This window comes from Dendropsophus ebraccatus, chromosome 15, assembly GCF_027789765.1.
Source record: "Dendropsophus ebraccatus isolate aDenEbr1 chromosome 15, aDenEbr1.pat, whole genome shotgun sequence".
Lineage (NCBI taxonomy): Eukaryota > Metazoa > Chordata > Amphibia > Anura > Hylidae > Dendropsophus > Dendropsophus ebraccatus.
The window spans coordinates 12,988,953-13,133,131 of NC_091468.1; the positions used below are offsets into that span (position 1 = coordinate 12,988,953).

General features: G+C 43.7%; 5 protein-coding genes across 10 annotated transcripts; 2 read left to right on the forward strand and 3 right to left on the reverse strand.

Moving 5' to 3' along the window:
- Window positions 1-3,287: 3,287 nt before the first annotated feature.
- On the reverse strand, window positions 3,288-15,416 carry LOC138773853 (putative deoxyribonuclease tatdn3-A). Of its 3 annotated transcripts, XM_069954300.1 has the most exons (10): window positions 15,313-15,416; window positions 12,235-12,267; window positions 11,807-11,880; window positions 10,671-10,752; window positions 10,006-10,068; window positions 8,546-8,655; window positions 8,250-8,305; window positions 5,556-5,668; window positions 4,232-4,312; window positions 3,288-4,019 (listed from the first exon to the last, which is right to left on the reverse strand). In XM_069954300.1, the coding sequence occupies exons 1-10, from the start codon at window positions 15,367-15,369 to the stop codon at window positions 3,876-3,878; spliced, it is 813 nt and encodes a 270-aa protein (XP_069810401.1). In that variant the 5' UTR covers window positions 15,370-15,416; the 3' UTR covers window positions 3,288-3,875. The 3 variants fall into 3 exon arrangements, with proteins under 3 accessions (XP_069810401.1, XP_069810403.1, XP_069810402.1); XM_069954302.1 differs by lacking the exon at window positions 11,807-11,880 and having other exon boundaries at window positions 15,313-15,399; XM_069954301.1 differs by lacking the exons at window positions 11,807-11,880; window positions 15,313-15,416 and adding an exon at window positions 14,988-15,139.
- Window positions 15,417-35,863: 20,447 nt separating this feature from the next.
- On the reverse strand, window positions 35,864-52,630 carry LOC138773888 (putative deoxyribonuclease tatdn3-B). Of its 4 annotated transcripts, none has more exons than XM_069954364.1 (10): window positions 52,545-52,630; window positions 51,146-51,178; window positions 50,302-50,375; window positions 50,096-50,180; window positions 49,153-49,215; window positions 46,687-46,796; window positions 46,158-46,213; window positions 45,329-45,433; window positions 44,480-44,557; window positions 35,864-36,023 (listed from the first exon to the last, which is right to left on the reverse strand). In XM_069954364.1, the coding sequence occupies exons 1-10, from the start codon at window positions 52,605-52,607 to the stop codon at window positions 36,013-36,015; spliced, it is 678 nt and encodes a 225-aa protein (XP_069810465.1). In that variant the 5' UTR covers window positions 52,608-52,630; the 3' UTR covers window positions 35,864-36,012. The 4 variants fall into 4 exon arrangements, with proteins under 4 accessions (XP_069810465.1, XP_069810464.1, XP_069810463.1 ...); XM_069954363.1 differs by having other exon boundaries at window positions 44,480-44,560; XM_069954362.1 differs by having other exon boundaries at window positions 45,321-45,433.
- Window positions 52,631-53,027: 397 nt separating this feature from the next.
- NSL1 (NSL1 component of MIS12 kinetochore complex) lies at window positions 53,028-72,888 on the forward strand. Its single transcript, XM_069954805.1, has 7 exons — window positions 53,028-53,467; window positions 56,990-57,967; window positions 58,912-58,987; window positions 59,989-60,119; window positions 60,543-60,597; window positions 61,963-62,030; window positions 71,374-72,888. Exons 1-7 carry the CDS (start codon window positions 53,045-53,047, stop codon window positions 71,653-71,655), a joined length of 2,013 nt encoding a protein of 670 aa, XP_069810906.1. The 5' UTR covers window positions 53,028-53,044; the 3' UTR covers window positions 71,656-72,888.
- A 7,295-nt stretch (window positions 72,889-80,183) lies between these two features.
- On the forward strand, window positions 80,184-94,454 carry BATF3 (basic leucine zipper ATF-like transcription factor 3). Its single transcript, XM_069955153.1, has 3 exons — window positions 80,184-80,362; window positions 88,051-88,155; window positions 94,035-94,454. Exons 1-3 carry the CDS (start codon window positions 80,276-80,278, stop codon window positions 94,221-94,223), a joined length of 381 nt encoding a protein of 126 aa, XP_069811254.1. The 5' UTR covers window positions 80,184-80,275; the 3' UTR covers window positions 94,224-94,454.
- A 29,065-nt stretch (window positions 94,455-123,519) lies between these two features.
- On the reverse strand, window positions 123,520-133,839 carry ATF3 (activating transcription factor 3). Its single transcript, XM_069955054.1, has 4 exons — window positions 133,751-133,839; window positions 129,162-129,406; window positions 128,761-128,868; window positions 123,520-127,301 (listed from the first exon to the last, which is right to left on the reverse strand). Exons 2-4 carry the CDS (start codon window positions 129,399-129,401, stop codon window positions 127,083-127,085), a joined length of 567 nt encoding a protein of 188 aa, XP_069811155.1. The 5' UTR covers window positions 129,402-129,406; window positions 133,751-133,839; the 3' UTR covers window positions 123,520-127,082.
- Between the last annotated feature and the right edge of the window lie 10,340 nt (window positions 133,840-144,179).

Consider the following 144,179-nt stretch of genomic DNA (forward strand, 5'->3'; position numbering starts at 1 on the left):
GACTTATGTATGGATATTACCTCCTGCTGCACAATAAACACCATCTCAAGATTACATGTGCCTTTTCCTACTGCTTTATATTGCAAACCACGAGCTGAACAAGATTTATTTGATCCTGTTTTGTCAATGTGTTATTTATGTGCGGCTGCATCAGGGGATCTTAAAGGGACTCATTGTCATTGCTTTTATGTTGCCTGAGCCATGAGTCATCAGAGCTTCACCCCACCAGCCTTGACTGATAGATCTCACCCTGTTTGAGTATAAGGGCCCTATTACACCAACAGATTATCTGACAGATTTTTTTTTAAGCCAACACCATGAATGGATTGAAAAGAGGAGAAATCTCAGTCTTTCCTTTATGATCCGTTCTCTGTTTATAGTCCATTCCTGGCTTTGGCTCAAAAAATCTGTCAGATAATCTGTTGGTGTAATAAGGCCATAAGAAAAGCTCTATCAATCATGGCTGGTAAGATGGGAAAAAGCCTTTAAGGACCGCCCTCAAGGTTCAGGCAGTATGAAAATGATGACAAGTTTCCTTTAACATCCCCTTCTGCAGCCGCAGTAGAAACATGATGGGATCTGGTATCTAAGAAAGATGAACATCTATAGATCATTCATCCTTTAGGTCCTTTAAATGAACACATTTTGTTTTTTTATTTTTTAACTGGCCTTTTTTAAATTTATTTTTGTACATTATTATAAGGATTGGCCATCTTGCCTAAGCTGCTTTTAACAGCATTTATAAATATATTTTACAGCAACCCCCATGGACATAGGAAACAATATACAGAAGCTGCCCCATTAACATGAATGGGAAACATTACTGAGCATAAACTGTGACCTATGAAGAAGCCATTCCACAGGAGGGGAAGGCGGAGCTTCATCTACCAAATTATCTATCTACTGGTGGCAACCTTCAGAATAATACTTTGCAGATCACTTTACAGCTGCCTCCTCCTTATCATCACAGACAGAACAGGAAATCTTAGCTCAGTTTTAGGCCTAGTGGTGAGAATTGAAACTGCAATATTTCAGGATTATTTCATAATATAGACATTAGAGGAGAAGTCCGGCAAAAATTTTTATTAACGTATTGTATTGCCCCCCAAAAGTTATACAAATCACCAATATACACTTATTACGGGAAATGCTTATAAAGTGCTTTTTTTCCTGCACTTACTACTGCATCAAGGCTTCACTTCCTGGATAAAATGGTGATGTCACTTCCTGGATAAAATGTTAATGTCACTTCCTGGATAACATGGGGATGTCACAACCCGACTCCTAGAGCTTTGCGGGCTGTGGCTGCTGGATAGGATGATGGCAGGGGGACACAGGGCACTGAAGGGACACTGAGCATCCCTCTGCCATCATCCTCTCCAGCAGCCACAGCCTGCACAGCACTGGGAGTCGGGTCATGACAGGAAGTGACATCACCATTTTTATCCAGGAAGTGACATCACCATTTTATCTAGGAAGTGACATCACCATGTTATCCAGGAAGTGACATCACCATGTTATCTAGGAAGTGACATCACCATGTTATCCAGGAAGTGAAGCCTTGATGCAGTAGTAAGTGCAGGAAAAAAAGCACTTTATAAGCATTTCCTGTAATAAGTGTATATGTATAACTTTCATATTTGTATAACTTTTGGGGGAAATACAATACTTTAATAAAAATTTTCGCCAGACTTCTCCTTTAAGGCCATGTGCACACTTTGTATAACACTGGCCGTTTTGTGACCCAGCCGGGTCACAGAAAGTCTGATTCTACTGATGATCTTCATTTCTGTTGAAATTGGATGCGGGCGCACGCTGCTATTCAATGAATATCGGCCACAGAAAATTGACATGTCAGTTTTTCCTGCGGCTGGACGGTATCCCGTCTGGAGCGTATACTATGTGTATACACTCCGGCCGGGATTCCATTCATTCACAGAGAATGTATGGTTTGTATAAATCACGGCCGTTGCTGCAAATTGCAACAATGGCCATGATTTATACAAACCATACGTTTTGTGAACATGGCCTACAATGGAAAATTAGAAAAACACATTTCCAAAATTTCTAAAACAAACAAAAAAAAAATCCCGAACCCAATGTTTAATATAAAAACTTGATTTAAACCATAGGTCATTGTCTGATGAAACAATCCCTTTAAGGACTCCCTCACAATTATATCTATACAATCTGTGGGACAGCAGGGATGTGGTTCAGTGTGACAAATCTATCAGATTGCGGCCCCACACATTCCTAGTAATGGAATTTTACATCTCTGGCCCTCTATGTCGCTCCGTAGTCCCATCCCTCGATTTCAGGATGTGTTTACCCTTTAAGGAACAGAACAGCAGGAAGCGGTGGAAAGTTTGCCAGTTGTATTTCTTCGACCAAAATAGCATCTCTATAAAGGACGGTTCAGCCATCAGTTCTCTCATTACACATCCACGTCCATCTGTTTTACTTGGTGAGAATTCAGGCGGCTCATCCCTGTATTTATCCTGCTCCCGCTGTTAATTGTGCATCCAGAGAGAACTTGCATAGTCGCATGAAGGATGAAACGCTGCAGATAATTCTCTCCAGGTAAAGGTTATCACAACACGGACGGCAGATGGGAACAATCAGGTGCTTGTTTTTACAGTAGATGAAGTTACATGAGCTCCGAATAAGAGGAAAAAGTGTTAGTGTTATACAAAAATGACGAATAAAATACAAAATACAAATGTCAGATAACTTTTATAAAAACAGAAAATACAGCCTGATAGGACACTGACCACTCTGCATTTAAAGGGGTTGTTCACCAAAAATGTTTTTCTTTCAAATCAACTGGTGCCAGATATTTGTAATTTACTTCTATTAAAAAATATTGAGTCTTCCAGTACTTAAAGTACATTACAGTACAATGTACAATGTACAGTACATTGCGGCAATAAATGTGGGGCTGGGGGGGCTCAGTGTTTGGTCATGTCACAATATAGCAAACTGCATACATTTACCGTAAAGAGGTAGTTCAGCAAAAAAAAAAAAATCAATCAAATCAACTGGTGCCAGAGATTTTTACATTATTCTATTAAAAAATCTCCAGTCTTCCAGTACTTATCAGCTGCTGTATGTCCTACAGGAAGAAGTGTATTCTTTCCAGTCTAACACAGTGCTCTCTGCTGCCACCTCTGTCCATGTCAGGAACTGTCCAGAGCAGGAGAGGGGATTTGTTACTACTCTGGACAGTTCCTGACATGGTCAGAGGTGGCAGCAGAGAGCACTGTGTCAGACTGGATATACACCAGGACATACAGCAGCTGATAAGTACTGGAAGACTTGATGTTTTTAAATAGAAGTCATTTACAAATCTATATAACTTTTTGAAACCAGTTGATTTGAATGAAAAAGAATTTCGCTGCGGGATCCCTTTAAACTAAAAACTGCATGGAAACAGCAACAAGGATGAAGCTAAGAGACATACCTTCATCCTCAGTGCCCTACGAACAATAGAGAGTTAGATTTGTCTAATCTGCTGATAGTTCCCCTTTAATAAGACCATAAATAATCATACACATACATAATCATACAAATAAATATACTGAATTTCAAAGGCTTTTTGCAGAACTATAGCACTAACAGCTTATCCCAAGAAAGGTCATCAATATTCTTAAAAAAGTTGTGGCATCTCCATGATTACCTGAGTACAGCACAAGTAAAGGGGCTGTAATACCAAGGACAACCACTACAAAAGGTTCGGCGCTTAGCATAGTAAACAATAGAGGGAATATGGCGCTGATGGGAGGAGGTGCTGGGAGTCAAACACCCACAAATGTGACACTGAGGACTTATCCTAACAACAGGCCACCAATATACCAGAAACCTCAGTCGGACTTTTATTATTCATTCATTTTGAGATGGATCTCAGGAAATAGCTGGAGGGCATTATGGGCAGTGGCCTCGCAGACTCTCTCTGATGACAGGCCCTTCACACGAGCAATATATTCACAGGGGATGAAGATGTTGGATGGTATATTCCTTTCCTGAAATCATAAAATACAATGGTAATTTATAATGTCCTCTTGTATATAATAAACAATTCCTGAATACAATGGCATCAGTAACACTGCTCCCTTCAGCAGGGACTCAGCCTGCCCACCATTGCCTGGCAGCAGAATATACCACTGGCAGCAGAATACACCACTGGCAGCAGAATATACCACTGGCAGCAGAATACACCCGCCTTCTCTCATACCTGTCTGTCTGGTCCCAGAGCTGGTGAATCGGTCTCCAGGCAGATGTTCTCCAATGGGATCTGTCGTATCAGCTTCTCTCTCTGGAGTTTGTGTAAAACAATTCAGAATAAGATCAGTTCATTGTAACAATGTAAATGGAAGCAGCACATATTTATCTATCTGTTTATCTATATATGCAGAGAATCCACAGCACTCCAGCGTAGTGAAAAAGCTCAATAAGCTGTGTTTATTCAGTCAATTCTTAGTGCAACACTCCAAACGCAACATTTCAGTGACTCTCTGTCACCATTTTCAAGCGAGAGAGTCACTGAAACGTTGCGTTTGGAGTGTTGCACTATGAACTGACTGAATAAACACAGCCTATAGAGCTTTTTCACTACGCTGGAGTGCTGTGGATTCTCTGCATATATACTCACTACGATCTTTGGTCTGGATCAAGATCTGCTGGCACCACAAATACTACATTAAAGCAGTGCTGCTTCTTCTCTTTTACTATCTCTATCTATCTATCTATCTATCTATCTATCTATCTACTATTTTATATCACTATATCTACTCCAGGACACCTACATAGACTCCTGTATATTGCTTACTTTGATGAAGTTAAAGGGGAACTTTCAGCAGGTTAGACTAATCTAACCTGCTGATACCTCCCTATTGTGCAGGGGACCCCAAGGATGAAGGTATGTCTCTTACCTTCATCATCTGTGCCGTTCTCTTGCAATTTTAATGTAGTAATCTGTCTCTAGTGATAAGGCCTGCCTGACTGATAATCATTAGAAGGGGTGGATCGGTGCCCTGGGGGTAAGGCCTTACCGGACACAGGTTTACATTTAGGCTGGGTTCACACTACGTATATTTCAGTCAGTATTGTGGTCCTCATTGCAACCAAAACCAGTTGATTGAAAACACAGACAGGATCTGTTCACACAATATTGACATTGAGTGGATGGCCGCCATATAACAGTAAATAACGGCCATTATTTCAATATAACAGCCGTTGTTTTAAAATAACAGCAAATATTTGCCATTAAATGGCGGCCATCCACTCAATTTCAACATTATGTGAACAGAGCCTTTCTGTGTTTTTAATCCACTCCTGGTTTTGGTTGCTATGAGGACCTGACATGAAGACCAAATACTGCCTAAAATATATTGTGTGTGAACCCAGCCTAAAACAGCAAGGGAACACCTCTGAGGATGAAGATAAGAGACATACCTTCATGCTCAGTGCCCAATGCACAATAGGGAGAAATCAGTAGGTTAGTTTTGTCTAACCTGCTGATAGTTCCCATTTAATACATCTGGAATAATTTTATTCACCTGATCATTATTTGCGACTGCTGGGGGGAAGGAGAAGTAATATCCGGCCTGCACCCCCTCCAAGGCAACTGAGGGGCGACCAGCAAAGTTGTGCAGTAATACCTTCTCAGCACCTGAAATTCACAATCAACACTGAGCACATAAAGCTCATGGATATAGAGGAAATTCACCCAAATCTATGTCCACAAACCACAGACTACATTATTGTATTAGATAAAAGTGAGAAAAGGTATAACCACATTTACCATCCCAGAAATAAAAGTACACAAGAGAAATGGGAGAAATGGGACATATTTAAGAGCATCCTGGGTAAATCGTGTGAACGACACATACCATATGGGAATAAAAGTAGAAGAAATAGGGGAAATCCAGTGTGGTTAACTTCAGCTGTAAGGGGTGCAATAAATGATAAGAAACAAGCATTCAGACTACTAAAACAAGAAAGTAGTGGGTAAGCAATGAGCAACTATAGACAGAAGAATAGAATGTGTAAAAAGCAAATAAAAGAGGCAAAAATAGCAACAGAAAGAAGGATAGCCACAGAAAGTAAAACAAATCCCAAAATGTTCTTCACCCATATAAATAACAAAAGACTTAAAACCGAAAATGTTGGTCCCCTCAAAAATAATCTGGGTGTAATGGTGGAGGGGGAAGAGGAAAAAGCCAATCTACTAAATACATTCTTCTCTACTGTATTCACAGAGGAGAATCCCATAACAGACGACATGACTAGGGATAATGTAAATCCTCCCATAAATCTCACCTGCCTAACACAACAAGAAGTGGGGAGATGCCTTAAAAACATTATAATCCATAAGTCACCGGGCCCAGAAGGTATCCATCCTAGAGTTTTGCAAGAATTAAATACTATGTTAGACAGACCGTTATTCCCAATATTTATAGATTCTATAACGACAGGGATTGTTCCACAGGACTGGCGCATAGCTAATGTGGTACCAATATTCAAGAAGGGGTCAAAGAGTGATCCTGGAAACTATAGGCCCGTAAGTCTAACATCTATAGTAGGTAAAGTATTTGAGGGGTTTGTAAGAGATGCTATACTGGAGTATCTTAATGAAAATGATCTTATGACGCAGCACCAGCATGGATTTATGAGGGATCGGTCCTGTCAGACTAATCTGATCGGCTTCTATGAAGAGGTAAGTTATAGACTGGACCTGGGGGAGGCTGTGGATGTTGTGTATCTGGACTTTTCCAAGGCATTTGATATTGTGCCGCATGAAAGGTTGGTCTACAAAATGAGAATGCTGGGACTTGGGGAAAACGTATGCAAATGGGTAAGTAACTGGTTGTGTGATAGAAAACAGAGGGTGGTCATTTATGGAACATATTCAGATTGGGTTTTAGTTACTAGTGGGGTACCACAGCGGTCAGTGTTGGGTCCACTTCTTTTTTATATTTTTATTAATATAATATCATATTACAGAGGGATTTGGAGGAGCTAGAGGCTTTGGCGATGAAATGGCAAATGAAGTTTAATGTGGATAAATGTAAGGTTATGCACTTGGGCCATAGAAATAATAAGTACAGTTATGTGCTAAATAATAAAACACTGGGTAAAACTACTTCCGAAAAGGACCTGGGGGTATTGGTGGACAGTAAACTCAACTTTAGTGATCAGTGCCAGGCAGTAGCTGCCAAGGCTAATAAAATAATGGAATGCATCAAAAGAGGTATGGATGCTAAAGATGAGAACATAGTTTTGCCTCTGTATAAATCACTGGTCAGACCACATATGGAATACTGTGTACAGTTTTGGGCACCGGTATATAAGAAGGACACAGCTGAACTAGAGCGGGTGCAGAGGAGGGCAACAAAGGTCATTAATGGAATGGATGGGTTACAGGACCAGGACAGGTTATCAAGTTTGGGGTTATTTACGCTAGAAAAAAGACGTCTTAGGGGCGATCTGATCACAATGTACAAATATATGAATGGACAGTACAGAGATCTTTGTAGTGGTCTCCTTACTCCTAGGTCTGTAACCATGACAAGGGGGCATCCTCTATGTCTAGAGGAAAGAAGATTTCATCATCAGCAAGTTCTTTACTGTACGAACGGTAAGACTGTGGAACTCTCTGCCACATGATGTTGTCATGGCCGATTCATTAAATAAGTTTAAGGGAGGCCTGGATGCTATTCTTGAATAATATAATATTACAAGTTATGGGCATTAGATTTCCAGTGATACGTTGATCCAGGGATTGTTCTGGTTGCCATTGGAGTTGGGGGGAGTTTTCTCCCTGTGATGGGGCAATTGTCACCTGCCTCATGGGGGGTTTTGCCTTCCCTGGATCAACACAGTAGGATTTCCCTAGGTTGAACCTGATGGACTCTTGTCTTCTTTCAACCTTATTTACTATGTTACTATGTAACTCTATCAGGTGAATGGAGTGGTGGCAGACCGCTGCCATACGAGTCATTTGTCTTTCAACATGTTGAAAGACAAACAAATAAAACGATCAGCCGGCATTGTTCATTCACAGGACGATTATCGGCTGCTGATATCTGCCGCATACAGCGATAATTGTTCCATGTAATAGGGTCTTATGTCTGACACACGCAAGCATCAAATAATTGGTCCTCCTATACTGAAGGAAGGGGGGGGGGGGGGGAGTCTAGAAATCGCCAGTGATTCCATATGCTGAATAGAGTCCATTACAATGTTCCCACCTTGCTCCTTAAGAAACGCTATAGTTTGTCTTCCAGCTGAACGAGAATGGACATTTCTGTAAAATAAAAAAAACAATAATACATTTTTAGAATTTAAAGGTGATGTCCTTTGTGGACAATGCCTTCCAGTATGACAGATCAGATGATTGAGGGGTCCTGCTCTAATTCCCTTTGTGAATAACTTATTGTCAGGGGACCCTTCTAACCCATAAGCTTTTCCAAAACTGAAGAACAAGAAGATGAATTGGTAAAAGCTATTAGCTGATATATTTGCATTGGTCCGTCTATATACTGACACTGGTAAGTCCAATCGCTTTGCAATGTCCAGTTGTATCTGGAAAACTCTCAGCTGTTCGTCTCTCTCCTCGGAGGTGGGAGTGAGCCAGGGGGTGAAGTCTAACCCGATCTGTACAGGAAAAGAGAACAAGTTGGGTAATTAATATAGTGCCATACCATGCTTATAGGGGTAGTTCAGCAAAAAAAAAAAAGAACTTTCAAATCAATCGGTGCCAGAGATTTGTAATTTACTTCTATATAAAAAATCTCCAATCCTGCAGTACTTATCAGCTGCTATATGTCCTGCATGAAGTGTTGTATTCTTTCCAGTCTGACACAGTGCTCTCTGCTGCCACCTCTGTCCATGTCAGGAACTGTCCAGAGCAGCAGCTCATCCTCATAGAAAGCCTCTCCTGCTCTGGACAGTTCCTGACATGGACAGAGGTGGCAGCAGAGAGCACTGTGTCAGACTGGAGAGAATACACCACTTCCTGCAGGACATACAGCAGCTGATAAGTACTGGAAGACTGGAGATTTTTTAATAGAATAATGTAAAAATCTCTGGCACCAGTTGATTTGAATGATTTTTTTTTTTTTGCTGAACTACCTCTTTACGGTAAATGTATGCAGTTTGCTATATTGTGACATGACCAAACACTGAGCCCCCCCAGCCCCACATTTATTGCTGCAATGAAGGGGCCCAAGATCATCCCCGATTTCACTTCTGTTTGCTCAGTAGTGATGCTAGATCCTCATCAAACAGCTGGGACCACATGACCTACTAAGTATAACATTCCCAATGCAAGCAGCAATCACTAGGGGACGGTAACTGCATTACAATTAATACGGCTAGTACTGTGCTTAATGAGAGCTGTATACATTTTGTATACAGTGAGCTCCCCCTAAAGGCGGCTGCCAGCAAACACTATAACAGCATCAAATGTCTCATGTGTAATCAGTGATGTAAGCAGACACTGAGTGGTGGGAATAGTATTATATTTTACCAGGATGTGGGGATTATCCCTGTGTGTAATGGTCCCTTTAAACGGAACGATTATCGTTCAAATTTTCGCAATAACAATCGCATTTGAGCGATAATCGGCTTGTGTAAACACTGCGTACGATCAAGCGACGAGCGAGAAATCGTTCATCGTGATCTTTCAACATGTTCTAAAATCTTCGTTGGTCGTTGGCTGAAAATTAGCAGATCGCGTCGTCTAAACAGTCTTTCACCGATTCACTCTATGTGTGAGATGAGCTTAAGCAATTTTAAAACTAATCGCAATTGCGATTTATTCATACGGTTTATTATTCCGTCTAAATGCTGTTCGTTATAAAAAACACATCGTTACTTTGAAATCGTTAATCGTTCAATTGCGCAAATTATCGATCCATGTAAAGGGACTATTAGGGATTTGCTCGGATCAACCATGATAGCAACCAATTATACGTGAGGTTTCCAGAATGATTTAACCCTTACCTCCCCTATGCCAACCAGATGGTCTTTGTACTTTTCAAAACTTTCCAGGGCAGGTTCCAGGTCCTGTTCAAAAAAGCAAAAAAATATAACATATTATAGAAATAGCACACACAGCTGCAGCAGAAAAAAGAAAGAATGGGCATGTTGAGTTTAAATATCTATTTTTTTTTTTCTAGAAGAAGCATGCTTCCTCCATACACCCTCGGAATCTATCAGCCAAACACTCGCTTATTCAGCAGTTATCCCGCCCTAAACCCCTATGCACTTGAATGCTGAGCTCAGCTAAGCGTCTAAGCGTGCATTTTTTTTTTTAACAGTTTATAGATGACCTTAAAGGGGTACTCCGGCGAAAATCTTTTTCTTTCTAATCAACTGGTGTCAGAAAGTTAATAGGTTATGTCCCGACTACAAGAATGTGCCGTCCTGTTTCAAGGAAAGGCGGCAGTCTATTGATAATGACGTCCACTAATATTATTTCTGGCCACCAATAGTAACAGACGGTTGCCTTTTCCTGCTATTATCCTGCAGTAGGAACAGGGCCTCAACCTGCACCCTGAAGTGTTGTCTGATCTGCACATGGAAACAAGACCTCCGTACCTTGTATTCTGCAGGAAAAGATGTTATTGTAACACACAGAGATATATGATCCCAGTTTGGGTGCCTACCTGCAATGTCACACTGTGGTAACCGTCTGCTTTACTCTGAATAGGATGTACTCCTAAACACGGCATAACATAACTGGGGTACCTGGAAAACACACAAAATATCTGAATATTTCTGAGATTTCAATATCCAGCATAGGCCTCGTTCACACTATGGAATCGGCACCAAGATTCCGTGCGGAAACCCCCCATGCTAACTCGGTGCCGAATCCTGCCTTCAATGTGGGCTCGTGTGCCTCTGCTCTGCTCGTCTCTCCGCTTAAACAATTGACATGTCAATTCTTTGAGCGGACAGCGGAGGCGCGCTAGCTTTAAAGTGATGGAAGGCATGATTTGGCGCCAATCCCATAGTGTGAACGGGGCTTTATACTGCAAGTTTTCTCCACAAGCATCAGGCAAAATATTGAAACTTTTTTCTGCAATTTTTTTTTTTTGTGTGTAAAGCATTAAAGTGATTGTTCACCAAAAAATTTCTTTTTTCAAATCAGCTTGTGCCAGAGATTTGTAGTTTACTTCTAAATCTCGTCTTCCAGTTCTTATAAGCTGTTGTATGTCCTGCAGAAATTGGGGATTTTTTCCAGTCGGGAGAGCAGGAGAGGTTTTCTGTGGGGGATTTGCTTCTGCTCTGGACAGTTCCTGACATGGACCGAAGTGGCAGCAGAGAGCACTGTGTCAGACTGGAAAGAATACACCACTTCCTGCAGGACATACAGCAGCTGATAAGTACTGAAAGACTGGATATTTTTAAAGGGAACCTGTCACCGGGGAAGCGGGCACAGAGCCCGCCCGACCCCCCGGTGCAGCCCCCGGAGACTTACCCTTTTCCAGCGAGTACCGCTCCTGGAGCCGTCATTCTCTATGGGCGTCGGACTCATCTCCGCTGCGTGCACGGCTTCGGGCGCTGATACCTTCGTCCCAGGACTGGCTCCAGGAGAGGTACTCGCTGGAAAAGGGTAAGTCTCCGGGGGCTGCACCGGGGGGTTGGGCGGGCTCTGTGCCCGCGTCCCCTTTAAATAGAAGTAAATTGCAAATCTCTGGCACTTCCTGGCACCAGTTCATATGAAAGAAAAAAAAATTTGGTGAACAACCCCTTTAATAAATTTCTTCCAAAGGTTTCATTTCTAATCTAAGAAGCAAACCTCTGTGATAGCTGCAGAAGACGTTCCAGCTCTCCTGCGTGTTCTGTTACTGACACAACAGCCCGGACTCCTCCCTGGAAAATACAACACAGATTGTAGAGATATGTAATGTACAGGTCGCCAGTGTTCCGACACTCAATGCTCTGTATAATAATGACTAGGAGAGGTTTCTGTGGGGATTTGCTGCTGCACTGGACAGTTCCTGACATGGACAGAGGTGGCAGCAGAGAGCACCGTGTCAGACTGGAAAGAATACACCACTTCCTGCAGGACATACAGTAGCTGATAAGTACTGGAAGACCTGAGATTTTTTTAATAGAAGTAAATTACAAATCTATATAACTTTCTGAACTAGCTGAATTAAAAGAAATATATTTTCGCCGGAAGACCCCTTTAAATAAAATAAAAAAATACCAAACTTGACTTACTTTTCTTGCTCCTTCCAGAACATCCGCTGTATCCTGCAAATGTAAATATTAGTGTTAGCTGTGCTGATATCACAGGAGGCCGCACAGAGGGAGGTCCAGTCCGGGCCTATCCTTAGTGTTATGTGTTTACTTGACAATTTAGCAGCTTTAAAGAAATATATCTGAGTTGTGACTATGAGAAGGAAGTATACAGGGCCGGCCTTAGGGGTGTGCGACCTGTGCGGTTGCACAGGGCGCATCACTGCTGGCCAGCTGGGGGGCGCTCTGGCAGACAGTCAGCTGCACACCTAACTGGTCTGGCAGAGATATGTTCTGTCTGGCAGAGCGCCCCCCTAGCTGGCCGCCTGCCCTCCTTGCATAGGGGTTGGTTTGGGGCGCTCCCGAAGACAGAGGGGCCAGGGACCTGGCAGATTAAAGGGGTTGTCCGGCGATAAAAAATTATTCACAGAATAACACACATTACAAAGTTATACAACTTTGTAATGTATGTTATGTCTGTGAATGGCCCCCTTCCCCATGTTTCCCCCCACCCACGCTAGACCCGGAAGTGTGGTGCATTATACTCACCGCATCTCGTGTCGTCCACGGTCTCCGATCCTCAGCAGTGACGTCTTCTTCGGGAGGCCGGCGGATCTTCCCGAGTGCCGGCCGCCCTCTGCAGCGTCATCCGAAGCTCAGCCGCGATTGGCTGAGCATAACTGTGCTCAGCCAATCGCGGCTGAGCTGCTGATGACGCGGTCTGTAAGCCCCAATAAGAAATACAGGACCGCGCAAAAGTTTCAGGGAGGTGTGGACAAAGTGCTACAAGGTAAGGCTACATTCACACCTCCCGTAAGTTTGTATGCGATTGTGGATCCGCAATTAGGGCCCATTCATGTAGTTTTATGGATCCGTACAGACAAACCAATATAAGTCTATGGGATCTGTATTTTTTTGCTTCCCAAACCCAGCGTGTGTATCCCCACAACCAGAGCTAACATTTCTCCATATCAAGAGTCGGTGTCCCCATAATCTGAACAGCTAGAGTGTCATCATAACTAGTCACAGTGCCCCATAATCAGAGCTTATAGGAATACTGCCATTATTTCATAAATAGTCAGTGTCCCCATAACTAGAGTCAGAGTGTCCTCATAACTAGAAAGTGTCTCTATAAGAAGAAAAAGTGTCCCCATAAATAATCAGTGTCCCCATAACTAGTCAGCGTCCACATAATTAAAGTCAGTGTCCCCATAACTAGAGTCAGAGTGTCCTCATAACTAGAAAGTGTCTCCATAAATAATCAGTGTCCCCATAATTAGTCAGCGTCCACATAACTAGTAAAAGTGCCCCATAACCATAAGTGTCCCCATAACTAGTGACAGTGCCCCCATAACCAGAAAAAGTGTCCCCATAAATAATCAGTGTCCCCATAACTACTCAGCGTCCACATAACTAGTAAGAGTGCCCCCATAACCATAAGTGTCCTCATAACTAGTGACAGAGTGTCCCCATAACTAGTGACAGTGCCCCCATAACCAGAAAGTGTCCCCATAACAAGACACAGAGTGTCCCTATAACTAGTCAGGGTGTTCCAATAAAGAGTCAGAGTGTCCCCATAACTAGTCAGTGTCCCCACAGAGTCAGTGTCCCCATAACTAGTCAGAGTGTCCCCATAAAGAGTTAGGGTGTCCCCATAACTAGTCAGAGTGTCCCCATAACTAGTCAAGAGTGTCCCCACAGAGTCAGTGTCCCCATAACTAGTCAGTGTCCCCACAGAGTCAGTGTCCCCATAACTAGTCAGTGTCCCCATAACTAGTCAGAGTGTCCCCATAAAGAGTCAGTGTCCCTATAACTAGTCAGAGTGTCCCCATAAAGAGTCAGAGTGGCCCCATAACTAGTCAGAGTGGCCCCATAACTAGTCAGTGTCCCCATTGAGTCAGTGTCCCCATAACTAGTCAGAGTGGCCCCATAAAGAGTCAGTGTCCCCATAACTAGTCAGTGTCCCCATAAAGAGTCAGAGTGGCCCCATAACTAGTCAGAGTGTCCCCATAACTAGTCAGAGTGTCCCCATAGAGTCAGTGTCCCCATAACTAGTCAGAGTGTCCCCATAAAGAGTCAGTGTCCCCAAAACTAGTCAGAGTGTCCCCATAACTGGTCAGTGTCCCCATAACTAGTCAGTGTCCCCATAACTAATCATAGTGTCTTCATAACTAGTCAGTGTTCCCATAGAGTCAGTGTCCCCATAACTAGTCATAGTGTCCCCATAACTAGTCAGTGTCCCCATAGAGTCAGCATCCCCATAATTAGTCAGAGTGTCCTCATAACTAGTCAGTGTTCCCATAGAGTCAGTGTCCCCATAACTAGTCAGTGTCCCCATAACTAGTCATAGTGTCCCCATAACTAGTCAGTGTCCCCATAACTAGTCAGTGTCCCCATAACTAGTCATAGTGTCCCCATAACTAGTCAGTGTCCCCATAGAGTCAGCATCCCCATAATTAGTCAGAGTGTCCTCATAACTAGTCAGAGTGTCCCCATAGAGTCAGTGTCCTCATAACTGGTCAGAGTGTCCCCTTAACTAGTCAGAGTGTCCCCATAAGAAGGTGCCCAAAACCAGAGCCCCTAACAACACTACTGGGGTGCTTCCAGGCACTGTCCCCACAATGAGGGCACTCTCCACCCAAAAAACAACGCCTGACCACTGCGGTCACCACAGGCTGCCAGGAGGTCTCCTATGTTCTGGGTGGAGACTCTCTTTATAATCTAGGAGGGTGTACATTGCGGCACCCCACTATCTCCAGTCTGCTGTGGGCTGTGTCACAGCTGCAGTAAAATGGGACTCCGTTTTGCAGCTGTTAAAGTAAAAAAATGTGTCTGCAAAATAAGGCCACAATCCACGCGGGTTGTCATAGAAACAGGACCCCTTATATATCTACTGATAATAGGAGTCAGTGTATCTGTAGGAAGAACTGTCACTACACACTAGAGAACACACACTGACACAGGATGTCTCCGAGAAAATGGCCGCCGCCGTCAGCCTGGACAGTGCCGGCCTCCTCTGTAGAGCGGTTATGGACTCACATGACTGTACTCAGGGATTACCTGGGAGAACTCCTCGGCTGTCATATGGCAGTGACAGTCCACATAGCCAGCCGCCATGCCTGTAGCCTCCCTCTCAGTACACCCCACAGTGGGCGGGGCTTAGTATTTAGCTGAACACGTGTGCTGTATGAGTCAAGGTGGGCTGTAAGGAATTCATCCGGGATTTTCCTTTTTCTTAATTTATGAACTTATATAATAGAGAAGCTGTTGCATAATGAGAGTTGTGGTTGGATATTTGGGTTACATTGATAGGAGGGATGTTTTGGGAAAGTTATATGACATATACAGTATAACACATGATATATGACAAGGATGAATCTGTATATGTAACGGTGGGGTGTCTCCTCTGGGGCCCGAGCGGTAAAATAACTATCTTAGAAAAGGGAGTCAGTCTTAACCTCTTAACGTTTTTGCGTTTTCGTTTTTTTCTCCTTGTGCTTAAAAGTCCATAGCACTTGCATTTTTCCACTAGAAACCCGCATGAGCCCTTATTTTTTGCGTCACTAATTGTACTTTGCACTGACAGGCTGAATTTTTGCATAAAGTACACTGCGAAACCAGAAAACAATTCAAAGTGTGGTAAAATTGAACAAAAAAAACGCATTGTTTTTATTTGGGGGGTATTTGTTCTTACGCCGCTCGCCCTTCGATAAAACTGACTAGTTATGCATGTTCCTTAAGTCGTTATTACAACGATATGTAACATGTATAACTTTTATTTTATTTGATGGCCTGTAAAAAATTCAAACCATTGTTAACAAATATATGTTCCTTAAAACCGCTCCATTCCCAGGCTTATAGCGCTTTTATCCTTTGGTCTATGGGGCTGTGTCAGGTGTTATTTTTTGCGCCAAGGTGTTTACTTTCGACCGGTACCTTGATTGCGCATATACGACTTTTTGATCGCTTTTTATTACAATTTTTCAGGATTTTAAGCGAACAAAAATGCGCAATTTTGCACTTTGTGATTTTTTTGTGCTTACGCCGTTTACCGTGCGAGATCAGGAATGTGATTAATAGTTCGGGCGATTATGCACGCGGCGATACCAAATATGTTTATTTATTTTTATTTAAAACATGGGAAAAGGGGGGTGATTCAGACTTTTATTAGGGGAGGGGGCTTTTTACTAAAACCAAAATGACCCAGTGGACCGCGCAAATTTTGATCTTAGTGTTTTCGTTTTTCCCTCCTCCCCTTCTAAGAGCTCCAGCACTCTCAGTTTTCTATCTACAAGCCATGTAAGTGCTTGTTTTTTACAGGAATAGTTGTACTGTGTAATGGCGTCATTCATTTTACCATAACATGTATGATGGAATCCCAAATATATTATTTATGAAGATATAAATAGGTGAAATCGTAAAAAAGAATTCAATATGGTAACGTTTGGGGGGTTCCTGTGTCTACGTAATGCACTATATGGTAACAGCGACATGATACTATTATTCTATAGGTCAGCCCGAACACAACCATATGCAGGCTACACAGATTCTCTATGTTATATATATATTTTTTTTATGAAATCCTTTTTTTGGCAATTAAATATTAATAAAATGGGCCTATTGTGACGCTTATAACAGTTTTATTTTTTCACCTACGGGGCTGTGTGGGGTGTCATTTTTTCCGCCATGATCTCTAGTTTTTATTAATGCCATATTTGTGAAGATCGGACGTTTTGATCACTTTTAATCCGCGCACTTTTTTCCCTCTTTTCGTGTACGCCGTTTACCGTTCCCAATGACGCTTGTTATATTTTAATAGATCGGACAACTACGCACGCTACGGTATATTATATGTTTATCTATTTATTTCTTTTTATATGTTTTATTTATATTATGGTAAAGGGGGGTGATTTCAACTTTTATTGGGGGAGGGGTTTTGGGGTAGTGTGTTAGTGTTTTGAACTTTTTTTTTTACACATTTGAAGCGCCTTTGGGGGACTTCTACATTCACTACTTGGATTTTTACACTGACCATTGCTATGCCATAGGCATAGGCATCCGTGTGCAGGCTCAGTGCAGCAGATCGCCGATCGGACCGCTCGGAGGCAGGTAAGAGACCTCCGGCGGTCCGTTTCAACGATCGGGACCCCCGCAGTCACACTGCGGGGGTCCCGATCGGTAAGTGACAGGGGACTCCCCCTGTCACTTGCACTTAAACGCCGTGGTCGCGGCGTTTAAGGGGTTAATGACACGCGGCAGCACGATCGCTGCAGCGTGTCATTAGCGGTGAGGTCCCGGCTGCGCACTGCCGCTGGCCCCCACCTGCTATGAAGCACGCTCCGCTCCGGAGCGCGCTTCATAGCCCGAGAAACACCCAGGACGTAGGGTTACGTCCAGGGTCGTCTGGGGACAGACTTCCATGACGTAACCCTACGTCCAGGATCGTCTAGGGGTTAAAGAGGTTGTTCAGGATTAGAAAAAAACACAGTGACTTTCTTGCAGAAACAGCGCCATCCCTATCCCCAGTTTGTGTGTGGTATGACAATTCAGCTCGCTTCATGTCAGTGGAACTGAGCTGCAAAACCCCACACCAAAATTTTTGAGAGGTGCTGTTTCTGGAAGAAAGCAGTCATGTTTTTGTAAGCTTAGATAACCCCTTTAAAAGTTTCATAGAATCAGCTAACTGGGAACAGCAGTACACATGACACTAAACATCTTAAAGGGATTATAAGGTTTATTTACAAAACATAGCATGAGGTTAACATGTTTCGGGGAAAAAAACTATCCCTTCCTCAGAACCAGTATGCATACTGGTTCTGAGGAAGGGATAGTTTTTTTCCCGAAACATGTTAACTTCATGCTATGTTTTGTAAATAAACCTTTTTAATCTTAACTATTGGAGTCCCGTGATGGTCTTACAGTAGCAGAGCTGGAGTCACTGTACCGGTGTTTTCAACATTTTCTTTGCAATATTCCTATACGGGCCCCCGGTGGGAGCATCCCGTCCGCTGGTACGTCTAGCTTAGCAGCTACTGGGATCTGGACAGTTCTACACTTCGCTACCCTTTTTGGGTGATACGCATCAAGCCCAAGTGGCTTTTAGGTGAGTGCAATACCTCCCTACCCACTATCTCATTTATCCTAAGGTGTTACACGAGGCGCCGGTGCCTGTGTTTTTTTGCTCTCTTTCTTTTAGTTTAAAGGGATTATGCAAGACTACAACTCCCATCATGCCTAGACAGCCAAAGCTTTAGCAGTGATCAGATACTAGGTGTACACAGATGCTGCAGATTATTACACCCTGCAGACTGTAAAAGAGAATACAGCACTGATCAGATACCAGGTGTGCACAGATGCTGCAGAGTATTACAACCTGCAGACTATAGAAGAGAATAAAGCAGTGATATCAGATACCAGGTGTATACAGATGCTGCAGAGTATTACACCCTGCAGACTATAAAAGAGAATACAGCAGTAATATCATATACCAGGTGTACAAAGATGCTGCAGAGTATTACACCCTGCAGGCTATAGAAGAGAATAAAGCTATGATATCAGATACCAGGTGTATACAGATGCTGCAGAGTATTACACCCCCCAGACTATAGAAGAGAATACAGCAGTGATATCAGATACCAGGGAGAATATGGCAGTGATATCAGATAGTACTACAAGTCCCAGCATCTAACATATAATAGCATACAAGAGAATAAGTGCACACTACAACAACTAAACACTGCAAGTCCCAGGATATCCTGTAACTCCAGTCATCTCCTCCCTCACATGACCTGTTTGCTATGTAGCTTGTGCTATGCAGGAGAAGAGGTCTCGGGGTCATCACCAGGTAATGGCTTCAAAGGGGAGTTCAAATGGGAGTTATTATACTAAATGGAGATTAAACATTACTGTACTGTATATCAATTCCAGATGATAGGAAACCCTGTTTATTTATATATATATATAGAGAGAGAGAGAGAGAGAGAGAGAGAGAGAGAAGATGCAGCTGAGAAAATGTATTTACTGTCTGTGTTTCCCTTAGATCCGGTGGTAGAGAGTAATCCCACCGGACAGGACGGAGGCGGCCAGAACAGTAAGTAGTTATTTCCATCCTCTCCCATTTCTTCATATGCAAACATCAGTCGCCGTATTTCACCGACTGGTTCTACCACCTCCAGCCCGAGATGCCACTGCCAAATATATATCTCATTATTACTAACTGTGGCATCAGGAGGGTCTAAAGATCCCCCTAAATGGTTTATACAAACATATTCATAGAATAGTAAAAATAAGTAATAATGGGATTATAATAACACATTCATCTCCGTCTTTGTTTATTACAGACGGAGGCAGCGTTGGCCTTATAGTCGGCCTGGTCCCGCTCTTGGGCTCTAACTGTACAAAATTGTCATCTACATCAGTTTGTCCAAAAGACTTTGGAGGAGATTTATCGAACATGGTGTAAAGTGAAACTGGCTCAGTTGCCCCTAGCAACCAATCAGATTCCACCTTTCATTCCTCACAGACTCTTTGGAAAATGAGAGGTGGAATCTGATTGGTTGCTAGGGGCAACTGAGCCAGTTTCACTTTACACCATGTTTGATAAATCCTCCCCATTGTTTTGTTTCACAGCGCTATATATTGGTATTGTCAGAGATGTCGGAGGCATCGCAGAGAGAGAGAGAGAGAGAGATTTAGAGGAAGTTATCGTCCATGAGCCAGGTAATAATTACTATATCTTACCAGATGAGGATTTATTTTCAGATATAAATTCTAAATGGTGACCATATACTTGTGAAATAAGAAATAGCACAACATGTACATGCCATTTCCTCATACACTGCTCTTATTAGAATTAGCCTTCTCATAGATGGCAATGGACGGTCACCAGTTTACCTTTAAAATCTATTAGTAAAGTATTGGGATATGCCACAAGTGTGCCCTAGATGTGGGACCCACCCCAGGACTGGCATCTATATTTAGATTAAGGATTTCCTGGCACCCTTTGGGGTTATTCGTGGCCATTGTAGTTGATGGGGTTGTCGCTCCCAGTAGGTTATGTAACTCCTATTCCCATCGGGGGGCCTTGGATCTGAAATAGAAGTGGAATCTGCATCTAGGGGACATTTATGGCTTATCCTGTGGATTTGCCACAAGTTCCCTGATGGATATTCTCCTATAAAAACCCAACGCATAAATCTATTGTACAGCCTTTCCAGACCTGGCTACAGCAATAACATATGGTTTCCCCTTTTACATTGTAGATATTCCAAAAGCCACGGCAAAAGAGGACGAAGCCTAGAGGGAAGAGACAAAGAGCCCAAAGGAGAGAGAACCATCAAAATATGGACAAATGCGCTGTATCCCAAATAACATCACAGTGGAGGCAAAGACCATCATGGAGGCAGAGATCATCATGGAGGCAGAGATCATCATGGAGGCACTGACCATCCTGGAGGCAGAGACCATCATGGAGGCAGAGATCATCATGGAGGCAGAGATCATCATGGAGGCACTGACCATCCTGGAGGCAGAGACCATCATGAAGGCAGAGACCATCATGGAGGCAGAGATCATCATGGAGGCACTGACCATCCTGGAGGCAGAGACCATCATGAAGGCAGAGACCATCATGGAGGCAGAGATCATCATGGAGGCACTGACCATCCTGGAGGCAGAGACCATCATGGAGGCAGAGCTTAAAAAGACAGAGTTCCATCCTGGGCTGAGACAGACTGAGGAGGCACTGACCCCGTCTGCCAAAAGAAAAGAAAAATCAATGGCTAAAACATTCCTAAACTTCCGCTCTTTTTTCAAAAACACCAAAAAAAGCCGAGCGGATGAAAGGAAAAAAAGAGAAGAGAAGTGTAAGAGAGTCGGCTCCTGGCTAGAAAAGAGGAGACGGAAGAAGAGGAGAAGCCTGGAGAAGAAATACTATCAAACATCTCGCTCCAAAAAGGCTTCCTGGCTGTGCTGCTCATCCCGCCGCTGAATTCCACCAGAGCTGTCCCGAGTCCACATTTAAGGACGTTCTAGTACGTCTCTGCAATAAACATCTAGAAATACCAATGGCTTATGGACATTTCTTTTTATTCACACTGTGTTGGGTTATGTTGGTGTGATACCTGCATTAAAAGGCGTTATCAAGGATTGCAATAACTGACCAAGTATCAATACGTGTAATAGTGATGTGCGCATCTCTGCAACTTTATTTTCTGGGATATTCCATGACGGATGAACGTGGACATTTCTACTACATAATTTATGCTTGGAACCCTCCAGTAGCTGTTCAGTTCAATAGAGTGCTTACTGATTATATATATATATATATATATATATATATATATATATATATATATATATCCTCTTTTCATGCCAATGTTCTCATTATACCTTTTGTATTTTTGATGTTTTAATGTATGTAAAGAAAAAAAAAGTAGGGAAACCTTGGTTTTCCAAAAAATCTTTAAAAAATAGTGATGTGCGGCCAATTGCTGATAATTAAGTAAACTGTTCATACATCAGTTCTTCACACTCCTGGTCTCCTCCTGCCCTGCCTTCTGCTCTCTCTTCCCGCCACCACAAGTTGCAGCTTCTCTGAGCTTACAGCTGCTCAGCCAATCACTGGCTGGGACCAATGCGGCCTCTCAGCAGCAGCAGTGTCGGGAAGAGACCAGAAGGCAGGAGGAGACCGGGAGCGTGGATAGGTAATGTAAGAACAGTTTAGGCCTGATCTGCTGCAAGCTGGAATGTCTCCCCTCCCCCATCCCTGCATGATCAACAACTGGAAGCTGAGCCCCAAGCAGGGTCAGGTATGGGAGAGGGGAGTAAGGAGGGGTTACAGCCTGGTGGGAACGCCTCTTTGACTCTTCTTTCTATAGACTAAAAGCATTTTTCTACATTCTGGGAGCACAGACAGATATATGAGAGACACCATGGAGGAAATTTATTAAAAGGCTAAAATGCCCTTTTTAGGCGCAGATGGGCCTGATTAGCGTAAAAAAATATTTTCGCAAATGGTCTATTTGCAAATATTTTATTCGCTTCGGGCCCATCTGCGCCTCCTGCACCAGGGGCGTTACGGGGGTGCGGTACCATCATTAGGAATGCTCCAGGCAGATTGCCTACTATTCGTCAGCTGTGTGAATACTGAACATGGGCTGGATCGTTAGGGCACCTGTGCAATGTTCACACAGGAGAAAATGTTCCAGTGGCATTCCTAATGATGAAGAGGGTGGGGAGGAGGGACGGAGGGGTGGTACCAGCCTTATGCATACACAATCTAGGCCACGGGGCTGCAAGTTTAAATTTTTTTTTTTAGGACAAAAACTGCATCACCTGCCGAACGGACCCCAGGACAGATCTTGGATTAAAAGCAGCTATCTAAAGGTACAAGTGGTTTTGAGGGGTCAGATTGTGGGTACAGAGTCGCTTTAACAGTTCAATTAATACTGGTGTATTTGAATCTTACTGAATTGTCTCTTGTTTCACTGTGATCATATTATACATAAAAATAACCACCATAGAAATAAAAACAAGATGTAAACGATACATCACCTAAGGTTTCAAAGCCTTTTCATGAAAATCATATATCACATGATCCTTTTTGTCACGGTTAGCGGCATTGTTATGGATCCTTAAACCTGTCTTTTGACTGCTGGTCTCTTTTTCTGCTTTGAGGCCACTAGTATCACCTCAGACATTCAGCTAACTTGTAAGGACAACATCAATAAAGACAAGGACATACCTATATGGACCACCTGTGACTCTGGGTCCGCTTCATTTAACATTTTTTCGCTACGAAAAATAATACTGAAACCTCCGCCAGCTCTGAGCTGGCGTAGGTTTCAAAATTTTCGTACGGACGGGCTCCGTGCGATCGGGATTTAGGTAGAGGCAAAGCTCCGGAGCTGCGGGGACATTTTTAAGTGCGGCGTAAAAAACGCCGGACTTCATAAATGTCCCCCTATGTGCGGTTACCTCAGGAAGAGACCGGAAACATCTCCCCATCCACCTGTACACTATTTACCAACAGGGGTCCTCAACTGGCGGACCGCGGAGGCCAGCTGCAGAGGCCAGATCGTTCCGGCAACCCATAGCAAACAGCAGCGTCTGCTGCCGCCGCTCCTTTTCCACGGGGCGACAGCAGCAGATCGTTGCTGTATTTGTCGTTTGTCTTTCAACATGTTTGAAAGACAAACGACGCAACAATCAGCCGACATGAACAATGTCGGCTGATCGTTGCCTTCTATTCCACGGGACGATTATCGGCCGTAGCGGCCGATATCGGCCGATAATCATTCCGTGGAATAGGGCCTTAAGTGTTTGTTTTTGCATGCTATATGGGAGGGGGAGCACAGGGGGGCTATATGGGAGGGGGAGAGTGCACAGGGGGGCTATATACTACAGGGGGAGAGCGCACAGGGGGGGATGTATACTACAGGGGGAGAGTGCATAGAGGGGCTATATACTACAGGGGGAGAGCGCACAGGGGGGGCTATATACTACAGGGGGAGAGCGCAAAGGGGGCTATATACTACTGGGGGAGCGCACAGGGGGGCTATATACTACTGGGCGCAGTCACCCCCTTTGTACCTAATTTCAAAGGGCTGGTGAGAGAGACAAAATGCCAGTTTTCACACTAATAAGCATCAATTCTGTATGTAAATAGTTCAAAAACATTTGTGAAAAGTAACAAAACACGTTTCCTACTGATGTTCAGCTCGGACCTTCACCTGACAAAAGACCCCGGTAAGTGGCCCCTCACTAAAAGTTGTTGAGTACCCCTGCTATATACGGTTACCTCAGGAAGAGACAGGAAACATCTCCCCATCCACCTGTACAATTTGTACTGTTACCTTGGGAAGAGACCGGAAACTGCAGCATTGGCAGCTTCGTCCATCATCCATCCCCCTTTTAGCCTCAGGGTTTGTCTGCGTGAACGTTGCGTCAGCCGCTCTCAATGGCAGCTCTTCTTCTTTGAACAGTGTTATTTATTGGTTTGCCCAGGGACCCAACAAATCTCAAACTCGCCAATTGACTCATTAAGGTTGCCTGGAAAAAGGGTACCTGGAATTCACATAGACATCTGCAAAGTTACCTGTAACCATCTTATATGTCTTAGTGATTGTCTTCACACCTCAGAGGGTGGTTACTGTAGTGGTACATCATACTGCATGGGGGTCACCGTATATCCTTGTGTCATCCATCTTTGTAAAATCTGGGATTATCTACAATGATAACTTAAAACTTCATTAATATTTAGGCTTCAATTACATTTTCATCTTTCGGATTTAAAATTTCAAACAATAAGTAACAAAAACACAATAAACATCTTTAGTCAATAAAAAACTCATCCGCTTAATTCCAATAACATAGCCAAGTATAACACTATACACCTCTAGGTGTTGTCTAGGATTTGGGTGCAATCTTTAACAATAGAATATACAGAATTGTCTTTATTTCCACAACAATCCCCCCTATGAAGTCTATTCTGTCCCTATAAAAGAACCTCACCCATCTGTCCCAATGCACCGATTCCTCTTCACCAGTTACTTGACGGTTCATTCCTAGTGAATGACCCCCCAATGAGTGGACTTGTGCATAGGAAAGTCAGATGTATTGACCCTCATCTTACTTCACTTAGGGGGGTTATCTTTGGAATTATATACTGTAGATTGCCTCAGAGGTGTGTAGATCTTCTAGTTCACCTCTCTATAGGTTGCAGTTAAAGGTCCCAGACTCCTCTATAAATTTCCCAGTTACTAATATTGAAAAGTTTCCTGATCAATAATCTTGTTTACAACAGTCGTTTCTTTAGGTTCTCCTATGGGCTTACTATATTATAATAGTTTGTTATAATCATCACAAAACTGTTCTCACTAAAAATAAAAAGTTATATAATATCTTATCCCCAGATAGTCTCAGATTAATGGTCATTTGCTAAAAATCTAAATAAAAGACACATAGAAAATGAAATGTGAAACATATATAGAATAATTCTTATATAAGAGTCAGCAGCCTCATAAAACATAAATATATACTCGCATAAATAGGCAATACACATATTTGCACATATAGATACACAATACAAATATAGATACACAATACACACACATACATACATATATATATATATATATATATATATATATATATATATATATACACAATGCATATATGCAAATATAGATACGCTTGCTTCTCTCTGTGTACTTTGTAGTATTATTTATCCTTAGGGTGCGTTCACACCTACAGGATCTGCAGCAGATTTGATGCTGTGTTCAGTTATTTAAATGAAGTCGGCTGCTGAAAATCAGCTGCAGATCCTGTAGGTGTGAACGCACCATTATAGTGGAAGCTGTGGGCATTCTACATGTTCTTCCAAACTTAACTAAATTAACTAAAGTCACCCTGTATCAGAAGCTACAGAAGAAACAAGCTCCCTTATGAGTAAGATTTGGCAAGATGCCCACAAACCACTCAGCGGCACAAGACCCCTTACTCCCATCTGACCCAAGGGTAACCTTGGACAGTGAAATCACAGATTATACAGTAGGCTGGGTTCACAGTACGTATATTTCAGTCAGTATTGTGGTCCTCATATTGCAACCAAAACCTGGAGTGGATTGAAAACACAGAAAGGCTCTGTTCACACAACGTTGAAATTGAGTGGATGGCCGTCATTTAATTTTAAAACAACGGCTGTTATATTGAAATAATGGCCGTTATTTACTATTATATGGCGGCCATCCACTCAATTTCAACATTGTGTGAACAGATCCTTTCTGTGTTTTCAATCCACTCCTGGTTTTGGTTGCAATATGAGGACCACAATACTGACTGAAATATACGTAGTGTGAACCCAGCCAATTATCAGTAAAACTTCTTAGAAAATCCTGTGTAATGAAATTTTCATACACTGGGACACACACTTCACAATTATAATTCAGTAGGAAAAACTATTTGCTTAGAACTTATCAGAAGACACACACACACATATATATATATATATATATATATATATATATATATATATATATTTATATATCCCAATATGATGTACGTGTGGATACACACACACACATAATATATATATATATATATATATATATATATATATATATATATACACATATATATACACACACACACACAAACATACACATGTACAAAGGCTTGTTATACAGCGTTACATGGAAATATGTCAGATACAGTAACAATAAGGCGGGCAACTGTAACAAATATGATAGGACTTAGGAATTTTCACAACAATCTTAAAACAAGTCCAGTAGTCGCGGCCACCTCCTACTCTCATCTGTCTGATACACATCATCTGTTTGGAAGTCCATCCCAATGACTTCCTTTCTCCCCTCCCCAGTCTACTCTGCACTTTACCCATCATTTCTTGGTTCCTATATTTTTCCTCCCATCCTAGTAGTCCTCTAGCGTCTTCTTCCTTGGGTCAGTGCTTTTGGGACTTTCCTCTAGGGATCAGGAAACTCTAGAAACCCCTTTTCCACCTGATTTCTCTATTTTTCCTCTCATCCAAGTGGTCCTCTAACGTCCTCTACCACTCCTTGGGTAGTACTTTTTAGGACCACCTAGGAATTAAAGGGGTTATCCAGCGCTACAAAAACATGGCCACTTTTCCCCCTACTGTTGTCTCCAGATGGGGTGAGGTTTTGCTGCTCAGTTCCATTGAAGTAAATGGAGCTTAATTGCAAACCACACCTGAACTGGAGACAACAGTAGGGGGAAAAGTGGCCATGTTTTTGTAGCGCTGGATAACCCCTTTAAGGATACTCTAGGAACCCTTACCCTCCTCCTGGTTCTGATAAATTATATAACAGATCCAGAGGGAGAATAGCAAAATAACAAATACTATAAGGGTGGTGCAGAGTTCTCCCAGTAGGGAAAAGGAGTCACTCATTCGATCAGCTGGTCCAAGTATAACTATATTGCTGGGTTCTTTCTAAACAAATGGCATGGCATGCACTTTTACTCAGTCTATAACATGCTACTCACCAGACCTAGGCAAAACCCAGAGGAAAAGGGAGGCACAAAGCAGTGTAAGAAGCTTAAGTGTTCTTACCCGTGCCAGCGCTGTTTTCACACGAAGTCTGTGCGTTCCTCCTTGGGTTGCTTTCGTGGTCCAGGTGTGCAGCATTCAATTGAGGTGTAGAGGCCAAGCCCCACGTTGGGCGCCAGATAATGTTAGGGTGAGACCTCAAATGGAAGTCTCAGCTATACCTGGGGGCTGTCTAATTAAAAAAGTATGGCATCTGCAGTCTGCCAAGGACCAGAAAGGACACGTGAGGCAAGCAGAGTCCAAACTGATTCTGTTTATTATAGGAATATCACTTATTTTTATATCCAAGACCACTTCAAGGGTAACAAGAGAAACCAGAAAGTTTACATTTGTTGCATGAGCGGTCATAGTATCTAGTATCTAGTGTCCTTGCAGTCATCTATTGGTAACAACTCCCGGCCTTGACATGAAGCAAAAAGCAAAGCAGAGCAGAATTCTCATTGTAACAGATATCAGATACCAGGTGTACACAGATGCTGCAGAGTATTACACCCTGCAGACTATAGAAGAGAATACAGCAGTGATCTCAGATACCAGGTGTACACAGATGCTGCAGAGTATTACACCCTGCAGACTATAGAAGAGAATACAGCAGTGATCTCAGATACCAGGTGTACACAGATGCTGCAGAGTATTACATCCTGCAGACTATAGAAGAGAATACAGCAGTGATTAGATACCAGGTGTACACAGATGCTGCAGAGTATTACACCCTGCAGACTATAGAAGAGAATGCAACCGGATAATTCCAGTTATCTCCTCCCTCACATGACCTAACTGCCACACAGGTGGTATCATCTATGACATCAGCGGAATCAATGACATCACATTGCTGGGCTAACTGTTCTGTATGTCCGGGCTGCACTGGAGTCTTTTAAGGGTTAATACTCGGACAGGATGGAGGTGTCTAGAGTGCTGGCAATCTGTTTGCGTTTTAGCTTTTGCTATGGAGGAGAGGAGGTCTCAGGGTCATCACCAGGTAATGTCTTCATACTGGAGGGAGGTTATTATACTAAATGGAGACTAAACATAACTGTATATCAATCCCAGATTGTAGGAAACCCTGATATATGGTGCAGCTTGTAAAGTGTATTTAATATCTGTATTTCCCTTCTTAGATCCGGTGGTAGAGAGTAATGCCACCCAACACGACGGAAGCGGACAGAACAGTAAGTAGTTATTTCCATCCTCATCATCTCCAGAACAGAAAGTAGTTATTTCCATCCTCTCCCTTTTCTGCCTCGAGGTTCTTCTCTATGGAGTAGAGCGACCATTCCAGGGTGGGATTCGGAGATCAGTCCTAAAAAGCCACAATGATGTTCATCATACACAAAGATCAGTCGCCATATTTCACTGTCTGGTTCTACTACCTCCAGCCCGAGATGCCACTGCCTTCTCTATATATAATTATTACAAACTGTGGCATCAGGAGGGTCTAAAGATCCCCCAAATGGTTTATAGAGAAATATTAACAGAATGGTAATAATAATGGGATTATAATAATCCATTCATCTCTGTGTTTATTACAGGCAGAGGCAGCGTTGGCCTTATAGTCGGCCTGGTCCTGACATTGATCGTGATCGTCATCATATCCGGGTAAGTTCCCGCTCTTGAGCTCTGACTGTAGAAAATTGTCATCTCCATTAGTTTGTCTAAGGCTCCATTTACACAGAAAGATTATCTGACAGTTTATCTGCCAAAGATTTGAAGCCAAAATCAGAAACAGACTATAAACAGAGATCAGGTCATAAAGGAAAGCCTCAGATTTTTCCTGTTTTCAAATCCATTCCTGGCTTTGGCTTTAAATCTTTGGCAGATAATCTGTCAGATAATCATTCTGTGTAAATGGACCCTAAGACTTTGCTTTCTTTCACAGTGCTATATATTGGTTCTGTCGCAGACATCAGAGGCGTCGCAGAGCAAAACCCATGGATTTAGAGGAAGTTGTCGTCCATGAGCCAGGTAATAATTCCTGTGGATTTGCCATAAGTGTCCCTGATGGATATTCTCCTATAAAAACCAAACCCATAAATCTATTGTACAGCCTTTCAAGACCTGGTTACAGCAATAACATATGGTTTCCCCTTTTACACTGCAGATATTCCAAAAGCCACGGAAAAAGAGGAGGATGAAGAAGCCCAGAGGGAAGAGACAAAGAGCCCAAAGGAGAGAGAACCATCAATATATGGAGAAATCCACTGTATCCCAAATAACTTCACAGTGGAGGCAGAAACCATCATGGAGGCAGAGCCTAAAAAGACAGAGTTCCATCCTGGGCTCAGACAGACAGAGGAGGCAGTGACACCGTCTGCCAAAAGAAAACAAAAATCGATGGCTAAAACATTTAGAAATATCCGCTCTATGTTCAAAAACAGCAAAAAGAGCCGAGCGGATGAAAGGAAAAAAAAGAGAAGAGAAGTGTAAGAGAGTCGGCTCCTGGCTGGAAAAGAGGAGACGGAAGAAAAGAAGAAGCCTGGAGAGAAAATTCCATCCAACATCTCGCTCCAAGAAGGCTTCCTGGCTGTGCTGCTCATCCCGCCGCTGAATTCCGCCAGAGTTGTCCTGAGTCCACACCTAAGGATGTTCTTGTCTCATCAATAAACATCCATAAATACCAATGGCTTATAGGCATTTATTATTACTCACTGTTTTGGGTTATGTTGGATTACATCAACTGACCGTGTATCAATACGTGTAATAGCGATGTGCGGCCGACGGCTGATGATTAAATAAACTGTATATATATTACCTGTCCACGCTCTCGGTCTCCTCCTGCCCTCTGTTCTTTTCCCGAGGCCACAGCTTCTCTGAGCTCACAGCTGCTCAGCTAATCACTGTCCGGGACCAATGCGGCCTGTCAGCTCCGAGAAGCTGCAGAGCGCGGTGCCGGGAAGAGACCAGAAGGCAGGAGGAGACCGGGAGCATGGAGAGGTTATGTATGAATAGTTTAGGCCAAGGGCTGCATAGACTTTGTTAATGATGTCCGTGCAGCCCTTGCTAAACAATAACCAAGCCATGTATTAGGCTCAGTAAACAAGTACTGATCTAGCAGATTTACGCTAATTTACATAATCAATTGGGCTGCCATTGGTCGTTCTCATAGGACCCTTAGATGCTGTTAGGTGAAGTAGCTTTTATATACCCAGCTGTGCTTCTAGGATGTAGAAAACGCTTTTATTCTATCAATTTCAAAAGAAACAGTCACTGGAACTGCTCTATCCTGGCTCACGATATGGGACCCCACGGGTGGATAAGGATAGGAGGATAGATCACTGGTTGGTGCTCACTACTGAATGGGGTATACGACGATTTCAAACATCCAAAAAGAGAGGAAAGATGAGGGCATCCTCATGGTGGGTGTCTGGCGTCCTTGCTAAGCCCGATGTGTCCAATACTTTTAATGCACGTATAAAGATGAAATAAAGAAAGAAGATCACGCTATATGGTGAGTGCCCTCATCTTTCCTATCTTTTTGGACGATTTTATTCTATGATACAAGGAGTAAAGGAGGCTTTTCCAAGCTCTTGATCTGCTGCAAGCTGGACACCTCCTCTCTCACCCTCGCTGCATGATCTACACCAGGAAGCTGAGCCCCAAGCAGGGTCAGGTATGGGAGAGGGGAGTAAGGAGGGCAGGGCCGGCTCCAGGTTTTTGTGGGCCCTTGGGCGACAGAGCCTCGGCGAGCCCCTTTGAGGAGCAAATCACGGAGAGACAGACGAGGAAAGATTTGCAGCAGAAGAAACATGCGGCTGCTGCATATCTTTCTCCTCCTGTATCTCCTGATCTCTGCAGTAGTCAGGACTCTGGATGAGTCAGACCCAATGACAGGATTATATATATACACACAGAGCAGGAGCTGTATACAGAACTAGCAGCCCCAGTATGATATATATTAGGGATGGTCCGAAACTGCCGAACTCTCGGCATCGATTCCCTCTGTCTGCAGCCTCCGTGCAGCGGGTGGATACAGCGGGAGGACCGCCTGGAAAACTGGGATACAGCCATAGCCATAGGCTGTATCCCAGTTTTTCAAGCGGTCCTCCCGCTGTATCCACCTGCTGCACGGAGCCGGCCATTTATTTATTTATATACAGAGCAGTAGCTGTATACAGAACTAGCAGCACCAGCATGTAAGATATATATATATATATATATATATATATATATATATATATATATATATATCTAACATGCTGGTGCTGCTAGTTCTGTATACAGCTACTGCTCTCTGTATATATATACATCTGTATATATGATGCATGAGATATATATATATATATACACACACACAGAGAGCAGGAGCTGTATACAGAACCAGCAGCACCACTCCTGTATACAGCTCCTGCACTGTGGATAGATAGATAGATAGATAGATAGATAGGAGGTCCTGCTGTACACATATATATTACAGCAGGACCTGTATACACAAAACAAAACAACTAGAAACGCCAGCACATACAGTAGACCATTAGTTTACAGAGCCTACCGTCTGCCCTCTATCAGGTCAGGTGTCCGATCACATGACCCATGACATCATCACAGGTCCTTCTTACTCAAAGGTCCTTTTCTACCTACTCGGCTGTAGGGAAGACTTGTGCAGGGAGACGTGTGCCTGGGGACCCCAGTATGTATTGGCGGGCCCCTAACTGTCACATGCGGCCTCTAGGGGCCCAGTCCCCTCTGTTACTACACTTTTTTTTTTTACTAACAGAAAAAAAATGTAACAGACGGGAGTGGGCCCCTAGAGGAGCTGTGGGCCCCGGAACTTGCCCTAGTCAGCCGGGTGCTGACGCCGGCCCTGAAGGAGGGGTTACAGCCTGGTGAGAACGCCTCTTTGACTCTTCTTTCTATAGAGTAAAAGCATTTTTCTACATTCTGGAAGCACAGACAGATATGTGAGAGGTACCATGGGGGAGATTTATCAAACATGGTGTAAAGTAAAACTGGCTCAGTTGCCCCTAGCAACCAATCAGATTCCACCTTTCATTCCTCACAGAGTCTTTGGAAAATGAAAGGTGGAATCTGATTGGTTGCTAGGGGCAACTGAGCCAGTTTCACTTTACACCATGTTTGATAAATCTCCCCCCATGTTTTTCCTGGTCCTAACTCTATCTAACAGTGTCAGCAGTTTTAAACATGAATTGCAACTGACAGATTAACCACCTCGGGACCAGACTGTAGCGCTCTGGCGCCTGCAGCAGCAATGAAGGGGTCACGTAACCCCTTTCTTTCTGGGGTGCATTCAGATTGGCATTTTTGAACAGAAAACGGACTTCAGCAGTGACCTGGAAAAAGGCCAGAAATCAAAAATTTGTCTTCAAACACAAAGTAAAAATAAATAAATGAATATGCAAATGCATAGAAAAAACACCAAACAAAAAAGGATGTGTGAGGGCGCCCTGAAGACTTCTCTTGACTACAACTTGTCTCAACAGAATCTGTGAGACAAACATTTTAGGCTCTTTATATCAGCACCATCCTCGCCTCTATACAAAGTCCCCATGTATTTGCAGATTACTGTAATATACTGAGGGGTTGTTGCAACCTTAGGGCTCACCTTCTGTAACCTTCCTGTCACGGTGGGGTCCGAGGGTGCTGGGGCCCTTCTCCTCTCTGCATATACCCAGGGGAATATCTTTAATAAAAGTCTTTACACAGTAGCGGTACAAGTATATGGAAACTTAACTTGAAGAATAACTTTGTACAATCCAATACAAGGGCATCTGATGATGAATATATGTTGGCTTGATCAGAGTCCTTATCTTCATGGGGTTTACCTTGGTTACTAGAACTTGGACTTGGTAGATAGATAGAATTACAAGAATAGCGTAGACAGACCTGTTCCAGGGACTTTGCGGTTATTCAGCCTTTATAAAGGTACGTGTGAATAGATACTTGAAGTTACTGAAAAGACTTTACGCTGTCAACGCTCAGTTGCATGCAGCAGGAAGACGCATGAACACACTGACTTGAGAGCCAGGAAGATATGGACGGTGAATGGGTAACCCTCTAACACTTCACCAATCCGACAGCAGGCACTAATAAATACAGAGAATGTCTTACTGAGACTTTGAGGACACATATTAATCCTTAGAGCTGCCTGAAAACAGGTTAGGAGACTGAACATCATGTCTGACAGGATTACTGAGGTGATGCAGGAAGGTTAGATGTGACTCTGGCCAAGCCAGATCCCCAACTGCCAACTGACAAGACCCGCACAGCCCTCTGGGGTAAAAGGTGGGTGGAGCCAGCTTTCCCCTGGCCAATCACTAGAGGCTGATGGGTTGCAGGGGAGGAGCACTTATCAAGCTCAACACTTGTTTACAAACATATAAATTGACCAATCAATATTCTCCTAGTGGGTTGCTATGGAAACTGTAATAACACTTGTACCTATAGAGGTCAATACATAACAGCATATTAAACAAATACATGACAAAAAACAATGCTCATTTAAGACATTACCACAAAAGAGGCCAGGAAGAGACACAAACACATAGGCCTCAATACAGACGGTCCGGGGTTGCCAAGGCAACAATATACCTCCAGACGCCTGACAATATATACCGGACTGGGCCATTTCATATTGCTCCACCAGGGGCGCATTAATTTTACCATAGGCCCCGGACTGTTCACCAATTTTGACCCCCACCCTACTGTACATATGGTAGCACTAGCGTGGTGTTTGTAGTACAGGATAGATAATGTCATGCTGCCATGATCTGTGCAAAATCGTGGTAAAAAACATATATTTTTTACTAATCATAGCAAAGCTGTAGCCAGGGACAATACTCCACTGAAAGTATAAGTCTGTTTGGGTGGCCATGGGCCCCCCAGGAGCTCTGTGCCCCGAGCCACCACTCGAAAAGGACCTATTATAATCTTCTACTGTGCTCCCCAGAGTAATAGTGCCAACTCTGTGCCCCATATACGTTTCAATATTATTATTATTATTTTTTTTTTTATTAAACAGGATTTTTAAGATAATTTTTTACAACAACACAAAGTGAGCAGTACAGAGTATTCAATGTAAATCAAGTAGCAAGATCAAAACAGCAAGAAATACACTCTTATAAGGGTGCATAACTTGGTGACTGATAAAAATACAGGGGGATAAAATCCTGGGATAGCTGATAAGATAGATACAAAGCTAGATTAGGGATAACGCCATAAGGCCCAAAGCTGTTAACAAGAGTGATAAGCGGCAAGGCGCAGTGTGGCTGCAGGAGGTGCCACAGCATAGCTGTAGTCTGGTGCGCAAAGTCAAGGCTGTGTAAAAAGGTGGGCACTAGCAAGGGGAATTGCTGGGGAATGCTCTGTAAGGACAGCTGGGGGAGGCGCTATCGCTGCGCGTAAGGAAATCAAAGATAAAAAGGCATCAACGCAGCAAACCTAAGCAAAATCAGTGATAGAAAAACAACAGACAAACATCTAACCAGGCGACTTTATGACGCAACAAAGACAAACAAGGCTAACTCAAGGTAGAATATGAGTTATACAAGTGGGGTAGGGCACAGAGTTCGGTATGGGCCGAGGTGGAGAATTAGAACAGTCCCCGAAGGTAGAAGTCTGATCCGGAGAAGATGCTGTTTGGTGGAGAGCAAGGTTTAGGGGGATACGACGGCAGTGATGAAAGGTTCCAGTCCTGTAGCAGTTGGGCGCCAGATATCATGTCGCGAACCAAGAAGGTGTCAGTACCTCTATGAATAGTGAGGTGGGCAGGATAGCCCCACCCTGTGCCCCATATAATTGGCCCTCTCTGTACCCACATATGGAATACGTACCCCCCCTTTGTGACCTCATATAGTATATATAGCCCCTCTGTGACCTCATATAGTGTATATATAACCCCCTCTGTACCCAATATAGTTTTTATATGCCCGCTCTGTGCCCAATATAGTTGTTTTATGCCCCCTCTGTGCCCCAAGTTGTAGTTTTATGCCCCCTTTGTGCCCCAATTGGTTTCTCTATGCCCCCTCTGTGCCTCAATCATTCATCTGCGGGGCTTGATGACACATCGGGCGCAGGCAGGGTCACTGTATGTTGCTGTCTGCCCTGGGAGATGAGAAGGCGTCGAAGATGGTGGAGTTACCGGGAGAGGAGTTGCTGGGGAGAAGGTAACGGGTGACCCACACCTCCCTGCGTCCCCGCTATAGAGGACGTCCTCAGCCCAGCAGCTCCCCCCTCAGCTTATGATAAAGCAGTGCACAGGTGGAGGGCAGCGGCCGTGCTGTTAGCTTTTTAGCTATGCATCCCAGCTGGGTTTTGTTTTTGTTTTTTTTTGGGGGGGGTTCACACTCCTCCAATGTACCAGCACTGTTACACCCCTCACCCAGCGCCATGTACCCCTTGGGGCACCCATGGAGATCTCCGGGGGTATGGAGGTTGTCCCCCATTCCTGTGGATAGGGGACAATTTGGAAGGGCTAAGCAAAGTACTGAGGGCAGGGATCTCTTCCTCCAGCACACAATGATTTTCTGGCTATATTTCGGCCACCGGTGACTACAGAATAAACTCCAGACATTAGTAAAAAATCTCTTTATTTGTGCACAGCATGCAGCAGTCTGGGGAACAGTCTTTGGGCGTTCTTCGTAGTCACCCGGATCACTTCTTCCAGAGAGATTCCTTTGACGGTGGCGATATACTCAGCGGCATAGGTGATGTTCTTCGGTTCATTTCTGATCTAGAAGGGAAAAGGCAAAAAGTTTGTCCAGATTCTTCTAAAAGGCGACAGGAAATTATAACTGGATATAAACTGTCCATCAAGCCTCAGTAGGTGCTGGGATGGGCCATGGCTCCCGGGCTAGGATCATGAGCCACAGAATGCAAGAACAACACGTAGTCAAGACATCCTGCTCCTTTCTATTAGAAGAAAGTCAAAAAATAAATTTAAAGGGATTTTGTTATGACAACTTAGGCGATACAAAGAGGGTCTGATTCGCGCTGGTTTGACCCCTCCCCCCCCCCGATCATTAGAATGGGGGGGTCACTAGAATGGAGCAGCAGACGAGGATGTACCTGGCTATCCTCAGCAGTGCCATAGAGACTGAATGAGATGGCAGTGTGTATATACGTGACCACTGCTCCACTGAGATCTTGGAGAAAGTGTTCCTGTCATTTAACAAAATCTGAACATGTCACAGAGACCTGTGAAAAGTTTTGTTGGGGTCTGAGAGTTCAGACTCTCACCCACCGATCAGAAGAACAAGCGGTACCATGCTTCCCTCGCCTTCTTGCTGCCATCCCCATACATTCCCACTAGATGGGTGTCACAGATTTATAATACAGTCTGTCTAGTGTTAGCAATGATCAGATACCAGGTGTACACAGATGCTGCAGAGTATAACACCCTGCACACTATAGAAGAGAATACAGCAGTGATATCTTATACCAGGTGTACAGTCATTGCCAAAAGTTTTGAGAATGACACAAATATAATATTTTCACACGTTCTGCTGCCCTCTGGTTTTTATGTGTGTTTGTCAGATGTTTTTATCACATACAGAAATATAATTGCAATCATATTATGAGTAACAGAAACTTATACTGACAGTTAGAATGAGTTAATGCAGCAAGTCAATATTTGCAGTGTTGACCCTTCTTCTTCAGGACCTCTGCAATTCTCCCTGGCTGATCTCAATCAACTTCTGGACCAAATCCTGACTGATAGCCATCCATTCTTGCACAATCAATGCTTGCATTTTGTCAGAATTTGTTGGTTTTTGTTTGTCCACCTGTTTCTTAAAGATTGACCAAAAGTTCTCAATGGGATTAAGATCTGGGCAGTTCAAGGCCATGGACCCAAAATCTCTATGTTATGTTCCCTGAGCCATTTAGTTATCACCTTTGCTTTATGGCAAGGTGCTCCCTCATGCTGGAAAAGGCATTGTTGATGGCCAAACTGCTCTAGGACGGTTGGGAGTAGTTGCTCTTGGAGGACATTCTGGTACCATTCTTTATTCATGGCTGTGTTTGTAGGCAAGACTGTGAGAGCGCCGATTCCCTTGGCTGAGAAGCAGCCCCACACATGAATGGTTTCAGGATGCTTTACAGTTGGCATGAGGCAAGACTGGTGGTAGCGCTCACCTCGTCTTCTCTGAATAAGCTGTTTTCCAGATGTCCCAAACAATCGGAAAGGGGATTCATCAGAGAAAATTTCTTTACCTCAGTCCTCGGCAGTCCACTCCCTGTACCTTTTGCAGAATATCAGTCTGTCCCTGATGTTTTTTCTGGGGAGAAGTGGCTTCTTTGCTGCCCTCCTTGAGACCAGGCCTTGCTCCAAGAGTCTCCGCCTCACAGTGCGTGCAGATGCACTCACACCTGCCTGCTGCCATTCCTGAGCAAGCTCTGCACTGCTGGTAGCCCGATCCCGCAGCTGAAACACTTAAGAGATGGTCCTGGCGCTTGCTGGTCTTTCTTGGGCGCCCTGGAGCCTTTTTGGCAACAATGGAACCTCTCTCCTTGAAGTTCTTGATGATGCAATAGATTGTTGACTGAGGTGTAATCTTTCTAGCTGCGATACTCTTCCCTGTTAGGCCATTTTTGTGCAGTGCAATGATGACTGCATGTGTTTCTTTAGCGATAACCATGGTTAACAGAAGAGAAACAATGATGCCAAGCACCAGCCTCCTTTTAAAGTGTCCAGTGGTGTCATTCTTACTTAATTATGACAGATTGATCTCCAGCCCTGTCCTCATCAACACCCACACCTGTGTTAATGGAGCAATCACTGAAACGATGTTAGCTAGTACTTTTAAGGCAGGGCTGCAATGATGTTGAAATGTGTTTTGGGGGAAAAAGTTCATTTTCTAGGCAAATATTGACTTTGCAAGTAATTGCTGTTGAGTTAATCAATCTTTATAACATTCTGGAGTATATGCAAATTGACATAAATCAAATAGTGTGGTGTGTAACACTAAGTACCGGATGATGCCAGAAAATCCTAGCACTACAGACAAAGATAATACAAGTAGGATATGCTTAAATAAGGAGTATTTATTAAGGTGACACATTCACCAATATTTACAAATATATACAAATAGATAAGTAATGGAAATTCATGCACGCAGTCGTGCTGTTCTTTCCCTATGTCGAAAATGTCCAGTACAGTCCAGTACCTTTGTCGGTCTATTAGCTGTAACCAGATATAGCGTATAGTACCAATCAATCAACTCTACACCGTGATGATATTGCCAACCAAGTTACTCCGTCCTGTGTCGGTCTATGAGTATAATAGTCAGTCAAACCAAACACGTTTTATGTAGTATTAGTCCATACAATTTCTAGACATGCCTAGAAATTGTATGGACTAATACTACATAAAACGTGTTTGGTTTGACTGACTATTATACTCGTAGACCGACACAGGTTGTGATCGTCATCTTATCCGAGTTCCCGTAGAAAATTGTCATCTACATCAGTTTGTCTAACACTTTGTTTCACAGTGCTATATATTGGTTCCGTCGCCGACATCGCAGAGCGAAACCCGTCGATTTAGAGGAAGTTGTCGTCCATGAGCCAGGTAATAATTCCTGTGGATTTGCCATCAGTGTCCCTGATGGATATACTCCTATAAAAACCAAACCCATAAATCTATTGTACAGCCTTTCAAGACCTGGTTACAGCAATAACATATGGTTTCCCCTTCTACATTGCAGATATTCCAAAAGCCACGGCAAAAGAGGAGGATGAAGAAGCCCAGAGGGAAGAGAAACACACCCAAAAGAGACAGAACCATCAATATGGAGAAATCCACTGTATCCCAAATAACTTCACAGTGGAGGCAGAAACCATCATGGAGGCAGAGCCTAAAAAGACAGAGTTCCATCCTGGGCTCAGACAGACAGAGGAGGCAGTGACCCCGTCTGCCAAAAGAAAACAAAAATCGATGGCTAAAACATTTCAAAATATCCGCTCTATGTTCAAAAACAGCAAAAAGAGCCGAGCGGATGAAAGGAAAAAAAGAGAAGAGAAGTGTAAGAGAGTCGGCTCCTGGCTGGAAAAGAGGAGAAGAAGCCTGGAGAGAAAATACCATCCAACATGACGCTCCAAGGAGGTTTACTGGCTGTGCTGCTCATCCCGCCGCTGAATTCCGCCAGAGTTGTCCTTAGTCCACACCTAAGGATGTTCTAGTCTCATCAATAAACATCCATAAATACCAATGGCTTATAGGCATTTAATATTACTCACACTGTGTTGGGTTATGTTGGTGTGATATCTGCATTAAATTGAAATAGCTGACCATGTATCGATACGTGTAATAGCGATGTGCGGCCGGCGGCTGATGATTAAATAAACTGCTCATACATTACCTCTCTATGCTCCCGGTCTCCTCCTGCCTTCTGGTCTCTTCTCGGGGCCACAGCTGCAGCTTCTCTGAGCTCACAGCTGCTCAGCTAATCACTGGCTAATCAAGGCAGGAGGAGACCGGGAGCGTAAAGAGGTAATATATAAGCAGTTTAGGGCAAGGGCTGCACAGACTTTGTTAATGATGTCTGTGCAGCCCTTGCTAAACAATAACTGAGCTGTGTAATAGGCTCAGTAAACGAGTACTGATCTAGCAGATTGGCGCTAATTTACATTATCGATCGGGCATTCATATACCCTGCTGTGCTTCTAGGATGTAGAAAATGCTTTAATTCTCTGGTGCAAGGAGTCAAGGAGGCTTTTCCAAGCTCTTAATCTGCTGCAAGCTGGACGCTTCCTCTCTCCCCCTTCCCTGCATGATCGACACCTGGAAGCTGAGCCCCAAGCAGGGTCAGGTATGGGAGAGGGGAGTAAACAGGGGTAACAGCCTGGTGGGAACGCATCTTTGACTCTTCTTTCTATAGACTAAAGAAGAGCCAGTGGAGCCTCATTTAAAAGTCTTAAAACACAGGACTAGCCAGATATCCCTCCGGGAAGGACCCAGCCAAGGGGTGGCTCCTCTAGGGAAACCACGAAAACCACCATATTACGTGGCCCTATAAGTCAATGTAATGACAAGGGAAAAACCAAGGCCAGGTATCCATCCACAGACAGCTGTTTCGGGGTGTTGCCCCTCATCAGTGTGGAGCAGGATTCTGGCTAGGTGGGAGCAATGCCTAGTAGAGCCATAAGAGAAACAGATCGCTGATCTCAGGGAGACCAGACGAACGAGAACACTGCCCGCTGCCGGTTAACCCTTTAAGGACAGAGCAAATTTCGATTTTTCGGTTTTTCCTCCTTGTGCATAAAAGGCCATAGCACTTGCATTTTTCCACCTAGAGACCCACATGAGCCCTTATTTTTTGCGTCACTAATTGTACTTTGCAATGACAGGCTGAATTTTTGCATAAAGTACACTGCGAAACCAGAAAAAAATTCAAAGTGTGGTGAAATTGAAAAAAAAAAACGCATTTTGTTTATTTGGGGGAAATGTGTTTTTACGCCATTCGCCCTGGGGTAAAACTGACTTGTTATATATGTTCCTCAAGTCGTTACGATTAAAACTATATGTAACATGTATAACTTATATTGTATCTGATGGCCTGTAAAAAATTTAAACCATTGTCAACAAATATACAACACTTAAAACAGCTCCATTCCCAGGCTTATAGCGCTTTTATCCTTTGGTCTATGGGGCTGTGTCAGGTGTCATTTTTTGCGCCATGATGTGTTCTTTCTATCGGTACCTTGATTGCGCATATACGGCTTTTTGATCGCTTTTTATTACAATTTTTCTGGATTTGATGCGACCAAAAATGCGCAATTTTGCACTTTGGGATTTTTTTGCGCTGACGCCATTTACCGTGCGAGATCAGGAATGTGATTAATTAATAGTTCGGGCGATTACGCACGTGGCGATAGCAAACATGTTTATTTATTTATTTATTTATTTACTTTTATTTATAACCTGGGAAAAGGGGGGTGATTCAGACTTTTATTAGGGGAGGGGGCTTTTTACTAATAATGACATTTTTTTTTTAACTTTTACACTTATACTAGAAGCCCCCCAGGGGGACTTCTAGTATAAGTGCTTTGATCTCTCATTGAGATCTCTGCAGCATAGATATGCTGCAGAGATCCATGAGTTAGGCACTCGTTTACTTCCGGCTGCTGCAGCCGGAAGTAAACGAGTGCCGAGCCGGGGACGGCGCCATCTTGGAGCGGTCCCCGGCCGGCTTCATTTACGGAGATCGCTCCTCCGGGATAACATCCCGGAGGAGCGATCTCCCCACTAGACACCAGGGATGACGCTGCGTCCGGTAATCGGATGCAGCTGTCAACTTTGACAGCTGCATCCGATTACTGTATTAGCGGGCACGGCGATCGGACCGTGCCCGCTAATACCTACGGTCCCGGGCTACACGCGGCACCCGGGACCGGCGCGGCCCCGCTCTGAACTCCCTTACCGGCATCAGGGCGTAAATTTACGCCCGATGTCGTTAAGGGGTTAAAGCACTTAATGGAGTGAAATACTAGGTGCATTGCTCCTTCAATTCTAGAGACTAAAAGCATTTTTCTACATTCTGGAAGCACAGACAGATATATGAGAGGCACCATGTGTCTCCTTGTCCTAACAGCATCTAACGGTGTCAGCAGTTTGGAACATGAATTGCAGCTGACAGACTCTCTTTAAGTTAACCCCCTGGAAGGGCTGTTTCTAACAGCATCATCGCTTCCACCCCCTGCCACCGTTGACGCTGCTCCACTGTCCCGGATATCTCCATCACCTCCCTATCTCTTCAGCAGAGGGATCAACCAGCAGGCGCAGTGATGATGTCATCGCGCCTGCTGGAGCATCTCGGCGGCTGACAGGCTGGAGCAGTGAAGAGATCAGAAGAGAGGAAGGTCGGCTCCATGTCTGCAGGATTAGGTAAGTATAATTTTTTTTGTTTATGTGTTGGTACACAGCACTATGGGGCAATGCAGGGGGATATTATTACTATGGGGAAATGCAGGGGGACATATGGGGGCAATGCAGGGGGGGTATAATTACTATACGGGAACAGCAGCAGGCATTATTACTATATGGAGGGCACAGCAGGGAGCATTATTACTATATGGGGGCACAGCATTGGGCATTACTACTATATGGGGCCACAGCAGGAAGCATTATTACTATATGGGGGCACAGCAGGGGGGGCATTATTACAATATGGAGGCTACAGTAGGAGACATTATTATTATTATATGGGGGCACAGCAGGAGACATTATTACTATAAGGAGGCACAGCAGGAGGCATTATTACTATATGGAGGCACAGCAGGAGGCATTATTACTATACTGGGCACAGCAGGGGGCATTATTACTATATCGGGCACAGTAGGAGGCATTATTACTAAATGTGGCATTATTTCTACATGGGGGCACAGTAGGGGCTCCTACATACAGGGGCAACCCAGATACCTACTGACTTTAGTGCACCAATTACAGCGCAATTACTACAGTTTGGGAGCCTATGAGTGGGAAAAGGGAAGGAAGTTGCTGGAGGTGCGGAGAATAAGATGTTTGTCTGGCAGGTTCAGAAGAGACAAATTGTAGCTGCAAGAAATCATCATGAAGGTGTGGGCCAGAAGGAGAAGAAAAGGGAAAGTGACGGCTCAGATCAAAGAACACGTCACATGTGAGTCAATAAATGATGTTTTTGTATTCAGTCAAATATTACTTAGTAGGGGTGCAACACTGCTCTATGCCGTAATACACACACTGCTTCTTCACACACAGCTCCCCCATCCTTGGCGCCTTCTCTTTGGTCTCCTCTATCATGTACCGGCACAGGCAGTGTGGTACAGAGACCCTGCCTGCGCCCATAGTGCCCAGCAGCCTAAATCATTCATCTGCGTGTGTGAGTCTTAAAGAAACACACACGCGGGGCTGGAGGGCATATCGGGCGGAGGCTGTGTCTCTGTACCACGCTGCATGCGCCAGGACATGACAAAGGAGAAAGCACAGAGGATGAGGAAGTTACCGGGAGAGGAGTTGCTGGGAAGCAGGTAACGGGTGACCCACACCTCCCTTCCCGCTATGAAGGAGGACGTCCTCAGCCCAGCAGCGCCCCCGTCAGCTAATGATTAAGCAGTGCACAGGCGGAGGGTCGCGGCCTGTTATTTCTTTTATCTTATTTATATACCCCTCCAATGCACCCCCTCAACCTGCACCCCCTTGAGCACAAGTACCGCAGGGTGAGAAAGACTGGTCTAGAGCAGCTGGACATTGATGACAGTAAGCGCACTTCTCTTTGCTCACTCCCATGATTGGACGGGGTCGACCTGTGACATGTCAAAAGTTTTGTTAAATGAGAGACACACTTAAAGGCGTTATCCAGGATTAGACAAAACATAGTTACATTTTTTCAAAAACAGCACCACCTATGTCCTTAGGTTGTGTGTGGAATTACTGCAAAACCCCCACACCTCAACCTGAGGACAAGAGGCCATGTTTTTCTAAGCCTGAATAACCCCTTTAAAGGGTCTGTTCAGATGCTAGGCCTATATAAGTCTGGTAACAACCTAAGTTCAGTTTTTCACGCAGTTGTTTTAGCCAAAGCCAGAAATAGATGCAGCAGAAAGTAAAAAAAATAAGTCCGTTCTATATATTTTCTATTCCTGGTAAAAAAAAAAAAAACAACACACACACACATCACTTCATCGAAAACTGCATGTGTGATTCCCGCCCAACACAAATAAAAGAGATAGTGGAAAACTAAATATACCAAAATGATTGCAATCTGGTTAGGCACTCTATATACTAGCCGGTCACCAGACTCCAATCACTGCTTTAGGTTGCTTTGACTGTCAAAATAACCACATGCAAATACCAAATAGCCTGCAGCACACGGAAGTGCACAAAACACATATAATACCAATAGAGGAGGATTAGGAAGAGAACAAAATATTCTAAAATCAAAGAGATTATACAGAATAAGAATTCAGCTACTTTCTTGCAGGAACAGCGCCACCACTGTCCTCAGGCTGTGTGTGGTATTACAATTCAGCTCCATTCACTTTATCTACTGATTCACATAGTGCAGTGCCCTCAGGATACCATCGCACAGCCAAGAGGAATACAAGTAACTGAACCAACCTGCACTGCCCCCCTGTATGGAGGAATGAGTGTATGTATAAGAGAGCATGCAGGCCGCAGGAGCAATGCTATCAGTACCCCCCCCCCCATACCTGCTTTTCTGGTCCTAGAGCCGGGGAATCTGTTTCCAGACACAAGTTTTCTAGAGGAAGCTGCTTCACCAGTTTCTGCTTCTTAAACAAAATGGTAATGAATTACATATAATGCAGAGTACAGAGATTTGGCTAAATGTGTTATTTACAAGTTATATAGAGAAAACAACAACAAAAGTGATATATTTTATTACTACACAGTGACCCCACAAGCAGAATAGTGAGTGCAGCTCTGGAGTATAATGCAGAATGTAACTCAGGATCAGTAATGTAATGCACACACCTTATTTCTGCAAAAATAAGACAGGGTCATACATTTTCTCTCTTTCTCCGAAAAAAGGGCTAGTTAACCACCATACTGTATATCCTATTGCAAGTTTCTCTGTAGTTAGGCCTTCATACTGTATACCTGCTGCTCTTTTTTGTAGTTGTTCCCCCATATTGTATACCTCCCCCCTGTAGTTGTTGCCCAATACTGTATACCCTCCTGTTGTTGGCCCACATACCATCCCCCCCCCCCATTTCCAAATCCCCTACTCTTACCCCTCCTGCCTCCCCTGCGGCTAGTGTTGAGCAGGTGGGGGCGGAGCATAACAAGTCTGGCCCTGATTGGCTGATGGTGAGCACCCAGTGTCAAGGATTTGATCAGCAGAGTATAACCAGGGCTTATACTTCATGCCTAATCCACATAGCCTGCAAAATGACGAATGATGCTCGGTCTTATTTTTGGAGAAACACAGTAGTTGCTCAATATTTCAATGTACTGTAATATAGTGTTATGACATATTACAGACCCCCCCCCCCCCCCACAATGTGAATAGCTGCTTCCTGCTGACTATACCTGCTCACTTCTAATGATAGAGGGAGGAATGGAAAAAAAGAATCCAGCTTTGACACCTTCCATGGCCACTGATGGCTTCCCATCAAAAGCGTGGAGAAGGACGTGTTCAGCGCCTGTAAAAGAAAAAAAGAAACACATCAGAAGGTGGAGGGGGGGGGTGTAAGTATGACCTGTAGACTCATTAAAAAAAAAAAGCTTTAGGCATGATGGGAATTGTAGTTCTGCAACAGCTGGAGGACTGAAGGTTCCCCATCTCTACACTAAGATAATTTTTAGCTCACAACCAACTTCACAAAAGACTAGTCTGTGATGTTTGCAGATGATTACAGCTTTTCATTTAAGAGACTCTGTCAGTAGGTTTCTGCCGTCCTATCTGAGGGTATTATAAACTAGTGACAGAGAAGCTGAACAGAATGATGTATCACTTACATTGCTCTGTGCAGCTGAACCAAAGATCTCCTCCTGAATAACATGGACAATAAGTAGTCCTCTCCATTATGTGTGTGAGCCCAGTAGTCCTGGATATTCATGAGAAGCAGAAAACTCTGCCCACCAGCTGCTGATTGGCAGTTATCTATCCATGCTGTGTATAGGCGGTCACCTGCCAATCAGCAGCTGGAGGGTGAGGGGAGGGGTGTGGCAAGAATCCTATTCTCCTGCATATTAGGAGAACGGCTAAACAGAATGATGTAAGTAATTCACCCATCTGTTCAGTATTTCTGTCACTAGTTTATGCAGCCCTCATTTAAGGCACCACAAACCTAGTGATAGATTTTTTTAAAATACTTTTGAGAATTTATTAATCCTGGACAAGTCCAGAAGCAAAATGTGCAGCACCTTGTTCCTTCAGGAGGTTAATAGTTGGTCTTCCAGCTGAACGTGAGTGAACATTTCTGAAACAAGATAGAAACACAAATTCAGATGCCATAAAATCAGGATTTATAGAAAATTTCAATTCAAGACTCAGAGCAGCAATTCATATTAAATGGGCTCAGTCACTTTAATAAACTTTTGACATGTCATAAGTTTTGATTGGTTGGGGGGTCTGAATTTTCAGATCCAGCCCAATCCTTAGAAGACAGCGCATTCTCTGCCTGATCTGTGCCACATGACCAAGACTGACTTTCAATACAAGCCTATGGAACCATCTCAGTCTCAGGCACAGCATTACAGGCCGCAGGCCTCGCCATGCCCTTCTCTCCCTGCTTATTCTACTAATCGCAATCAAAATTTTTGACATGTCTCTATGACCCGTGAAAAGTTGATTAAAGCAAGAGGTACTGTCATTTCATTTCCTGTTATAACATTTCCTGTTCCTGTTGTTCTCCCCCCCAAAATAAATAACATTACTGAGCCAGACTCTTACAGGGGCAGACCAAGTTTCTTGGCCAGTTGTATCTGCCTGATGAACACCTGACGCTGCTCTTCTTTCTGGTCGTCTGTGTTCGCTATCCTGGGCGTGAAGTCTAAACCCACCTAAAAGAATGGCACAAATTATTATTTATATACATAACAATACATATAAAAGATCAAAGCATTGAAAATGGAAATCATTATATCATAGTCCTAGTAACGATTATACGACAATAGAAAGAATCTGACTGGGTGACATCACCATATTAGCTACAACTCCCCTCATCCTCATTAAAAGGGGAGTTTAAAAAACACTTCCAAGGAGAGTACACAGTTACCGGCACTGCTGTCAGTAGAAGCGCGCATGCGCGCGAAACAGCTGTAATCACCCTGCTTCGTTAGTGCTTGGCGTCTACAATGTGGCCCTTTTTGTCCGTAAGTTTTTAATGCACGCTTAAATAAAGAAGAGATCACGAATCTGGTGAGTGCCCTCATCTTCTCTCTTGTGAAGTGGAGTTTAAAAAAAAAACATCTGCTTGCTAAATAAAAAATCTCTTTTTTTTCCTGATACACAGCTCCACATCTAGAAGTGATGCATCCCTAAAGGCTTATCGTCTGCAGCAATAACAATGTATTACAGAGGATAGAGCTATCAGATGCCCCCACATGAATATGCAAAACCTGTGAATAGTGGGGGTCTTCCTTAATGGAGGATGCTGAGCAGCACGATGGCGTAGATTTGTTTTTTTCCTGATTATTATTAGACTGTAAAGGATCATAAACAGTATAAGGCTGTGATTTCTGCGGTACTTACGTAGTGCTGCAGGCTGAGGGAATCCCGGCCAGAGTGTATACACATATTATACACTCCGGTCGGGAACCCTAGCGGCGCCATAGAAAAACTGACATGTCAGGTTTCTGCGACCGCTATTCAGTAAATAGTGGCCGCAGAAACCCTGTCAGTGCACACTATGGAGTGAGCAGCTCCGGCTGCATGCTCCATAGTCTGCAGTGGGGAGTTCTGATGCGGGCGGGCAATGATGCGCCCGCATCAAAACTCAGCGGCGCTAAAGATCATCCAGCCGGTACTGCAGTACTGGCCGGGATGATCTTTTCTGAGACTGGCCATTCCATAACCCGGCCGGGTCACGGAAAGGCCGGTCTCATACAACATGTGAACATGGCTTCAACCTGCAGAACAGCAGTCGGCATTTATAACATCATACAGTATTAGGGTATAAACCCACACACCGTATAAGCAGCGTATTTACTGCTGCGATACGCAGCAAATACGCAGCAAACACGCAGCAAATACGCAGCAAAAACGCAGCAGATTATATCTAAATAACTGAACACAGCATCAAATCTGTACCAACAAATCTGCTGCGTATTTGCTGCGTATTTGTTGCGTATCTGCTGTGTATACGGTGTGTGGGTTTGTACCCTAAGGCTATGTTTACACTACGTAAAATAACGGCCGTAGTTTTCACCGGCTGGATTTTTGAGACCAAAACTACAGCCGTAGAATTACGATCGTGCGGGCTAGTCATGAAACTACGGCCGTTGTTTAATTTTGATTCCTAGCATGTTTATAGGCGGGATAAAACAGGTCATTTACTTTAAATACTGCGCCCAGCCCGAGAAACCACTCAGAAATTTTTTTACGTTAAAATCAAGTTTTATTCGACAGATATAGGTTTTACGTTCGCGGCCGCATTGAAATCCATGGCTGTTGTTGCAGTATTACCGGCCGGAAATAATTGACATATTCATTTTTCACGGGGACGTATAAACAACGGCCGGTATCTGTTCCGTAAAGTGCATTCTACGGCCGTAGTTACATTGCATTGCAGTCATTATAGGGAACCTCAAAACAACGGCCGTAGTTACATTGCATTGCAGTCATTATAGGGAACCTCAAAACAACGGCCGCAGTTACATTGCATTGCAGTCATTATAGGGAACCTCAAAACAACGGCCGTAGTTTTGCAGCGCGGACAACGGCCGTTATTTTACGTAGTGTGAACATAGCATAGCCTTAGGCTATGTTCACACTACGTAAAATAACGGCCGTTGTCCGTTGTTCCGCGATCCCGGACGGGTCATGGAACGGCCGCTCTCTGCCCGGATCATCGCGGACGGTACTTAAGTACTGGCCGGATGATTTGTCCGGCCGCAGAGCTCTGATGCGGGCGCATCAGCGCGCGCCCGCATCAGAGCTTCCCCCTGCACACTATGGAGCGAGCATTCATTGAATTGTGGCCGCAGAAAACTGACATGTCAGTTATTTCCGGCCCCGTACGGGATCCCGGACGGAGCGCATACGATGTGTATACGCGCCGGCCGGGATCCCATTGAAAGTAAGGCATTTTTCCATCACGCCAAAAGTACAGCCGCTGTTGCCATCGGCAACAACAGCCGTACTTTTACATAGTGGGAACATAGCCTAAAAGAGTTTCCATGAAGTAATAATCAGTACCTCACCGATAGCCGCCAAGTCATCTTTGTATTGTTCTATCAATGGCAGCGCGTCTTCTAGGTCCTAGGAGAAGAATACAAGGTTACATTAGAAGATCCACAAAATAACAATAAGTAAAAAAAACAAAAAAAAACCTCTATTCAGACATTTCATATGACAATCAATTTGATCGGAGTCTCTGATGGCAAATCTACCTTGATGTGACGATTGTCAGGGGGCTATAGTAGTGGCCATATTCATCCAAGTTTTTCAGGGCAATGATTACATAGCTTCTGTATATAGCACCAACATATTCCAGGGAATATCATCACTAACATTGGCCCTATCCCCACTGGGCTTATAATCTATCAGTATGTGTGGGAAATATGAGAGAGACCAAAAGGGCCAGAAGGTTGGCACCTTGTGTAATCCTGTTATATAGGAGGTGTCTGAATGTTTTTATGCATGATTTTATACTGGTTTTTACCAATAAATCAGCTTTTTCATTTGTACAATCGTTGTGAAAGAGTTTTTGGCAGTGCCAGGAATTCTCATATTATAGTATGTGTGGAAAGAAGGTGGATGTAGGCAACATTAAAACTAGTGGGTGCCTTCACCAGCACCCAAGTTATCCCAGCACAGGAATGATTTATAATGCATATAACGTCTATATATCTATATCTTTTATACTCTTTGACCTTACGAATAATATTTTTCATGGGATACCCCCTTTAAAGTGATCTGACACGTGGATAGGGGATATACGCTATTTTAACTCAAAATACCCCCTTCAAGTACATTCATATACAGTGATATAATGCAAAAACAACAACATAAACTGAAAGGAAATACACAGGAGCCTTGTGATATGGGAACAGTGTGCCGCCATCATTACTATGGAGAAAATGGCCACAATTACTTTGCCATGCCTTGTTAGTTTTAGTAACCAGGGATACACACTTACCTTTAGAGTTGCGCTGCGTTGCTGTTCTGGCTGTGATGCCTGGACGGGGTGCACTCCTAGACAGGGGAACACCACACCTGGGTACCTGTTCAGACGCAGCAGATGGAGGTTTTTAGCCAATCGGACACTATAATAGGATGATGTCATACCCTTCCTCATCGTCCTATGACCGGGACACACCAGGTATCCCGTCATAAATCACTCACCGTCTAGAAAGCTGAATGAGTTTCTCAAACTCTGCTGAATGTTCTGCGACAGCGACAAGGGCCCGGACCCCGATCTGTAATGGAGGAAGAAATGAGGCATAAGGGTTACACATGCGGGCAAAACTGCGAGACAAGGGGCCAAACTGCAAAGGTAAAGTGTAAAAAAGAGTTAAAAAAAAAAAAAAGTTATGGACCCTGTTGTATACTTCTTAAAAATCTAATAATAAAAAAAAAAAGAATAAAAAAAAATCCAATGAAAAGTTTCCAGGAAAGTTGTTAAAGGGGTAGTTCGCCAATTTATTTTTTCTCAAATCATTTGGTGCCAGAGATTTGTAATTTACTTCTATTAAAAAATCTCCAGTCTTCCAGTACTTATCAACTGCTGTATGTCCTGCAGGAAGTGGTGTACTCTCTCCAGTCTGACACAGTGCTCTCTGCTGCCACCTCTGTCCATTTCAGGAACTGTCCAGAGCAGCAGCAAATCCCCATAGAAAACCTCTCCTGCTCTCCAGACTGGAAAGAATACACCACTTCCTACAGGAACAACTCCTTTAAAAACTTCCTTTAACCATTTCTTACCTACATCTGGTTCGGGAAAAGTTGGGTGACTAGAGTTATAACCCAACTTTCCCGGACTGCTGAATGACACGTTGCTAGTGAAGTCGTATTAGCACCCTGCTCCTATATCCCTGTATATCTAGGTGAAGTCGCCTTTTTAGAAGTTTAGAAAATATTGAGAAACACAATGTCAGCCATATTAAAAAGGCTGAATTGAATTTTTTAAAAATTTGATAGAAGACGATGATTCAAAGACTGAAGAAAACTCTGTCAGATCAATACGTACCGCCTTGGCTTCCTCCAATACATTATCAATGTCCTACAAGAAATAGAGATAACACAGTAATCAATACAGAAAAAAAGGTGCTCAGCTTGTTCTCCTGACTGTCCTGGAAGGCTTCCCCAACTAAAAGCAATGGCGTGTGTGCTAATAGACTGTGCTGCAATACCAGGTACAGCCACTACAAAGTGTATGGCGCTGCGCCTGGTAACAGAGGACACCTTCATCCCCATGGAGCAAGACTTAGGGGAAAACAGTTATTACATGATTGGATACAATTCTATGAGACCTCAGAGTGTGATACATGATTGGATACAGTTCTAGGAGACCTCAGAGTGTGATACAAGATTGGATACAGTTCTGGGAGACCTCAGAGTGTGATACATGATTGGATACAGTTCTGAGAGACCTCAGAGTGTGATACATGATTGGATACAGTTCTAGGAGACCTCAGAGTGTGATACATGATTGGATACAGTTCTAGGATACCTCAGAGTGTGATACATGATTGAATACAGTTCTAGGAGACCTCAGAGTGTGATACATGATTGGATACAGTCCTGAGAGACCTCAGAGTGTGATACATGATTGGATACAGTCCTGAGAGACCTCAGAGTGTGATACATGATTGGATACAGTCCTGAGAGACCTCAGAGTGTGATACATGATTGGATACAGTTCTAGGATACCTCAGAGTGTGATACACGATTGGATACAGTTCTAGGAGACCTCAGAGTGTGATACAAGATTGGATACAGTTCTGAGAGACCTCAGAGTGTGATACATGATTGGATACAGTCATGAGAGACCTCAGAGTGTGATACATGATTGGATACAGTCCTGAGAGACCTCAGTGTGTGATACATGATTGGATACAGTCATGAGAGACCTCAGAGTGTGATACATGATTGGATACAGTCCTGAGAGACCTCAGTGTGTGATACATGATTGGATACAGTCCTGAGAGACCTCATAGTGTGATAAATGATTGGATACAGTCCTGAGAGACCTCAGAGTGTGATACATGATTGGATACAGTCCTGAGAGACCTCAGTGTGTGATACATGATTGGATACAGTCCTGAGAGACCTTAGAGTGTGATACATGATTGGATACAGTCCTGAGAGACCTCAGAGTGTGATACATGATTGGATACAGTCCTGAGATACCTCAGGGTGTGATGGTCGCACCTGTAGCGCCCCCAGTGGTTGCTTATGGTTTTTTACTGTCCAATATGCAGTAATTTAGCTCTGTACTAACTGTAGCTTAGTGAAAAGCCGTGGAACTACAGGTCCCAGCATAGCTGATAGAAAGCAACAGCTGGAAACAGTTAAAGTTATCTAAAGTGTAAAATTCTAAAACGAATGACATAAAACATGACTATACTCCCCTCTAATCCTCTTACATGAGTGAATTCTGCCGCGGACAGGTGACAGTGACAATCCACAAAGCCTCCGCTCCAATCCATGGATGGCCAGACCACCGCACGCATGCGCACTAGTACTGGCCGCCATCTTTGTACACCTCCTGCCTACACGAATACGAGAAAAGGGCGATCACCCATAATCAGAATTATAAAGTATGTTATTTTTACCAAATTATTTAGACTGTATGAGTGATATATGACTGTATATTCTAATATATATGTATATGTAGGGCCCTATCTGGAGTACAAACATGGCGCCAATTCCATTTGACAAATACGAGTCTGTATGTGATGTTAATCATCTACTGTGTTACAATTATGGGTCTACTATCAGGCTGGTATTACGAGAAACGAGGAAATTTGATATTTTTATTAAAATATAGCTATCTTTACGCGGAACCTTAGTTCAGTATGTTTAGTTCCCGTGGGTCGTCTTTGGCGGGTGCGCATTTCCGGTGCCGGCTTCCGGAATTTTGAAAATGGCGGCAAATGGTGACAGTGTGAAGCGGACAAGTTTACGTTTGCAGAGAAGGAGTAATGACCATGTGAAGGCCGCATCCTCGGGGGCCAAGACGCCTCAGAGCGGCCGCCGGAGCTCCGGGCCCAGAACTCGGCTGTCAGAGGGGAAACGGGAGGAACCGGGGTCCGGAGGGGGCAGCTCTGTGCACAGAACCCAGAGGAGGTCTAAGGGGCAAAAGGCAGAAAGCCCGGGTAATAAGAGCAGGGGTGGTGCTATAGCCAGTATAGGGGGGTCCTCGGGGGACACTGCTGAGGGCCAGGTACCAGGCTCTGGGGCCCCTGGCGAGAAATCCCAAGGAAAAGCCATGAAGACGACAAGAAGTCAGGATGGGAGACCGAGCCGCCCCGAGCCCAAGGAGGAGGACCGACTATCCTCATCTATGGTGTGTAACGTGTACAGCCCTCCTCCAGTCACCTGATAGCCACAGGGTCTATAACACAGGGCAGAACTACAACTCCCAGCATGACCTGATAGCCACAGGGACTATAGACCATGCAGAACTACAACTCCCAGCATGACCTGATAGCCACAGGGTCTATAATACAGTACAGAACTACAACTCCCAGCATGACCTGATAGCCACAGGGACTATAGACAATACAGAACTACAACTCCCAGCATGACCTGATAGCCAAAGGATCTATAATACAGTACATAACTACAACTCCCAGCATGACCTGATAGTCACAGGGACTATAGACAATGCAGAACTACAACTCCCAGCATGACCTGATAGCCACAGGGACTATAGACAATGCACAACTACAACTCCCAGCATGACCTGATAGCCACAGGGACTATAGACAATGCAGAACTACAACTCCCAGCATGACCTGATAGCCACAGGATCTATAATACAGTACAGAACTACAACTCCCAGCATGACTTGATAGCCACAGGGACTATAATACAGTACAGAACTACAACTCCCAGCATGACCTGATAGCCACAGGATTTATAATACAGTACAGAACTACAACTCCCAGCATGACCTGATAGCCACAGGGACTATAATACAGTACATAACTACAACTCCCAGCATGACCTGATAGCAACATAGTCTAGAGACCATACATAACTACAACTCCCAGCATGACCTGATAGCCACAAGGACTATACACAATTCATAAGTACAACTCCCAGCATGACCTAATAGCCACAAGGTGTATAGAAATTGCAGAACTACAATTCTCAGCATGACCTAAGAGCCACAGGCTTTATAGACCATGCGAAACTACAACTGGCAGTAAGGACCCTATTACACGGGACGATTATCGTGCGAAAAATGTTATATCGTTTGAATTTAAACGATTATCGTTCTGTGTAATTGCAGGCAACGATCGAAAAATCGTCGGTATGTCGTTGATCGTTGATTTAGATCTGAACCTAAAATTATCGTTAATCGTTCGCTATGTGTTCACTAATCGTTCAGTGTAATTGCACGTTGTTCATTGTTTTGCTGGGATCAGAAGGAGTAAACGATCATAGTAACTATCGTAATAACGATTGTAACGAACGATTATTCTTCTGTGTAATATGGTGAACGATTTCAGATTAACGATAAACAATCTTGTTTGCGATCGTTTATCGTTAGTCGTTAATCATTAAAAATCGCTCCGTGTAATAAGACCCTATGATCTGACACACCTAGGCTGTCCAGCAGTTGCAAAACTACAATTTTGTAGTCAGAGCTGTCAGAGCCTGATGGGAGTTGTAGTTTTGCAACCACTAGAGAGCCACAGCTTGGGAGACATTGCTCTACACCAGACGTTTCAAACTCAGGCCCTTTAGCTGTTTTAAAACTACAATTCCCATCATGCCTGGACAGCTAAAGCTTTGGCTGTCCAGGCATGATGGGACTTGTAGTTTTAAAACAGCTGGAGGGCCTGAGTTTGACATCCCTGCTCTACACGATGAAGCCAGATACTGGTAAGATTGTATACAATACAGAGGTTGCCATACTTGCAGTTTTCTGCTGAGGTTCTGCTGGCCTGTTTTAGTAAATTCGTGAATTCCCCATGAAATATCAATTCTGAATACCTCTTTAAAGGGTACCTGTTGTTTGTAAAAACTTTTGACATGTCATAGAGACCTGTCAAAAGTCTTGATTGGTCCATTGGGGAGATGGAGCAGGAGAGGATGTGCTGCATCATGGTCCACCCCCACTCTAAGTCTATGGGGCTCCATATTGTCTTACACAGAGCGGGGAGAGGACTTGCTGTAGTGCATCCTCTCAGGTACACTTTAAAAAAATGCATTGTGCAGTTCTCCTGTTATTACTCCTAGAAATAGATACACACATTGTGTGGAATGTGTTTTTCTATCCATCAGCATTAGTTAGACACTGAATACAGACTACATCTCCTTGAGTAGGTGAACGGTAACTTTCAGTTGTTGGTTTATTCTTAAATTTCCAGGAGGAGTAACAGAAGGACAGTGCAGTGCAGAGTTTGCCTATAGCATAGTTCTAGCAGGTACAAAACTAAAATGTCTGTTTATCTTAATGATTACTATATCCGTGTATATATTAAAGGGGTTATCCACATGTCCCCCCCCCCCCCCCTCCCGGAGACTAACAATTCCTTCCATACTTATTTTCTCTTCTATCTCCTTCCCCCAGTTCTAAGCTGCTGCTTTGTGCTGAAGACTAAGTAAACCATGTGTGAGCTGTTTACTTCATCTCCCTCTCCGCCCCCTTCCCTTCCGAGACAGCTGATGTAAACAACTCCCTGGCCGGCTGTTCTTGCACTCTCTGTGGCAGGGAGGATTAATCACAGTAAGGTCGCAAGTATCTTGACCTCCAATATCGCAGAGTGCAGAGACTTTTACATGAGCCGTCTTGGAAGGGAGGAGGGGGAGTAACAGCTCTTATACAGTTTTTTGTATCTTAAGCAGAAAGCAGCAGCTCAGAACTGGGGAAAGGAGACTGAAAAGGTAATAACAAGTATAAAGGGAATTGTTAAAGGGGTTATCCAGCACTACAAAAACATGGCCACTTTCTTCCAGAGACCGCACCGCTCTTGTCCACAGTTTGGGTACAGGTTTTGTAACCCAGTTCCATGAAAACCACACCCAGCTTAATGAAAACCACACCTGAACTGGAGACAAGAATTGTGCTGGAAGAAAGTGGCCATGTTTCTCTAAGCCTGGATAACCTCTTTTAGGGTACCTTCACAAATACCGACTAGCCGAGGTCCTGGAAGGCCCCTATCACTACATACAAGCCGTGGTCTGAAAGACCGCTGCGTGTATGTAATGCAGCCGCCCCCTTAACCCCTTCGGCTCCCGCACCGCTGTCTCCATACATTACCTGGCTCTGGCTGCACGGAGTCCTGCTCTGCCGCCCAGCCAATCAGTGGCTGGGCGACAGAGCGGGACCCTGTGCAGCCAGAGCCAGGTAATGTATGGAGACAGCGGTGCGGGAGCCGAAGGGGTTAAGGGGGCGACTGCATTACATACACGCAGCGGTCTTTCAGACCACTGCTTGTATGTAGTGATAGGGGCCTTCCAGGACCTCGGCTCGTAGCAGAAACTCGCAGGGAGTTTTCTGCTGCGAGTCGGTATGTGTGAAGGCACCCTTAAAGGGGTTATCCAGCACTACAAAAATATGGCCAATTTCTTCTAGAGACAGCAACGCTCTTGTCTCCAGTTTGGGTGTGGAATTTGAAACCCACTTCCATTAAAGTGATTGAAGCTTAATTGCAAACCATACAAGAGCCGTGCAGTCTCTGGAAGAAAGTGGCCTTGTTTTTGTAGCGCTTGATAACCCTGTTAATCCCCAGGAGGGGAGAAGAGTCAACATGTAATTTACCTCTTAAAAATCTTTTTTTTTTTTTTTTTTTTTAAATTATTATTATTGTAATTAAAAACTAAATTTATAATTCTTTTAATGTTGGAATTATAGCTTAACCAAGAAAGAAGTGATGTGGGAAAAGCCGGATCTTCCCAGGGAAGCAAAGAAAAAAGTCAAGAAAATGTTAGAGAGGTTAAAGACCTATCTCGAGAAGTAAAAGCATCGTCCAGCACAAGCAGGGCAACAGAGGTGGGTAAAGCAGAGCCTTCTGTAGAGAGGCCAATACCTGATGTAGAAGAAGCCAGTCCCTCACAAGTTAGCAGTACAGCAAGCGGTGAGACAGCTGGACCCTCAGGTGTGTGCAGTACAGCAAGCGGTGAGACAGCTGGACCCTCGGGTGTGTGCAGTACAGCAAACAGTGAGACAGCTGGACCCTCGGGTGTGTGCAGTACAGCAAAAAGTGAGACAGCTGGACCCTCAGGTGTGTGCAGTACAGCAAGCGGTGAGACAGCTGGACCCTCAGGTGTGTGCAGTACAGCAAGCGGTGAGACAGCTGGACCCTTCAGTGTATGCAGTGCACCAAGCATTAAGATAGCCGAACCCTCGGGTGTGTGCAGTACAGCAAGTGGTGAGACAGCTGGACCCTCGGGTGTGTGCAGTGCAACAAGCAGTAAAACACCTGGGACCTCGGGTGTATGCAGTGAGACAGTCGGGCCCTCGGGTGTATGCAGTGCAGCAAGCGATGAGACAGCTGGACCCTTCAGTGTATGCAGTGCAGCAAGCGTTGAGATTGCTGGACCCTCAATACAAAGTGCTGTAAGGAAAGATGAAAACACAAACGCCTCAATAATAAGTCCATCAAGACGCGGTTTGTATATTGCAAAGAGCCCTGCAAGAAAAGCAGATCGGGTAACTTCCGATCCTGCCCCGGTCTCTGCTTCCCCGAGAGACAGCAAGGTACAATGTACCTCAAAGACGTTTTTTCAAGAGGTTCTTGAAATGTGCAAAGAATTCAGCAAAGAAATTTTGGAAAGCCAGAGTTACCTGAACCAGGAGCAGAGGCAGCAGGAGCACAACAACTTCATCATGGTGAGTAGAATACTATGCCTATTATGTAGTTAAAGTTTTTAATCTATGGAGACTTTTTGAATACAAGTTTGGTGACTGGGCCACCACCACAGTCTTGAGAATGGGGCCCAGAGTAATGTTATGTGCTCCAAAAAGTTATTTTTGGAGAATATTAAAACAAACATTGCAATCTTTCTTCCTTTATTCTCATCCTTTGAAAACACAAACATACCACCCATGGGGCGTGGCACATTGCTGAGAGCAAATGTGTTTTTTTTTTTTTAAAAACATATTTTTATTGTTTTCATATATGAACAGAAACAAGAACAATACCAGAGTTATAAGGTCACAGTAAGCACATCAAAAAGAGTTAGGACCCAGTACCACGCCCGCCCCCATTGTGTCCCTGTTCCGCAGGAGAATTGCCAGAATCTGTAGGCAGGGATGAGATCCAGTTGCTTGGCATTCAGGCTGTGGTTAAAAAGTCTCAAGCTCTACTGACGAAGAGCATGTTGCAAGGCGTGGTACTGGGTCCTAAAATGTCTCTCTTTACTGTCAGCAATGTGCCATGCCCCAGAGACCTACCACCCCACACCCCTAACCATGACCAAACATTCTGCTGACGAGCGATCACTGTTAAAGAGCCACTTGGCATGTGCCAATGCCGGCATGGGGCAGCGGTACACATGGGGGCTGTCTCAGGACAGTGTGACATCACCCCAAAATTGGGAATGTCCCACTGGATGCAGGATGTTTGGGAGTTATGCATAACAGCAGAATAGAGTTTATAACCTGCTGTTTCCCTTTAAGGTGTCCTGTCTTTAGATGGTTCGGCCAGTGAGCAGTATCTGATTGGTTGCTCTGGGCATTATATATACTTACTAACTTTTATATTTCTTATATTTGGTGTCTGTAAAGCGGCTGTTTAGCTTGAGAAAAATGACTGACGATTTGTTCAATTGTAGAACTTTGAAACGGCTTTTCAAGATAACGTAAGCATCGATGGGCAGTCATGGCACGAAGCCCCGGACACACCGTCTGGTAAGGAGGAGCAAGAACCCTTAGTAACTGCAGTGCATTTAATTTAAGGCATCTGCATTGGAGGCTGTGCCACGGATTCCGTCATACGGCACTATTTTTCTTGTCAAAACAGTGGCCACCATGCCAAAACCATCTTGCAACTGAGTGTTGGGACTTTTGTTACGGTACACTTGTGATTATAGCCTATGATTACTCTGTGATAGTCTGTTTTTTATCTCTCATCTTGCCTCTAAGTTTAAAGTGTCACTGCCGTTATAGCTTTCACAATCTAAATCAGCAGGGGAAGTGATATAAACAAGTTTGCAATTTACATTCATTATTAATATTTTTTTTTTTTATTTCCCATGCTTCATAACAAAGCTATACCTGTATCCAGCACCAGTCTCCTGAAGGCAGCTATATAACAGATATACTTACTGTAATCAGGTCCAGTCTCCTCAGGTCCAGTCTCCTGAAGGCTGCTATATACCATCTATACTTACTGTATCCAGGTCCAGTCTCCTGAAGGCAGCTATATAACAGCTATACTTACTTGTATCCAGGTCCAGTCTCCTGAAACTTTCTAGTCTTGTGCTGGCTGAAAAAAAGAGAGCAAACACAGGAAGTCCTAATCATCTGCGCTCACAGAGTAGGTAGTCATGCGATTAAAGAACACATTGATCTTTAACACTCTGTACTGGCCAGGACTTCCTGCTTTTGGTCTTCCCTCAGAAGACTGGACCTGGATACAGTAAGTATAGCTGTTTATATAGAAGCCTTCAGGAGACTGGGCCTGGATACAAGTAAGTATAGCTGTTATATAGCAGCCTTCAGGAGACTGAACCTAGATACAAGTAAGTATAGCTTTGTTCTAAAGCATGAGAACTGAAAAAAAGTGTTTGTAAATTGCAAACTGCTGATTTAGATTTTAAAAGTTACAGTGGAACTTTAACAAATGTTATGTTGTCCTTATTGATGCTCATAGCAAAAACTTAATCTGTTGTATATTTTATTCCCTACAGAACCTGACATTGAAATACTTGAAGACAAACTAGATGATGCCATTGTAGATGTAGCATTGAAAAGAAAACGACACAGGAAAAAAATTTTGGGTCAATTTGTAAAAACTCTGAAACTTGAGCGGGAATTATTGGTATGTCTACAAATGTATATTAAAGGAGAATTCGGGGTGGGGGGCTTTATTGCCAAAGTGCCGGGAGGGGAAGGATGAAAGAAATAATGTGCACCTGGCATCAGTACTGGTGACTGCATACCGCAGCTCCGGTCCCCTGCCGCACCTGGGACGTGACATTCCAGGCCCGGTCAGCTAGTCAGTGACTGCAGCGGTGTCCTGCCCCAGTCACTTACTGGCTGCATGGGCTATCTATTAGGCGAATTATGCTGTTGCAGAAGGAGGCCAGTTCGGGAGCGGTGATCTATATTTACTGTCTATAAACTATATTTTTGAGACAGTTATGTGAATATGTTTTAGTCCCCTAATTCATTGTATTTGAGATAAAATAAATATATATTCTTTATGTATGCATTTATATTTATTGTATTAATTATTTTACAGAATCAGTACAAACCGGTGGTGAAGCCGAAGGAGTTTAAGCTGGATTCAAGATCTGGTGAGCATATAAGTCACATATACTCTTCTTGATCCTACTAAATGGAGGTCAGCGAGAAGGAAGAAAGTAACAGGGTTTGTTTGTAGTCAGTTACCATGGAGACATATAAGTCTGTAAGAAGACCATTTGTAAGGGTATTTCAGATTTAAAGGGGTTATCCAGCGCTACAAAACCATGGCCACTTTTCCCCTACTGTTGTCTCCAGATTGGGTGAGGTTTTGAAACTCAGTTTCATTGAAGTAAATGGAGCTTAATTGCAAACCGCACCTGAACTGGAGACAACAGTAGGGGGGAAAGTGGCCATGTTTTTGTAGCACTGGATAACCCCTTTAATGGGACAATATAAAAAAATAAAATAGCAATTAAAAGGGAACAACGATACAACTTGCACACAACCTCATGGTTAAGCAAAGAAAGTTGCACAGCAATAATGTCTCAATGTAAGCTAATAATTTATATGGAGAAGCATTTCAAATGAAACACTTAGTAAAAAGAAAAAGCATAATCCTTAGACAATGTAACTGTAGACCAGGCAGTCTAATAGTGAACCAGATTTATCACTGACTAGTTCAAACCATGTTTGTTGCAGTTTACATAGTGGGATTCTACGAGGAAACGTGTTAAATGGTATTTGTCACTATGTGTCTCTCCTCAGTATGGAGGAGAGACACATAGCATGGAGCATGGAGACATAGCGGACACCAGAGGATCGGGTGGCTGAGACAATGTCCCTTGGCCAGCAAGTTCTGTGCACGAGCCTTATTATAGTTAATAGGACTTGTATACGGAAATTGTCCAGTGTGGTAGGTTGCCTCGGTAATCCAATTTTTTGTAATCAATTGTATCTCAACGCCAAACTGTGGAAAAGTGCATAGTGACAGTTACCCTATAAGTGGGTACTCTGACGAAAATCTTATTCTTTTAAATCAGCTGGTTTCAGGAAGTTATATAGATTTGTAATTGTCTTCTGTTTAAAAATCTCCAGTCTTCCAGTACTTATAAGCTGCTGTATGTCCTGCAGGAAGTGGTGTATTCTTTCCATTAGGACACAGTGCTCTTTTCTGCCACCTCTGTCCATGTCAGGAACTGTCCAGAGCAGGGGAGGTTTTCTATTGGGATTTGCTGCTGCCCCAGACACTTCCTGACATGGATAGAGTGGGCAGCAGAGCACTGTGAATACACCACTTCCTGCAGGATATACAGCAGCTGATAAGTACTGGAATACTGGAGATTTTTAAATAGAAGTAATTTACAAATCAATATAACTTTCTGAAACCAGTTGATCTGAACAAAAAAAATTGCTAGAGTACCCCTTTAATTATGTGCAGCAGACCAATAGTATTTAATTTTTTTTTTTTTTCTTAGAATCCCGCATGACGGAACAAACTGCTACCACAGCCGCCATCTCTCAGCAGATTAAAGAAACTATGAAGGTAAGAAAGCTGGGACTGTATGAAAAAGGAACCCATCTTGATATTATCTTACAGGGACACTGGCACCATGTAGCTGCATCGTCCACCAAAACTAATATATAGCTGTGCAGCGTCAGTCATGGTGCTCTTCTTACTTTTACAGCTGTACAGTGCCGGCAGCTACTCCTCGCATGGGATGAGAGATACAGCTTCTGAATTGTGTTACACAGCGTCACTTTGTGAAGCATGAATGAGCTTTTGACATCAGCTGCTGCACCTCTCATTTGATATTGCGTCTTTGTATGAGTTCTTCAGTTTTTAAGATCTCTGCTTGCAGTCATTTAAAAAGAGGGAAGGTTTCTATTGAATCACTGCAAACTGATATCTGGGAAAATTGGAAATTTGTTTATTTTGTACTTTTATTGGCCTAAAAGGAACATACTAGGACTGGAGCAAATCATCTAAAAATTGATTATAGTCAGTTTTAATCCCTATAGGACAGGTCCAGGATAAGTGCAATAAAGAGGTTATCCAGAGCTACAAAAACATGGCCACTTTCTTCCAGAGACAGCACCACTCTTGTCTTCAGCTTGAGCGGGGTTTTGCTGCTCAGTTCCATTGAAGTGAATGGAGTGTAATTGCAAACTGCACCTGAACTGGAGACAAGAGTCGTGTTGTCTCTGAAAGAAACCCCTTTAAAGGGGTTATCCTGGGCTACAAACACATGGCCACTTTCCCCCTACTGTTCTCTCCAGTTTGGGTGGGGTTTTTAAACTCTGTTCCATTGAAGTAAATGGAGCTTAATTGCAAACTGCACCTAAACTGGAGACAACAGTAGGGGGAAAAGTGGCGATGTTTTTGTAGCGCTGGTTAACCCCTTTAAAGTGTCACTGTCATCATAGAAAACTTGTCAGTGTTCAGACCTGTACCGATTGCGAGAACGAGCCGGGAGAAGATGACGCTAAGCACTGTCCTCTCCCGGCTCTGTGTCACATGATCAGTCGGGCTCATAATGTAAGTCTATGGAGCCTGACTGATTATGCCTACACAGTGCTCGTTCTGAACGCTCACACCCGGATCGATCAAAACTTTTGATATGTCTCTCTGACACTTCAAAAGTTTTCTATGACAACGGTGACACTATAAAGACCAGAGCCCACTGTGTCACTTTGTGTGGTTATAGTTCCGTGATGCTATAACGTATCCCTTTTTCTTTTCATGAAATGTTGGCATTTTTCCCAAGAAAACTGTACAGATATCAGCCTAAATTTACCAATAAGCTAAAGTACATTATGTTTTATTTATATATATATATATATATATATATATATATATATATATATATATATATATATATAAAAAGAGGATTTTTTTGTACTCACCGTAAAATCCCTTTCTTGTGGCTTCATTGGGGGACACAGCACCAGTGGGTATAGGCTACTGCCACTAGGAGGCGACACTAGACAGAAGAAGTGACTCCGCCTGGCAGCCTATACCCCTCCTACAGACACCAGGCTAACTCAGTTTAGTCACAAGCAGTAGAAAGTAGTAACAAAAAACAGGCCAAAAAAAACCAGGCTGGTCCCGGGAACGAAAACCCCAAGAACAGAACAAGCCCCGGGAGCACAACCTCAAACAGGGTGGGAGCTGTGTCCCCCAATGAAGCCACAAGAAAGGGATTTTACGGTGAGTACAAAAAAAATCCTCTTTTCTTGTGCCTGTCATTGGGGGACACAGCACCAGTGGGACGTACAAAAGCAGTCCCAGAGGGTGGGGAAAGAAAATTACAATCCCCATGCGGCCTGCCTAACGCACGGCGGCCTGCAGAACCTTGCGGCCCAGACTGGCGTCAGAGGAAGCCAGGATATGGACCTGATAAAACTTTGAAAAAGTGTGAACTGAAGACCAGGTGGCGGCCTTGCAGACCTGGGACACTGAGGCCTGATGGCGAACCGCCCAAGAGGCCCCCACAGCTCGAGTAGAATGAGCGGTGACCCGAAAAGGAGGAGCCCTGCCACGAACGCGGTAGGCCTCTGCGATGGCTGCCCTGATCCAACGCCCAATGGTGGTCTTGGAAGCCGCCAGCCCCTTGCGCGGACCCGACGGGACCACGAACAAGGAATCCGAGCGGCGGAAGGAAGCAGTGACTGACAAGTAGATCCGTATGGCCCGGACAAGGTCCAAACAATGCAGGGACCGTTCCCTAGGATGGGAGGGCGCAGGGCAAAAAGAGGGGAGAATGATGTCCTCATTAAGGTGGAATGCAGACACGACCTTCGGCAGGAAGGAAGGAAGAGGACGAAGCACCACCTTGTCCTTGTGAAGGACCAGATAAGGGGAGCGACAAGAGAGCGCTGCCAGTTCAGACACCCTACGGATGGAGGTAATCGCCACCAGGAAGGCGACTTTCCAAGAAAGGAAACAAAGAGACACCTCCCGAAGAGGCTCAAAGGGAGGACCTTGTAGAACCTCGAGGACTAAATTAAGGTCCCAGGGCTCTAAAGGCTGACGAAAAGGAGGGGCCAAATGGACCACCCCCTGAAGAAAGGTCTTCACCTGGGGGCGGAAAGCGAGAGCCCGCTGAAAAAGAACAGACAGGGCGGAAATCTGCGAACGCAAAGTGGAATGACTGAGGCCTTTATCCAGCCCGGACTGTAAAAAGGAAAGAATCTTGGGCGTGGAACACACCAAGGGGTGAAAATTATTCTGTTCGCACCAAGAAAAGAAGGCCTTCCACACGCGATGGTAGACCCGAGCTGACTGAGGCTTACGGGCCTTAAGCATGGTTTGGATGACTGGTTCCGAGAACCCACGAAACCTCAACACCGCGGCTTCAACAGCCATGCCGTCAAACTCAGCTGAGGTAAATTGGGGTGGAATATTGGCCCTTGTGAAAGGAGGTCGGCCCGCAGGGGAAGGCGCCAGGGGGCGTCGGCCAGGAGGTGCACTACGTCGGCGTACCAGGACCGGCGCGGCCAGTCTGGAGCGACAAGAATGGCGGGAACGCCGAGTGCCTTGATGCGCTTCAGGACTCGTGGGAGAATGGGCAGAGGAGGAAAGGCGTAAACCAGGGAGAACTGCTCCCATGGGGTCACCAAGGCGTCGACCGCGAACGCGCAAGGATCCCGGGCCCGAGTCACATAGATGGGGAGTTTGTGGTTCAGCCTGGAGGCGAAGAGATCCACATCTGGGGATCCCCACCGCCGGCAGATTTGAAGAAACACCTCGGGATGTAGAGCCCATTCGCCCTGATCCAGTCTTTCGCGGCTGAGGTAGTCCGCCGCCCAATTGTCCACCCCGGGAATGTGGACTGCCGAGAGAGCTGGAACAACCCGCTCCGCCCAACGGAGAATGCGAGCGGCCTCGGTCATGACAGAGCGGCTCCTGGTGCCGCCTTGACGGTTCAGATAAGCAACGGCGGTGACGTTGTCGGTCTGAACACGGACCGGATAACCCCTCAGGCGATTGGTCCACTGAGACAGGGCGAGAAAGATGGCCCGGAGCTCCAGGATATTGATGTGAAGCCGAGCCTCTGTCGGCGACCAAGAGCCCTGAGCTGTGTGGCTTCCGAAGACAGCCCCCCACCCGGACAGGCTGGCATCCGTAGAGACGACCAGCCAATTGAGGGGGAGGAACGAGCGGCCGAGGAGGACCACCGGAGCCGTCAACCACCAAAGAAGCTCCCTGCGAACAGCAGGGGACAGGAGGATCTTCTTGTGGAGAGACAGAGGGGACCTGTCCCACTGCGACAGAATTGCTTGCTGCAGAGGGCGCGAATGAAACTGAGCAAAGGGGATCGCCTCGAAAGAGGAGACCATCTTGCCCAGGACTCGCATGCAAAGGCGAATCGAACAGGGGGCGCCCGAGCGGAGCAGAGAGACTGCCGAGCGCAGGGAGGCAACTTTGTTTGGAGGAAGGAGGACGCGGGCCATCTCGGTGTTGAATAGCATCCCGAGAAACTCCATAGAGCGGGAGGGAAGTAGGGAAGATTTTTGATAATTGATCACCCAACCGAAATTGGTCAAGAGATCGAGTGTGATCTGGAGGCTGGACAAAGTGTCCTGCTTGGAGCGGCCCTTTACCAAAAGGTCGTCAGCAGAGCCATCAAAGGTGCAAGGATCTTGGTAAAGACCCGAGGCGCCGTGGCGAGCCCGAAGGGCAGGGCAACGAACTGGAAATGTCCAGAACCGACGGCGAAACGTAGGAAACGTTGATGACTGGCTGCGATGGGAACATGCAGATAGGCGTCGCGGATGTCTATAGAAGCAAGAAATTCGTCCTGCTCTAGAGACGCGACCACCGACCGCAAGGATTCCATGCGGAACCGCCGAAGGCGAACAAACCTGTTCAGCCGTTTTAAATCCAGGATAGGACGGACCGAGCCGTCCTTTTTGGGGACTGTGAACAGATTGGAATAGAATCCCTGGAAGTGCTCGGAGGGAGGAACTGGGACCACAACTCCTTGAGCTAGGAGATTCTGAACCGCCCGAAAAAGCTCAGAAAGCCGTGCCGAAGAGCGCGGGAGATTTGATGGAAAAAAGCGAGGAGGTGGAATGCACACAAACTCGATTTTGTAACCTGAGGACACCACCTCCCGAGCCCACACATCGGACACATGGGCGAGCCAAATCTCCTTGAAGGAGAGCAGACGACCCCCTACTTGAGGGAGAGACCCGAGTGGTGAAGGACCCTCAGGAAGAAGACTTGGGTGCAGGACCCTTAGAAGGGCGAGAACGGGGCTGCCAGGTGGGGCGGGGTTTGAAGGAGGGCTTCCTAGAAGGAGCTGGAGGCGTATCCTTAGCCGGGCGACGACGTGCCGGAGGCTCAAAAGAGCGGAAACGGCTGGAACGCCTGGGAGGCTGAGGGCGCCGGGATCGGTTTTGAGGAAGCAAGGAGCTCTTCCCCCCCGTAGCGTCCGAGATTATTCTATCCAGCCGCTCCCCAAAAAGTCTGTTTCCTGCAAAGGGAAGAGAAGTCAGAGCCTTCTTGGAGGCGGCGTCAGCTGACCAGCATTTTAACCAGACAGAGCGTCGGATGGCTACAGAGTTTGCCAGGGCCCGCGCAGACAAACGAGCAGCTTCCTGAGAAGCGTCGCACAAGTATTTGGACGCATGTAGAATTTGTGAGGCCAGAGACAGGAGATCCTCACGCGGGGTGTCCAGGGAGAGGTCATGGACTAACTGCCTGGCCCAAGAGGAACAAGCCTTGCTGACCCAGGATGCAGCAAAGGTAGGACGTAGGGCCGAACCAGCCGCAACAAAGACAGACTTCGAAAAAGCGTCGATTTTCTTGTCCACCGGGTCAGTGAGTGAAGCACCATCTGCCAGAGGCAGAGTAGTTGACTTGGAGAGTCGAGAAACTGGAGGATCCACAGATGGGGGCACTGTCCATGTAGTGACCAGGTCAGGGGAGAAGGGAAACAAAGCCTCGGCACGCTTAGAGGATGGAATCCGCCGGTCAGGGTGATTCCACTCCTTGGCTAGGAGGTCCTCAAAATCCTTATGGCTGGGAAAAACCAATGGCTGTCGCTTCTGGCGACGGAAGGAAACCTCACTCTTGGAGGTCGAAGAGGACTCCTCCTCAATATGTAAGGTGTCTCGCACTGCACGGATCAAGGCTTGCACTGCAGAGGCCAGCTGATCCTCCCTGTCAGACTCTGAAGCAGAGTCAGAGGGGTCCCCCTAGGTGGCGGAGAGGGGTCGCTGGGAAGCGGAACCGCCTGCAGTGGATCTGGGAGGAGAAAGGTCTGAGGAACACCTAGAGGGCGACCGTGAGACAGAGAGTCTAGGTCTCTTATGAGACCGTCCTCTGGAAGGGGAGTCAGGAGATACCCTGGAGGGTCCTGCTGCTGGAGGCGCCTGGAAGGGCAACCGCTCAATGGCATGGATCATGACCTGCGACAGCTTAGAGAGGTCACCGATCGCCTGGGACAGGGATCTAGCCCACTCAGGAGAAGCTACATCAGGACCTGGAGGGGGGGCCTCCTGGGAAGTGGCACCAGGGTTAAGGCATAGCAGGCAGAGGGAACCAGGCTGACCACAGGGGAATTTCTTATTGCAACGAGCACACGCAAAGTGTGTCGCCACAGCCGCGGGAGCGATCTGCCTAGGGGGGTCATCCCGGGGACCAGACATGGTAGCTAGGGCTGTTAGCCTGGGGAGTGGAGGAGGGGAATATCACCCACTGGGTGAGCCTACCAGACCCTGGAGTTGCTGTCGCACTGGATGCTGGAGCTGCTGTCGCACTGGATGCTGGAGCTGCTGCCGCACTGGATGCTGGAGCTGCACTGGAACGACTGCACTGGAAGCTGTAGCTGGTGCACGCTGGAATAGCTGCACTGGATGCTAGACTGCTGCTGTGCACAGGGAGCTGAGGCTGCTGTACTGGCAGAGATAACAGCAGGAGGCCACGAGCCGAAGCTGCTGCCGGCAAGAGGAGGAAGGGAGGGGGCAAGGAGGAAAAAGGTGGGGGCTACAGAGTAGCCAATAGGAGAAAGGGCTGTGGCGGGAGGAGCCGAAAAACGGGCGGGCGCCCCGCCCCCAGTGACGTCACTAGCGTGCGCCGACGCGGCCTAGCTCCGGCAGAAGCCGGGGCCTAAATTTGTGGGGCAGGCCGGCGGCAGTGAGACGGCGGCGCGGAGCGCCAGAAAACGCGACCGGAGCGGAGGCAAACAGGGAGAGAGGAGCCCAGCAATCCCCCAGCTGTCCCTTATGAAGCCGCTGCGAGCTGCAGTGGCTCCTGGATGAAAGGAGGTGGGCATCAGCCCAGGCTAGGAGGGAGATGAGAAGGGGGATCAGGAGACAACCTGTCCAGTAGGACAGGGGATAGGGGAGGGAGGGCTGCGCTGCAGGGAAGTGTGCACTGTGGCAATGGGGACTAGGGAGAGCAGGCAAGAGGCTACTGGTTGCCCTAGCCAGGATGACCCCCCCCCCCCCAAGGACAGGACTACTCACCTGTCCGGCGTCTTCGGGTGCTCGCAGGGTCACCCCCTCGGTAACCTCGCACCTGGGTGGGGTACCGGCATCCTGCCGCAGGGAGCTGGCAATGGGGGACGGGTGACCGGCGCATGGAAAGTGAAAACTTCCAGTGCACCCTCAGGGGGAGGCTACGTCTGGTGTGGCAGCCCACGCCGACGGTCCCCCTGATAACCTAGAAAGAAAGGAAAAAGAAATAAAACTAAAATAATAAAGAGGTGCGTGGCACCTGTGTCTACCTCATACGGACACTAGACTAAAACTGAGTTAGCCTGGTGTCTGTAGGAGGGGTATAGGCTGCCAGGCGGAGTCACTTCTTCTTCTGTCTAGTGTCGCCTCCTAGTGGCAGTAGCCTATACCCACTGGTGCTGTGTCCCCCAATGACAGGCACAAGAAAAAAAATTTGCATTTTTCTTAAAATTTCTGTGGTTACCGTGCAGGTTTATTCATGTGATAATTTAAATTTAAAATATTTTAAATTTTATTGCCAGCATTGTTACGGTACGTTCTGATTTGCATTGCAATGTAGTGTGCCTGCTGATTAGACTGAACGGCCACTGTAGCTATGACACTGGAGGCCTCAGGGAAACCTCCAGTTGTCATAGCAGCAATCGAGGCTATACAATCACTTTGAACTCTCCCTCTCTTCTACCCTATAAAAGCTGTGATCACTCTGATTGCAGCATCTGTAGGGTTAACTGTCACGATTCGAGCTCAACTCGTGGCGGGTGCCCGGCTGTCACTGACAATCTTGACCTGCCGCCGATCCGAGAACGTAACTGTACGTCCGTGAGCAGTAAAGCACCTCAAAAACAGACATAGTTACATTTTTGGTTCGGAATAGGTTATCCAGGCTTAGAAAGATATGGCTGCTTTCTAACGGAAACAGCACCACTCCTGTCCCTAGTTTGGGTGTGGGTTTTGCAGCCCATTGAAGTGAATGGAGCTGAATTGTAATACCACAAACAACCTGAGGACTGGAGTGGTGCTGTTTTTGCAAGAAAGTAGTAGGGTTAGACCATTAGAAGACAAATCCCATTTTCTTTTCGTCTAATCTGGCTTGGTTCCTACATTTAAAAAAAACATACAAAAACAAATAACAAGTAAATATAACTTGGGTTCTGCCCTTAGCCTGTGAGTGTTTGGTGGGATGGATGCAGCCTCTGCTCATATGATCGCTGTATAACCCTCATAACGTTGGGATCAACAAGGGTTCAAAGTTTTCAGTGTTTGTTTTTTTATTGCGGCCAAAATCACCTTGTAGTATAACTCTGATCCTATATCCCTTAGTGTAGAGTTGTCACATGCTTCTATAGCGTGTGTGTTGCTTGTTCACTACGTTCTACTTCCCTGGTTGGTTAACCATGCGTGATTGAGGTTCGTGCCAAATTTCAGAATCTGCTGTAAATGACCTCATGGGGTTTTCAAAGAAGTAGCTGCTGAGCCGACTGCGTGAGACTCTAGTTACCAGGCGGTGCTATATCTTAAAGCGCAATTTTTATAGGAATGTTAGATCCCTAAAAGGGTTTGTTCACACGTTCAGGTTTTTAAATGCAATTTTTGAATCCAAGAAGGAAGACTTAGAAACTTAGACTGCCATGTATAATCTGGCTTTTGTTTTAGGGTATAAACCCACACACCTTATATGCAGCGTATTTACTGCGTATACGGTGTGTGGGTTTGTACCCTTAAAGGGAATGTGTCACCTAAATTTTCTTTTACTGATTACAGTCAGATACTAAAACTTCTAATTCTAATATATTCTCTAACTTTAATTTTTTTATTTCACTTTTTGTGCATTGTTATAGGGGCTGCCATATTGCCTGAGCTGTTTTTAACAGCACTTAGTGATATGCTTTACAGCAAGACTCATGGACATAGATGACAATAGACAGACTGTCCCCTTGAGATAAATGTGAAGCATTACTGAGCGTGCTCTGTGACCTGTGAAGGTCATTCCACAGGGTCTCCTCTATCTATTGGTGTCACATGATGCTGCAATGCTGTACAGATGACTTTACAGCAGCCTCCTCTTATCACCACAGACACAACAGGAAGAGCCCCAGTGGTGAGAATGAAAACTGCAAGATCCCAGGGTTATTTTATAATCTTGATAGAAACATGGAAAATTAGAAAAATGTCGCCAAAAATAAAAATATAAAAAATAAAAACATTATTTACACAATAAGTCATTTTCTGATGACACATTCCCTTCAAAACCTGAATGTGGGAACTCGATTGATCAGCCGTTGGCTTTCGGGACATGCTTCAGGGCCACAGGTTGGAATCCACTGCCCTAACTGTAAATGAAATAATTTTCTTTCTATGCTCCACCGCACTTTGTGGTAGCGCAATGTGTTTCTCATCGTGGTTTCTTCCTCGTCTTCCAGGCTCTCCCAGCACAGTTGGAAAAAGCTGAAGGTTTTTCCCAGGTTCTCAGTCTCCAGCCTGTGTTGCAAGAATCTCGCATAAGACAAGACATCTTGGCAAGTAAAGTAGTATTACAGGACATAGCCAAGACCATGCCCAAAGAGGTAGAAACCACCCCGAGCGAAAATGCAGCGGCAGCAAACGTTGCACCAGTGCGGACTGTGAGAAAACGACAGAGCCCTTCAGTCGAAAGTAAATTATATCCACTAAGATCAAAGAGGAAGATCAGTCTGGAAGGATGACAAGCCTTTTTAAAGTGGTTATCCAGGATTATAAAAAAGCACAGCTACTTTCTTGCAAAAGCAGCGCCACCCCTGTCCTCAGGTTGTGTGTGGTATTACACGGAGTAGAGCTGTTACTGGAAGAAAGCAGCCATGTTTTTCTAAGCCTGGATAAACCCCTTTAAGCCCAGAGGGCTGACAGTTCAGTAAATATATATTTATGTATATGTATGTAATTATTTCTGGTATTGGAAATGTAAAGCTGGTCTCCAGTTCTGCAATCCTATGAATTACAAAACAATGAATTGCACACATCTCACTAGTCACCCGTGCTTTGTTCTATGGTGAATAATGATTTTCGCGCCTCTGCTCCTGTAGACACATTAAAGTTCCTATACCTTATCCCGAGTGAGTGATTGGCCGAGTGAGTGATTGCTGTGCTGGGCTCTTTCCGGAGAATGAATAGAGCTGTGGGTCACGTGCCGACCCTCAGCTCTATTGAAAACAAAGTAACTGGGGACCGTTCTGGAGGGCGCTGCGGTTGGACCCCTGCGATCTCTTGTCCCCTATCCTGTGGTTAGGGGACAAGTAGAGTTTAAAACACTTTTAATTTTTAGCCACTTTGAAACCTGAGGTATATGAATTAGGGGGTCTGTCCCTCAGATTGTATAGTGCTTACTAATATCTCTAAGTTTGAGGCCTGGATCTATTGCATCAAGTTGTAATACCACATACAACCTGAGGACAGGGGTGGCGCTGTTATTGGAAGAAATTAGCTGTGTTTTTATATGCCTGGATGACACCTTTTTACAACAAACCGATGCATTTCTTGCAATACCTGCATGGTCGACCTGGGAGAAGACAGTCATTGGGGGACTATAAATGTCAGCATGTTTTACCTCTATTTTGAGGTGTATTCTTGCTGTTATGACTACACTTTAAAGGGGCAGTCCAATGTGATGATTTATATAAGATTTAAGAAGAGCGCCCCTATAGGTTGTATTTGGTATTGCAGCTTTAGTTTTTTTTTTATACCTCAGACCTCACCACCCCAGCACATAGTATGAATCCCAATCCTTCACCTCGCACCATACGTATCACTTTCCTTTATTTGGTGTATATACATTATAGTAACTTGTAAATGGCTTCCTTATTGTATATTTCTTATAGCGCTGTATATATGTAAATATGCATTTTGTGGTTTTATTGGCCATTTTGTAATACTGAATTTCTTATCTGTCCTAATGTATTAAAGATGGGACTAAAATTGGCTGTTTGTAAGTTGTGTTTTTTGTGCTATTTGTGCTTGCCTTGATGGCCTTTCATACATATATTGTCACTTACATTTTTATAAACCAGTGGTACCAGATTCCAGTGATCATGTATGGGTCTGGGGTATACACAGCACTGCAACCAACATACTTTGGGAGGCCCATAGAGATAAATAGAGCAGCAGTGCACGTTTGACCGTTGCTCCATTCAATCGGGGCGCGGGACCTCCATTCTTTGGATCAGTGGGGCTGTTCGCTATCATGCTCTTCCATTATTCGTATTGTTGGTGGGAAATCCCCCACCAGGAAACTGGTTTCCTGCAGACGCCACTAGAGGGAGCTAAGAGCATGTGGATTTATTCAGATACCGTATTTTCAGGCGTATAAGACGACTTTTTAAAGGGTTCCCCCCCGCCCCCCCAATTTTTTTTTTCATTAATACATTGCCCACCCATAGCTTTCCATCTTTTCAATATTAATTTATTATGGATTCTGCACACTTTTGCTTTTATCTAGATGCATCCATCCCCACTGAATGCATAGAATCATCAAATCTCAGTCCAACCCGACACGCTCCCTGTACCTGGCCCCCACCCTCCCAGACGGGATCACGTGTCCTCAGTCTCTTCAATGGGGGGTGGGTTAGCGATTCTAGCCCTGCCCATTAAAGTGAGGGAGGACACTGACAGCTGCTGCTGATCTGTGCCTCCCAACTCCCTCCCCCCAGGTCACCTGTGTGCCCCTCACCCCACCGCCCCTGACCGCCGCCGCAGCAGCAGCTGCACCCTTCCCCCTGGATCTGAGTGGTGGCACCAGCACCCACCCCCCCCAAATGTCCACGGCTGCACATTTGGCCCCTCCCACTCGACTAACTCATTATGCTGTGCAGCGCACTCGACTCTATACCACTGTTATATCACTCATGACTCTGCTATGCAACTCACTCAACTATGCTACATCATGTACCAATCAGACATAAGCATTGCTTATGTAGTTTTCTGACCGGCGCCATGTTGGATATAGTTCGGCTTTCTAAAAAAACTTGTAATTATGGAACGCAAGCAGCTAGAAAGACGGGAGATGGCCCAAAATTCTCAGGGGGACTTGGTGAGTAATGGCAGCTAGGTTTGGGAGCATTCTTCTCTGGAGATTCGGGGGTCGTCTTATACGCTGGGTATGGTCACCCAATACGGTGGTGGGGCTCAAAAATGTCTGTATCCCCATCATATGGAGCGACCATTATAAAAAACAAAACGACAGTTAATTCACCTGGGGCCAGTTTCCGGCGTCCGCGTGTCTCCTGGCCTGTGCTCCATAGACTGCGAGCGCAACGTGCTCCGTAGACACTGACATCAGAGGCCTGTAACAGGTCATGTGGGCATCCTGTCCTCACTGCTACTTATCTCTCATCTGTCTTCTATCTGCCAGAATGCAGGAAGTCATTTCTGTGGTCTTCACCACCATCCAGTCTATGAATTCAGATGCCACCTTGCAACGTCCACGTTCTTTACTCCATACTAGAAATGAGCGGACCAGAACAATCAGCATTTGCATCCTGCTGCCTGGAGAAGGCGGATGCTGTACAGCGGTATCCGTGTTTTCCAGGCAGTCCTTGGGCTGCATCCACCTTCTCCAGGGATTCAAAGGCCGGACAAATCCCTTTAAGGTAATATCTTGCTATAGGAAATAATACATGTTGTATCAGCTGATAATCAGAGATGAGACATGAGATCAGGCAGGTTTTAGAGGGAGACAGCGCCTGACCGAGGATCTGACCAAATTGGTTTTACGTGATACAAAGGAGAAGTGATGCAAAGAGCTTCATGTAGTATCAAATGTTCTCTAATAGTGCCAATGTATCATGCATGGGGATATTCCTGGCATACAGGCAGAGGCCTAACTTAAAGGAATTATCCAGGATTAGAGAAAGCACAGCTGCCTTCTTGCAAAAGCAGCGCCACCCCTGTCCTCAGGTTGTGTGTGGCATTACAATTCAGCTCCATTCGCTTCAATGGAACTGAGCTACAAATCCCACACCCAAACTGAGGACAGGGGTGGTGCTGATTGTGGAAGAAAGCGGCCATGTTTTTGTAAGCCTGGATAGTCCCTTTAAAAGGAATCAGAAGGGTAGATGTATCTAGCCTGCTTATTTCTCCTTAAAGCGCACGGAGCGCTGCAGATGAAGGTAAGATTCTTACATGACATTTAATCCATATGCTAATTAGGTGCACTAGGGGCGGGGCTACCACCTCTAGTGCACTGATCTGCCGCAGTCCGGCCAGCCCCTTCTAATGAATATCAACGGAGCGGGCTGGACAGGGGCAGCAAGGGCAGATCAGTGTACTGAGGGAGGTAGTCTCGTCCAGGGGCGGATTACCTTTACTATGGGCCCCCCCAACCCACTGTAACTATGGCGGCACTAATTTAATTCTTTTTCCTCCATAATGCAGCCTGTAAAGGACCTGTGGTGACATCATTGTCACATGATAAGGTCCTTTAATATATTCTCTAATGTTACTGCATTGTCTCCTGGCTGCAGTTTTGCCCTGATTTGTGCAAAATTGCGATAAAAAGCAGTGAATGAACATAAGTCTGTTTGGGGGGCCCAGGGCTGCTGCCCGAAACTCACCTATTATAATCTGCTACTGGTCTCCTCCCCAGGAGACCAAGCCACCTTATTAGCATAGGGATTAAACGGCAAATTGCATAGTGCAAAGGGAAAAGATGCGTGTCACCCAGTACTTATCAGCTTCTGTATGTCCTGCAGGAAGTGGTGTTTTGTTTACAGTCTGGAGAGCAGGAGAGGTTTTCTATGGGGATTTGCTGCTGCTCTGGACAGTTCCTGACATGGACAGAGGTGGCAGCAGAGAGCACTGTGTCAGACTGGAAAGAATACACCACTTTTTGCAGGACATACAGCAGCTGATAAGAACTGGAAGACTGAAGATTTTTAAATAGAAGTAAATTACAAATATCTAGTACTTTCTGGCACCAGTTGGTTTGAAATATTTTTTTTCTTGTTGGAGTACCCCTTTAAAGCAATATATATATATAATTATAAATAGTAGAATAACCCCTTTAAATTACATGTAAACAAATGTTTTTGAGGTGGAAAACAACCTTTTTATTCCTTATAGTACGCTCCAAAAAACTAAGTGTCGACATTGCCTTACTGGGAAAATCTGCTTACTCAGCGGCAGGGAAGCACTGAGAGTTATACGGGGACATTAAAAGGTCATCGGCTTCTTATGAACCATTATAGTCTGAACTATACGATGACCAGAACCTTGAAGGGATTCTCCGCTTTGAAAAATCCCAACTTGCCAGGTGATCCCCTTAACCATAAGCTGATCATGGATCCCTGGATGGAAACCCCAGTGATCAACTGTGATGTGTGGAGGATTCCAGCAGTAAGTGATCAGCCTTCCTGCAGCGCCCCCACAGGTGGAGGCTAAAACCACAGCTCTGGCCCCTATAGAGACAGAACAGTGTGAAGGTATAACCTCAGTCTGGAAATCCTCCTTACCTTCCTCACCACCCCAGACCGCCAGGTGTTAGGTGACAACCAGGTAAATCCGTGGTAAATTCTAGGACCATCCATATACAAGGAGGTTAGGGGAATTTTGCTGTCTTCACCGTAGTCGCCAGCATGAAACTTCCCGCATTTGTTCCGGAATCTACTATATTTAATTATCATGGAACTCCAAGTCAACATAATATTCTTCATAGTTTACAGTAGTATCCAGTATCCCTTGTAATACAAACCTCTTAAAGGGTTAGCACATGTTCACACAGCTAAAATGAGCGCAGATTATAAAGGTTTCACTGATTTCAATGGGAGAAGCAAGATCCACGGCAAGGTTTTTGAAACCTTCAAATTTTATTAAAGTGAATCTGGAAGCACAGACAGATGTATGAAGGGTGCCATGTGTCTCCTTGTCCTAACAGCATCTAACGGGGTCAGTTGCAGATTTTTAGGCAGATCCAGCATCCAAATCAGATTTTTTTATAGCAGCAGCTAAGGTGTATTATGAGGTTCTGCAGCAGCTGAGGTGTATTATGAGGTTCTGCAGCAGCTGAGGTGTATGATGAGGTTCTGCAGCAGCTGAGGTGTATGATGAGGTTCTGCAGCAGCTGAGGTGTATGATGAGGTTCTGCAGCAGCTGAGGTGTATGAGGTTCTGCAGCAGCTGAGGTGTATGAGGTTCTGCAGCAGCTTGTTATGAGGTTCTGCAGCAGCTGAGGTGTATGATGAGGTTCTGCAGCAGCTGAGGTGTATTATGAGGTTCTTTAGCAGCTGAGGTGTATTATGAGGTTCTGCAGCAGCTGAGGGGTAGTATGAGGTTCTGCAGCAGCTGAGGTGTATGATGAGGTTCTGCAGCAGCTGAGGTGTATGATGAGGTTCTGCAGCAGCTTGTTATGAGGTTCTGCAGCAGCTGAGGTGTATGATGAGGTTCTGCAGCAGCTGAGGTGTATTATGAGGTTCTGCAGCAGCTGAGGTGTATTATGAGGTTCTGCAGCAGCTGAGGTGTATTATGAGGTTCTGCAGCAGCTGAGGTGTATTATGAGGTTCTGCAGCAGCTGAGGTCTAGTATGACGTTCTGCAGCAGTCGAGGTGTATGATGAGGTTCTGCAGCAGCTGAGGTGTATGATGAGGTTCTGCAGAAGCTGAGGTGTATGATGTTCTGCAGCAGCTGAGGTGTATGATGAGGTTCTGCAGCAGCTGAGGTGTATGAGGTTCTGCAGCAGCTGAGGTGTATGAGGTTCTGCAACAGCTGAGGTGTATGATGAGGTTCTGCAGCAGCTTGTTATGAGGTTCTGCAGCAGCTGAGGTGTATGATGAGGTTCTGCAGCAGCTGAGGTGTATTATGAGGTTCTTTAGCAGCTGAGGTGTATTATGAGGTTCTGCAGCAGCTGAGGGGTAGTATGAGGTTCTGCAGCAGCTGAGGTGTATGATGAGGTTCTGCAGCAGCTGAGGTGTATGATGAGGTTCTGCAGCAGCTTGTTATGAGGTTCTGCAGCAGCTGAGGTGTATTATGAGGTTCTGCAGCAGCTGAGGTGTATTATGAGGTTCTGCAGCAGCTGAGGTCTAGTATGACATTCTGCAGCAGTCGAGGTGTATGATGAGGTTCTGCAGCAGCTGAGGTGTATGATGAGGTTCTGCAGAAGCTGAGGTGTATGATGTTCTGCAGCAGCTGAGGTGTATGATGAGGTTCTGCAGCAGCTGAGGTGTATGAGGTTCTGCAGCAGCTGAGGTGTATGAGGTTCTGCAACAGCTGAGGTGTATGATGAGGTTCTGCAGCAGCTTGTTATGAGGTTCTGCAGCAGCTGAGGTGTATGATGAGGTTCTGCAGCAGCTGAGGTGTATTATGAGGTTCTTTAGCAGCTGAGGTGTATTATGAGGTTCTGCAGCAGCTGAGGGGTAGTATGAGGTTCTGCAGCAGCTGAGGTGTATGATGAGGTTCTGCAGCAGCTGAGGTGTATGATGAGGTTCTGCAGCAGCTTGTTATGAGGTTCTGCAGCAGCTGAGGTGTATGATGAGGTTCTTTAGCAGCTGAGGTGTATTATGAGGTTCTTTAGCAGCTGAGGTGTATTATGAGGTTCTGCAGCAGCTGAAGTGTATGATGATGTTCTGCAGCAGCTGAGGTGTATGATGAGGTTCTGCAGCAGCTGAGGTGTATGAGGTTCTGCAGCAGCTGAGGTGTAGTATGAGGTTCTGCAGCAGTGGAGGTGTATTATGAGGTTCTGCAGCAGCTAAGGTGTATTATGAGGTTCTGCAGCAGCTGATGTGTAATATGAGGTTCTGCAGCAGCTTAGGTGTATGATGAGGTTCTGCAGCAGCTGAGGTGTATGAGGTTCTGCAGCAGCTGAGGTGTAGTATGAGGTTCTGCAGCAGTGGAGGTGTATTATGAGGTTCTGCAGCAGCTAAGGTGTATTATGAGGTTCTGCAGCAGCTGATGTGTAATATGAGGTTCTGCAGCAGCTTAGGTGTATGATGAGGTTCTGCAGCAGCTGAGGTGTATGAGGTTCTGCAGCAGCTGCGGTGTATTATGAGGTTCTGCAACAGCTGAGGTGTATTATGAGGTTCTGCAGCAGCTGATGTGTAATATGAGGTTCTGCAGCAGCTGAGGTGTAGTATGAGGTTCTGCAGCAGTGGAGGTGTATGATGAGGTTCTGCAGCAGCTGAGGTGTAGTATGAGGTTCTGCAGCAGCTGAGGTGTAGTATGAGGTTCTGCAGCAGCTGAGGTGTAGTATGAGGTTCTGCAGCAGTGGAGGTGTATTATGAGGTTCTGCAACAGCTGCGGTGTATTATGAGGTTCTGCAGCAGCTGCGGTGTATTATGAGGTTCTGCAACAGCTGCGGTGTATTATGAGGTTCTGCAGCAGCTGCGGTGTGTATTATACTCTATAGGAGACAACATCTTCTGTAGAAGTTCATTAAAAAGAGAGACTGCGATTGTCAGCCAGTTGGTTGTGGCAGGAGGAGTGATGTGTGACCGGCCGCTGCTGCAGGAACAGGTGAGTATGAGTACTTATATACCATCCATCATCTCTATATAATCATCAACTGATGACATCACACTGCAGTTTATACGACTATTATTTACAGTCCTGTGAATGGACACTCTTTGTAGCTGTGTATAATATACCTTGGATCGTTAATTTCCTGGGATCCTGCCGCTTCTTTCATCCGCCATCTCCCATTATACAGCACGGCGCTGGCTTTCTGCCCATTATAAGGATGACGGAGGCGGCTGCGGCCGTCATCAGGACCAGACACACGCAGGGGGCGCCACCTACCTGGAATTTCTCTACCATTCACACAGTGAGTAACCGTCAGGTTAGTGCGGAGGGCCGAGCATCGTTCTCTCGGTTCCCTGTCACTAACACTTGTGGTTTCCTCTACGATTCAGAGACTTTCCACGTGACTTACTTGAAATGACTTATAGGCTTCATTCCAAGAAGAAGAAGCAGCCGCGGCCGCAGTGATAAAGGCCGGAGCTCTGATGACAGCCCCACACTCTGCCGCACCTGGCGCACTGCCTGGAGGAGCCCCAAGAGCTTGGGGTGTTGGGGGGCCGCTACTGTGCCCATTGTGGTGCCACCAACACTATAGCCGACCTTCTTACCATTTCTTCTCACAGATCAGCTGACTCCATATCCTCCTGGAATATAGGGATGGTCTATGTATCACAGGGCTGTAACTGAGGGTCCCCTCTCATCTTGGTCAGGGTCTCAGGTCTTCTTGGAAGTCGCGTCTCATCATCGAGTGTTTGTGGGCACCACCTCCATCTCCTCCCCCCAGAGGCTACTGGTCCCCGAGACGTCTCATGTGTCCTCATTGACTTCTGAGCTCCTCAATCTAGACAGGATGTCCCAGCTGTCACCCTCCACCAGCAGTTCTTACCCCAGGAGCGCGCACAACACCTCCGGATCCGAGGCCGATGTCCTGTCCCAGGTATATAGAGCGCTTTATATTATTATACTGCTGTATTATACTTTATTATTGTACAAACACATTATATAGAGATATAGGAGATATGCTCCCCTATCTGGGAATGATATATTAAATGGATTTTTAGAACAGGGAGATGGAAAATGAGCTCAATGTCCTCTCCAGGCATTGACCGTGTATTGCAGGGCTTCCAGGTTCAGGACACACAAAGATAGATAGATAGATAGATAGATAGATAGATAGATAGATAGATAGGAGATAGATAGGAGATAGATAGATAGATAGATAGATAGATAGGAGATAGATAGATAGGAGATAGATGATAGATAGATAGGAGATAGATATTGTATTATACCATTGCTGTAATATATTTTGTTATACTACAGGTGTACAGTATTACTGCCATGTTATATACAGTGTACCTGGCACATCAGAAAATGTTTGACATGTCAAACTTTTTGATCATTGGGCATCTGTGCTCTCAAACCTCTACTGTACATTAGTACTAGTAGGAAGAAGTGCACAACCACAGTAGACGGTCCCATAGACTTTCCATAGACGTACAGTATGTCTGGGTCACATAGCCTGAGCTGGGAGAGAAGAAGCCTAGCATGCTCTTGTCCCAGCTATATCTCTGATTGGTGGGGGTCTGAGCACTGACACCTCAATCTAAACTCTGTGACATGTACATTTTTGTTTGTAGTGACAGCGCCCAGTTAGCTAGTATATTATATTATATTATATTATACTACATTACATGTTTTTATTATATTGTTATATTATATTATTGGTATACCTCCAGTAGTGGCCATTAGACTACCTCCATAGAAGAACACTTTCCCATGCAATTTGGGAGGTCTTCTTAAAGAGGTTTCACTGTATATTTTATATATAACAATAATATACCAATAGTTTATAGTATATATAGTATAGTAATACAATATAATGTAGCAATAATATACCAATAGTATATAGTATATATAGTATAGTAATACAATATAATGTAACAATAATACCAATAAAATATAGAATATATACTATAGTATATTATATATATATATATATTATACACTATAGTATATATTCTATATTTTATTGGTATTATTGTTACATTATATTGTATTACTATACTATATATACTATTGGTATATTATTGCTACATTATATTGTATTACTATACTATATACTATTGGTATATTATTGCTACATTATATTGTATTACTATACTATATACTATTGGTATATTATTGTTACATTATATTGTATTACTATACTATATACTATTGGTATATTATTGTACTGGTATAGTATTGGTATATTATATGACTATTACATTACTGGTGTATTACAGTAGAATACATGACCCAAGGCACCAGATGTAGAATAAAACCACTTATTTTATTCAATGATCCATATAGTATATCAAGGTTTGAAGCCAAGGCATACTGTACTATAAAGGCCATGTATGACCAAAATGTGGCTGTACAAAAGGGACGTCTACAGTGACTGTTAGTTATTAGTATATTGTATTATGTCTGATTCTTATACATTAGTGGTATAGTACATTACTCATATGTTATGTTATACAATTGGTTTATTATATTACTGGAAGTTTAATTGTATTTAGGTATATTTTATTTAATATATATATATATATATAATATATATATATATATATATATATATATATATATATATATGAGCATTACTTTATATTGCATAGAATATGATGGTGTGAATTATAGATATATATCCTATGCATTATACACAGCCATACATTATAACCATACCTTATTGTCCTGATGATAACAATAAATCATCTTCTTTTGTACAGTCATAGGAATAAACCTTCTTAAAAAAAACACCCATGCAGAAAGTTTGCTTTGCCTTATGTATTTGGTGTAACCTCACATTGCCCATTGTAGAGATGCTCGGGGTCAGGACGGAGCCTTTAGGGTGCCCAATATGGTGCCTAACTTCTTGGCATATCCTTTATATCCTGGTTGTTTTATGTTCCTCCTGTTATACAGTCAGTACCCTTATTTATGTGTTTTTAATTGGACATAGTGAAGATAAATAAAGGTTGAGTTTTTTATGGATTATTTAGCTTTTTTTAGCAGGTTTTTATTTAGTGTTTTTTTATTTATTTCTTTTCTTTTTTATTTAGCGTTTTTTTATTTTTTGTTTTTTTTTACTACAATGACTACAATGTAACAAGGCAAAAGACATGTTCTGGTCCTATTCCATCAGTACATCATACGTGTATTAATACAATGTGAGAAACACTGGTAACAAAACGCTAATGTACAGACGGTAGAAGTTATATACATTACCTATAAAAGAGTTATATAATGTGCACATAGTCATTTTGCTTGTATACGGAATGTCTGACTGACACACACACACTGACTGACTGACACACACACTGACTGAGTGACACATACACACAGCACTACAGCTTAGTCTTCTTCCTCCTCCTCTCTATTGGGTTGATCTCCACACTGTAAGGTTGAGGACCTTTGGGTCATGTGATCAGGTCCTTCACCCTTTTCTCTCTCTGTGCAGGTCCTGCTCCATCTCTAGCGTCTTCTGATGTTCAACCCACTCACCTTGCACTACAGTGAGCGGGCTGAACATTACAGTAACGGGCCCCTCTCCCTCTCTGGGCCCCTAGAAGTGCTGTAGGCCCTGCCACTTGCCCGGGTTAGCCCTGTGCTGACGCCGGCCCTGACAGGAATGCTTTAAAGTGACTGCTGACACTGTTAGATGCTTTTGGGACAAGGAGACACATGGAACCTTTCATATATCTGTCTGTGCTTCCAGTATGGTACAGTCTGGTACAAAGAGTCGAAGAGGTGTTCCCAAGATCCTGAACAGCTGAGTGCTGTAATGCCTCCTCACTCCTCCTTCCATCCCTATTTGATTGACAGTCAGCTGACAGCCGAGCCCTGTTTCCAAAGGTTTGGAAACAGGGCTAGGCTGCAAGGTGACCGTCCTTGACCTATCAGCTATCTAACAGTGTCAGCAGTTTGGAACTTAAATTTTTAATGACAGATTCACTTTAAGGGGCTGACTGCTTTGGATATCCCTACTTGTTAGAAGGGTCAACAAAATGTTCCCCTCATGAGACCAACAGTGATCAGCTATATTCTCTAAAGGAGAAAATGTTCTTTTTTAGAAAATGTTCTTTTTTTCTCCCCGCAGAAAGAGCGCCCCTCATGTCTATGTCCTGTAATGCAGCTTTTAATAAAGTGAATAGGGAAGAGCCATAATATCACAGACCCTTAAAGGGGATATCCAGCGTTAGAAAGACACAGCTCCTTTTTTTCAGAGACAGCACCGCTCTTGTCTCCAGTTCAGTTGTGGTTTGCAATTAAAGTGAATGTATCATTTCCTAGGTGATTTTTTTCCCCCTCACTACCTTGTCAGCGCCGGCGTGGAGATCCCGGTCGCATGGTCCATTTTTAAAAAATGCTGCGAGTTCCTGCGCTCGGTGACAGTGTTCTTCATGTGCACTCAGGCTCGGCTCTATACACTGAAGGCGAGCCCGGCGCCCCCAGTGTAATGGTATCCAAGCGGAGGGGATATCCCAGCCAGCTTTGATTCTAATGGAGGCGTGTCACTAAGAGGATATCCCTACACTAGGGGTGCCGGGCCTGCTTCCAGTGTATAGAGCAGGCCGGTGCACATGAAGAATACAGTCACCAAGTGTGGGAACTGGGCAGCGTTTTGAAAAACAGACCGTGCCACTGGGATCTCTGCGCCGGCACCATAAAGGTAGTGGAAATGGCACATTCACTTTAAGGGGTACTCCAGGGATTTTATTTTTTCAAATAAGGTGATGTCAGAAAGTGATATAGATTTGTAAATTACTTCTATTAAAAAATCTCCAGTCTTTCAGTACTTATCAGTTGCTGTATGTCCTGCAGGAAGTGGTGTATTCTTTCCAGTCTGACACAATGCTCTTTGCTGCCACCTCTGTCTATGTCAGAAACTGTCCAGAGCAGAAGAGGTTTTTTAAATCTAGGGATTTGCTGCTGCCTTGGACAGTTCCTGACATGGACAGAGGTGGCAGCAAAGAGCACTGTGCCAGACTGGAAAGAATACACAATTTCCTGCAGGATGTGCAGCAGCTGATAAGTACTGGAAGACTGGAGATTTATAAATAGAAGTAAATTACAATTCTGTACAATTTTCTGAAACCAGTTGATTTGGAAGAATTTCTTTTCACCAGCGTACCCCTTTAAGCTCCATTCACGTCAGTGGAACTGAGCTGCAAAACCTACACCCAAACTGGAGACAGGAGTGGTGCTGTTTCTGGAAGAAAGTGGCCATGTTTTTTTTAATGTTGGCGAACCCCTTTAATAAGATTTAAAAAAAAAAAATCTTCTGGAGAAGTCTCGCTGCGACTCATTTCACAGAATTCTTCAGAAGCCGTCTGACAACACTTGGCCTTATCTCTTCCTTGAATCCCCCATTTTCCATGTGCGCACTCTCTTCTATGAATGATCTGAGTTCTCAGAGATTAGATCTGTCTAACAGGTGGCGGGGACCGTCCCCTCCGCACCACAAACTGTCTGCACTCCGCTCGGCCTCCCGGGGTTGCCGTCATTGCCTCCCGCTCTAACACATCTCTGCTTCCTGCCAAAGAAGGAATAGGTTTCTCTGTAATCTGATAAAGAATCTTCAAGCGAAAAAAGTGAGAAAAACAACAAAAGTGAAATAATTGTGAAACTTAAAGGGAATGTCCAACTTTCAAAAGTATCTTTTATTGTTTTTATTACATGTGCATAATGATCTGAGTTCCAAATCCCCTGCACAGACATAGCTAAAAGGAAAATCTGCCCTATATTGTCCAATTTAGTAAGCCTCGCGACTCCCCACTGACAGATGATGTTGGTGAAGAGAAGGGCCAGGAATGCTTGATTTTTTGGCACCCCGCCCAACGTGAACATTCGCCGATAGTTATAGAAAGTGTGTGGCCACCTTGAAGGGGTACTCCAGCAAAAATATTTTCAAATCAACTGGTGCCAGAAAGTTGTATATATTTGTAATTTGTCTTTCAGTACTTATCATCTGCTGTATGTCCTGAAGGTATTCTTTCCAGTCTGGAGAGCAGGAGAGGTGTTCTATGGGGAAATGTTCAACAGCCTCATAGAGAATGAACAGAGCACAGGTGCGGTGAGCACTCCATCCATTGTAGGGATGATTGCGTCCCTGTTCCTGTTCTCAGGATTGCTGAGTCGGTATATTCCTTTAAGGTATACCTGTTATTTAAAAAAAAAATTTATAATAATTTGATATGTGGCAGAGATATACCACAAGTTGTCTATTGCCATTTTACAGTATCCCTGATACCAGAGAGGAAGAGCGTGCACTCCCTCCCCGATGTGGGGACTATTCACATACTGACTAATACTAGGCAGGAAAGTCTACACTCACCTGGGGTATTTGCATGCGGCACAAAGAGACACATCATGGTACGTCCCAGGTCACTAACAGGACCTGTCCTATAGAAAGATGATAAAACCCTATACCACTGACTAATGACTGCTCAGTACATTGCAGAGCAGCTGCATGCAGAACATGAAGAGCGTCACCACAATGTCCCTTCTGCGGCCGTCACTTGTAAATGTACAGGCAAGGCGTAAAGAGGTCCTTCGCCAGCTGCTATCCCCGTTGTTCCCTACCGCCAGATGTTGAGCTGCACACAGTCAGTTGGCTGTTGCCATACTGTACACTGTCCCTGCTGTGCTGTACGAGAGTGGTGTGGTGAGCTCCCCCTGGTGGCCGGAAGCCGCTATACCATACACTCTGTCCCTGCTGTGCTGAGTGTGCTGTGGTGAGCTCCCCCTGGTGGCCGGAAGCCGCTATACCATACACTCTGTCCCTGCTCTGCTGAGTGTGCTGTGGTGAGCTCCCCCTGGTGGCCGGAAGCCGCTATACCATACACTCTGTCCCTGCTCTGCTGAGTGTGCTGTGGTTAGCTCCCCCTGGTGGCCGGAAGTCACCATACCGTACACTCTGTCCCTGCTGTTCATGTGACGTGAATTCTGTCTCTACCCAAGCCACATCGTCCCCCCCCCCCTTCTTTCTCTAGACCACCAGGGATGCTGAAATTAACCTCTTATTCCCCTAGACCGCTAGGATGCTAACATTAACCCCTTACTTTCCTAGACCACTAGGGTGCTAACATTAACCCCTTACTTTCCTAGACCACTAGGGTGCTAACATTAACCCCTTACCTTCCTAGACCACTAGGGTGCTAACATTAACCCCTTACCTTCCTAGACCACCAGGAATGCTGACATTTTCCCTTACTCATCTAGACAGCTAGAAATGTTGACATTAACCCCTTACTGCCCTACACCACAAGCGATCCTGACATTAACTCCTTACTGCCGTACATCTTCAGCGATCCTGACATTAACCCCTCACTGCCCTACACCACCAGCGATCCTGACAATAACCCCTCACTGCCCTACACCACCAGCGATCCTGACATTAACCCCGTACTGCCCTACGCCACCAGCAAAGAGGTTTCTGTTCCTTCCAAGAAGCGTTTCAGAAGCCGAGAAATAATTAAGTAAGATGAGTTTTCCCCAAAAGAAGGAAACATGCTATGATTTCCACCATTTAGTGACGCTTGATTCTAATATAATGCAAAGTTACTAGAATGATGCAAAGTAATGCAAAGTTATAATGCAAAGTTACTAGCATGATTGGGGTTGGGAGCAGACAGCGCCATTCACCGTGTAGTGGCCGTGCCTGGTTAGTGCAACTCTGCATTCACTAGAACGGGAGCAGAGCTTCAGACACATAACAGATCTGTCAACAGCAGTTTGCTGATTGTTTCCAGGATAACAATGTGATTACACATCTCTGATGGGGCGGAGCTGTACTGTAGATGTCGCAGCTTTGCTCTGTACGCTGGACGGACCAAAGACCATTCTTATTCTCATCAAATCTTCAACTTATTACGAGTTCACACTGTGTTTTGTGTCTCCATTTCTTTACGTTTAATACATTACAATGCATTGTCAATGCATATGCAGAATTCATTTTTAGTATGTATACATTTTTACTCCTTTTAAAGGGGTTGTTGACCAAAAATGTTTTTCTTTCAAATCAACTAGTGCCAGAAAGTGCAAGAGATTTATAATTTACTATTATTAAAAAATGTTGCATCTTCCAGTACTTATCAGCTTCTATATGTCCTGCAGGAAGTGGTGCATTCTATCCAATCTGATACAGTTCTCTCAGCTGCCACCTCTGTCCATGTCATGAACTGTCCAGAGCAGCAGCAAATTCCCATAGAAAACCTCTCCTGCTCTGGAGGTGGCAGCAGAGAGCACAGACTGGAGAGAATATACCACGTCCTGCACGACATACAGAAGCTGATAAGTACTGGAAGACTTGAGATTTTTTAATAGAAGTAGATTACAAAACTCTGGAACTTTCTTGCACCAGTTAATTTGAAGGGAAAAAAATTGGGTGAACAACCCCTTTAAATTTATAATGTCTATGCTAAGCTCAGTGTGATCCCAGCCCTACAGCCTTATTTCAATATTTCGCACTGACTATCACGGAGAGAAGGGTTCCCCAATATGTGGCTTTCTCGCTGTTGTAAAACGACGACTCCCTATGGAATATATTGGGATGTATAGAATCAATGGCATCTGTCTTTACAGGGCTCAGATGTATGTGACAGAAAAGTACGAAGACGGGAGAAAAACAGAGTGGCCGCCCAGAGAAGCCGCAAAAAACAGACACAGAAAGCCGACAAACTACACGAGGTAAACAAGATTTTATTAGTATTTATAAAGTGGGCGCATTATCAATGTAATCAAGCCAATAAAAGTCTAAAAACAGAAAACTTAAAGGGGGATTCCACTTAAACATAACTTTTGATATGTTGCTGCCCATGGTGAGACTAACAATTCCTTCCATACTTGTTATTATCTATTTAGTCTCCTTCCCCCAGTTCTGAACTGTTGCTTTCTGCTGAAGACACAAAAATCTGTGTATGATCCTTTCTTTCTGTCTCCTCCTCCCCTTCTGAGACAGCTGATGTAAACAAGTCCCTGACAGGCTGTATCTGCAACTTAGTAGCAACTTTTTGATGCTGGGAGGATTCAACACACTGAGTTCATTAGCAACTTGACCTCAGATTGGGTTAATCTGAGGTCAAGTTGCTAATGAACTCACTGTGATGAATCCCAGCATTACAAAAAAGCTACAATGTTGCAGATAAAGCCTGTTAGGGACTTGTTTACATCAGCCGCCTCAGAAGGGAGGGGGGAGGAGGGGGAGTCAGAGAAAAGCTCACACAAAGTTTTCTGTGAATAGAGGCCTCTATACACATCATTCCATGCTGAAGACACAAAAATCTGTGTATGAGCTTTTCTCTCTGTCTCCCCCTCCCTTCTACTCCTGATGAACATACTGGTATTACAAAGAAACTACAATGTTGCAGACACAGCTTGCCAGGGACTTGTTTACATGAGCTGAGCCATCTCAGAAGGGGGGGGGGGGCAGAGAGAAATGAAAAGGCACAGGTTTTTGTGTCTTCAGCAGAAAGTAGCAGCTCAGAACTGGAGGAAGGAGACTGAATAGATATAAACAAGTATGGAAGGAATTGTTAGTCTCACCATGAGCAGCTACTGTACATATCAGAAGTTATGTTCTAGTGGAATACCCCTTTAAAGGAGTCTGGTTTATAGCCACATTTAAAGGAAATCTATTACCCCATAGTAAACACAGACCTTGCAGGATAATGTTATGGCTGCTAGGACCCTGAAGATATCACCAATGAGTCCCGGGTCTTAGCAGCTATCACACCATACTATAAGGTCTGTAAGTACTATGCTGCTGACAGATTCCCTTTTAAGTTTTTATGTTTTTAGCTACATTTATCATGCTATCTGTAACTTTTTAAAAAGTCAGTAGATGACATATAAATCATGTGTCAGAGAGAATCCACATTTATCATACACCTGAAGAATTTTCATTTTTTGCTATTGAAACCGACTTAAAGGTGAATCTTAAAGACTATATACAAGGTGCCTTCAGGCTTTATTGTAGATTCACTGCAACAAAAAAAGACTGTGAGAGTAGACAGCGGACTCCACTAGACAGGGCCATGCAGCTACAAAAGGGAAGTGAGCCACCGCAGAGGACAGCCGCACTCATCTCCTCTTTGCAGGGCTTATAGCCCAGTATCTACTAGTACAGTTATTAGTGGTAGATTGCATTTAAAGGGAATCTATCAACTGCAATCATTTTTCTATGTTCTGGAAGTACAGACAGATATATGAAAGGTACCATGTGTCTCAATGACCTAACAGCTTGCAACAGTTTGGAACAGTTAGAAATAAAGATTCTAACCTGCTGACAGCTCTCTAGTGGGCACGGGGAGCTGAGGGTAAGGGTATGTCTCTTACCTTCATCCTCAGCACAGATCCTGTGCTGTTACTTGTGCCCGGTAAGCCAATAGGACCAGTGGGTGCATAGCTACCGCCCCTCCCAGCACCGTTCTGGAGGTGCGAGCCAGGGTGAGACTGTTAGGGGGCATAGCCCTGCCCCAGGCTGCCCCCCGCAGGTGCCGCAATCCACCTGCCCCCTAAATGTTTATCAATGGAGGGGGCCAGCCTGGGGCGGGGCTATGTCCCCCAACCGGCCCTCCCCCTCTAATGATTATCAATAGAGGGGGCCTGGATCAGTGCTCTAAGGGACGGCAGCCATGCCCCCAGTGCTCCTAAAGCCTTACCAGGCACAACTAATGTGCTGTGCTGAGGAGGAAGGTAAGAGACATACAGTACCTTCATCCTTCCACCCTAGGGAGCTGTCAGCAGGTTAGATTCCTGTAACCTGTTGATAGTTCCCCTTTAAATGGTCGATGTCTGTCCCCTGCAGTTTTGCAGCCTTAGTGGTTGCACTCCGCAATGGCTGCCGGTGAATATTACTTCTGCTCTGTACATCCCCGGTTTCAGCAATACATCTGCGTGTGTGTATTGTGCACTGTGAGAACGGACGGACGTGCTGGTCGGTCTCCTAGAGCTGGTTACACCCGCATTTTACTTCTCCAAAACAATGTGGGTAAATATACACCAAATACACCGATAGGCGGGAAGTGAAATTGAAAGTAAAAGAGAAATCTTATAAAAAAAGGAGATATCTGTGCTAAGAAACATTGACACATACTACACATTACTCTCTATAGTGTAGTGATGCAACAATGGGGATAGCGGTGACAACTGAACCCTCCAGGTAGCAGTAGGACCCATCACTTGTCTTGTTTGGTTTGTAATTTCAGCCCACATGATACTACTATATAGTGCCCAATCCATATGTAGTGTCCAATAATATTCCTTTAAAAACTCACATAATACCGCCATATACTCTAGCACCCAAACAGAATCCAATATCTAAATAGTACTCACCTATAGAGCCCATATAATATATGTAGTTATCACTTTTTACTGCAAATCGAATTTGATATATTATCATAGTGTCCAAATAATATTCCCTTAAAGACCTCAAATAATACCGCCATATACTGTAGCACCCAAACGGAATGCAATATCTAAATGGTACTCACTTATAGAGCCCATATATTATTTGTAGTTGTTACTGCAAATCAAATTTGATTTAATACTGCCATATAGTGTCCAAATCATATCTAGCGTCCTAATACCGCCATATACTGTAGCACCCAAACAGTATGCAAGATATAAATAATACTTATTTGAATAGTTCACATAATACTGCCATATAGTTTGCGCATGTTGCTGCAAATCCACTCTTCTATAATACTGCTATACACTGCTAAATAATAAAAAAATAAGAGAGTTGTTTCAGTCTCTTTAGGGGTCCTGGGCAATCGGCCAGTGTGTCACCCTCTAAAACTTATCTTGTTTAAGATAGAAGAAACTTCCCCAGACCCCATCCTGACCCCCTTATCGGAACCATATGCATTTGTACCCCAAGAAATAGCCATTACTATATTTTTCAGACCCTATTTCAGCATCCAGTGATATAGGCCAATGTGTGCCTGCCGCTCCGTCATATCGTTGCACTGTGCAGTCTACATGGCAATGGGTCACCTATGGGCTAATTTTAATTGTAAGGAAGTACAGTACAGTATAGGAAGCCAGAGGCACCTCTGCCCCCACCTGGACACTGATATACAAGGATATATGGGAATGTTCTTGCAATATCTTGACTATGTGGTGACATAACAGGCTAATACAGGTTTACTGTCTATATTACGACATTCAAATGTAACACCCTCTAATGAAGCGTCCAGTGTAAGGACATGGGCTTCTGTTTGTGCCACCTTCTCACTCAGCACAGTGCCACCACCTGAGTCTTGCCAAGGGCTTGTGTGGTATGCAGGAGGTTTTCACTCTTCTGCCAGGGGCTGACTCAGGAAACCCCTACCTAGCTTGGTATACACTATAAGTAGTATACTCACAGAGAGAAGTATCGTAGAACCATGAAACAATTTAATAACCAATTAACATAAGTACGCCAATACAGAACTCTCCTCCTGAAAGAGGAACACTTCAACAACAAGAGAGGTAGGGGTGCTCAGTTACAATTCCTGATAGTGACCTTAACAATCTAGACTCTCAGAGGTGATACATACAGTCAATGGTGACCACCCTGCACTGTCTCTCTCTTTGGCTTTTCTCCTCCTCTTCCTTCTTTTGCCTCAGTTCACTGTCCCAGGGAGAGATGGGAGATGTAGTTTGGGGGCCTCTGAAAAACTGTTCCTCTCCAGAGGTTACACAAGGTTATATAGGTGTATACTGTGTATATAAGTGTATCCAGGGTTCTATAGGGGTATACTGCCTGTATGATGGTACCAGAAGTTATATGAAGGTATAAAGCCTATACGACGATGTTATCTGAAGGTATAGTGCTGTGATGAGGGTCTCTAAGGCTCTATGGAGGTATACCACCTTTATGATAGCATCTGAGATTATATAGAAGTATAATGATTACATGGTGGTGTCTGAGGTAATGTAGTGGTATATTGCCTATATGGTGATGTCTGACAATATATGGAGGTATAGTGTCACAATGATGGTGTCCGTGGCTCTATAGAGGTATACTACCTATATAATAACTGAAGAAGGGGGCAGATGTCAGTAAGGTATATATGTATATATGGGAAAGTATAACTGGAGCTCCTGATGAGAAGTGAGTGGAAAGTACGTTGGGTTGTTTGTGCTGGAGAGGGGTAAGATGTCCAGTGGTAATTGGTGTTCACCCTAGGAGTCTGCTTCTGTGTTTTGTTCCTCCTTTTTACTTTTTTGCCTCTAAGTTTCATCTTTGCAGGGCATTGGAGTGGTAGTTCCTAAATCTTTTCCCACTATATATACTATTATAGTCGCCCTACCCACTGGCCCAGCACATATAGGAGGTTGCTTATTACAAATTACAGTCTTGTGCCATACACTGGGCGTCCACTAGGGGGTGCTAGTATCATTAGAACTCTCTTTTACATTCAAAGAAGAAATCCAGCAAAATCTTTTATTAACATATTGTATTGTCCCCCCCCCAAAAAAAAAATGCTGATGTCACTTCCTGGATAACATGGTGATGTCACGACCCAACTCCCAGAGCTGTGCGGGCTGTGGCTGCTGGAGAGGATGATGGCAGGGGGACACTAAGGGACAAAGGACACTGGAGGGACACTGAGCATCCCTCTGCCATCATCCTCTCCAGCAGCCACAGCCGCACAGCTCTATGAGTCGGGTCGTGACATCACCATTTTATCCAGGAAGTGACATAACCATGTTATCCAGGAAGTGACATCACTGTGTTATCCAGGAAGTAACATCACCACGTTATCCAGGAAGTGACATCACTATGTTATCCAGGAAGTGACATCACTATGTTATCCAGGAAGTGAAGCCTTGATGCAGTAGTAAGTGGAGGGAAAAAAGCACTTTATAAGCATTTCCCGTAATAAGTGTATATTGGGGATTTGTATAACTTTTGGGGGGCAATACAATACTTTAATAAAAGTTTTCGCCAGACTTCTCCTTTAAACTTTGGATCTAATTGTCCAGTTATACTTTCCCATATATACCTCAGTGACATGTGCCCCAGTTGTATACCACTGTGCATTTTTATCCCATGTTTGTACTATGTATTAAATTATTGATTTAATAAAGAATTATATATATTTTCTCTATACATTCAATTATATATATTTTCTCTATAATGCAATTTTTTTCCTTGGTTAATATTTCATTGTGAATTGCAAGTTCATTATTTTGTGGCAGACTTTTTTCTTTTGAGTTTCTAGCTATGTAATGGGATATGAGGCTATGTAGTGGTATATTGCCTCTGTGGTGATGTCTGACGTTTTATAGACGTAGTGTCACGATGATGGTGTATACAGCTCTATAGAGGTATACTACCTATGTAATGGTATCGGGGGATATACACACCTAGTCTACCCATATAATGGTATCTGTGGCTATATAGACTTATACTACATGTATATTGTATCTGATGTTATACAGAGGCTATAGTGAAAATACATAAATATATATATATATATATATATATATATATATATATATATATACACACACCTTATTGCTTTGTAATATATAATTCTATGTTATAACATATATATATTTTCTCCATGTGACAGGAATATGAATGTCTGGAGCAGGAAAACTCTTCCCTGAAGAAGGAGATTGGGAAACTCACTGATGAACTCAAACACTTAAGTCAGATTTTGAAGGACCACGAACAGATCTGTCCCTATCTGCACTGCCCAGTGAACTTTGTGACCGTGCCTAGAATGACAGACGCTGTAGCCGGATGCTTACCCCGGTGACTAGTCACCCAAGACGCGACCATTCCTTCAATCCCTGGACATATTCCTTTAACAAGGTTCAGTTTACGGATTTACCATTGGGATTAAAAGTATTCAATGAAGCTTTCGAGACATCACGTGACGACGTCCACGCTATGGGATCACAGAGGACAGATGACAATGTCAATGATTACCACTGCCTTTATTTATGACATACATCATTGATATAAGAGAACGTATCATCAGGCCGTGTTCAGGTCTGAAATTCTGTTTACCAATGAAGGAAGTCAGGAAGGTTATTGAATATATTTTTATATTAATAATTATAATAATAGTAATAATGATAATAATAATATTTTTATATAATTGAGTTGACTGTATACGCCGTATACAGTAAGCTCCCCCTAGTGGTGACTACAGGCAGCCATAATTCTTATTATTTAGCTCTCCTATGTCTATGCAGGAGATTTGGAGCTCTGTATCAGAGATCTATTCGGTATAAGGATACAATTATATGGCGTTCAGGGGTGGACATTTATTTTAAGGTGGGAAACAAGCGCTGTTTTAGGTTAAACTATAACTCCAGTTATGAAATAGAATGGAAGCTCTTATTTTTATCCCCCCCAACAGTAAACCAATAAAAGCTACTTGGCACAGGGAGGTTCAACAAACTATAGTACTAGGTGAAATTCTTAGGTTTAAGGAGAACTCCGGCCGGGGTGATTTTTGCCAGAGTGACGGGGAAAATGAGGATAAAAGAAGTAACATGCTCCAGTGCTGATGCTGGTATCCCGCAGCTGCCCATAGAAATGTATGAAAGGCAGAGCAAGGCAGAGAGGCACAGAGACCCTGCTAGCTTTATTATAGTTCCTTACTGTTGTATACAGCTCTCCATGCTGCTGCTGCTTCTGAGGGTGTGCTACAGAAAGATATGTGAGCATCATAGCAGCTTCACTTACTCCACCCCTCCCATCTTCATAGACTTCTATGGGTAGCTGAAACTCTCTTCTCTGCTCTATGGATTTTAACAGTGAATACTGAGTAAGGGCTCTATTACACAGCAAGATTATTGTGCTGCCCAGGCATGATGGGAACTGTGGTTTTGCAACAACTGGAGGGCCAAAGGTTCACCATCCCTGATCTAAAGTGAAAAAAAAGAACCAAATGTCCACATAAACTTATAGAGACTTATGTGTCTCCATATTTATAGACTACAATTAACTGCAATTTGTTACAGATCCTTTATTTTTTTGGTTGCAGAATATAGGCTGCTGTATATGGTGCTCGCAGAGGAAAGTTCTGGATTTAGACATTTCTACAGTCAAAGGGAGTGTTTCGGCAAACAATGTATAAGGGTTTTACAACTCCCTCATAGACAATGTACTACTTAGAGTTGTACAAGATTACAAAAAAACGTGACAGCACCACTCCTATCCATAGGTTGTGCGTGGTATTGCACTTCAGCCCTATTCACTTAAAGGGGTTGTTCATCAATTTTTTTTTCTTTCAAATCAACTGGTGCCAGAAAGTGCCAGAGAATTGTAATTGTAAAAAAAAAATAATCTCAAGTCTTCCAGTACTTATCAGCTGCTGTATGCCCTGCAGGAAGTGGTATATTATTTCCAGTCTGGAGAGCAGGAAAGGTTTTTCTATGGAGATTTGCTGCTGCTCTGGACAGTTCCTGACATGGACAGAGGTGGCTGCAGAGAGCACTGTGTCAGACTGGACAGAATACACCACAAGATATACAGCAGCTAATAAGTACTGGAAGACTTGAGACTGTTTAATAGAAATAAATTACAAATGGCACTTTCCAGTTGATTTCGAAGATTTTTTTTTTTTTTTTTGTGAACCCTCCCTTTAAATGGAGGATGGCAATGGTGGAGCTAAGGGCTTAAGGGGTCATGGGAGAGCCACAATAGGGGACACTGGTACTATATATGACATGTATATCATGGATAGCAGCAGGTACGGCAGAGGGGAGGTGCTGTTGGTGTTTACTATGGCTGAAGGAAACAGGGGTGGAGTGGGACCCCATCATTACTTGTTACCTTCAAGACATGTTGCAGGACTTGCAGTGGGGCCCAGAAGCTTCAGGTTACCCCTCTGATCCAACATCTATGTTTCTTGGCCCTAGAAAGTATTACCTCCTTAGGGCCCTATTCCACCGGACGATTATCGTTCAGATTATCGTTAAATCGTTCAAATCTAAACGATAATCGTTCGGATGAAATGCAGTTAACGCTCAACGACCGAGCGAGAAATTGTTGATCGCTTTATAAGACCTGGACCTATTTTTATCGTTGCTCGTTCGCAAAACGTTCGCAAATCATTCGCATTGAATAAGACATCGTTCGGTCGTTAATAAATAGCGAAGAAAAACGATTGCAATTACGATCATAAGTAACGATTATCGTTCCATGGAAATGACTGAACGTTTTCAGGTCTTTCGCAATAGCGGTCGTTTGAGATCGTTAATCGTTAACGATTATGCAAACGATAATCGTCCGGTGGAATAGGGCCCTAATGGTACTTTTACACGGTGCGATAATTCGCCCGATCGCACGATTAACGATTTTGAATGAACAATGGTTTTTTTATAACGATCAGTGTTTAGACGGAACGATACATCGTACGGAAAATTCGCTATGCGATCGTTTTGCGATCGTTTAAGCCTATCTCACACATAGGGGAAATCGTTGAAAGAATGTTTACACTGAACAATCTGCGAATTTTTTGCGAACGATCAACGATGATTTGTGAACATGTTGAAAGATCAAAATGAACGATTTTTTACTCGTCGTTTGATCGTTCGCTGCGTTACACGTACGATTATCGTTCGAATTTGACCGTTATCGCGCAAAAACGAACAATCAATCGTCCCGTGTAAAAGGACCATTAGTCTATGGGAAAGGCCAGATCCCATCCTTGGCACTAAATATCCATCTGCACTGAGCATAATGGGCAGATAGAAGTCTCCATAGCCGCACTTCTCTCTGTTTTACACTAATAGGAATGATGATTGTTCAGGAGAAGTCGGAGACCCCTGAGCTGTGAATCTGTTAGTAGATATCAAAGCATTGTTCATGGTTGGGGGGAGGAGAGCGTGTTTTATGGGGTCCTGCCTCACTTAAATAAACCAATAATTTGGGGATTTTTTCGCCTTGATGTAATTATGTTTTTATTTTATGAATCTCGTTTTTCATTGCACTGAATAAATTTACCTCCCAAATTACTGACACTTTCTGTTTTATTATTTATAGTGAATATAGATTTACTATTATTTTATATGGTAATGACTTTTACATTGGAATATAGTTGAAGGGTCTGTCTCACTACCAGACTGAAAAACACTTGTGACATGAGCCAGTAGCAGGGGGTTTGACCCAACGTCTGCCAGGGCGGCTCTGTGGGTCACTTGGTGGGGATGCTGGAGACAGGAGAGAGAAGTGTAATAGGTGGAAAAGTGATGGAAAGACACCTGCAACTGTGATTGGACGATATGATTACACATGACAAATAAACTTAACCCATAACCTTCACAGAAAATTACACATAAGACAGAGAGTGACACCTAGTGGGGAAACACATAACAACACCTTCATCCCCTTCTAGTGCGATGCCTGGAGAGGCACTTTACCAAGGTGAAATATGACTTAGTTGACCACCCGTACTGGGACACTAAAAAAGAACAGGTGTCACAACAGCATGCACGACTAAAAATGTTACACGTTATGACCCCTCATTAGCTTACCAAACAGAAAGGTGTGATGTCACAGCAACTAGCCAAAGTGAAACAGTTGTGATGTCACAGTCGCTTACAAGACGAAAACACTAATTATATCACACTGGTTTACCCAAGGGCAGACGTGTACAGAGGGCAAACAAAGTGATAAAAAAACACATACACCATAATTATGCTGACATATAATGGTGGCTTGAAAGACACTCTACCTTGTACTCAGCTCAGCTGTGATAAAGGCTGGTTACAGCCGAAACGCGTCTAGCTTACATGTACCTGTTCACATGCTGTATTTTATGGAAGTTTTTTCTACAATAAAGTAAGTGTTTTTAAGGACTTTTTTTGCTGGAACATTTTTTCATTTGTGGATGTACAGAGGGCCCCTGTATAAGAACAGTGTAGACTACATCAGTACTTACTGCGAATATGATAACAGAGGGTGCTCCCCAAAAATACTGTAAGGGTGCATTCACACGTATAAGATCTGCAGCAGATTCGATGATACAGATCTGATGCTGTGCTCAGTTATTTAGATCAAATTTGCTGTGGATCCGCAGCAGAAAATCTGGTGGGTGCCTTCACACGCACCCGATCCGCAGTAGATTTCACGTTGCGGATTCACAGCCAAATCCGCTGTGGATCCAGTGCCATTTATCCCTATGAGAGCACATACTCGCAGCGGGATTGACATCCCGCTGTGAGTATGTGAGTTAACCCCTCGCCACCCCAGAGAGCATACATTACCTGCTCAGCGATTGTTGTGCACTGATTGGCTGAGTTGCCTGCCACCATCCCTGTTGTCCCCTACATCTGGTGGTAGGGGACAACAGGGATGGTGGCAGACAACGGGCCTCTTGATGCCTTGTCTGCACCTTTACAAGTGACGGCCACGGAAGGGAACAGCGGGGCTGGTGGCTGGTGACAGTCTTCATGTCCTGCATGCAGCTGCTCTGCAACAGATGGTGAAAGTAGGGGACAACGGAGGCGGGCGGCAAAGAATCACAGCTGTATGCCCTGGTGTTCTGTTCGGCGGGCATGCTTCCAAATAAAAACTTTGCTAGGTCTTACTTTCAGGGGAGGCCTTATATTTAGCAATCCAGCAAAACCTCTGCTAGGTCTTATTTTTGGCGAAACAGGATTGCTATAGTACTATTGTTCTGTACTGTACCAATCTACCAGTCATTGTAACATATGAATAGCAAAGGACATAGCATATATATATATATATATATATATATATATATATATAGTCATCCTCCCTTTCGTATGTCTCCTATGTCTTACTATAAAAAAATACATAGGGCTGCATAGGCGCTGTAAACACTAAACGGTGGGTGATTTTTTGATCCAGACTATTTGCTTCTTTTGTTATTTGAAATGCGCTGAAGCAATAAGTAGGTTTCTGATAATGTACATAACCAGAGATAGAGCGGATTACTGTCATGAGAACACTGAAATATTTCAAGGGGATCTACGGGAGGATTTTTTTTTTTTCACTTGCCCAGTAACAGTGTTAACACGGGAGACGAATCACAGAATTTCCCTCTGCAGTCATCGAGTTTACTGATGGGAAATGCTGCTTAGAAAAGGTGTTCACATCATGTGACCTAAATGTCTTTACTACCCGCAACTGCAAAACTGGGACAGACGCAATCCAAAGCTCGCAGCTGATGGGTGACGTCACCATGAGGTTCAGCATGCGTTCTCAGCTCTTCAGATCCCATCTGACCTTTTCGTGCCTGCGTACAGGATGTACTTACTCATAGTCAGCTCCCTGACCATTCTAGTTAACAAAAATCACCAAAAACACCAAAATTATTAAAAAAAAGGTCACTTACATACTAGTTTTCCAGACTGCTTAAAATGCATTTGTATTTAGACAAGCCACTCCTGTGTAGTGAGACGCAGAATAATTCATGTATATATGTTTAGTTCTGTCCTCGTAGCATCTCCTTATCGTTATACAGCTGTCATCTACAACCTGTGGCTTTACAGCTGCTGCAAAATTACGACCTCCCCCTTAGCATGGACAGACAGACCTGTGAGTTGGAGGCCGTAAAGTATTCTCTTGCTAGTTTACGTTGCCTAGCAACCACTTCACTTCCTGTCTGGTGACCACCATTTCAGTTCATGTAACCACGTAGACAGAAGTGGTCACAGAAAGTACTAAATGATCATAATTTTTGGGGCTGGTATCTACTTCTTTAGGTGGGCGCCATCATTAAGCCCCTCTGAATGTCTACTGATCTCTTCCTCTCTGTATGCTCAGAGAGCTCAACAATATAAGGATTTACTGTAGACCATGTCTGAATTCCCATGACCCCATAGGCCTTCAGGTAATACAGGAAGAGGTGGCTACATCCACGAGGACCCTTGTACTCATACTCCGTACTCCCACCTGTATCATTTTTAGTATATCCTGTGGAGCCTGACTACACCAGATCACTATACTTGTCACATATCATGTCTGTATCATTCCCATGGCATAGTTGCCAACGTAATTTTGGGACATTAAGGGTGTGTTCACACATACAGGATCTGCAGCAGATCTGCAGCAGATTTGATGGTGCAGATTTGAATCTGCAGATTCAAAGCAAATCAATTCTGGGCCATCAAATCTGCTGCGTATCTGCTGCGGATCTGTTGCAGATCTGCTGCAGATTCAAATCTGCGCCATCAAATCTGCTGCAGATCTGCTACAGATCCTGTATGTGTGAACGCACCCTGAGGGTGCGTTCACACCTACAGGATCCGCAGCAGATCTGCAGCAGATCCGCGGCAGATTTGATGGTGCAGATTTGATGCTCTGTTCAGTTATTTAAATGAAATCTGCTGCGGATACGCTGCAGATCCGCAGCAGAAAATACGCTGCCGATCCGGTAAGTGTGAACGTACCCTTAGGGTGCGTTCACACGTACAGGATCCGCAGCAGATTTGATGGTGCAGATTTAATGCTGTGTTCAGTTATTAAGATGAAATCTGCTGCTGATCTGCTGCGAATCCGCAGCAGATAATCCGCTGCAGATCTTGTACATGTGAACGCACTCTAAGCTGGGTTCACACTATGTATATTTGAGGCTGTATTTGTGAGGCTGTATAGCAACCAAAACCAGGAGTGGATTGAAAACACAGAAAGGCTATGTTCACATAATGTTGTAATTGAGTGGATGGCCGTCATTTAATGGCAAATTTTTGCTGTTATTTTAAAACAACGGCTGTTATATTGAAATAGTGGCCGTTATTTACCGTTATATGACGGCCATCCACTCAATTTCAACATTGTGTGAACAGAGCCTTTCTGTGTTTTCAATCCACTCCTGGTTTTGGTTGCTATGAGGACCTGACTTGAGGACCAAATACTGCCTGAAGTATACAGTGTGTGAACCCAGCCTTAAGCTGTAGGACCACCTGCGACCCCCCCCCCCCCCCCAAAATATCCAGGCATGCCCACAAAACAGTCTGAAATATCCTCACCCAACCCTTTTGTAGTTGACCCCACACTCTTTTCTAGTTACTGTTGCCAGCTATCCCATGGTCCCCCTGACCTGCTTTCCATTACACTACCTCTATACTAAAGTGGGTCCAGCTGATAGTATTAGGTGTAAGGGGGCCTCCCGACTCCATGCATGTCGGTGGAAAGAACGGTCGGGTGTGATGGATTTTTACTGTCTGACCCTCATGTTGTGGAGGCCATAAGCTGGTGCCAGCGCTCTCACCCCTTAGTAACAGGACCCGGTCTGGTAATAGCATGTCAGTGGGGCACTCGTCTAGCCTTGGTTGTCTCACAATTGCTTAGAGTGAAGAGATTTCCCGTCTAAAGTTTCATTTTTTCATTAATAGTTTCAGGTAATGTAGAGACGCTATAGCTGATGTGTGGTCCTGTGGTTTTGGGGTTACTGACAAATCACTGCTCTTGACTTTTACCTAGATGTCTCTCTACTATAACATTAAAAACAAGACTAAGGACTTAAAGGGATTTACTAAAACATGGTCTCTTTCTTTCCTACATGCCACACCCGTCCATGTGCTGTGTCAGCCTCACTGACGTGAATGGAGCTCAGCTGCAGTACCAGACACAACCGGCAGAGACGTGTGCTGCTTTCTTGGAAGAAAGTACTCATGTTTGTTTTATTCCTATACAACCCTCCTAAAGGGAATCTGTCGCTAGGTTTATGCTGCCTCAAATGAGGGCGGCATAAGCTAGTGACAGAAATGCTGAACAGAAAAATGTATTACTTACATTATTCTGTTCAGCCGTTCTCCTGATATGCAGGAGAATGAGCTTTATGCCACACCCCTCCCGCCACAGCTGCTGATTAACAGCCGTCAGCCTATACACAACATAAGAAGACAACTGCCAGTTAACAGTTGGTGGGCAGAGTGTGCTGGTGCTCATGAATATCCAGGACTGAGCACACACTCATAATGGAGAGGACTAGTTATTGTCCATGTTATTTAGGAGGAGATCTCCTGGACAAAGTGATACATCATTCTGTTCAGCTGAAAAACATCTTTTTGAGTACAGAAAGAGGCTTTTTTGCCTAATAAATCCTTTTACAGAGATTCTTAAAATCGCTTGTAATATTGATTTTTGCAAAAAAAAATAAAATAAAATTAAATGACAGTTACACTTTAATTTAAGGCAATTTTCACACACAATATTTTAGGTCAGTATTTTGCAACCTAAACCAGGAGTGGGTTGTAAGCACAGAAAGGCTATGTTCACACACTGTTGAAATTGAGTGGATGGCCGCTATTTAATGGCAAATAATTACCGTTAATTTAAAACAACCACCGTTGCTTTGAAATATGGGCCGTTATTTGCCATTAAATAGCGGCCATCCACTCAATTTCAACAGTGTGTGAACATAGCCTTTCTGTGCTTACAACCCACTCCGCCACATTCTGACCTATAACTTTAGAATTGAATGAATTTTTGCCCACAGAGCGTTATGAAGACTTTTCGCGCTGTAATCTGTTGGTTTTATTGGTATCAGGTTGGGGTAGATGAGACTTTTTGTTGTGTTTTTTTTTTTCTAGTTTAACCAAAATACAATATGACCAACAAATTAAGGATCTCTGGGGTTTATCCCAATCACCGCAAGATCAAGTACATTATATTTTTACATGTTTATATTTTATATTTTTATATTTATTTTGGCAATTCTGCATGTGGCAAAACCAAATTTATTTTTCCTAAATGTTTTTTTCTTACTTTTTCACTTTTTTTTTTTTTTTTTAAAGTGATAAAAGGAGGGTGAATATATATATATATATATATATATATATATATATATATATATATATATATATATATATATAAAATTGGTGTTGTACATTGGTTTGTATATCCTGCCTGAAGCAGATTGTACATGCAGATTTACCATGGCAAGCACAGAGACCTTCAGAATGCCTCTGGCTGCCATTATAACCAATTGGCACCTGGAAGTTGTGGGGGTGCTGATTGGACCCCTAATATTCATCTCATTCGCTGCATGCTGCATTCACTAATGATTGTGGCATATAGAGGTTTTTAGTTTTTTTTAAATCGACTGTTCTTTTGCTAAAGATTTTTAGGGAAAAAACGTTTTTCTTTCACATAAACAACAGAGACAGAAACTGTACAGTCTGGATGTTGGGGATGTGGATGTGGTCCTCATATTGCAACCAAAACCAGGAGTGGATTGAAAACACAGAAAGAATCTGTTCACACAATGTTGTAATTGAGTGGATGGCCGCCATTTAATGGCAAATATTTGCTGTTATTTTAAAGGGAACCTGTCACCCCCCGTACCGGGGTGACAGGCTCCCGAACCCCCGTTAGAGACCCCTATACTTACCTCATCCCGCCGGGTCCCGCTTCTGGATTCGGTCGGGTCCCGGAGATCTCAGCCGCTGCAGCCCGGTGCGCGCGCTGAGAGATGAGTCCAACACCCATAGAGAATGACAGGAGAGTCCAGCGCTCCGTCATTCTCTATGAGCGTTGGACTCATCTGTCAGCGCGCGCGCCGGGCTGCAGCGGCTGAGATCTCCGGGACCTGACCGAATCCAGAAGCGGGACCCGGCGGGATGAGGTAAGTATAGGGGTCTCTAACGGGGGGTCGGGAGCCTGTCACCCCGGCACGGGGGGTGACAGGTTCCCTTTAAAACAACGGCTGTTATATTGAAATAATGGCCGTTATTTACTGTTATATGGCGGCCATCCACTCAATTTCAACATTGTGTGAACAGATCCTTTCTGTGTTTTTAATCCACTCCTGGTTTTGGTTGCAATATGAGGACCACAATACTGACTGAAATATACGTAGTGTGAACCCAGCCTAAAGAGGAAAAAAAACAGATCTTAAAAGCTAAAAAAAAATTGAGGAGGTGAATGAGACCACAAGAAATGCTAAATATAAGGATGACGTTAAAGTGCCCCTCTTGTTGGTAAAAAAAACCTTTTACAGATGTGTTAAAGGGGTAGTTCACAAAAAATAAGTTTTTCCTTCAAATCAACTGGTCTCAGCAAGTGTCAGAGATTTTTAATTTACTTGTATTAAAAAGTCTCCAGTCTTCCAGTACTAATCAGCTGCTGTATGTCCTGCAGGAACTGATGTAATTTTTCCAGTCTGACACAGTGCTCTCTGCTGCCACCTCTGTCCATGGTAGGAACTGTACAAAGCAGCAGCAAACCTCTCCTGCTCTCCAGACTGGATCAAATCAAATCAAACTGATCAAATTTTGTGTAACTTGACAAAAGTTTTTTCTAAAAAAAAGTGTAAATTGTGAATGGTAGCTGCATTTATCCTGAACAGGACTCCTGTGTGGATGAATGACGTGTACTGTCACCTGCCAGTGAGTGCGGCCCCTGGTGTTTCCTGTTGGTTACGTGCCGCGCGTTGTATGCACCTTGTGTCTCTCATCCTCTCGGGGTCTTCTGTAAAAAAAATTATTCAGACTGAGAACGTTCTGCAGCTTCTGTTTCATGATTCAATGATTTTTAGTGGAAAATTCCCAGCTAAAAAAAATTGCACATTTTTGGTAACATGTAAAGATTTACTATAAAAACAGAGAGGAATTTCACTGACATGTAACTTTACAGGAATCTGAATACAGAAATGCGAAATGCAAAGACAGCTCATTATTTTATATAGTGACCCTGTGGGCTAAAGGTGCTTATGCCGGCGATGGGACAGTTAAAGGGATATTCTGTTGGAAAATTTTTCTTTGATAAAATTGCCTAACTTTGTAATATAACTTTATTAAAAAATAAAAATAAAATTATATATATATATTTTATTATATTTTACTTTTTAGTAATTATAACAGATTAAACATGTTGGTGTTATTATTAGTTTATGTGTTGTTGTTGTTATTATGATTAGTTTATGTCTTGTTGTTGTTGTTATTATGATTAAACATGTTGGTTTTATTCTTAGTAGTTTTACGTAGAATAACTAATAGGCTCGGATTATCTTTACAATGCCAGTAGTGTATATGATAATATTTTGGGTAGATAGGCGTTATAGCATTTCATTTACTGGAAATTTTTCCTGCACTATTAAAAACAAAATATTAAAATTTTGCAGTGAGATCCCTTCCCGTCGAAGCTTTGTGCCAAATAAAATATTTATACAATAAAATAATAAAATAACAAAAACAAAAGACAAAATCCAGTCCGGGAATTTTTTTTTTATCGAAAAACCCATTGAAATGTGTAATGTGAAAAGTGAGAAATCTCTCATTCTGAATGAGGTTCCATCTATGCCGCCGGGCTGTGAGGTCTCCGGGGAGGCCAGGTACTGTTTCTGTTGTTTGAGGCTTCGTATTAAACGGGGAAAATAACTGAGGTTCCTATACGCCCCCCCCCCCCCCCCTCGGCTGTATCTCCTCATCATCCTAAGGAGTTTGGATAAAATAACTGATACATTCCCTCTATAGTGATTATGATGCAGGCGATTCTGGTCTACAGTCTATGAGCCCCGGCCAGCACAAGAGTACGATGTCATCACCTGCCGGGGGAACCGGTGCCGTGTCTCATAGGCGACAGGTCTGAAGACACTAATTTGGTGTTGGAGATGTCTAACAGGGAAATTACCTGATTACTTGGGGGATTACATACCTACTGGGGGCATTTACTTAAAGGGGGACTACCTACCTACTGGGGGCATTTACCTAAAGGGGGACTACCTACCTACTGGGGGCATTTATCAAAAGGGGGATTGCATATCTACTAGGGGCATTTACCTAAAGAGGGACTACATACTTCTGGGGGCATTTATCGAAAGGGGGATTACATACCTATTGGGGACCTTTACCTAAAGGGGGACTACCTAACTACTGGGGGCATTTAGTTAAAGAGGATTACATACCTACTGGTGGCATTTACATAAAGAGGATTACATACCTACTGGTGGCATTTACCTAAAGGGGATTACATACCTACTGGAGGGCATTTACCTTATGGGGAGTTACCTATCTGGTGAGGACAGCTGCCTAATGAAGGGGGTGTAGGGGTATTCTACTTACTGGGGGCATTTACCTAATTGAGATGGGGTTATCTATCTACAGGGGGCTTCTACCTAATAGGGGCTATCTACCTACTGGGAAAGTCTACCTAATGGGGGTTATTTACCCAATAGAGGAAGGGTTTCTACTTATTAGGGTATCTACCTAATGTTGGGGTCACCCTACTAGGACCATCTACCTAGTTGAGAAGAATTATTTATCTACTCAGGCTTTACTTACCTACCTAATGGGTGGATTATTTACCTACTGGGGGCTTCTACCTCATAGGGAGGAATTACCTACCCACTGGAGACATACCCACTTCTACAATACATCTATTCACCCACTTGCTCATACAATGTCGGGCACCAAAGGAGGCATTATTTGGGGTTATTGGTTGCAAGAAATCTTTTTGGTGGGCTACGTCAGATAGAGAAGAAAAGTAAAGAAAAAGACTACTCCAAGAAGGTGCCCCCTGTGAGTCACTGGATGTAATACAGTCTAATCTCTTGCAGAGCCTGTGTAGAGCTGGGATCACCACTGCATTCAGTATCAGTATAATGGTATTGTTCAGTCATTATGTGGTGGTAATGGTGATCTTGGTTTGGTAGAATTATTTAGATCTTATTAAGCGGCATTATTGGTGATATTGATCTGAGTATAGTGGTTTTTATGTAGTCCCAGTATGATGGTATTATTTAGTCCCAAAATTAGCTGATCCCAGGGTGTCCTGCTGCTGGAATCTCCAGTGATCAGTTATAATCTGTGAGAGAATTTGGAAGCAAGTCTTCAGTTTTCCTGCAGCGCCCCCACAGGGAAAATAAAGCATTACATGCTGCCATTGAAATCCATGGACATGATTGATTTTATTTGTAACCATGTAAATGTGTTTTCTTTTTATAGACAATCTATGGTGTAGCTGCTGAAGTTTGGGGCTATGTCCAACAATAGAAGACAGGTCCACAGATTTGAACATTTGATAAGGCTCAGTTCACATGTAGCGCTATAATTCTGCACCCCAATGGATAATAGTTCTTTGAGCTTTTTAACAAATAAACACGATTAAAGGGGTACTCATTTTTTTTTTCAAATCAACTGGTGTTTCAGAAAGTTCCAGAGATATGTAATTTATTTCTATTAAAAAAAATCTCCAGTCTTCCAGTACTTATCAGCCGCTGTATGTCCTGCAGAAAGTGGTGTATTCTCTCCAGTCTGGAGAGCAGGAGTGGTTTTCTATGGGGATTTGCTGCTTCTCTGGACAGTTCCTGATATGGACAGAGGTGGCAGCAGAGAGCAGTGTATCAGACTGGAGAGAATACACCACTTCCTGCAGGACATACAGCAGCTAATAAATAATGGAAGACTGGAGATTTTTTTTTAATAGTAGATACAAATCTGTAGCACTTTGTGACACCAGGTGATTTGAAAGAAAAAAAAACTTAACTGGAGAACCCCTTTAAGGTGGATACCATAGAACGTGTGGGTGATGACATTTTTGCAGTTTACGGTCAGTGCTACCATTTAAACCTGTTCACCCCATTTAATAAAACACTGAATGATGTATGTCAAACGGACAAACCTGAAATAAATGGGTTTTTTTTTCTACAAAAATTTTTTTGTCACATAATCGATAAAAAAAACGTCCAATTTCCTGTGCATAGCGCTGTGTCCTCCTCAGCTTCCCAGCATACCTCGTCTAGGGCAGGCGGGAAACCTTCAATGCAAATTACCACAAAAAAATTTACAATGACAACACTCGCAGGAACTGTCTGACGATGGGCTGACACCCACAGAATAGAAAGTTACACACCAGTAGACCAGACGTTACAGTAACATAAAGCCACACGCCTTCTGCCATAATGAAAGCGGCTAAGTTTTTTTTTTTTTTTTTAAGTTTATATTTTTCTTTTACCATAAAAACTAAACAAACAATGTATTTTTAGAACTCTCATTCCATTACATTAAAGGGGTACTCCAGCAAAACTGTTTTCTTTCAAATGAACTGGTTTCAGAAAGTTATATAGATTTGTAATTTACTTCCATTTAAAAATCCCCAGTCTTCCCATACTTATCAGCTGCTGTATGTCCTGCGGGAAATGGTATTTTCTTTCCAGTCTGACACAGTGCTCTCTGCTGCCACCTCTGTGTCCAAAGCAGCTTTCTATGGGGATTTGCTGCTGCTCTGGACGGTTCCTGACATGGACAGAGGTGGCAGCAGAGAGCGCTGTGTCAGACTGGAAAGAATACATCACTCCTTGCACGACATACAGCAGCTTATAAGTACTGGAATACTGAAGATTTGTAAATAGAAGAAAAATTACAACTCTATAAAATTTTTAGAAACCAGTTCATTTGAAAGAAAAAGAGTACCCCATTAACTTTACTTTAATCTCTTCCTACTGCAGTGTCAACAACAGGGATGGGGAACCTTCTGCCCTCCAGCTGTTGCATAACTACTACAATCCTCATTATGCCTTAACATCCAGGCAAGATAGGAATTGTAGCTGAAGGGCAGAAGGTTCCCACTATGTAAGTTCCGTAGTAATCACGGCCGTTGTAACAACGGCCATGATTACTACGGAACTTACATAGTGCTGCCTTCTAAGGAATCCTGTCTGGAGTGTATACACATAGTATACACTCCAGCCAGAATCCCTAGCGGTGCCGCACGAAACTGACATGTCAGTTTTCTGCGGCCGCTATTCAAGGAATAGCGGCCACAGAAAACCCTGTCAGTTCAGACAATGGAGCGAGCGGCTCTGGCCGCACGCTCCATTGTAAGCAGCGGGGAATTCGGATGCGGGCGTGCACGGATGTGCCTGCATCCGAATTCAGTGGCAGCAAAGATCATCCAGCCGGTAGTGCAGTACCAGCCGGGACACAGGCCTTTCTGTGACCCGGCGGGGTCACGGAACGGCTGGTGTCATACAAAGTGGGAACATAGCCTAAATCTTTTTTCACAACAGCACAATACTGGGCAAATCCTCCTCCTTGTGCACTCGTAGCATTAATGTAATTTTTAAAGATTAGACTATACTATAAAAAGGACCCTAAAACCCACCACAATAGATTGTCCAAGAAAATGGAGGAAGTCTTGTTCTGAAGGAAAATGGGTTTACATGCTAAATTTCCCTTATGTCCTTATCAGCAGCACAATAGTGGGGATGTAGCAATAATAACCCCCTTAGTTTTTATATGATACATGGGAAATTGGACATTACGTATTCTACTGTCAGGACTGTGTTTGCCATTAGGAACTTGTGGTCCTGTGCCTAGCGCGGCAGCTATTCAGCAAATTAAAAAAAGTTAAAAATAAATAAATAATAATAATAATAATAATAAAAAAAAAAAAAAAAAAAAAAAAAAAAAATATATATATATATATATATATATACATGTAAATTATTTTGATGGGAATTTTCCCTTCCTGATGTGACCTGGAACAAAATATATGATCTCCTTTTGGTTGAATGCACACGGAATCCATGCACTTGTTGTTGCATATTCTGCATTAAAAAATTCTGCCACTTGCAGACCCAGGGCAGCACCAGCTGTAAATACGGCCCTGTGCACTGTACAATACTGTGCAATGTGATGCAGCATGTTGCAATCCAACAGGTTTCCCTCAGCAGGGTAATAGGGGTACTAAGACAGCATCTTAGTGATCTGACCTAGCCCCCTGGCTGCTATCTTAGTGGGGTACTCTGGAGAAAAAAAAATTCAAATCAGCTAAAAGTTATACAGATTTCTAAATAACTTCTATTTAAAACTCTCCAGTACTTATCAGCTGCTGTGTGTCCTGCAGGAAGTGGTGTATTCTTTCCAGTCTGACACAGTGCTCTCTGCTTCCACCTCTGTCCATGTCAGGAACTGTCCAGAGCAGTGGCAAATCCCCATAGAAAACCTCCTCTGACATGGACAGAGGTGGCAGCAGGGAGCACTGTGTCAAACTGGAAAGAATACACCACTTCCTGCAGGACATACAGCAGCTGATAAGTACTGGAAGATTGAAGATTTATAAATGGAAATAAATTACAAATCTATATAACTTTCTAAAACCAGTTGGGCAATCCGATAGATAACAGGGGGCGCCACACTCCATATTACCAGACTGCAGAGTGGAACAGAACTAAATTACTACATACAATGGAGGGAAGCTATCCTGTAAGTCGTACAGGCAGCAGGGGTAATGACTCTCATAGTGACTCTCATACTGACTCCTCGGAGCTGTCAATGGGGCCAGTGGGTGGAATGTCACCTGCAGGAATTCTAGAGAATATTCTAGAGCCATTGTTTCTGTGTCTCTTTCTATAAATGCATTGCACTCAGTTGAACCTCACCGCATACAGTGATATATGGAGGGAATGATGATTCATGGCTTTGGTTTCGGGTCTAGTCAGTAACCAGTGTTCACCAGTCTGCAGCCCTCCAGCTATCGCAAAACTACAACTCCCATCATGACCTGCCAGCTTTATTACACACCCACACCAAGACCCCCTTATACTGACCCCAGATCAGACTAGCCCTTAAAGGGGTTGTCCAGCTGATTCAGTGCACAGGCCTTGGAGACCCCTGTCTGTTTTATTTTACAGTATTAGTTTTCAGGGCATGAATCCCCCCATATAGGAATCATCAGGACAGTAAGCAGCTATACAGTCATCTCACGGCCGCGCTGTCTTTCGCTTTCATGACGTTCTGATACATGTCTGTTAGGAGTCCTGGTAAGTTAGGTGACAACCTTAATGGGGGAGGGTGGGGAGTGTAATGGATCAAAGATAGTAGAGGCCACTAGGTAAATGCAAATGAATGAAATGGAGAATAAGACTATTATAATACTGCACCAATAACAATGCCATATAGTACATAAAAGTACAACATATAGTACAAGAAGAGTCCCATAAATTACAGAATATTCAAAAATATAGTGTCTACACAATAGTGCCACACAGTGAACATATAGTATTCCATATAGTGCCTACATAATAGCGCCATGCAGTTAACATATAATAATATACAGTGGTACCTTGGTTTAAGAGTAACTTGGTTTAAGAGCGTTTTGGTTTAAGAGCTAACAGTTTTTCAAAATTGTGACTTGGTTTAAGAGCATTGCTTTGGTGTAAGAGCTCCCTGTACTGGGTGGGAGGGGGAGTGGGGGAGGGACATGGTCTGCATAGCGGGGTCTACAGCCCTGTACTATGACCCAGGAAGTCTCCCTCACCTTCCAAATCATAGCAGATCCACTTCAGGCTGGGGCTTGCATCAGAGGACAGGACTGGGGAGGTAATCTCTCCATAGCTGTAACCCCTCTCTCCCCGGACAGAGAGTGCTGCTATACTGTGGCCACATCTGACCTGCTCATTCCTTCATGCTCCCTGCAGTCTCTGGCCGCCCTTGTGTTTCCCATCCTCTCCATTACTGTACAGTAACTTACTGTACAGAACGATTTGTGCTCGGAATCCAAGGCACCACTGTATATATAGTGCTTGCATAATAGTGCCATGCGGCAGGGCCGTTTCTAGGGCCGGCCCGCACCCCCCGCATACTCAGGGCTTGCCCGGGGATCTGAAATCTAAGTTCCAGATCCCCTGGCAAGAGCGCCCTTTAGCTGTGTGTACGCCTTTAAGACGCACGCACAGCTAAAGGGAACAGCGTGCAGGGGCAGAGACACAGGGACTTCCTGTGCAGGCGGCCTCTGTATGTCAGACTGGCTGCCTGCACTGGACTCCAAAGAGGATGGAGGGACCAGAAGAGGACCTGTGCAGAGAAGGGTGAGAGGTGAGTAGGCTAATGAAGGGGGGGATCCATCACAGAGGGAGCCAACAGCCCCGGGTATGTCCTGATAAGCCCCACCCCTGCGATGATAGGCCCCGCCCTCGGTGAAAAAGTTCACAGGTCACCCAGTTCTCCCAGCATCCTGTAGTTAGTGTATAATGGAGGTCACCCAGCTTTCCCAGCATCCTGTATGTCAGTGTAATGGAGGTCACCCAGCTTTCCCAGCATCCTGTATGTCAGTGTAATGGAGGTCACCCAGCTTTCCCAGCATCCTGTATGGGAGTGTAATGGAGGTCACCCAGCTTTCCCAGCATCCTGTATAGCAGTATAATGGAGGTCACCCAGCATTCCCAGCATCCTGTATGGCAGTGTAATGGAGGTCACACAGCTTTCCCAGCATCCCGTATGGCAGTGTAATAGAGGTCACCCAGCTTTCCCAGCATCCTGTATGGCAGTGTAATAGAGGTCACACAGCTCTCCCAGCATCCTGTATAGCAGTGTAATGAAGGTCACACTGCTTTCCCAGCATCTTATATGGCAGTGTAATGGAGGTCACACAGCTTTCCCAGCATCCTGTATGGCAGTGTAATAGAGGTCACACAGCTCTCCCAGCATCCTGTATAGCAGTGTAATGGAGGTCACACAGCTTTCCCAGCATCCTGTATGGCAGTGTAATGGAGGTCACACAGCTCTCCCAGCATCCTGTATAGCAGTGTAATGAAGGTCACATTGCTTTCCCAGCATCCTGTATGGCAGTGTAATGGAGGTCACACAGCTTTCCCAGCATCCTGTATGGCAGTGTAATGGAGGTCACACAGCTTTCCCAGCATCCTGTATGGCAGTGTAATGGAGGTCACACAGCTTCCAGCTGACAGAATTACTACAGTTTGGGACCTTATAATAGGGAAAAGGGGAAGGAAGTTGCTGGATAAGTGCGGAGTCTGAGATGTTTGTCTCGCAGGTTCTGAAGAGATGAAATGTAGCTGCAAGAAATCTTCCTAGTGGTCTGGGCCGGATGGAGAGGAAAAGGAAAGTGATGCCTCAGATCAAAGAAGACGTCACCACTGAGTCACTGAATGAAGTTTTTGTATCCAGTTGAACATTATTTGGTAGGAGTGCAACACTGCTGTATGACGTAATACACACACTGCTTCTTCCTAGTAACCCGAATCTTGATAATAGCCCCCCTTCCTTCCCCAGGACTGAACTGAGTGAGGTCGGGGGGGGGGTTGGGAATCTTTTATCAAGATTCGCCCTGTTGCCAAAATGACCTAGAAACTGCCCTGCCATGCGGTGAACATATAGTATTCCATATAATGTCAATATAATACCGCCATGCAGTTAAAGGGGTTATCCAGCGCTACAAAAACATGGCCACTTTCCCCCTACTGTTGTCTCCAGTTTGGGTGGGGTTTTGAAACTCAGTTCCATTGAAGTAAATGGAGCTTAATTGCAAACTGCACCTGAACTGGAGACAAGAGTAGGGGGAAAAGTGGCCATGTTTTTGTAGCGCTGGATAACCCCTTTAACATTTAATAATATATATATAGTGCTTACATAATAATGCCATGCGGTGAACATATAGTATTCCATATAATGCCAACATAATAGTGCCATGCAGTGATCATATAGTATTCCATATAATGCCAACATAATAGTGCCATGCAGTGATCATATATGGGGAGATTTATGAATGCTGCGCACCTGACATACGCCAGCTGTATATCCCCTGCGGACACAGCAAGGTGGGGAGGAGGCCAGGTGCCAGGTTTACCATGCAGCTGCTGTATTGCCCATGCTGCCAGGGTATTTACCCGGCTTCCTGTAAAGATGTATTGCCAAGAAATATCTGACTATAAATACTAATATTCACCCTAAAGGATGAGTCAGGAACGTAGAGATACATATTTCTATTAGTTACCGATGATTGGGGCAGTGGGTTCTGATGATCAGGGATAGATGTGAAAAAAGTGAAAGGAAGGGAAGTCACACTGATACCCGGAGGAGAAGATGAGGGGCTGCGAAGGCCGAAGTGAGAGAGAGATTACCGTCAGGGCCCCGTACATGGCCGCACTATGTTTAGAAGAAATAGGAAACGCCAACTTCTGCTTCTACTTGTCGTTTCCCGACACAGCAGTCATCTGCCCTTCACACTGACGCGAGGTGAAAATAAAAGTGATCGGGGGCAGGAGGAGCTTCTGGGATCTTTGTCTTAATCACATTTCTAATGAAAATTAGGGGGACCTTATTGACCTTCTGTACTCTACATTGTGTGAGATGGCCTATAAGATGGACCTGGCCCACCACCCCCACATTCACCCCTAGCACCATAGTGCGGTAACCTTGACTCTGAATCTGCATCCACAGCCGGCTCGTTCTTGTCTTGGACGTTTAAACATCAGACACGGCCGGTCCAGGTCCTAATACCCCAACACTCCCACCTCTTCCCACCAATCGCTTCTCTCTCTTCAGTAAGGTGTCTCTGCGGTTTATGCTTCTCCCTGGACTTTTTGCACTTGCAAGTCTCCGGCGCCTCCAGCCTTACATATCACAGTATCTTTCATGTCTGATTCCTATGTTATGCAGGTTTGAAGACAACATGGCAGAGTCTGCAGTGGATTTTGCTGCTATGGATGATGATGATCTAGGCAGGTTATGGGGTAATATCCGATATCACTGGTGGTCTAGGCTGGTTATGTGGTAATATCTGATAACTGTGGTGGTCTAGGCTGGTTATGGGGTAATATCTGATAACTGTGGTGGTCTAGGCTGGTTATGGGGTAATATCTGATGTCACTGGTGGTCTAGGCTGGTTATGGGGTAATATCTGATAACTGTGGTGGTCTAGGCTGGTTATGGGGTAATATCTGATATCCCTGGTGGTCTAGGCTAGTTATGGGGTAATATGTGATATCACTGGTGGTCTAGGCTGGTTATGGGGTAATATCTGATATCCCTGGTGGTCTAGACTGATTAAAGGGTAATATCTGATATCACTGGTGGTCTAGGCTGGTTATGGGGTAATATCTGATATCCCTGGTGGTCTAGGCTGGTTATGGGGTAATATCTGATATCACTGGTGGTGTAGGCTGATTATGGGGTAATATCTGATATCCCTGGTGGTCTAGGCCGGTTATGGGGTAATATCTGATATCCCTGGTGGTCTAGGCTGGTTATAGGGTAATATCTGATATCACTGGTGGTCTAGGCTGGGTATGGGGTAATATCTGATAACTGTGGCGGTCTAGGCTGGTTATGGGGTAATATCTGATAACTGTGGTGGTCTAGGCTGGTTATTGGGGTAATATCTGATGTCACTGGTGGTCTAGGCTGGTTATGGGGTAATATCTGATATCCCTGGTGGTCTAGACTGATTAAAGGGTAATATCTGATATCACTGGTGGTCTAGGCTGGTTATGGGGTAATATCTGATATCCCTGGTGGTCTAGGCTGGTTATGGGGTAATATCTGATATCACTGGTGGTGTAGGCTGATTATGGGGTAATATCTGATATCCCTGGTGGTCTAGGCCGGTTATGGGGTAATATCTGATATCCCTGGTGGTCTAGGCTGGTTATAGGGTAATATCTGATATCACTGGTGGTCTAGGCTGGGTATGGGGTAATATCTGATATCACTGGGGGTCTAGGCTGGTTATGTGGTAATATCTGATATCCATGGTGGTCTAGGCTGGTTATGGGGTTATATCTTATAACTCTGGTGGTCTAGGCAGGTTATGGGTTAGTATCTGACATCCCTGGTGGTCTAGGCTGGTTATGGGGTAATATCTAATATCCCTGGTGGTCTAGGCTGGTTATGGATTAATAGCTAATATGCCTGGTGGTTTAGGCTGGTTATGGGGTAATAGCTGATATCCCTGGTGGTCTAGGCTGGTTATGGGGTAATATCTGATATCTGTGGTGGTCTAGGCTAGTTATGGGGTAATATCCTTTATCCCTGGTGGTCTAGGCTGGTTATGGGGTAGTATCTGACATCCCTGGTGGTCTAGGCTAGTGGTGGATTAGTGTCTTACATTCCTGGTGGTTTAGGCTGGTGATGGATTAGTATATGATATCCCTGGTGGTGTAGACTGGTTATGGATTAGCATCTGACATCCCTGGTGGTCTAGGCTGGTCCTGGATTAGCATCTTGCATCCCTGGTGGTCTAGGCTTGTCATGCATTAGTATCTGATTTCCCTGGTGGTCTAAACTGGTGATGGATTAGTATCTGACATCCCTGGTGGTCTAGCCTGGTCCTGGATTAGCATCTTGCATCCCTGGTGGTCTAGGCTTGTCATGCATTAGTATCTGATATCCCTGGTGGTGTAGACTGGTGATGGATTAGTATCTGACATCCCTGGTGGTCTAGGCTGGTTATGGATTAGTGTCTGACATCTCTGGTGGTCTAGGCTGATTGTGAATTAATATCTGATATCATTGGTGGTCTAGGCTGGTTATAAATTGTGGTAATATCTGATATCTGTGGTAATCCAGAGTGGTTATGGGATAAAATATTTGATATTCCTGGTGTTCCAGTGTCAGTGTATAGGTTTACATCTAATATTCCTTGTGGTTTAGGAAGATGAAAGGATAGCAGGAACTCACAGTATACCTATTCATACTTACCCATACTATGTGTTGGCGATATTTCAGCAACATAAAAAAAACATAGCAGCAAGCTCTGTGTGGACATTGATCCAAGAAGGAACGCTGGGAGATTTCGGTTCTGCAGAAGACAGAATTGTGATTTCCGCTCTGGACTAATGTATTGTTTGTTCTATATAAGCAATGGCAATCCCATAATAAGAATTGATCTCTCTGGACCGGGGCCCGCTCTGGTGGCGTATATGCCGTCTGCACAAAACTGTTTATTATAGATGCAAGAGTTTGTTAATATTATAAAGTAACAAAAAATACAAAAACAAAAACATGTGTTCGCACGTTTTTTTTTATAAGCAGAAGTATTGTGGTCAGGTTGTGGGAATCCTTTGTGTTTTATCTCAGCTCATAGGCAATGCCATGTTGCCAAGAAGTTTCTGAATAGAAGTACTGACATCTAGTGGTGAATGTGAGAATTGCAAAATTTCATAATTGTGTTTTATATGCAAGAACAAGGACCTGTGGCCATTATTCATAACCAGCAGCTAAAAAAAAGCTACCGAAGGTATATACAGGTGTATAGTCACTGGGAATGCTCTCTCCGTATCCCTTTGACACTCAGTATAACACAGCGTATTAGTTGGTATTAGTTTTGTTTGGAGTGTCCTTTTGACGTGCCATTATTAGATACAATAAAGTATGAGCTAATAGTGCACATCTCTGCAAGAAAAGCGCAAGAAATAATAAGGATTCACTATGTAACTTATAGGAAGTGATCACTAAAAACTACAATGTGATAAGAGCGCCATCTAGTGGCAGAACAGTGGTATTATCTTGTCTAGTTAGGCTGAAGCTTGGTTGATGCTGGTATCAGGCAGGGCTAGACTTTTTTATTCCAACAAATTTACATACCCCCTCCCCCCCCAACTGAATATTTAAATAACAAACCACAAAGAATAGATACTGATTACACACCAGACCCCCTAAACCCTAGACCAGTACCTCCCCTGTTACAGACTCCATGCCAGAACTCTTGTGTATACAGACCCCAGACCAGAACACCCTTGTATACAGACCCCAGATCAGACCTCCTATGTACAGACCCCAGAATACAACCCCCTTTATACAGACCCCACATCAGAACTGCAGGAGTGAGGGGTGAGCATAAATAGAGGGAGGCTGAAGATAGGGAGGAAAGCAGATACAAGGTAGGTGCAGGGGAGAACCGAATAGACTGTGTACAAGTGAATGGAGAAAGCAGACAACCCACAGCAAACTTTGGACTCCTGGATACTTATGTGGTGTCCCACCACGGGTGTTACTAGTTTGAACACCCCTCGCAAAAGCCTTGTACTGTAAGAAACAATGTGGTAATGAAGGTGGATATTTGAGTTTTACCACAAGAGGTCACTGTATATTTGTAACTGTTGCACAGCTGTGGACATGTAAGGGTTATTGTTTTGTTTGTGATCTGCACACCAATAAGAGGTACTCTTCTCTTCTATCCTTCTTTCTTCTCGCACTCTCTTCTCCACCACTCACAGGAGCTGTTATATTCACCCTGTACTAAGTTGTCACATGGGGAGAGGAAGTGTAGACCCACACTTAGTCAGTTCCTTTCTCTTTCTCATTGAAGCAAGACACACAGATCAGGCATCCCTGCTGAGTTAGCCAGGGGCCTAGCTCTGCCAGGTTTCCTGTCTGGGACAGACCAGCTGTAGTGTACAGACATGTAGGAAGAAATCAGAGACTTTCTTTAAAGCAACACTTATCCTCAAGATGCAATGCTAAACACTAAAGAGAGGACATGTCAGAGATCCCCCCAACCCACGCCGTGAACAACTTAAACACAGTGCAGGACAGTAGCCTAAAAGTAGAGGAACTGATCCAGATAGAGCAAAGCAGCTATGAGCCTATGTACTCTGTCTCGCAACGCAGGTGACACCTGGACACACTCGGACACTTCACTGAACCTAGGTAACTAGGACTGGGGCTTGTGTCACCCTGATAGGACAGTTAACTTGACACTGCAGGGCAAAAGGTGGTATAGCGACAAGGGTCAAAACACGGGCACAAGTATTCTTCTTCTTTCAAGTATTCTTCTTCTTCTTCTAAAGTTCTGGCAGAGCACAGTACTACATCGGGTTGGGACTCTCAAGACCTACTCCTCTCCACTACTCTGAACTCTCTCCACTCTTCTCAGCATGCAACCAAGTCCACACTGCTACTCTTCTCTCTATCTCAAAGAGCTCTCTGTGCAGATCTAGTGAAGTCAAGTCTGTATTATACGATTCACTTGTATCACAAAAGATTCCTCAGTAAAGAAACAGTTTATTTATTTTATGGGGACTCAGTGATCATTGTACCAGCACCTACACACAGGCTACACCATCCTTTGGTCATCTCCCCACTCTGTTCCTCATATATATATATATATATATATATATATATATATATATATATATATATATATATACCCTAACCTAGTCATACACTGTAATAAAAGTGAGAGGTGTAAAGTGACAAAGAATTACACAACCAAAGCCAAAACTTTAGAGGAACAGAAAGAGAAAGAATATGAGGACCACCTGACGTGTCTAGACTGACCCTGGGCCACAGAGTCTTCAGGGCAAAGGGGAATTAAGGTGACAGTGATGACTCTCCTCCCCCAACCCGATCATCCTGGAAACCCTGATTCATGTCACCTGACAAAGACATGTTTCACTGGGAGTCATGTCTCCATACTGGGACTCTATGGGAGAGGTCACATACTTAGTAGAAACCCCAGTTTTAGGCTACTAATCTCCATAGAGAGAACAGATCCGGCTAGTTAATACATTACCCGGTGAACAGTGGGGGGTTTGCAGTTGGATGGCTGTTTCCTTTCTGAAACAGTGCCACCCATATTCTGTGGCCGTGTCTGGTATTGCAGGTAATTATTTACATAATACCATACAAGCTATGAAATAAATGGGCACTGTATATGGGAGAGCAGCCATGATTTCATAGTCTCATGAAACCTTTAAAAAAGCAGCTTTCCAGATGCTGCAAAACTACAACTCCCACCAGGCTGTTTTATTTCCAGAAACAGTGCCACTCCTGTCCATGGGTTGTGTCTGGCACCTCTGTTATAGGGAATGAGGTGCAATACCAAACACAACCAGAGATGGTGGTGGCACTGTTTAGCAGCCACTTTTCTAATTCTGGTAATGATAGTGACCACAACAATGTCACCATCAAACTACACAGTCTGAATTAGTGTATGCATTCCTGTCAAAACCCCCATCATGCATAGACAATCTGCCCTTTTCTCTTTTTCCCAGTCTGGAGAGCAGGAGAGGTTTTCTATGGGGATTTTCTTCTGCTCTGGGCAGTTCTGGACATGGACAGAGGTGGCAGCAGAGAGCACTGTGTCAGACTGGAGAGAATAAACGACTTCCTGCAGGACATACAGCAGCTGATAAGTACTGGAAGACTGGAGATTTTTTTTTTTTTAAATAGAAATAAATTACAAATCTCTGGCACTTTCTGGCACCAGTTGATTAAAAGAAAAATGGGGTGAACAACCCCTTTAACTATTTATTCTAACAGTGCAGTATATTTAAAACCACTCTTTTCCTCCCTGGACACCACCACCAAGCTGCTGGTAGCAGATATTCTGTTCTGTTGTCTCTGTTTATTTCATTGTATGTATAAACCTGCAGACGCCCCATCTTCACTCACCAATAAGCATCATGATTTTCTAGTTTCTGAACATCATTTTAATGTTCAGTCTTAGGATGCGTTCCCACATTAACTGTACGTCACCACATACAGTTGAAAATAGACACTCATGCGGTAACCAGTAGGTGTTCATTAATTTCTCTACGTGTAGAAACATTGCCTGAATTGCATTTTTCATGGTTTTTACCGCCATACTGTGACTGGATACTGTCATACCAGACTTGACCAATACCACCATATTCCCCCCCCTCCCCCATCAAAAAGACACCAGATTTACTGGCAGATCTGGATGGGAGGTGGGGGACTAAAAAAAATAAAAACGTAAAAAAGTTGTGTCCTTCCCCCTGCAAGGTGCTGCCCTAAGCACCGGACCACTGGTGCATAATGGTAAATACAGCCCTGGGTATTTTGTACAATTACTTGGAAAATATGCAGAATCGGGTTTGGTCGACATAGGTATAAAGTGTATGGGGACCTTTAGGTGCAGGATGAAGCCGAACAAGGGGACACAACCTGAGGGTATTGGGGGAAGGATGAAAAGAACCAGGAGAAAATGCTATTTTACTGAGAGAGTAGTAGATGGAGCAGGTGGGCTCTTACTATCACTAATCGTCTATGGTTCTATGTGACCAGCAGGTGTCACTGCAGAGCTGTCTCACTGATAGGTGAGGATCAGTATATTTGTCAATGAATCAACATTACATTGTACATTGATCTCCTAAAAACCAAGAGATTATGGGGATAAGTATTGAGAAGAAGGGCTGGTTACTCTATCGCTTGTCCGTCCGTCCTAGTGGTTTGCACTGTTGCCTTGGGTTCAAATTCAACCAGGTACAGCACCTGCACCTGTTATTTAGATTCCTTCCTTTTGCAGAACTGTGTATAACAGGAGCAATGTTTTCCCTTGAGGAGACTGTGATAAAACCATGCTGCACTGGGAATTCTGGGAAGGATATGCAAAGCAGATGATGCCACCTTCTGGAGGAAGCTTACCGCTCAGGTCAGTGTTTGAATCTTTTGCATCTGTCAGGGAATTGAAGCTGCTTTGCATATCCTTCTTCCCAGAATCCTCGCTGCAGCATAAACAGCCTGTAAGTCTCCATACTTCTTTATGGCGCTCCCCTTTGGTCCCATAGGCCCCTCTGCAGCCGGCCGGCCCCCTGCTCTGTACTGATGAGGGGCAACAACCCCAAAACAGCATCTACAGATGGATAAACGGCCATTCAGTCTCAGAGGCTTCAGTATCGGAGGAGTCAAACATTCACTTTAAGGGAAGCTACCTCCGAGAGGCTGGCGGCAAGAGCCGCTTTGCATATTCTTCTTCCCAGAACTTCTCAGAAGAGATCTGCAACTTCTGCCCGTACACAAACACATCCCATCTGCTCACTAACTACAACCCTCAGCATGTCCTGCCAGTCTATGGTTTCCATGACACGCTGGGAGTTATAGTTTCTTACATGCTGCTATATTACAGCATATATCATAAAGCAGCATAATGTCACTCTTATTGCCCCACGGCCTAATTTTTTTTTTTATCAATTAGATCCAGACAGCAAAATACTTTTTCTAAGGTTTCTATTTTTCAACTGTACTTTTTATATTTTATTTTTAGTCCATTAGTATGAGGGCTGCCATCTTGCCTGAGATTTTTTTAACAACATTTAGTGGCCTGCTTTACAGCAAAACTCATGGACATAGATACAATGAAGGCGGAGCTTTTTTGTATTTCCCGTACTTAGCTGCTGTGTGTCCTGCAGGAAGTGGTGTATTCTTTCCAGTCTGACACTGTGCTCTCCGCTGCCACCTCTGTCCATGTCAGGAACTGTCCAGATCAGTAGTAAATCCCCATAGAAAGCCTCTCCTGCTCTGGACAGTTCCTGACATGGACAGAGGTGGCAGCAGAGAGCACAGTGTCAGACTGGAAAGAATATACCACTTCCTGCAGGACATACAGCAGCTGATAAGTACCGGAAGACTTAAGTTGTTTTTTTAAGAAGTAATAAACAATAGCGTCTTTGTAATAACGGGAGGGTTAATCTAAGGTCACATTGTTGATGAACTCACTGATTATCCCTCCCAGCATTACAAAGTTGCAGATAGGTACTTGTTTACATCAGCTGTCTCAGAAGGGAGGGGGGAGGAGGGGGAGACAAAGAGAAAAGCTCACACACAGATTTTTGTGTCTTCAACAGAAAGCAGCAGCTCAGAACTGGGGGAAGGAGACTGAATAGATAACAACAAGTATGTAAAGAACTATTAGTCTCACCATGGGCAGCAACACATCCAAAGTTATGTGCGGAATACCCCTTTAATAATTCAGCTCCCATGCCATTTTTTTTTAAATCTAAAATGATTACATTGTTTATAGCGTCTTGCTAGAATAGTAACATTTCACGCGAATCAATGATTGAAAAAGCGAAACGCCAAGAATTTTTTTAAAATCATATATTTATTAAAGTATCAAAAACGCAAAAAACCTCATAATAGAAAAACAACGGTAATAAAGTACCTTATTCTGATAATTAGAACATACATTAAAACATGCAATTCCTCTCACATCTGTAATATCGTGAGCGCTGTAAAACTTAGTACCACAACGATAATTGAACCTGCAGATGTTACACAAAAAAGTGAAAAAAACATAATAATAATAATAATATATTTATACATAGTGCTAACATGATTAACATACATGCCAGTAAACGCATGGAAATAAAAAAAAGCAAAAAAAAAAAACAAAAAAAAACAAAAACGAACATGACGCCTGCGTCACATGTAATATATCTGGATATAATATATTTAGTGGGAACCATAACAGTAAATGAAAAGTCTCGGAGATTTCCGCTGTCCCATTCACACTGACACAGATACAGAACAGTCTATCCCCAAGCTGCAACCTATAATTCCCATCATGCCCTGATGAGAGTTGTAGTTTGCCCCTTACTGCTGATAGGGGAACACACCGACATAAGAGCATTGTCCAATCTTCCTATCTGAAATGTGATTGGCTGAGGTGTAACACACTCCCCTATGGCACCTAAAAAAAAAAAATCTTAAGACGCTAAATACAAGAAGCCTCATGTATCCAAAATACAGAGGTCAATTGTCTTCTCCAATCAGATTGCATATCAAAGATACAGTCAGAACTTTTCTTTATTCACAAGACTAAGGTGTCACTTCAAAGGGTACTAGACAGTTACTTGTAGTATACGGTATACAAGGGTAATGTGCGGAGTTCCCTCTTTACCAGCTACCATACAATTGCTATATGTCAGGGTCATACAGGGTGTGAATATATGAATTTTATTACATGCAATACCCAACATGGCCTTTAGAAGTGCTGTTTCCTAAGCTCAGACTCTCTATTACCCTGTATGAACCAGACAGTACTAGTTGCAAATCCCATCCACATCACCTGCTAAGTCTCTAACCCCTTTTCCACTAGTGACAGTGTTTTGTAAGCAGCTATATAGCAACAGCAACAACTTTCCGGTCAGCTTTTACTTTCTTTTATTGCTCTTTAGTAACAAACATGGCTATTTTGTCCCGAAACAGCGCCACCCCGTCCATGGGTTGTGTGTGGTACTGCGGCTCTGTGAATAAGGTTGAGGTGCAATACCATCCTGAGAAAGGAGTTGCGCTGTTTTACGGAGAAAGCAGCCATTTATCTAAATCTAGTTAAGGATAAAGACAACTGTTGTCACCATCAAACTGCACAGTCTGAACAAGCCTATGGTATAGGACAGGGGTAGGGAACCTTGGCTCTCCAGCTGTTGCACAACTACAACTCCCATCATGACTAGACAGCCAAAGCTTTAGCTGTCCAGGCATGATGGTATTTGTAGTTCGTAACAGCTGGAGAGCCAAGGTTCCCCACCCCTGGTATAGATCATGTTAACAAACCTGCAGTCCTACAGCTATTGCAAAACTACAATTCCCAGCTGTCCAGGCATGATGGGATTTGTAGTTCAGCAAGAGCTGGAGAGCAGCAAGTTGGACAACACTGTTCCAACTTGTGGTTCTCCACTTGTTGCAAGACTACAACTCCCATCATGTCTGAGCATGATAAGAATTTAAGTTTTGCAAGAGGATGAGAAAAACTGGTACAGGTGGATTTCATTAACAGATGGAGTTACCCTTTAAGGACACTATACTTCACCTCAGACTACTGTATAAGCACTCCGCCTCTAAATGGTGTGTGACTACTAATATAAAGCATGTATCCAGTATCCCTGGCCTCAGGTATCACCTACAAACATCCGCCTACACATCCCGCCCGAATATCGTTCACTTCATTTAATGTTTAGTTCCAGTTCCAACCCCCCCCCCCCAACCGATATCGAGAAACAAACAAACAAAAGAACGACAGACTTCCATCTAACATGTAATAATACGACAGTTCTGTTACAGAATATAAAGAGGACATACATGTCAGACCGGCCCGTGGCGCTCGGGGGCGGAGGAGGTCGCCTCTCTGAGGTAATTTTGGCATCATCATCACATGAATTGCAAAATACATGAAATGTTACTTAGAATCTTTGAAGATCTTAATACCTACAAAAAAAGTGCTTAGAAATGAAATCTGGATCTTCCCTTTAAATAAGACCTGGTCTGCTGACTCCCAACTCCAAGCACACGGCATGCTGGGAGTTGTAGTCTAACAGAACTCATGAACAAACTTATCCAAAAGTTCTCTTTTGTTTAATACTTTGAAAAAGTTTTTTTTTTACATTTTGATTTGTTTAGAACAGGGATGGGGAACCTTCGGCCCTTCAGCTGTTGCAAAAGCGAAGCTTTGGCTGTCCAGGCATGATGGGAATTGTAGTTTTGCGACAGCTGAAGGTTCCCCATCCCAGGTTTAGAAGGTGAGCAGCAATGTAGGAAACAGTCACCAGGTTTACAGGAGACAGCCAGCAAGGAAACCTATCAAAGAAGTGAAATGCATAGGGCAGTGAACAGGGTTTCTTGGGAGTGACCATTATAGAATTAGAGTATGTCTCACAGATCTGCAACATGTGGCCATCCTTTTAGGGTGCGTTCACACGTACAGCGGATTTGATGGCCCAGTTACTTTGCATTGAATCTGCAACATCAAATCTGCTGCAGATCCTGTACGTGTGAATGCACCCTTAAAGGTACATTTACAGAGACAGATCTGCAACATGTGGGCACACCCTTAAAGGTACAGTCACATAGGCAGATCTACAACATGTAGACACCCCCTTAAAGGAGAACATCTGCCCCTTTTATTGCTTTCCCATCTTGGCCTATGTCCCGGCTTTAGTGTTGGATTGTTGTATTTAATGCATTGCCGAACATTGCCGCGTTGCTTCATACCTGATGCTGTGTGTGTAATACTGGATCTACGTGAACGGAACTAAGCATTCTCACTTCTTTAATAGGACACTTGCCCAATTAAAGATTTACGCAAATTCTCTACAAATTCTGCATATTGCATACGAATAAATGTAAATTACACACAAATAAATATCATATACATACAGACACACACACACATATATATATATTTTATATGTGTGTGTATTTGTATGTATACCAATATTATTGTGTGCATGTACACATTTTTGTGTATATGCCTGCTACATAAATACATATATATATATTATATATATATATATATATATATATATATATATATATATATATATATATATATTGTAGAGCCAGTCAGATGTAGCAGAGCTGAGCTGCAACCTGTGATTTTCTATTACTGCAGTTATAACACAATGACAGAGTCGGCTCTGCTACATCCGTACATATATATGAAATGTTCACAATGTCAGTTACAAAGCACAGTACACAGGCTCCCAATAATCAGAATAGGGAAGTCTGTGTCCATTTAATCAATGGCCAAACAAAGATCCGGTCTCCAAAGTGAATGTGAGTGATTCCATACTTAAAGTGGCACTCCAGGCATAACCTAGGAGGATACCAGAACACTCCTTAAAGTAACTGCTCTTAATGCGAGTCTGAGCCAATACTAAATACGACATACACAATCACTTGGACTCAATGCTGTTGAGGTGGTAGGAGCCGCCTAGTGAATAGAAAGGCTGATAACATGACTGTATGCAAAAAACACACAAGGCTAACAACACTCTTCCGAATAAATAAAGGTTTGGCGTCCTGGGGTGCGTGAGGTTAAGGCCGTCCGTGGTGCTTTGTGGGGGTTCTAGCAGAAAGCGTCTCCTTATTGCCTCCAGAACACTTTTTTTTTTTACACGTCCTTCACGTTTCCACAATCCGCAACGCATATATAAAAAGTAGAATAATAATAATTGCACAAAGTGTAAAGTAAAAACCCATCGCGCTGCTATAGCAAGTGACCGGATTCCGGTGACAGTCCGTCCCTGCCGGCGGTGCACGATAATGCTGAATCCTTCCGCTCAAACCACATGGCGGTCCTTAGGTCAAAGGCGCCTTCCTTGCGAGGATTCTGCCAGGGGGTCTCGCATACACATGAAGCCCCTGGGGGGAATCAGTGAGTTTGTTTTCTAGTTGTAAGTTCCATGTACTGTACACTAGGGGGCAGCTCAGTTCACACCCTCGCTCACTAAGTTCTGCAGGGTTCCTTCTTTGATTTGCTGAATGAAGAGGTTGCGCTCGTCCTCCGGCGTCCGGCCGTTCTGGGCTCGGACTATGCAGGTGGGTCGGTGGAGGTTCAGCATGTAGATTAAGTGCTGCTTCTCGTTCTTCAGTTCCTCAATCTGGGCTTTCAGTTCTGCATTGATGGATTCCAGTTTTTCTGACTCCTTATGTGAAAGAGAGGGAGAAACGTTTTAGTGATAAAAATAGGGGTGCACTACAACTTCAACAACAAACTACAATTTCCAGCATGGCCTGACAACTGAAGATAATATAGAGAACAGAAAATAGATAGAGATTTCTAGTTTTACAACAGTTGGAAAACCACAAGTCCATATTAATCAAAATAATACTCATACACAGAAGTAGCAGAGCTGAGCGTGTTATACAAATCACTGGTATATAACAATCTATATAGTTCTAACTGTAGTTGTTTTCATGGAACTACAGATGCACACAAAGGAAACCGCTGAATTAAATATCGTCTCTGCTACATCTGTACCATTCTTATCCTTTGTTGTATGTTGTATGTGGAGTGCAGAGCCAGGTAGTAAAAGTGGAGGAGAAAATCAGCCAAACTTTTTTTTGGGGGGTGTTGTTTTCTATTGATGTCTATGAAAGTTCTTGAGAGGTTGCTAGGATGTACCCATTCCTCTCACTAATTCCTTGCAAAGTTGTAACTATATATAAAAGTATCTACAGAGTATACATAAACACCCAGCGATACATCATAGGTATAGCAGTAGCTTAAATGTATCACTAGCAGTAACAAACGACTTTACAAAACATTCCGGAACGTTACTTGAATTAGAATTTTCAGCTGGTTACATTGTATCAAGATTCTAAATACTTAAAATATGAACACTAGATAGATAGATAATAAATAGATAAATAAATAGATAGATAGGAGATAGATAGATAGGAGATAGATAGATAGATAGGAGATAGATAGATAGGAGATATAGATAGGAGATAGATAGATAGATAGATAGGAGATAGATAGGAGATAGATAGATAGGAGATAGATAGATAGATAGATAGATAGATAGATAGATAGATAGATAGATAGATAGGAGATAGATCTATGGTAAAGTCGTATAATACCAACATGGCGCATAGAGAAGCCATTGAGTAAAGAGTACGTTACACCCATCCGCAGTGCCTGGCACATGTGAAACACATTACCAGCACTGGATTATATTATTTTCTATAGGATCATATATTCTGGAATCGCTATTACGTCGGACTGTGACGAATGGATACAATGTGTATTCTGGTTCCTGCATGAACTCTTAGCAGGAGACAGGAGATATAATACCGTGTACTGGACTGAGGTTTAGGCGGCCATATTGAAAATGCCCCAATATGCTGAAATACGGTGCATGTGACTGCTGCTCATACACGTCATTTAAAGGGGTGTAAAAAAACAAGACAGCTTTCTTCCAAAAACAGCATCACCTCCTGTTTGCAGGTTGTGTCCAGTACTGTAACTCAGCTCCACTAACTTCAATAGAGCTGAACTGCAATACCAGACACCATCCATGAGCGGGGTGGCGCTGTTTTGCAGGAAAGTCTAATATCTGAGGCAGCTCATTGGGTGGTCCACGACCAGATGTCACCTCTCACCTTCTGTAAACTTTCTGTCTTCTCTTTCTTTTTGTTTCGACACTTGGCAGCTGCCACCTTGTTCCGTTCTCTTCTCCTCTTTTTCCTTTCATCTTCTTCTGGAACAAACTAGAGATGAGACAGGACAATGATAAGTTAAAGGAGTCCTCCGGATCTACATACATAAAGTTAGTTGAAGCTACATGCCCCTGCGTTTCTGAAGTAGTTGCGGATCTAGAAGGCCACATCCATAATGCTGGTGTATTTACATGGATGCCACAATATAGGGTTAAAGGGGTTGTGGAAGGTTAGAAAAAAATTGCTACTTTTTTATCCTGAAACAGCGCCACACTTGCCTACAGGTTGTAGGTGGTACTTCACTTTAATAAGTTCTGTTCTGTCTCTTGCTGGGTGTCACCTACCTCCATCTTGGCAATGGTCATTTCTATCGGCCCGTCGGCCACCACCACGTTGTCCAGGCTGCAAGGTGGCCGGGTGGCGAGGCGCTTGCTCTGGATGGCAAACCGGAGTTCTTCTTTAACAAGCGGCGTCAAGTTGGTGAAGTCTTCGAAGGCAAAGGTCATGGTGGGTGACAGACAGGGGACAATGGCAGAGGCGCTGACCTCGGCTGCAGAGCCTTGTCCTGGGTGCTGGAGCATCATTTTATCTGAAAGTGAAACATACTGAGGTTACTGATGTGCAACAAGGTTTCTGGGAAGTATGGCTATATAAAAGAAACAGGGTGTGACAGTATGTCTGCAGAGCATTGCACCCCCAATAGGAAATTGTGTATCTGAGAAAACACAGTATGGCTTGTGTCACCCAGCTTTCTCACACTCCTAAATGGCAATTCTACCAATGGAGGCAGCCATCAGATAATTTCCTTCTATATTATTGCAGAATATATACATCTTCGACTGAGCTGAGCATGCATGTGGAGGTTTTCTATAGGGATTTGCTGCTGCTCTGGACAGTTCCTGACATGGACAGAGGTGGCAGCAGAGAGCACTGTGTCAGACTGGAAAGAAAACACCATTTCCTGCAGGACATACAGCAGCTGATAAGTACTGGAAGATGCGAGATTCTTAAATAGAAGTAAATTACAAATCTATAACGTTCTGAAACCAGTTTATTTGAAAGAAAAAGATTTTCGCGGGAGAGCCCCTTTAAAGTGAAATGCTCCTTGTATAGGCAGGCAGACGGAATCCTATGCTGAAAGCGTCAGTACAGTAATAAACTACGTCAGGAACATAAAGACGTAACTGGGCTCCTGTTTGCGCTTATGTTACAAAGTACAAAGTTAACTGGGAGTATAAATAGCCGCCAGTGGCTTATAATTACACAGGGGCCTCGCACTATTTTTACTTTCAGATCAGCAATTATAAGTTAGAATTATTCTAGCCCAGTGATTCCCAACCTGTGGCTCTCCTGCTGCATGCTGGGAGTTGTAGTTCCTCCACAGCTAAGGATGACTGCTTTAGCAAACTATTCTATTCCTATAACCAAACCCATTAGGTATGCTTCAGTGGACATGTGAGTCCAAAGCATGCTGGGAGTTGTAGTTCTTCCACAGCCGGCGAGAACCGGTTGTGGATCCACTACTACTATTAGTAGATTATTGGGCACGCTTCAGTGGACGCATGTGGCATCACATGGTCATTCAGGTTCCTCATATGAGACGCTCCCGTGACGACATCAAGTTAATATTAAATAGTCAGCAGGTTCATTACCCGCGCGCCCTGGCAGTGACCTGGAGCTTTCTGACATTGCGCTGCTATTTCTACACCAAGGATGCCGTCCCCTCCTTCCTCTGATGAAACCAGGAAACAGGTGACGTTTCCCAGGAAACAGACCCCGTCACATTGTGTCAGCGAACGGACTGGTTGTGTAACCCGCGTGCAACTCTGACCAGGGTCACCAGTGCAAGGGGTATGGTAAGAGGTGGTCATGTGACGTGCTACCTTGTGTCAAATAGGAGGTGGTCATGTGATGTATTACATTATATTAATAAGAGGTGGTCGTGTGATGTGTTACCTTGTATCTTAAGAGACATGATCATGTGACATGTTACTTTGTATTAAGTAAGAGGTGGTCATGTGATGTGCTACCTTGTATCAAATATGATAGGCGAAGGGAACCTTGGCTCCCCAGCTGTGCAAAACTACAATTCCCATCATGCCTGGACAGCCAAAGCTGAAGCTTTGGCTGTCCAGGCATGATGGGAGTTGTAGTTTTGCAACAGCTGGAGGGCCGAAGGTTCCCTTCCCCCACCCTAAGATGTAAGATGCAATAGTCCGGCACCAATTCTAGATAAAAGAAATCCGCCCAATACGACTGCACTACTTTCCTTATTATCCTCTCGCTTGCAGAGCATCGCTCCTGCCATGTCATCTATCGTACCATTGTACTTCTCATAATGCAGCTTTCAGGAAGTGAATGGAGGGTCCCACTACTGACCTCTATAGGCAAGAAGTCAGAACAGCAGGAGAATGAACTGAAAGTATTACCAGGCAGTTTCATCAGAAGGCGAGATCCTCGTGCGCCTGTTGTGCTCCATTACACGCACATTCCCAGCCGCACACACATATATACCCAGCCACACACATATATACCCAGCCACACACATATATACCCAGCCGCACACATATATATACCCAGCCGCACACATATATATACCCAGCCGCACACATATATATACCCAGCCGCACACATATATACCCAGCCGCACACATATATATACCCAGCCGCACACATATATATACCCAGCCGCACACATATATATATACCCAGCCGCACACATATATATACCCAGCCGCACACATATATATACCCAGCCGCACACGTATACGCACCAGGACACAGACTCTCACTACTGGGGGGACCACACTAGTTCAATAAACGCTATGGAATCCGTCATTCTATGGACTGTGGATAAGAAAGTTCTACCACTGTGACAGTGACGTTAGGAGGAGTCATGGGGAAAATCTCAGCTCTGCTACATCGATAAATTGTATTGTCATAGTAAAAACTACGAAAACTAATACAACAGGGTAGGACTATAAATCAGAGGAAAGGCCGTCTGTATGGAAGGTTGTGGGGAATCTCTGAGAGGGGTAATTTAGGGTCACACAAGATACCAGAGGATAACTATGGGTTACATCCTAAGGTGGATCTATATGTATCCTGGGATATAGCTATGCCCAAACTCTCCAGCTCTTGGAGAACTACAACTCCCATCATGCCTTGGCAGCTGAAGGCTCTAGATTGAATGATAGATAGATAGATGATTGATTGATGATAGATAGATAGAATAGATAGGAGATAGATAGATGTAAAAGTTCAGAATAAAACAGAATGATGGGAGTTGTATTTTTACAAAGCTAGAGAACATAGCGGTAGATGAATAATCTTCGTAATATTCCTTACACAATGAAGTAGCAGAGCTGAGTCTGTTCTACAACTCATGGTGATATAACATTCTATACCTCCCATTCCCTTCATACATTACAGGTAAACACACAAAGAAAACAGCTGAATAACAATGAAAAGAATCAGCTCTGCTACATCTGTATCCTTTGTTGTGTACGGACTATAGAGAAGCCATAAGAGAAGTAGTAAAAAGTGAAGGGAAAAAAAAAAAAAAACACAACATTTTTTCTATTGATCTCAATGAAACGTCTGGAGAAGTTCTTACAGTTCTGCCCATTCATCTAATTCCTGGTAACTTTCTATCTACATATAAAAATGCGTAAATAGTATATAGAAATAGACATAGTATACATAGTATACAGAAATAGTATATAGAAATACACATAGTATACAGAAATAGTATATAGAAATAGACATAGTATACAGCATAGTAGAGGGAGCTGCTGTTGTATCATTGTGTCCGTTACAAATCACATGTTTACAAAACATTCCGTGTTCTTGGAATTTGAATAATCAGTTGGTTACATTGTATCATATATTCAAAACACAATCACGTGATCGGATAGATAGATAGATAGATAGATAATTAGATAGATAGATAGATAGATAGATAGATAGATAGATAGATAGATAATTAGATAGATAGATAGATAGATAGATAGATAGATAGATAGATAGATAGATAGATAGATAGAAGATAGATAATAGATAGATAGATAGATAGATAGATAGATAGATAGATAGATAGATAGATAGGAGATAGATAGGAGATAGATAGATAGATAGGAGATAGATAGGAGATAGATAGATAGATAGGAGATAGATAGATAGATAGATAGATAGATAGATAGATGATAGATAGATAGATAGGAGATAGATAGATAGATAGATAGATAGATAGGGGATAGATAGATAGATAGATAGATAGGAGATAGATAGATAGATAGGAGATAGATAGATATGAGAGATAGATAGATAGGAGATAGATAGATATATAGATAGATAGATAGATAGATAGATAGATAGATAGGAGATAGATAGATAGATAGATAGATAGATAGATAGATAGATAGATAGGAGATAGATAGATAGATAGATAGATAGATAGGAGATAGATAGATAGATAGATAGATAGATAGATAGATAATAGATAGATAATAGATAGATAGGAGATAGATAGATAGATAGATAGATAGATAGATAGATAGATAGATAGATAGGAGATAGATAGATAGATAGATAGATAGGAGATAGATAGATAGATAGATAGATAGATAGATAGATAGATAGATAGATAATAGATAGATAATAGATAGATAGGAGATAGATAGATAATAGATAGATAGATAGATGATAGATAGATAGATAGATAGATAGAGAGATAGATAGGAGATAGATAGATAGATAGAGAGATAGATAAGTCAGGTAATGAGCCATGATGAAGAGTCACGAGTGAAGTAGTAAAACTTGAGAAACACAAAGGATCCAGAAGAAGGAAAACAAGAGCACAACACAAAGAAAAGCTCCGGAAAAGTTCTCCGGCAGAGTTGTTGGTGTCAGCAGAAGCCCCTGTGGCCCTTACCTGGTGTGTGTGTGACTCAGGGTCCCTGGCAGTGGGTGAGGTATGCCAGCTGTAGCAGCAGAGCCGCGGCTGTGGCCAGTGCACTGTGAGTGTCTCTCTCCCTGGCAGGGTTGCATCACCTCTTTATATAGCGATAGAGAGGGGCAGTGCAGGAATGCTCGCGCCTGACGTCATTCTAATTATAGCAGAAGGAGTGAGCCCGCGAGCGGCCGGTGATGCAAGCCGGGAGGAGGAGGGGCCCGGGGTGGGGGAAGCCTCTGCACGGCAGCCGGGGGGGCAGCAGGGGGCGCTGCGCGGAGCCGCACATAGAGGGCGCTGCTGCTCCGGTGTTATCATGTTTGTCTCCGCTGTTACCCGGCAATGAGCAGCTGCTTAGCGCCCAACACAACACAACACTGAGACCGCACCGGTACCGCAGCTCCTCCGCCTAGGTGAAGACCGGCTCTAACCGAGAGGCTGGCGGCTGTACACCCGCATTACATACACCGGAGACCGGCTCACCGATTCTTCTCTTTGCCTTCTCTCTTTTTCTATCACTATTCCTATTCTATCACTTTCTTTCTTTCTTTCTTTCTTTCTTTCTTTCTTTCTTTCTTTCTTTCTTTCTTTCTTTCTTTCTTTCTTTCTTTCTTTCTTTCTTTCTTTCTTTCTTTCTTTCTTTCTCTCTCTCTCTCTCTCTTTCTTTCCTTCTTTCTTCTCCCTCTTTTTCTTTCATTCTCCCCTTTTCTTTCTTTCTCTCTTTCTTTCTTTTCTCTCTCTCTCTCTCTCTCTCTCTCTCTCTCTCTCTCCCTCTTTTTCTTTCTTTTTCTTTTCTTCTCCCCTTTTCTTTCTTTCTTTCTTTCTTTCTTTCTTTCTTTCTTTCTTTCTTTCTTTCTTTCTTTCTTTCTTTCTTTCTCTCTCTCTCTTTCTTTCCTTCTTTCTTCTCCCTCTTTTTCTTTCCTTCTCCCCTTTTCTTTCTTTCCTTCTTTCTTCTCCCTCTTTTTCTTTCTTTTTCTTTCGTTCTCCCCCTTTCTTTCTTTCTTTCTTTCTTTCTTTCTTTCTTTCTTTCTTTCTTTCTTTCTTTCTTTCTTTCTCTCTCTCTTTCTCTCTATATCTTTCTTTCTTTCTTTCTCTCTCTTTCTTTCTTCTTTCTCTTTCTTTCTTCCTTTTTTTTTGTTTCTTTCTTTTTCTTTCTCCTTCCTTCCTTCCTTCCTTCCTTCCTTCCTCTCTCTTTCTATTCCCCCGCCCCTCCCCCCTCCCTCCATCTCTGTATCATATCTATCTATGGCACTGAGATATCTGACATATCCCATATCCTGAGCCTTTTTTCTAACCCCGAATAACCATGAGAATCGGACGGCACTTCAAAAAAATGGCCGTGTCACCGGGATCCCAGTGCTGGCAGTGACCGGGTAAAATAAATAAAAAAAGGTGATTACCTGGTGGTAGATTCGCTTTAAATGTGCGCTGTAATTTCCTATAACCGATCGGGAGAACCAGCCAAACCGACCGACAAAATTACAGATTTACATTAAAGGACAAATAAACTTTTTTCATCCTTCCCTGACAATAAAACTGCTCAAATAGTGGCTCCAAACACAAGTGCGCGTCATTTGTTATCCAGTTTTATCAGAATCTTATAGGGGTTACCTGGCTATGCAAAACAGTAGCTGTATGGTTGCAAGAATGTGAAAAAACAAGAAAGAAGCTATACTTACCTCTCTGCGCTCCCCAGTGTCCTCTTACAGGTCTCAAGTTTTCCCACCAAGATGATCCCAGCTCCACTTCAGCCTGCTCAGCCAATCCCTGAGACCAGTCCGTCTTGGAAGTGGAAGCGGGATCGTCTGGTGGGGGTGGGGGGAGAGATACTGGAGACCTGTAGGAGAACACTAGTGGGAGCGAAGAGGTAAGTATAGCTTTTTTATGAGCTGAATATAATAATAATAATAATAATATAATAGTATATATGTATGAGCTGAATAAATATTAAAATATTTTTTTTTAAATTATTGAACAGCAGGCACACAGCGCACCATTAATATTTTTTTAACAGCAGCATTGCATGAATGAGATATTGAATAATCCCATTCACTACATTAACACATTTGGCAGCTTCAGTAAATAATTTCAGTGCCAAAAAATGGCTGGAGAGAAAGTGTCCTTAATATAGTAGAAATTATGATGATGATGACGATGATCATCATCATCATCATCATCATCAAACGTTGCGTCTACAATTAAATGTGATGTAAAGGGGTAATGTACATAGTAAAGAAAGGGCCCCATGGCAAAGGTCAAATGGGTATACCATTGCTTAGTCAGGTAGTGCACACCCAGCAGCAGAGGTGACAGACACAAGTGAAGCTGAGCCCCCTCACTCCATGGGCCCCATAGCAGCTGCATGGTCTGCCTCAGGGATATCTATGCCCTTGGCAATAAGTGTTGTGGGACCAGCTCAACTGACAGAAGGCAAGCAGGCCAGAGTGCAGCTCCTGAGGTGTATGCTGGTGGATTGTGAGAAGGATTATAGAGGTGCGGCCTGGTACAAAGGGGGGCAGCCTTGAGACCAGAGGCCCCAGTGTCCCAGAGGGGGCTGCCATAGTAGGCGCATTCATACGGTCCACATTTGCAGCATGGAGGTGCCCATAGTCAATGGGTCTGTGAAAAACACAGACTGCATATGGATTTACATTGGCCTATTAGCAGATAGGTTGCCTGGCGTGCTGATAGGTTTCCAGGCTTGCTCTTCTTTTTAGCCACCTTCTTGTTTTCGTAGATGAATTGCAGGTGTTTTTTTTTTTTTTTTTTTCAGAAGCAATACGCTGATAGATTAGGCAGCGCTTTCATGGTGACAGGTTCCCTTTATGAGCATGACCACAAAATGTCTGCATCATTTCAGAAGGGGAACCCCATTACATGCTGATTACATTGGGTCACATGTAAAAGTGCAATGACAAAGCACAATCTGAAATATAGTAATGTAATATAATATAAAATCAGGTTGGGGCCCCAAGGCTCCTACTATCTACTATAGGGGGCAGCAGCACAGGGGGGCATCTACTGTAGGGGCAGCAGCACAGGAGGCCATCTACTATAGAGGGCAGCAGCACTGGAGGCCATCTACTATAGGGGACAGGAGCACAGGAGGCCATCTACTATAGGGGGAGCAGCACAGGAGGCCATCTACTATAGGGGACAGCAGCACAGGAGGCCATCTATTATAGGGGCAGTAGCACAGGAGACAATCTACTAAAGTTGCAACAGCATGGGGGCCATATGCTATAGGGGGCAGCATCACAGGGGGCCATTTACTATAGGTGCAACAGCATGGGGGCCATCTATCGGGGGCAGCAGCACAGGGGGACATCTACTATAGGAAGCAGCAGCACAGATGGCCATCTACTATAGGGGACAGCAGCACAGGAGGCCATCTATTATAGGGGGCAGTAGCACAGGAGACAATCTACTAAAGTTGCAACAGCATGGGGGCCATATGCTATAGGGGGCAGCATCACAGGGGGCCATTTACTATAGGTGCAACAGCATGGGGGCCATCTATCGGGGGCAGCAGCACAGGGGGCCATCTACTATAGGAAGCAGCAGCACAGATGGCCATCTACTATAGGTGGCAGCAGCACAGGAGGCCATCTACTATAGGTGGCAGCAGCACAGGAGGCCATCTACTATAGGGGGCAGCAGCACAGGGGGCCATCTACTATAGGTGCAACAGCACAGGAGGCCATCTAGTAGAGGGGGCAGCATCACAGGAGGCCATCTACTATTGGTGCAACAGCACAGGAGGCCATCTACTATAGGGGGCAGCAGCACAGGGGGCCATCTACTATAGAGTCAGCAGCACAGGGGGCCATCTACTATAGGGGGCAGCAGCACAGGAGGCCATCTACTATAGGTGCAACAGCACAGGAGGCCATCTACTTTGGGGGCAACAGCATGGGGGCCATCTACTATAGGGGTCCATCTATTATAGGGGGCAGCAGCACAGGTGGCCATCTACTATAGGGGCAGCAGCACAGGAGGCCATCTACTATAAGTGCAACAGCATGGGGGCCATCTACTATGGGGGCAACAGCATGAGGACCATCTACTATAGGGGTCCATCTATTATAGGGAGCAGAAGCACAGGGGACCATCTACTATAGGGGGCAGAAACACAGGGGGCATCTGCTATAGAGGAGAAGCAGCACAGGGAACCATATAATAAATTAATATACAATTGATATGTGCATGCATAAAACAATTGTGGTCTATAGTAGTAATAATGGGCTATTGTTTCATTGAGGATCTGCGTGCTATTCTGGGGAAGGTGCGGTGAGTATGACAAATTTATCCGAATGCATCTGATCCCTAAGAGAATGATTGTGCCACTTGCTGGGGGTTAATCAGTCAGTGGTCAGCAGGTGACAGAATGGAGCGGGGAGACGGAGCGCAGCGTCACTGAGCACATGGCCCCGGGACCCGGCTGTATTTACTGTACATGGATGACATCCATGGAACAAGGCAAACACTGCAGTGTAATGTAGCAAAGCACTCTGCGTCATACACGGAATAATAACGTAAGAGCACATGATGAAAAATAACATTCGAAGAGTCACCATCAAACAAAATCCATCCTACGCAGGTGTTTTTAGGCTGCTGCAAGTCTCGCCCCAACCACATGACCCTAAGGATTTATTATGCTACCCACAGGGGCTATGGAAACTTAAAGTGTCACTGTCGTGAATTTTTTTTTTTTTTTTGGCAGAAATTAATAGTCCAGGCGATTTTAAGAAACTTTGTAATTAGGTTTATTAGCCAAAAAATGCATTTTTATCATGAAATAGCAGTTTGAAGCTCTCCCCCCTGTCTTCATTGTTCTCCTATGGAGAGAGCTAAAGAAAAGACCAAAACAGGACAACAAAGAGTTAATCTACAAATACCTCACCAATTATCTCCTGGGACAGTCACCACTGACCTCTCTGAGCTCTGATTACAGCTGTAACCCAGCTCCGTGCCTGTAATCCTCTGTTATCTGCTTTCTGCTGCCAGCTAACTCCCTCCTTCCTCCTCCCCCCTCCCCTCTCCCTAGAACAGACTGGGTACGTCTGATGCAACAAGTCACAATTATTTAGATTTTTTGCAGTGGATGGAAAAGAGGAGGGGGGGGGGGGGGGGCTGGGAAAAGGCTTTGTGAATGCAGATAATGGCAGATTTGGCTAATAAACCCAATTACAGTTTAAAGTTTCTTAAAATCGCCTGGACTATTGATTTCTGCAAAAAAAAAAAAAAAAAAAAAAATACGACAGTGACTCTTTAAACATTAAGAAAACTTGAAATTTATATTTATATAATGTAAAAAAAAAAAAAAAAAAAAAAAATATATATATATATATATATATATATGACATCTTTGATCACATGGCCTTATTGATGGTACATTGAGCAGTAGATGTGCCAACTTATGGCACCATATTATGGACAATGCACAATAATTATTAATATAAACATGACAGCATTTATCTAATTTATAAAAGAATAAAAAGATTAAAAAAATAAAATAAAATCTGGCACTCACCATTAAATACAGCAAAAACCACTCAGTTTATTCCATCAGGGACATACAGCAGGGAGGGAGACATATAGTGAGGATTGTACCTGGTACTAACCCTACAGGGAGTGCCTCCCTCCCTGCTGTATGTCCAAGATGGAATAAACTGAGTGGTTTTTGCTGCATTTAATGGTGAGTGTCGGATGCATTTTTTTATAGTTGCATAAATTAGATAAATTCTGTCATATTCATGTTAATAATTATCGTGCATTGTTACTAGGGAAAAAAAATTTCATAAAAATGCCGGATATTTTATCTATTTGTAGTCCCATCTGGATACTTACCTTTACCCTGACCACTCCAGCTCAGCTGGTCCGCTCTTGGATTGAGCTCACAATATATATGGACTGGTGCCGGTAAACTTTTTTCACTGGTATTGATCTAACTAATACTGCTATAATATAATATTTTCAGATAGTCATATATCACAGGGTTTAGTTTTTAGCTGTTCAAAATCTGTCCAGTTTAATTTTTGCCTCTGAATGCGCTTGTAATATATATATATATATATATATATATATATATATATATAACATTTAATCTTTTCTGAAATCAATCACAGAACAATATTATACAATATGATGATAATGATATAATTTTTTAAACCACTGTAAAAGTTGATGTTCTTTATTCTAGGGTATTAGGTTATTATTTGTTTTGCATTTTTATTTTAATTATTAAATAATACTAAAATACTATAAAATCTATTTCAATATAAAAATATGTTTTTATTTTCAATTTTATATATATTATTCAAAATAAAAACGTCTATATATATATATATATATATGATATTTGATTACATAATATACAGTATTTTATCTTTTTTTTTACCATTTCCCCAAAAATATGTTAAAAAAATAAAATTATTTCAAATATTTTTTTTTTTTAATTTATATTATAGTAGTATAGTAGGGTAATTCACAATTTTTTTTTAATCATTTACTTCTATTAAGAAAAACTCTTCCAGTACTTATCAACTGCTGTATGTCCCACAGAGAGTGGTATTCTTTCCAGTCTTCTATAGGTATCTGCTACTGATATGGACAGAGGTGGCAGCAGAGAGCACTGTGTCAGACTGGAGAGAATACACCACTTCCTGCAGGACATACAGCAGCTGATAAGTATGGGAAGACTGGAGATTTTTAAATAGAAGTAAATTACAAATCTGTATAACTTTCTGGCACAAGCAGATTTGAAAGAAACATCTTTTTGGTGAACAACCCCTTTATTATTATACACATAGTATTAATATAATTTTTCTCTTTCCTTTCAGTCCATGGCTTTGAGATGATGGTATGACATGGTTTTTTTTTTCCGGACTGCTGGTTATTATAATCAAAACTGTCTGGAACATTATATTTAAACACCACTTGACAAATCTTATATGGAGAAAGTAAGCGAGCGGCCGATGACTTTGTGACACTCCTGCTGTGTGTGTTCCAGCCAGAAAACTCACAAAGTCTGTGGAGTTGGAGATTTAAAGGGGTAGTGCACCAAAAATTTTTTTCTTTCAAATCAACTGCTGCCATGAAGTGCCAGAGATTTGTAATTTACTTCTATTAAAAAATCTCAAGCCTTCCAGTACTTATCAGCTGCTGTATGTCCTACAGGAAGTGGTATTATTTCCAGTCTGGAGAGCAGGAGAGGTTTTCTATGGGGATTTGCTCCTTCTCTGGACAGTTCCTGACATGGACAGAGGAGGCAACAGAGAGCACTGTGTCAGACAGGAAAGAAAACACCACTTCCTGCTGGACACACAGCAGCTGATAAGCACTGGAAGGCTTGAGATTTTTTAATAGAAGTAAATTACAAATCTCTGGCACTTCATGGCAGCAGTTGATTTGAAAGAAAAATTTTTTGGGTGCACTACCCCTTTAAGGATTAGTATTTCTATTATGTGTGTGGACTTCTTTCTTTTTGCCATGTTTTTAATGGCGTTTATTTTTTTCCCATATAGAACCCGATATATATCAAGAATCTCGATAGGAATTCAACTGGTGATTAAAGCTAGACGCATAAATACTTGGACCCGATATGACAGACGCCCTGCCGGGAAGAGAGCAGAGACCTATAGAGAGTTCCCACAAACTAAGTATTTTTCCCATACACAGTTGTTTATATGGTGGGAAACCAGAGAGAGAAGCACTCTGGGCCAGGTGCTTCTCCCAGCTCACTCTCGCAGCCACGGAGAGTCTGGGCACCTAGACCCTGACCCATCTAAACTTTTGATAGGACATGTCAATAGCTTTTTTTTTTTTGTTAAATTGTACCATTAACCCTTTAAAGACCAAGCCAATTTTCGCTTTTGCACTTTCGTTTTTTTTTTTTTTTTTCTTTTTCTTTTTTTGTTATACTGTCCAGTGTTATAGTACTGTAGCACCCTGACAGTTCTTATTATGTGGTGCCCTCCCCCCCCCCACTTTTATTATAGCTTTGTTTTTTTTTGTCTCCTTATGACCCAAAAGTTCATGACCCAAATGAGCCCTTATTTTTTGCGTCACTAATTGTACTTTTCAATGGCAGACTAAATTTTTGTTATCAAATACGCTCCGAAAGCAGGAAAAATTATTTATGCGGTGAAATTGAAAATAAAACACTTTTTTTTTTTATTTGGGGGGGGGGGGGGGGGGGGGGGTTGGGGTTTACGCCGTTCGCCCTATGGTAAAACTTGTTATCTATGCTCCTCAAGTCAGTGCGATTACAATGATAGGCAACTTAATTTTCATTTTATTTGATGGCTTTTAAAAAATTTTAACCTTTAAAAAAAAACATGTAAATGTTCCTCCAAGTTGCTCTATTCCCAGGCTTATAGCGCTTTTATCCTTTGTTCTATGGGGCTGTGTGAGGTGTCATTTTTTTCCCATGATCTGTTTTTTCTCTTTGTACCTTGCTTGCATATATGCAACTTTTTTTTATCAGTTTTTATTACATTTTTTTTTTACCTTATACATTAATTTGAAGTCCCCCTGGGTGACTTCTAATATAACTCTCCCCTCACAGGGATCAGTGTAGTATACATTATATAGCACTGATCAATGAGATCAGTGCTGTATTGGTCTGGTCTGCTGCAGTCAACTTTGGAAGCTGCATCCGATTACTTAATTAGCGGGCACGGCGATCGGACCGTGCCCGCTAGTAGCTGTAGAGCAGCACCCGGGACCGTGGTGGCGGTCCCGCTCTGATTATCCCTAGACGGCCCAGGACGTACAGGTACGCCCAGGGTTGCCTAGGGGTTAAATGGGTACTCCAGCAAAAAAAAAAAAAAAAACAATTCTTTCAAATCAAGTGGTGCCAAAAAGTGTCAGAGATTTGTCATTTACTTCTATACAAAAAAATCTCAAGTCTTCCAGTACTTATCAGCTGCTGTAAGTCCTGCAGGAAGCGGTGTATTCTTTCCAGTCTGGAGAGCAGGAGACGGTTTCTATGGAGATTTGCTGCTGCTCTGGAAGTTCCTGACATTGTCAGAGGTGGCAGCAGAGAGCACTGTCAGACTGGAGAGAATACACTACTTCCTGCAGGACATACAGCAGCTGATAAGTACTAGAATACTTGAGATTTTTTAATAGAAGTAAATTACAAATCTCTGGCGCTTTCTGGCACCAGTTGATTTGAAAGATTTTTTTTTTGTGAACTACCCCTTTAAGCAGCAGATAAAGCTTTCAGATTAGTAGGACGGGGAATGATACACCCTGAAAGCTGCTGCATACCTGTATGGAGAAGGTAACCACAGTATGATGAACGTTGGCTCTTGCCACATTGTATCATGATGCTCTTCTGAAAAACAATGGTTTTCACTGCCAAAAATACTTTAGATTACCACGTCCGTCGTTACTGTGCTAAAGTTAATCTGTTAGGAGATTAGCAAACAAGAACATTCAACCCCAGGACTGAAAAAAAGGGTCACGCGTGTTCACTGTCTCTGCCTCGGACTCTTCACACCGCAAACCTTTACGTTTTATCGCAGCATCTTATAGGGAGTGTATCGGCTATATTTTTATATTGCTACATTGTAACATTTTTCTTATCATTTTTATTTATTTTAACCCCTAGACGACCCAGGGCGTACCCGTACGTCCTGGTGTCGCTAGGGGAATTTAGAGAGGGGGGGGGCGCCGTGATCCCGGGTGCTTTATGCAGCCCGGGACCGCGGCTATTAGCAGGCATGGTCCTATGGCCGTGCCCACTAATTAGCTTTCTAAATGCACCTGTCAAAGTTGACAGCTGCATTTAAAAAGCAGCTTTTCAACATCCCCGGTGTCTAGTGGGGGGGATGAGATCGCCGTATCTATTACCGGCCGTAATGGCGCTGATCCCGGCTCGGCATTCTATTGTTTTTGGCTGCAGCAGACAAAAAAAAATAGAATGCCTATAGGGGCTCCCAGGGGGCTTCTAGTATATGTGTAAAATAAAAATGTTTTATTATTAATAAAAAGCCCCCCCCCCTAATAAAAGTATGAATCACTCCCCTTTTCCCATGTTATAAATAAAAATAAATAAATAAACATGTTTGGTATCGCTGTTCCCGTAATCGCCCTATTAATTTATTTTATTCTGGATCTTGCACGGTAAACGGCGTAAGTGCAAAAAAATCCTAAAGTGCAAAATTTCGCATTTTTGGTTGCATCAAATCCAGAAAAATTGCAATAAAAAGCGATTAAAAAGTCGCATATGCGCAATCAAGGTACCGATAGAAAGAAGAAATCATGGCACAAAAAATGACACCTGACACAGCCCCATAGACCAAAGGATAAAAGCGCTATAAGTATGGGAATGGAGTGATTTTAAGGAACGTATATTTCTTAAAAATGGTTTGAATTTTTTACAGGCCATCAGATACAAGAA

What these genes read in the sequence shown, in the direction of transcription:
- LOC138773853 (XM_069954300.1), bottom strand. Translation starts at nt 15,369, where the DNA reads ATGGCGGCTGGCTATGTGGACTGTCACTGCCATATGACAGCCGAGGAG. An exon ending in ATCTGGTTGGCATAGGGGAG is followed by an intron (nt 8,656 to 10,005) that starts GTAAGGGTTAAA and finishes TTTCCTGTACAG; the next exon opens with ATCGGGTTAGACTTCACCCC. An exon ending in AGCGTTTCTTAAGGAGCAAG is followed by an intron (nt 5,669 to 8,249) that starts GTGGGAACATTG and finishes TGTGAATTTCAG; the next exon opens with GTGCTGAGAAGGTATTACTG.
- LOC138773888 (XM_069954361.1), bottom strand. Translation starts at nt 52,607, where the DNA reads ATGGATTGGAGCGGAGGCTTTGTGGATTGTCACTGTCACCTGTCCGCG. An exon ending in TATTGGAGGAAGCCAAGGCG is followed by an intron (nt 50,376 to 51,145) that starts GTACGTATTGAT and finishes CCTCCATTACAG; the next exon opens with ATCGGGGTCCGGGCCCTTGT. An exon ending in CTCATTCAGCTTTCTAGACG is followed by an intron (nt 50,181 to 50,301) that starts GTGAGTGATTTA and finishes GCGTCTGAACAG; the next exon opens with GTACCCAGGTGTGGTGTTCC.
- NSL1 (XM_069954805.1), top strand. Translation starts at nt 53,045, where the DNA reads ATGGCGGCAAATGGTGACAGTGTGAAGCGGACAAGTTTACGTTTGCAG. An exon ending in AGCACAACAACTTCATCATG is followed by an intron (nt 57,968 to 58,911) that starts GTGAGTAGAATA and finishes GTTCAATTGTAG; the next exon opens with AACTTTGAAACGGCTTTTCA. An exon ending in AACTTGAGCGGGAATTATTG is followed by an intron (nt 60,120 to 60,542) that starts GTATGTCTACAA and finishes ATTATTTTACAG; the next exon opens with AATCAGTACAAACCGGTGGT.
- BATF3 (XM_069955153.1), top strand. Translation starts at nt 80,276, where the DNA reads ATGTCCCAGCTGTCACCCTCCACCAGCAGTTCTTACCCCAGGAGCGCG. An exon ending in AGGCCGATGTCCTGTCCCAG is followed by an intron (nt 80,363 to 88,050) that starts GTATATAGAGCG and finishes CTGTCTTTACAG; the next exon opens with GGCTCAGATGTATGTGACAG. An exon ending in AAGCCGACAAACTACACGAG is followed by an intron (nt 88,156 to 94,034) that starts GTAAACAAGATT and finishes TCCATGTGACAG; the next exon opens with GAATATGAATGTCTGGAGCA.
- ATF3 (XM_069955054.1), bottom strand. Translation starts at nt 129,401, where the DNA reads ATGATGCTCCAGCACCCAGGACAAGGCTCTGCAGCCGAGGTCAGCGCC. An exon ending in TGACCATTGCCAAGATGGAG is followed by an intron (nt 128,869 to 129,161) that starts GTAGGTGACACC and finishes TCTCATCTCTAG; the next exon opens with TTTGTTCCAGAAGAAGATGA. An exon ending in AGACAGAAAGTTTACAGAAG is followed by an intron (nt 127,302 to 128,760) that starts GTGAGAGGTGAC and finishes CTTTCACATAAG; the next exon opens with GAGTCAGAAAAACTGGAATC.